Source organism: Sylvia atricapilla, chromosome 6, assembly GCF_009819655.1.
Source record: "Sylvia atricapilla isolate bSylAtr1 chromosome 6, bSylAtr1.pri, whole genome shotgun sequence".
NCBI lineage: Eukaryota > Metazoa > Chordata > Aves > Passeriformes > Sylviidae > Sylvia > Sylvia atricapilla.
The window spans coordinates 37,810,263-37,953,445 of NC_089145.1; the positions used below are offsets into that span (position 1 = coordinate 37,810,263).

Consider the following 143,183-nt stretch of genomic DNA (forward strand, 5'->3'; position numbering starts at 1 on the left):
CGTCACATTGTGGTTGTTTGGAAATAATTATATCCATATCACAGACAGTAAATAATAGATGTGCTTTCACTAACATTTTATTCATGTTCTGTTTTAATATGGCAAACTTAGAAGTAATTTAATCTCCCAGTAAATTGAACTGGTAGGGGGTTCTTCACACAGAAGATTGCAAGTTATTAATTCCAGGCAGTCTTCATCTTGTACAATTAGTCACTGTTTGCAGCTGGAAATGTTTTATTAATTTTCCATAGCAGTTGATTTTCCACAGTTTTCTCAGTTTAAATTAAGCAGTAAGAGCCGCTGTTTCTTCTTAAATAAATTTCCTTTCCACAAAAATACATGCCTCTGGCTATGTCAATTTTCCCGTTTGATTAAAGTGCCAGCAGGCAATTAATAACTTAATGCATTTTAAAGTACTTTTGGAAAAGTAATTTGAATAGCCAAACTTGTATATTTGAATTGATTGTTGCAGAAGATTTAACACACATTCTTAAATCACAGAACCTTGTAAAGGACAAATGAAGAGTTGCAGAAGAAGCAGCCACCATCCAACACCATCTCCTAAAAGCAGAGGGATCTTCTAAGGCTCCTTCTCTTCTGAGATTGTCACCTCGATTGTGGTCCTGGGAGAGATCTTGGGGCCTGCTTCATTGGAGGCTTGAAAGAGAAGGGATTTGCTGCATTGGCTGAACTCGTTGGAGATGAGGTCTTTGGAAAGCCCTGAGGAAAGGACCTGCTCTGGTAAATAATTGTCTCTTCTCCACTGGGACATTCCCAGCCCCGACAGAGGCTCCCACTGGCAGCAGGAATCTGCTCTCAGGTGGGTCCCAGAGGGTCCTTGTGGTGATCCAGACCTAATTTCATTGCACATCCACCGCAGAATCACAGAATTGTTTCAGCTGGAAAGGAACTTAAATATCACCTGATTCCAACCACTTCCATGTGGAGGGACACCTTCCACTAGATGAGGTGTATCCAAACCCCATCCTGGGCTGGAATTCACTTTGAGGAATGGGGCATCCACAGCTTCTCTGGACAACCTGTGCCATGGCCTCACCACACCCACAGGGAAAAATTTCTTCCCAATATCCCATTTAAACCTACTCTCTTTTAGTCTGAAGCTAAAGTTAAACACCCCCTGGTCTTGTCACTTCATGCTCTTGAAAACATCCCTCTCCATCTCTCTTGAAGTCTCTCTTTAGGCACTGGAAGGCTTCAACTAGGTCACACCAAAGCCTTGTCCTTTCCAGGCTGAGAATTCCCAGTTCTACCAGCCTTTAGCCATCAAGAATTTCATCACAACCAATCTAAACCTGCCATCTGCCAATTGAAAACCATTCCCCCTTGTCTTCTCCCTATCTGCTTGTGTTCAAAGTCACTCTCCATGTTCATCTCCAAGTCCATGGTTATATCCATGCCCTTTCCCATGTCTATCCAGGGCCAGGCTCAGCAGGAGCAGCTCAGCACAAGCCCCTCCTGTGATTCCAACCCTTCCCTCACATAGAAACAGAGGCCTCAAAAGGTCGTCTCACCCATGCCTGGCTCTCAGGTGGGATCAGCAACTTCCAGGCTGGAGAGATATTTGTCCAACTGGCTCATGAGAGGCCACCACATCCCCTGGGCACCCACCCAGGCTTTGCTGCCCTTCCAAGGGCTCTGTCAGGGCTGTACCTCCCTTTGGATGAGTTTTCCTGGGAAGCTGTATGCAGCTGAGGCTGGGTGTGCCGAGGTCATGGTGAATGGGGCATCTCTCCTCTCACCTGACACCCTGATCCAGCAAAGCCCTTAAGAGCCCTCATAAATACAAGCAGATAAACACCCCCTTTGAGTCGGTGGCATTATTCCTCTGCTTGCCTTAAAGCAGGCGCTTAAGGACTTTGTTGGATTGGATTTGAAATGCTTTAGCCCTCGTCTTTATCTGCCTTAAAATCAATCTTGGAATAAGGGCTGTCTTGTATTTGTTACTCCTTTCAAGACATCAGCAATTCCAAGAACGTTTCCTCCTTTTTGCAGAAGTTGAGGAACGCTGTGGCATCACCCAGCTGTGAGGAGCTGAGGGCACCATGAGAGACAATTGTGAATTTCCTCTGGTGCATCCACAAACTGGAAAGAGATTAATTTTCTCTGTGCTGAGCTGACTTTTCTGACCATCTCAGTGTGGACCTGGAGCCAAGTGTGGGGTGGCAGAGGGGGAAGGGGTGGGTGGTTCATGTTGTGGCTATCAGTGTTTCACACATCTGAGAGCATGGCATGCCCCAGCTGAGAACTTCAATTCACTTAGTGCCAGATGAAATGGCAGCTGTGTTGGAGTGATAAAAAAATAATAATCGTGATGAAATAATAGGATTAATGCCACCTAGTGCTGTTTAACCAAAAGGTCGTTTTGACAGAGGTAACTTTTATCAGGAAGCATCAAAATATCAGACTTGTTTTTGATTTTTTTGAAGAGAAGGCACTGAGAAGACAAAGTGGGGATGTTGAAGGTCCCAGGACTTTTCTGGGCTGTCGCATTTGGCTGGAAGCAGCTTCCAGTCTGCAAAGGGAAGGTTCTCAGCTCTAGGGGCATCGTGGCCAAAGCTCTGCCATGACCAGCACCAGGCTCTGTGTCCCAGCTGAAAAACTCACCCTCAAACCATATTCTTTTGTGTGAACTGTCAGGGCTTTTATTTTTCTCTAATTTCCTGAAACTGTGGGGTAGTTTCTGATTTCTCCACTAAAAAACACCTTCCTGCTTGTATTGAAAACCCATTTCAGCATCACTCCAGCTCCCACCTGCCCCTGGTGACCTTTCTGGTCCCCATGGGCAACCTTGGCTTTCCAGGGACTGCTCAGGTTATGACAGCTCTGCCTTTCCTCCCTGAAGTGGCTTAGTGCCCATCCTAAGGATGATGGGGCTAAAATATACACAAATGAAAAAGAAATAAAAGGTTGTAAAGCTCTGCTCCTTGCCTGGGGCTGTGGCAGAAGCAGAAAAGTTGATTGGGAGGAATAGGTCCTTAATTATGTGTCTCCCTTCTGCTGGTGGCTTGCTGGATCTCCATCTCTTTGCTTTCCCACCAAGCCTGTACTGCAACCTTCGATTCACCCAGTGAGTGTCATGTCCCTCCTGGAGGAGGGACCCTGCTGCCAGGGGACTGTGGGTTCTCCATCTGTCCTTGCTGACCCATGAGCTGCACTTTTCCCCTCCTTTGAAGGCCAGGGCTGTGTCCTTGAACCTCCTGTGCCCCTCACTGCCATGGGCACCATGTCCAGGGATGTCACCACTGGCTTCTCCACACCATGGGCAACCTGATGAGTTAAAGATGCCCCTGCCCATGGCAGGAGGGCTGGGCTGGATGGTCTTTGAAGGCCCTTTCTGTTGGAGTCCAGGACATCCCCTTGGATGGCCTGGGACCCGAGGAAGGGAATTTGAGCCCTGGACAGGGGGGTGTGGAGCTGGTCCAGGGGGCTCGGGGACCTTGGCACAGAGCCCAGGAAAACACTGGGTTTGATTTTAATCCATGGGAAAAGCTTCCAACATTGTAAAAGGAATTACAAACCACTGGGATATGAAAATAGTAGTTTAGCACAGTAGACGATACAGAATTCAGTAGTTTTAGAGTTTATAGAATAGAAGCAAATGGGGACAAGATGGTGGAATTTGGGTGGTACCTCATGTACTTCTCCTTCTTCCTCGTCCTCCATCTTTTGGGGTGGTGATGGCACAAAGTAGTTAGAGTAGATTGGAGCAAAGTAGAAATGTCACTTTTAGTATGGGCACTAGGCATTGGCACAAAATAGTAAATAACCAACCCGTAGTTATCTGTATAAATGTTAGGGGACATCCCCCAGGGCAGGCAGTCGCCTCGTGTCCCAGCTGCTGTCCGGACCTCGGCTGGGAGCAGAGAAAATTCTGAGATATTGAATAATAAACAACACAAGAAACCTGAAAACAGACCTTGAGGACTCTGCTTTTTTATACCAACGCGACTCGGGGCTTTTAGAGGGCCAAAGACTTTAAACCACCTAAATCTCGGGTGAGGAAACCCCCCCTGACACTTTCCAACCTAAGCCATTCTGTGATTCTGTGATTCTACCACAACTTGCACCTAGCCATGCTCTGTCACCCTCATGCTCCACGTTTTAAGAAGTTCCTTGACATCCCAGGACCAGAGTTGGGGGGCTGTCCCTCCTTTCCTGCTCCACCTGCCACCTCCCTGCTGCTTCAGGGTGGTTTGAATCTTTCTGGGTGTGCACCCTCCTGCAGAGCCCAGTTAAAAGCAGTGTACCCCAGTTCAGCGAGCGAGTGGCAGAATCACCTTATTTTTACCTTTGGAAGCAAGAGGTGGTTTCCAGCAAAAGCCAAAAGTGGGTTTTCTCCTGGATTTGGCTGCTGAAGTGTGGAACTGTGTTGTTTCTATCCCAGGAGCTGCTCTCCCACTGCTCCCAGATCAAATGCAAACAGGAGCTGTGGGAGGCCAGCCCATCTCGAACTGCATGAATCCATCTGAAGGGAAGAGACAAAATCCCCAAATCTCAAAATAATGAAAACAAAGATATCCAATAATAAAATCTGCAAGAAGCACAAAGACAACATAACTCAGATCTCAGCTGGCTCAAAGAAAGTGTCCATTAACAAAGGATTAGTGAGAGGGAAATACACAACCAGTCAATAGGAAGTGAAAACACACCACACAGTCACCTAATATCACAGCCCAATGCAGGGTTAGGGTGAAGGATGTGTTTGTCAAGTCAGAATAACAGCGACTACAGAAATCTATTAAAAAAAACCCCAAACAACAAAACAACAAAAAACAAACAAACTAACTAACAAACAAACAAACAAACAAAAAACCCCACAAAAAAACCCAAAAAACAAAAAAAGTGCTGCCAAACCTGCCTTTGCTGTGGAACCTGGTTCGTAAGGAACCTTGAAAGACAGAGATTTTGCTTGTCTTGGGGCTATCTCCTCACAGATTTGGACCTTTAGGGTGCCTTCTTCACACAAATAGGAATAAAAAAAACCAGTGAGATTGATTATGTTCTCCCCACTGCTGTTTTTCAGCTAGCCTGAAAGGGTCCCAAATTCTTCCATCCTGAAATTGCATTGTAATCCCTTGTTTTAAAGGCACTGGTGGCTTGTGGAGTATTTCTTCAAAAGCAGGGCAGGAGCAAGTGCTGTGTAATTAGATATGCAGAGAGCGTAGCATGTGTGGGTGATACATTCATTTGGAGTAATTCACACACTTGCATTTCCATCATTATTTAGAGATTAAACCAGTTCAGCTCCTTAGTGCTCACGTCTGCCCAACACCCCCGTGGGCTGCAGGCACCGGGGTCCCTCCTGAAGCCACAACTATATTAAACCCCACCCCAAAATGCTGCTCTGACACGACTGTTCACAAGCAAAGCCTTATTTTAGTAACTCTCCGAGCTTTAGGTGCTCTGTGTCAGGAGGATGGGGAGAGGTTAGGTCCCACCCAGCGCCCCTCCACGGTGATTCACAGCCCCCTGGGGGGGTCAGCCCAGCTGCATCGGAAACAGGGCCAGCTTCTAAATAGGGGCTTAATCTGAGTTAAAATTAAATGGGCTTAATCTGGGCTTAATCTGCAATAATACCTCCGGTGTTCTGGATGGATCGGCGGGACCAGCCGCCGTCCTTCAGGAGCCCTGGGCAGTGCTGCCAGGGAAGCTGGCTGGGACAGCAGCGCCCTGCTGCCTCCTGCCATCAGCTCTGGGGCTCTGGGGCCGCCAGCAGGACTGGTGATCCCGCCCTCATCCTGACCACCCTCTGAAGACTGGAGACTTCCGAGTGCAAGGCAGAACTTTGTTGGATTTGTAGGTTTGTGAATGCCCTGGAGTCAGTGGAACTCCTGACGCAGTGCAGGTGCTGCTGGAGGTGGCACACAGCTGTGGGCCCAGCACCTGGTGTGTCACATGTGTCCCTTCAAGGCAGTGATGGCAGGGAAATGGAGCCCTGAGATAAAGGCTGTGGGTTAGCTGCCCATGCTGCTGGGTGCTGGTGAAACCATTCACCTGAGCCTGGAAGAGAAAGGAAAATGCAATGGGTACAACAGGGAGGATGGGAAGGAAGTGTGGCAGCCCTCAGGAACAAGGTCACACTGGCAGCCCAAGCTCTGTAGGACCTTGGTGGGGCTCAGCCCAGCACTGAGATCAGACATTTGCGCTTCAAACATGAGCTAAATCAGCAGAAGGTTGTTTCAGGAGCAGATGAGAGGCTCTCCCACCACCAAAGTCCATCCATTCATAGGAGATCCTGAGCTGGAAGGGGTGATAACTGAGCCCAACTCCTGGCCTTGCACAGACACCCCAACAACCCCACCCTGTGCATCCCTGAGAGCCTTGTCCAAATACTCCTGGAGCTCTGGCAGCCTTGGGGCTGTGCCCATTCCCTGGGGAGCCTGTTCCAGTGCTCAGTCACCCTCTGGGAGGAAGAACTTTTTCCTGATACCCAGTCTAAACTTCCCCTGACTCAGCTTGGTGCCATTCCCATGACCAAGCCCAGTGAAAACAAAAGGGGAGCTTTTAACTTCCTTACTGGAGCCAATGCACAGCTGAGCCCTTATCCACGGCAAAGCCACCAGAGCCATCAGCAGGTGCTGCTAAAGACCTTTCCCAGCTCTTCCAGCATCCTTCAGCAAGGGTTGACTATGCACCCAAAGCCTTGCAATGCCTTGCCAGAGGACTTGGGCACCTCCAGCTCAGAGGTTTCTGCTCCCTGGGTTTGCAAACTTAAAGCAAAAGTGTTTTTCAGGACGTGTGCCCTGAATTCTGCTCCAGCCTGGTGGATTTAGGTGAGCACTGGTCTGAGTGGCATCACCTGACATCAACTGGCACCTCTGGCAACAACTCCTGGGTTGGGGGAGAAGTTTCACAGCTTTGCTTTTTGCCTGGCAATTGGCATGCAAATGCCTGCTCCCCAGAAAATAATGTACATTGTCCTGAGGATTTATGTGTTGCCAGCTGCAATTTATGAGATTCTGCAAGCTCTGCTGGTAGCTTTGTATACTGGAGGTTTCATTTTAGTGTCATCAGCCACAGATTATGACTGCAAGGGGTGCCTGTCTTTAATCTCATTTTTGAAGGAATAAATGTTATTAGTTTTGATGAATTAATGGTATTTAGGTGTGCAAGGTTAGCATGAATTAATGTCCACCTATTTCTGTTGTGTGGCTGACTATTGTAAAAGAACTCTGGTAAGCAATCTTTACACAGTCTCTCTTTTTTTTTTTCCCTCCTTCATTCTTTTCTAATGCTCTTTTAGGAGCTTAAAAATAATGTTTGAGATTTCTTTTTTTCCTCTTTCTTTTTAAGTAAAAAGAAATATTGAAGATTTTCCCCTGGGTAGAGCTGACATTAACTTAGCCACTGCTGAGTCACGGAAGACTAACAAGCATTTGGGAGCCCAACCAAAAGGCTCTGATTTATGGATGCTGCAGGTGGAGGAATAATTCATGGCATAGCTCAGCTTTTCTGGCATTGCTGAGGATTGTGGATTTGCTGGCTGATGAAAGAGCACCAAGAGAGGAGTTGTGGGGTCCCTGCCACCCCCAAAGTGGGCCATAGGAGTGCAGGACCACTAGGATCTGCTGCCACATGGAGCCAGGGACTACAATCCCCTTTATGAGCTGTTCACTTCCTGCTTAAACCATTTTGTTTTAATTTTACCTTAGAATCACTGAGTCACAGAATGGGATGGGTTGGAAGGAACCCTAGAGACCATTCTATTCCAAACACCTCCAGGGGCAGGGACACTTTCCACTATCCTAGGTTGCTCCAAATCCTGTCCAACCTGGTCCGGAACACTTTCAGGGATCCAGGGGCAGCCATACCTTCTGTGGGCACCCTGTGCCAGGGCCTCAACACCTTTGCCCTCAAGCAAGATTTTTTTTTTTTTATATCTAATCTAATTTTCCCCTTTTTTCAGTTTTAATCCCATTACATTCTTCTTAAACTTCCATGTTTTCCTCTGATCAGAATCAACCAGTCCTGATAATTACAAACCCTCATTTTCCCCTGGCCAATTCATGCTCATTGTAACCTGCCTTGTTTGAGGTCAATGCTGTCCATCAGATCAAGGCAAGTGTGCTGCTTCTACTTGTTTGAAATGATTTTCTAGAATACGATCACTTTTATGGCTGGGGGGAAAAACCCAGTACAAACATTGCATATTCTTGTCCAAATGGTGGTGGCAGGTCATGTTTTGAATTTCTCGGTGTGGGCTGAGAAGGCTTGACTCTGAAATGGGTGGACAATGTGTTGAGGGTCCTCACTGCCACTCCATCGTTCCAAAGTAAGGACAGATAGATGTATCTGGCTCTTTTCTTTGCCCATCCTGCAGAGGGCTTGGCATGGGCATTTCACAGAGTTCCTAGGGAAAGATTAGACTGGTTCGATAAGCCTGGCCTCTTAGAAGAAGGCTCGGCACAGAGTTTTCTGGTGGCAGCTTTGTACTTGTGAGTGCAAACAGCCTTTCTGAAAACAGGCAGCAATATTCACTTCCAAACCTTGAGGAATAATCCTACCAGAAAAATAATTTTCCAGAATAAAATAAACATAAAATTTGGTTGTGAATAAATGTGCCATGAACACCTAGACCAGATATTTATTTATAGATCCCTGGCAATGTTCAGGAAGGTTGGACAGGACTTGGAACAGCCTGGTCTAGTGGAAGGTGTCCCTGCCCATGGCAGGGAGTTGGAACAAGATGAGCTTGAAGGTCCATTCCAGCCCAAATAATTCTGTAATTTAGTGACTGCCAACAACCCAGGGACTCAGAACACTGATCATTAAAAAACCCAAGAATTCTCTGCCTTCCATTGGTCCCATCAACTGGGGACTTGCTCTGTTAAAAGATAATAAGATCTAAGATCTGGCAGTATCATCTGGATGGCAGGATTTTTTTCCTTTCTTAATGAGGAGTCTCCAGGAGGAGGCCGGAATGCCTGTACAGCTGGAAGGATCCAGGTTTTATCATGCTTGCCTTTACAAAATGCTGTGTTATCTGGCAACAGGTACAGGGCCTTCCCCAAAATTGGGTTTGTTACAGTGCATTTGCTGAAAAAAATAGAACACAAAAGATCCGAACCCCTTTACAAGGGAAGCACCTGTAGTATGTGATAGGCTCTTTCCCCCATATAGGTATATTTAGGAATAACAAAAAGTCTGTGTAAAACTGCCTTGAGCTGTTCTTTAAGTTAATTATCACTTCTTTTGGTACCATGAATGGCTGTTCAATGACACTGTCAGCGAGTGGAATGAACCAAATTACTTTAATTATGGAGTAATTGCACAGAGTGATGGTAATTAAATCTTGATCAGTTTAAGTGAGTGAATTAATTGCTCCAACTTGGAATGCACACCGCAGCAAGAGGAGTTGTTTTGTAGTTTAATTAACACCAACCACTAAATTCTTATCATATCTAAAATGCAGACAATTAATGAGTTTGATTCTGCTCTCACCTTAATAGGAACTAGGACAGAATACATGCTGAGAAAGGTAGTCGTGGTAGCAAAATGACAGAAAACTTAATATTCCTGTCAGTGGTGGAGATACATTAGCTATACTCTCTGCTTTGCCTTGCAGTAAAATGTGCAAATAGAAATATTTCCATGTAATTAGCTGCTGGCCCCATTTTGTTTCAATACTCACTGATCTGCCCAACAGAGGAGACATTGCCAAATTTGTTAATGTTTTCAACTTCAGCTGCCCGTGTTTCCAGGTGATTTTTAGCCTCTTCTCCCTGTGTTGTCCAGGGTGCTGCTCCCAACCTGGATAAATGAGCTGCCCACTTTCCTTGTGCCACGTGCAAAGGTGCTGCCATAATTCTGGGTGTGTGATGGTCACACAGACCACTCCTTCATGCCATGTCCACCTTCTGCCTCACCTGACAGCCTCCTAAAAGTGACTCCACTCATGGGAAGGTCTTTGCTTCTTTTCTTGTCACTCTGCCACGATAACATCTTCCTGAAGGGTCAGGGGACATAGAGGCTGTGGTGTTGACATGTTGACAAAAGGCAGGAAAGCTGCACATGCAATCCACAAGTGCTTGCCATGCTGGTGACACTGCTTAAGGAACACTTAAATATAAAGAAGAAGGGAGTTCCCAGCAGATGATGTGTCTATGTATTCAGAGTATTAACCTCTAGCTTAATCATGGAGATTAGAGGATGGGGAAAACTTCCTGGACTGATACCAAATGAGGAACTTGGCTTAAAGGTGCTTTTAAATAGTAAAATATCTCTCCTGAACAGCTGCCTGGGCCACTTTCTCTCAGACAGACAACTCCATCTCGCACTAACAGCAGGAGGAGATGATACTTTACCCTGCTAAGGAGCTGGTGGAGGTGTGACCCTGAGCTCGAGCTGCCATTCATGAGGTCACAGCCACCACCATGCCACCAGGGCACTGATGGTAGCATCTTGGAGGGCAGTGGCCACAGTGGGAATGCCATGGCTTCAGTGGCACTGAGGTTCTACATGTGCCAAGTACTTAATTGGAATTTGCACCCCTGAAGTCCCTGAATGTGACCAAACACAGTAAATTTTCCAGTGCAGAAAAGCTCTCAGCAGTGTGACCAGGGACACCGCCCAGCTGGCTGTGCCAGAGCAGCTGCCTCTTAGTTAGCTATGATTTCTGCTTCCTCTTTAATTGGTGCCCAGAGCCAGCACTCTCATGGATCTGCAAGGCTGCTCTGCCCCAGGCCAGCTCTTGATCAGATTTTCCACATCTCGTCCTGACCTTCGTCACATTCCCTCACTGCTTCCACATTCCCATTGGCCTCCATGTCTTAGACACAGGCACAGCTATAGAAGATAATTCCCTGCTGAGTAATATCTCCTCTGATTTGAATTGCTGTCAGTGGCAAAACACCATCTTTTGGAAGCAAAAGAAAGAACCTGCTGAATTAGAGGTATTTCTCCATCCATTTGCAAGATTTCATGGAGTTAATTTAAATGCATGGCTCCCGTGGCTACCATGACAAAATCAGAGCCTTAGAGATGGCCAAGGAATTCCTGTTTGTAGGGATTTTTGATCCCCTGAGGCATGCTCAGCTTCTGCTAAACACTCAAGCCACATAAAGGGTTTAGATAGCAGTTTCCGCCTCCAAAACCATCAGGCTCACAAACTAATTTTCATTTATTTCAAAGCATTTTCCTATTGTTTTCCCAAAAATAACATGGCAGCACAATGTCTGGGGCTCATTACTCAGCATCCTAGATTTTCTTTTTAATTTTTTTCTCTTCCTTCTTTGGTGACTTTGCTCATGGAGTGGTGCATGATGTTTGCTCAGGTAATGTCCTGAAGATATTTGAAGGCAAAAGGGTTTTTTCATTCTGAAAACTGCCTCTTGAGTGAAAGGCTTTGTTGTTTGATTTTTGTGGTGCTGGAGTAATTGGCCAGAGGACTTGCAGCAGCTCGAGGTTACTGTGTTGAAAGCAGCATCACAACTTATGTCCATGCCAGGAAGGGCTTCCTAAACTGTATGACAGGGTGGGAAATGCCAAATCACAGAGTCACAGCATTCCAGAATGGTTTGGGCTGGAAGGGACTTTAAAGATCATCCAGTTCCACCTCCTGGCATGGATAGGGACACCTTCCACTATCCCAGGTTGCTCCAAGCTGTGTCTCACCTGGCCTGGAACTTTTTCAGGGATAGGACAATCATTTTGTTTTACCTTTCCCTCAAAGGGCAGGAAAACCAAACTTTCGGCCCTTATTCTGATCTATCCACCCCCTTCTCCACTCTTTCTTCTCTAGGCTTTGCACAGCAGATTTAAGCCCTGAACGAAGGAGGCTGTGCCAGACTGGGTGGGCCTTCATCCCCTTTGGGACCTTCATTCCACTTTGCCTTTTCCCACAAAGCACCACCATCATTTTGGCACTGGAGAAGAGGCTACACAACCACTCCACATAGACAGGGCCCTGTGCCACCCTCCAGCCACCTGCCTGAAAGACAAATCACAATGTTTGCCTATGGAAAGACAGGGAAGGAGGGGAATTGCTTGGTTTTACTCTAGGCAGGGTCTGGACCCACTGGAACCTGAATTCCTTCCAGGTGCCCATCCCTATGGCTTTCCTGCTACTCTCCCTGCACCTCCTGCCTGGGTCTTGGATGGTGCCAACACTCTCCAAAGCCACTGACATAAGGATGACCAGGAGTGACCTGCAGGGATGCCTTAAGCTTTAGCTTTCACGTTTTTCAGACTCTGTCCTGCCCAGGGGTGCAGTTCTGAGCCTCATATTAAGTGTCAGTCAGCTCTCTTCACAGAGTAGGGAGACAAAACAAATCCTTTTCCTGATGAAGACCAAGGACAGCTTTCAGGCCCAAAAGCACAGACAAGGGTGGACTGAAGGGAGGAACAAGAAGGATGATACCTCACAATCTGCAACTGTAATTGGACATAAAACCCTAATATGCAAATGGACTAAAACTTATAAAAATGTGAGATCTCATGACTGGTCAGCGATTTTGTGACCATTTTGGGTCCACCTTGGGTGTAGTGCTAGTCAGGCCCTGTCCTGCCCAAGGTGTATCCTGGAGGCCTTTCAATAAATATCTACTTTATTCTCTAGCTCTGTCCAGTCTCTGTTCCAGGTCAGCCTTCTCAAGGCACCAGCAGTGATGGTGCAAAGGTTTGAACACCATCACTCCCTGTCCCCTCAGCAATCCATCCCTCCTGCATGACCCTGACTATTAGGAATGGCATGGAAATTGTGCTAATCCCATGCAGCCGTAGAGAGCTTTCCTCCCATTTGCTGGATGTACGAAATCCATATGTCATCAATCTCTTTCTGGTGGCTGGAGCCTGCTCATGAAGCTTAAATCTCTGGCATGTGGCTGGGAGCACAAGGGCCAAGTCCTGGCGTCTGCCAGCACAAGCTTCTGCCTCCCACTTCTCCTGCTGCCTTCTTGTCTCCCTCCCCTGGCAGCCAGCACCCCCTGCAGCGACTCTTGGATCCATTTTAGGGGAACCAAAGGGTTCCTGCGTAAAGCTGCTGGTGGAGCAGCCCAGATGTGCTGTTGGAGCAAGGAGGAGGCAGAGCTGGTCAGCTGGCTGAGTGCTTTCCCTGGGGAGGGCATCACCAGTGCTCCAAAATCTTCTTCCCAAACCACCTGCCAGCCCTCAAGCTGCCAAAAAAGCAATAAATGAAGTGCAGCAGGGTCAGCTGCCTGGCCTCCACTAGCACTGGGAAGCTGAGGCTGATTAAAAATGATGGCATGGCCAAATTTGGGGGCAAAAATCAGCCCTTTTGTCGATATTGTCTTTGCTTCAGCACCTGGCTTAGGCCTTCCAAATTCCTCTCCAGAGTCTGGGCAAAAGAAATGGGCAAAGAGGGTTGGTCTGGAAAAAAACCCTCCACAGTGGGAATTTGTGGCTGAGGAGGTCCTGCAGTTGTCAGGGAGGAGCTGGCAGAGGCTGGGCACCATGGAGAGGTGACAGACCCGCTGGTGGGGACCAGGGTGCCAGGAACCCTGCCCCACCACTGCCAAGCTACCCCTGAGCCCCAGCACTGGCCAGGCACGGAGCAGATCTGGGAGGATGGGGAATGCTGCCACAGAGAGGTGCACAAGAACAGGGAATGAAGCCCAGGAACAGCACAGGGATGGGATGAGGGGAGAATTCACATGGGGTCAGAGCCCTTCTCCCTTTATCTTTGGGAGATTTGGGTAGCTTACTTTATTTTAGTCCCTTGCAATACATTTATATAAAGCTGCTTTGGGCTGAGTGCTTCTTAGTGCTGGTCTCTGCTCTATTTAAACATAAATGTTTTAAAGTGCACAGCTAGGTTTTTAACAGGGAAAAAAAATGCATGTGAATTACATTTATTTCTTGTTTACCCATACGGCTCCAGCCGACACTTATCGACAGATTAACTTTCACTAAACTTTCTGTGTAATATGTTTTAAAAACCCACTTCAAGTACAGATTCTATTAGTTCCTGACCTTATGTTTTAAGAGGAAGAAAGTGGCTTTACACCACATGAAATGTGTTAATGCATGGATAGAAGTCCTCTTATCCTCCTGCTTACATTAGGTCCAATCAGGAGAATGGATTATGTTTTTAATAATCTGACATTAGTATTAAAAGTAATATTTAAGGCATTAGGATCCATAACTGGTGCAGTGTGTTCAGAGCTTTCTCTTTGTGTGTGTGCACACATGGCTGGGCTAAAACATATGTTTATGAAACAATGCATTAGCCAAAAACCTCCCCAAATATATGGGGATAAATTGGGGCAGCAGATTACTGCTGACATCACTTTTTCAATTAGAGGCAGAGGGAAGATTTGATGGCCATTTTAAAACTGATTATGGAGGGCAGGGATTAGAGGCTGTTAGGAACAGGAGGTCTTGCTCTCCTCTCAGCCTTGGCCTCCTGGACCTCTGTGGACTTCAGGAGTGGGTGCTGCTTTAGGGGGTGGAATAAGGCCAGAGGCACTGGTGGCACTGGTTTTATGTACAGTCATCTGTATGTGAGGCTGGACCTCTCTGCCTGTCTTAGACCCTTGGAAACATTGCATGGGACAGGGGAAGAAATTTACGGAGAATTTATGGGAATTGCATGGACAGGGAAAGAATGTTTATGCCTAGAGTAAATGGTTTAGGGGAAAGCCAAGTCTTCCTCATTAGGAATTGGGATATCCTGGTGGGTGAACACTGAACCCTGCCAGACTGGATCCTTTCTCTCTGTCTTCACTCATGGTTTGAGGGACATTTAAGTCCTCTCAAACTCTGATGTTCCCTGTATCCCCTGGAAAAGACAAAAGGGAGCTGGAAAAGAAATAGGAAACACCAAGAGGAGAATATAGTGTGTGTGGTCATCACCATGCAGAAGAGTGGACTAGTCAGATTTCTGCAGTGTTTAATTCCCTTCACTCAGAACCTCACTTCTAGGTGTAGTTTGTCTAATTGCAGCTTTTAGCACTTCAGCTTCGTCTGCTCAATTAACCATCCTTCCAGAGTCAGAAATCTTCTCCTCAGGGGGAACTCACAGCCCACAGCCACGTTACTGCCCACCGTCCTCTCTGCTAAGCTGTAGATTGCTCAATGGAATTACAGAGGGGTTTTTTGCACCCCTACTGGGTTCACAGCAAATTTTAGACCTGGCCTATGTTTTAAGAATCCTCCTTGGGAAGCCTAACCTGAGCCTAATGCTCCCATCAGTGCTGGATGCAGACATAACTCCACGACTGCTATTTCCTGTTGGCAAGGATTTGAGCTCAAAATGCTTCAGCTTTCATTCCTCAGCTGCTGGGAGAGCATCCTCCCTTATTTTCACACACACACACTCCTTTCACATCTCTTGGACAGCAGGAATTGCAGGGAGCCTCCAGCTCTTCCCCCTCCGACAGCAAACGAGGCTTTATCTTCTCAACATATGTGCAGTAACTGTTGTTTGGTGGCAGAAGGGAAATCCACAAGCTATCCAGCCACTGCACCTGCCTGCTTGGACCAAATTCCCCTATTCCTGTTTGCTCACTGGAGTTAAGCAGGTCCTGGGCTGGGAGACCAGCTGGGAAATCCAGTGATTACAGGCACAAACAAACGAGCGAGGGGCGGGGATGGGCAGCAGCTCCTGTTTGACCACCACCGAGGGAATTTGGCAACTCACCATCCTGACTCTTTAGTTTAATTCCAGTCGGGGCAAACTTCAAGTGAGCCAAAGGAGGTGGGAGACAGGATATCCCCCACCCTCCAATCTGGACTGGTGACACATTTTGTCTGGGGGAACACAGCGGTTCAAGGCGGCCACCCTGGGGTCCGCAGACTGTCCTGCCTTCCCCCTGCTCTGCCACAGCCTTTTCTAACTCCGAGGGGGTGTCCGAGCAGAGCCTCCTTGTCTCCAGCTTCCAGACACAACAGCTGTTTCAGGAGGCCCCTCTTGGCAGCCTCTCACAAGGTGTGGTTTTGGCCAGCAGAGGGGTAAAAAGTGCCAGGTGAAAGGATGAGTTACACAGAGCTCGTGGTGTTTAGGTTGAAAACTTCCTTCCCCAAAAGCACTGCAAAGCTGGGTCATTTCTGGGTATGTCAATATTCATACCTAGTCACTGATTGGTTTGCTATAACTTCCTTGGGAAAAAATCACTTCCTTGCAAAACCAACACAATAAGAGATGAGACTCCACGGATATCTTCATGCTTGGTGTCCCCCAGGGAATAACAGGAGCGACTCCTTGAGCTCAGCACCCAATGGATTTCATCCACGTGTAGAGAAATCAAATGAATTTTAAAGGTTTTTCTTCATTTCTGTGGTGCTCTTTCTAGCTGCTCAGCTACAGTGAATAAAAACCCAGCCCAGAAAAACTGATATTTGTGAATACCAGTGGATATTATTCTGCAAAAGCTTTGTTTGGGAAGGTCAAGTTGTATAGCATTATCTCATATTTATGAATGAAAAAACCCACAAGGTTCCTAGAAAACAGGAAAAAAGGCTGCAATTGCCAACCCAATTGCAGAAGAATTATCTGTGCTGATTAAGCTGTCGCTTGTTAGCTCACCAGGCTTATCAAGGCCCCAACCCACAAGGCCTTTGACCCCAGCAAGGATGATAGCACGGAATATTTGGACCACCTTGGGCCACCATGCATCCATTTTGCCTTTTTTCTTGCTAATATCATGTGTAAATATATGCACAGCTGACCCTGCTGGAGAGTTCCCTGTCCCCTGCAAGAGGCTTCAGCTCCCCTGCGCTTCCCTTCGCTGTGTAAGTTCAGGCAGATTTGTGGAAAGCAGGAGATTTTGTTTGCGCCTAAATCTTTTTGTAGGATTTTCCTTAAAGGCCTTAATGCCATGGAAAAACATCAAGAGGCAAATTCTGCTCTGGGTTACACCAAAAGGGGAGTAAATCAGCTGAAGGCAGTGAGGGAAGCTGGATTTATCCCAGCAGAGGCAGAAGCAGAGCTCAGCCCCTTGCACTTTGCTATTTTCTGCACCAGCAGTTCTGGCCTTTGAAAAATGAGATGCATTTTTCTCATTGTGGCTTGAGAGGAGCCTGAAAATCCCAGATGGCAGAAAGCAGAGGAGGAGAAGTCTGGGACTCCTAAATTACAAGCTGCGGCAACTTCAGTTACTGTCCTATAGAAGCTGCCCTTGGCTTTATGTTAAATGTTATTTTCTTGTGATTGTCAGGATTTGGTGTTAAAAAGATGCTCAGGGAAGGCTCATTTTACCTCAAATCCATGATTGGGCAGTACCAGACTGGAAGATCTGTCTCTTTATAGAATGGGATTTGGAGAAACTTGGGCTACTGGGAGGTGTCTCTGCCCATGGCAGGGAATGGAATGAGATGGGCTTTAAGGTTTCTTGCAATCCAAACCATTCCATGAAGATTTTGGGGTCCTTCCCACAACACCTCCCACAAGGCGACGGCTTTGGGCATGGACTTTTCATGGAGTGCTCTGGCCACATGGGTGCTGAGCAACTGGTGATGTGAATGGGCAAGCCAGGTCTGGGAATATGCCAGGATTTAATCTGGATTTAATGTAATCCATTTAATCTGTTTCCTTGCCCTGCCTTCCACAGGAAATGGAGCCAAAGTATCTTGATTCTGGTTTTGTGCTTCTTGACCTCTAAGGAGACCTGTGCAGACCTCGAAACAACGTGATGGAGCACGTTCAGGAGTTTTGCCTGGATGTGTGGAGGGGAAAATTCCACCTGAACTCCAGGGATGCTGCTGAGCTGAGATGTGCTCCTGTCAGCCAGCAGCATGCTGAAGGAAGCGTGCCTGAGGTTTGGCTTGTTTTTTGAAGCTATGGAGAATCCCACTGTCCCAGCCTGAATTTTTTGTGAGGTTTATGCTTAAATGATTCAGCCATTACTGCGAGTGTAAGAGAAGAATATCGTGTTCTGCTCCTAATAAAAACACCAGCTCTGGAACTGTCACTCCTGCGACAGGAGCTAAGGGAGCTGAGCCAGAGACCAGCCTGGGAAAAGCAAACCAACCCACCCAGCCTAACTCAAAATCCCACCCATGGGTTAACCTCTCAACTCTCCCCTCCAAAACTTGGATTTATTACATTGGAGCTCTCCAGGTAATGTGAACTATCCACAAAATGGCACACCCTGCATGCTGGCATACCTTTAACAGAGGTTAGAGGGCCATCAGCAGGGCTGCTTGGATACAAGGAAATGGGAATCATGAAATCCCAGAATGGTTTGGGTCAGAAGGGACCTTAAAGTTCACCTCATTCCACTCCTGCCATGGGTAGGGACACCTTCCACTATCCCATGTTTCTCCAAGCCCTGTCCAAGCTGGCCTTGGACACTTCCAGGGATGGGGCAAATCCACCATATCTCCTCTATTCCAATACTACCTGCTGCTCAGCATCTGCACAAGTTCATTTTGGCCACATATCAACACAGTCCTTGTCTGTAACCCCATCTATGCAGAACAGGGGGAGGAGAAAAGGTTGCTATCACAATCTTACCAGGTTGAGATTAATACAAAAACCGTGTGGGAGGACACACGTTTTGGAACTGACTCTGGAGCCTTATCAATTTCCAACTGGAATAAAAGACAACTTGGTGTAGCTGGACCATGAGTAGCAGCACCAAGGATTTGTTCAGTGGAGGAACACAACAAAGATATGGTGGGGCCAGGTAGGAAAACACAGGTTAAACCAGGTACAGAGAACAATTTTGGAGGAATTTTACTTGACATCTTTTGTGCAAATTCCCTGGGCATGACCCTCAGTTGACACAATTCTGATAGAAGCTTAAAGAAATGGGAATTAAACAGAGAGGACTGATGGAATTAAAAAATTTCTTACCTAAATGAGCTCCTCAGTGAGTTTTTCTGGACCTGTGAGCACAGGTGAATAAATCAGAGTTTTAAACCCTGGAGGTCCCTGAACTGCTGGTACAGGTTTTCAGCCACATGCTGTGTGTGGGTGTTTCTTGGGCCAGGCTGTGAGTTTGGCCACCAGGGTATGGGCTAGAAATTGATGTCTTACACCTGTAATTAAAGGAAAGATGAAAAGGTGTAAATTAATAAAGAATGTTCCCTTTTCCCAAACACTTTTCAGGGAGTAATGGAGCATCCCAGGGATGAAGGGAACAGTGTGGTGCAGCAGCCAGAGAAGATGGTCTGGGAGGTGGTGGTGGAGTCACTGTGCAGGTCAGAGATCAAACCTGAGTCTGCCAATAAGGCATGGGGATAAATAAATCATATTAGTTCAAGGAAATCAAGGTATGAAAACAGACATGACTGTCAGAGTTCTGGGAAAAACCTACTGAGCAAATGGGATCTGTGATTGCTCAGTGTGATAGAAAATCAGCTGGGAGGCCACTGAGACTGGTGCAGGAAGAGACTGGAGTCTTCAACAAGTCAATAAAGCCTTTCTGACAAAGGTGCAAAACTGTGGGAAACAAGAAATGGAGAAATTAAAATTAAAAATTGAAACAAGAAATGTGGAGAAAACAGTCCGTTTTCCTGTTTGGGGGATAAAACTAAGCTGAGCTTTGAAACAAAGAACAAGCTGTCCTGACAGCAGCAGAACCAAGTCTGTTTTCCTATGGAACTGAGCCTCTGTCTTCTCCCAGACCTCTCACTTGGGAGATCTTTACCTTTTTGAATTTTGAGGCGTTAACAAGGCACTGGGGGTTTCCTGGTGGATGTGCAGTGTGTAAATCTGGGTCCCTTGGATGTCCAGGGAGAACACAAGGAACCAGGACAGAGGTTTCCCAGGTGCTTTGGGTGACCAGCCACACCTAAGCGTATCCTTGATGGCTGGATGTCCCTTGAAAATGTGGTTTTGCAGGATAGGGCAGAGACAATCCCATGTCCAGGGACAACAGGATGCTCCCTGGACCGGGTATGCTTTTATTCCACTTTATTCCCCTTGGAAACTCCCTCTGCACCATGTCCACTGCAGCCATGTTACTGTAACTGGGATATGGGACCCTGGCCTTGCCCCCCTCAACATGCAAGTCATGAAAAACCAGCTTATTCAAGCAACTTAAGAACAAATAAAAGCAGCATAACCCCCTCTCTCGTGCTTTGTGGGCAGCCATACATCGTCAGTGGAAATTCTGCCAAACTTCTTGTTTAAATGTAAGAGCTGTGCTTATTTGTATTGTTGGTGGTCCCCACGAGGACCTGCTCTCCTTGCACAGGGATATTGTTTAGAATGAAGCCCAGGCTGGCTACTTTGCCATTAGAATTCCACGCCAGCCCAGCACTGACTATATTGAAGCTTTGCTAAATGTGTGTACGTGTAAGTTCATTAAATGGGTGCTGACTGTTGTTACACGAGTACAGCAGTTGAGTGCTTTCTGTATTAACCTTATCACCTGATGGGCAAAAGAAAAGGTTTAACTAAAGCTTAGGACTAATTGAACGGTATTTCAGTATTTTCTTATGTAAAACTGGTTCTGGTCTATTGTTTTTATTTATTTGCAATAACTGTGCTCATTCAAGTTTGTAATGACACTGCCATGGGTGAATAGAATTTGCTTTAAGTATTATTCTCCCTTTTCCTATCTCCTGCCTCCTCTAAACTGTGTCTCTCAGGAGAAAATCTGCAACAGAGCCTGGTAAAAAGACAACTCTCTAAGTACACAGTCATTTTGGGGACATATATTCCCAAGGTGTGTTTTTAAAATTACTTTTAGCAGTTCCTGTTTATTTTCTCTGCCTGCCTTGGGTATTTCCTGCCGGGCTGAGCACAGAGCATGGAGCTGGAGGAGATAGGAGAGAAAAAGCCTCTCGAAGAAAGGTAGGAGGTGTCTTATCATCAAGACACTGCACAAACCAGAGCACTTTCTTTGCTCGGTTGCCACTAGAGTATGCTCTCGTGCCACAAGTTCCAGGGATTATTTTAGAAATAAATCACTCTGTAGCACGAGGCCGTCTTTCAAATGCTTTCCATTTGCCCCAGTGGTTTGTTTTTTTTCTAAGTAATACTTTTTTTTTTTTTTTTTTTTTTTTTTTTTTTTTTAATTGCTATTGAGCACATACTCAAAGCTTTGAGAAAGCCTGGAGGTTCACTCTGTGGTGAGGTGAATCTAACTTGAGTTTGGACAACTCCTAGCTTCCAGACTGTGGGTGAAAATGGCCAAATAATATCTTACCTGTCTCTAAAAAACAACAACAAAAAAAGGAAGTTTGCACGTCCTTCCTCTCTTGATCTGACCCCTGGGTCAGAGCTGATGAAGAAAGGGGAGGCAAATCTCACGAATTAATAGATTTCTGCTTACAGAAGAAACATGTAAATTCCCCTTTTCAACATAAAGTGTGCCTGTAATCCCAGCCTTTGAAATGGTGGTAGTTATTCAGTAAGATAAAGGCTGCTGTGAGCCTGCCCTACCACATTACAGCAAAGTACTTTGTCACTGGCACCCTAAAAGTTCCAGTTTCTGCATGACAAAGATATAAAACAACTTGCAGGACAATTAAAGAACAGTTTGTCCTCACCCTATTATTACCAGCCTTTCTTCCACGATTTGATATTTGCCCGTAAATTGCTACCTCCCCCAACAATATAATTGTAATCAGCCACGGTTAACATTTGTCTTTGGATGCCTTTTCCAAGGGAAACACAAAGAAGGAAAAATACGGCAAAGAAAAAAGCCACGCTCCGGATAAAGAGCCTCACCACCAGCCTGCTTTCACACACAGGCTGCGCACTTTGCTGCTAAAATTACATTTTAGGAGCCCCAACGGGCGCGGGAACAATGACCCCGCTCATTTCCATAGTGACAATGGCTGGCGGAGGATTGGAACATGTCTTTTTCCTCTCCCCGATGGTCCTCAGCCAACAAGAGCAGGAACCTGCCAAGGAGTTGAGTCTGTGGAAGCTCTTGGAGCTGGGAGGTTCTCAGCACTGGTGAGGCCACACTTTGTGTGCTGTGTCCAGCTCTGGCCCCTCAGTTTGGGAAGGACACTGAGACACTTGAGCCCATCCAGAGGAGGCAATGAGGCTGGTGAGGGGCTTGGAACACAAACCCTGTGAGGAACGGCTGAGGGAGCTGGGGTTGTTCAGCCTGGAGAAAAGGAGACTCAGAGGTGACCTTGTCACTCTCTACAACACCCGGAAAGGTGGCTGTGGTCAGGTGGGGTTGGTCTCTTTCACAAGGCAGCAACTGACAAAACAAGAAGACACAGACATAACCTGTGCCAAGGGAAATATAGCCTGGACATTAGAAAAAGTTTATAACAGAGAGGGTGATGAAGTATTGGAATGGTCTCCTTGTGGTGGTGGTGGTGGTGGAGTCACCATCCCTAGATGTGTTTAAAAGAAGACTGGACGTGGCACTCAGTGCCATGGTTTAGTTGAGGTGTTAGGGCATTGGCTGGACTCAATGCCCTTGAAGGTGTCTTCCAACCTTGTGATTCTATGTCAATCTGTGTGTGTAAATAGGGGGAGAGAAAAAGACCCTGAAGATCACCCAGTTCAACCTCAAACTTAACGCTGCCTACTGCACCCATCAGCCAGGTCCCCAAACGCCACGTCCATATGGCATCATTACATAAACAACTGTTTGGAATTGCTTTTAATCGTTACATAATAATTACATACTTAGTCTCCTGATATTTTTGTATTAGTATTTTTATTGTATTTTACTATTCAATATATTAATCGAAAAACTTTATAGTTTATAATTTCTATATACAAAAAAAATAATATATATATATATATATAAATATATATATATGTCTCTCCATGAAACAAAAAATCAACATTCTTACAATAAACAAAATTTCAGGTCAGCTCCAACACGCTTGGTGCAGTGCTGACCTAAAGGTCTCCCTTCCGGAGACAAGGACAAAGTCCACCCATGGAATAATCCCAGGCATGCAGCCCTGGGTTTTCCTCTTGGGTTTTTTTGCCGTCTTTCTTCTTTCCTTTTCTGTCCCACATTGCTCCTCCTTTCGTGCTCCCATTTTGGGCTCTTCTCAAAGGCCAGGAACAGCTGCATGTTGCAGGTGGGGTTTGGTGACTTTGTTCTTGCATGCATGGCGTGCGCTCTCTTCATGTGCGCTTTTAGGAGTGGAAGAGTTCACACATGAGCGGGGCTTTGTGCAGATCTGGGTGCCTTCTTTTGGAAAATGATCTGACACAAGGAGGTAGAATAAATCCTCCCATGGCCCTCCACCTGCTGAGGCGGCAGGAGAGGCCGTGGGGGCCTTCACCAGAGCCTTTGCCCGCATCCTCTTCCCCTTAAAGCACCAAATTTGCCCTAGGAGGTGGGTCTCCACTGCTGGGTGTGAGCAGCCGGAGCACAGCTCTGTGCTCATAGCCATGGCTGCTCCCCTTCCTTCATTCAGCGTTGCCCGAGAAGGATTCTTTTGAACCACTTTCTCATCACCTGGTACTCACTGATGGCCTGCCTGTGGGCGGCCGATTGCTGTGCCAGGTGATGGAAGAGGTTGTTTCTCTTGTCCATTTGAACATCTCGGGGTAATCTGATGTCCCCAGGAAGCCTCCAGTTGCCCACGATGAAGTGGTTGAGGCGTTTTGCTTGCACACACAGGCGCAGGCTCTCGCTGATATCCACCAGCCGCAGCAGCAAATCTCTCCTGCGCCACGATGACACGGGCTCGACGTTGAGCAGGTGCATGACGATGGTCTTGGTGGTGTAGGTGGAAAAGCCGAAGCCCAGCTGCAGACGGGCGAAGAACTGCAGGCATTTGAGGTGCAAACTGTCAGGGGGGGCCTGCCTGGCAATGTGCTCGAAGAACTCAGTCTCTGCCACAGCATAAGTCTCAGGCCAGGTTGTGCTTGGGGTGTAGGCCTCTCTCGGCTGGCTGCTCACAAAGATGTGTGAGTCATCTCTCTGCACCCCAAACAGCACCTCGATCCTGAAGCTTTCTGTGCCATTGGTCACCTTGATCTGGCAGGAGCGTCTGGAGGGCAGCAGCTTTAAATGCCAGCTGTGTGACTGAGGCAAAGCTGGCCAGACTGCTCTCACCAGCTGGTAGAACCAGCGGGCCGTTTTGTGCACGTCGAGGTAGGAGTCGGTGCACAGGGTGTCCAGGAGGCTGGGATCCTGATTGCTCCTCAGCTCCTCCTCGGGGTGGTGCAGGAAGCACAGCATGTTCTCCTCCTGCTGCTCCCTCGAGCAGGTGCACTCCAGCTGCACACGGACACGGAAGTTCCTCACGTGCCTCTCCCCTGCAGAGTCCAGCTCCAGGTGGAAGCTGTGGCCTCGGGGAGGAGTCATGGGGATGAGCACACGGTACACAACATCCTGCTCTCGGGGACTCCACCCTTCAAAGGCACTGCCCACCCCGATGGCTCTTGGCAGGACTGGGTAGAAACTGTTTGACAAGATGAGCCAAAAGTAAGCTATATAATTGTCCATGAGCTCAGCTGTCCACTCACAGCCTTTCTGCAGGTCCTGTACAGGCCACTGTATGCGCTCCATTAGAATTCTTCCAACATGATCGTCAAAATCATTGTCTTCTCCTTGGACTCCGTTTGCCGCGTCATTGTCGTTTGCTGCATTTGCAATATCATTGATGACTTCATTTACAATGTCATCTTCTTCGTTTAAAGCAGCATCGCCAACTTCCTCTTCACTCCCAGCATCGCTGCCTTCATCTGCAGGGACCATGCCTCCTTCGATTGCAGCAACGTGGCCGGCTTCCTGCACGTTGTTGTCTTCCTGCCGGTTCGCATCGGCTTCTTCGTTTCCACCATCGTCTCCTTCATTTGCATCCCCGTTTCGGACGTGCTCTTCGTTTGCACCACTGTTTTCTTCCTCAGGCTCCTCTCTCCTCAGGCTGCTTTTCCACCCGATGAGCCACAGGACCAAGACAAGCACCAGGAGCACAGCAACAGCCATGGGCTTCCAGACCTGCACCTGCTTCAGGCTGAGCTGCTCCACCTCCTGCTCCAGCCGAATCCTCTCCCACTCCAGGCGCTTTGCACGCGCTTCCATGCGCAGACGTGTTTCCTCATCCCAAACATCACCCACAGGCTGCAGGAACTGGCTGAGGGTCTTCACCAGCACGAAAAGGAATACTACGGAATTCATGGTCTGCAGGAGGATGGAAGGAAGACCTTGCGTGAGGCTACGAGGGGGGAGAGGGAACTGCTGCTTGCTGGAGAGAAGACAGGACGCCCAGGGATCTGGGGGAGGAAGGACGGGGCCCCAGACAGCTGCAGGGCGCAAGGCCTGTCCCGCTGCCCCAGCAGCGGCGGCAGCAGCAGCAGCAGCAGCAGCACCGTGGCCTGCCCAAGGCTGTCCCAGGAGGGGCTGTCCTTGCACGCAGGGGGAGAGCCCAGCCCCGGGTGCAGCGTTTCTGGCCCGGCCCTCGTCCCCAGCCCAGCCTCCCCAGCACGTGCGCACTCACCGCTTTCCGGAGCAATGCAGGGCCAGCCTTACCTGCTGGGGCCTTTTACAGCTGCCCCCATTGTGACACGTCCCTGAGATGTCACAGGTGGCACAGCACGTCACAACCCCACCCTTTGTCCCCACCCTGGCTCAGCCACTCAGAGTGACCCTGGTGTAGTGCTTAAAGCTGCCTTTGAGTGAATCTTGAAAAGATTCAAAAGAGCTCCCATTGTTCTTTCTTTTGGATCTCTTTTCATCTGCCCTCCATTGGCAGTCTCCTAGATATCCATGTTGGAAGGCAGCCGTGACCATCATTAAGTCTGAGCTTTGATTCCTCACTGGTTGTGCTGCACATGAACCTCTGAGTCAGCAAGGTTGAAAAAGACCCTGAAGATCACCTAGTTCAACCGCAAACTTAACGCTGCCTACTGCACCCATCAGCCAGGTCCCCAAACGCCACGTCCATATGGCATCATTACATAAACAACTGTTTGGAATTGCTTTTAATCGTTACATAATAATTACATACTTAGTCTCCTGATATTTTTGTATTAGTATTTTTATTGTATTTTACTATTCAATATATTAATCGAAAAACTTTATAGTTTATAATTTCTATATAAAAAAAAATTTATATATATAAATATATATATATGTCTCTCCATGAAACAAAAAATCAACATTCTTACAATAAACAAAATTTCAGGTCAGCTCCAACACGCTTGGTGCAGTGCTGACCTAAAGGTCTCCCTTCCGGAGACAAGGACAAAGTCCACCCATGGAATAATCCCAGGCATGCAGCCCTGGGTTTTCCTCTTGGGTTTTTTTGCCGTCTTTCTTCTTTCCTTTTCTGTCCCACATTGCTCCTCCTTTCGTGCTCCCATTTTGGGCTCTTCTCAAAGGCCAGGAACAGCTGCATGTTGCAGGTGGGGTTTGGTGACTTTGTTCTTGCATGCATGGCGTGCGCTCTCTTCATGTGCGCTTTTAGGAGTGGAAGAGTTCACACATGAGCGGGGCTTTGTGCAGATCTGGGTGCCTTCTTTTGGAAAATGATCTGACACAAGGAGGTAGAATAAATCCTCCCATGGCCCTCCACCTGCTGAGGCGGCAGGAGAGGCCGTGGGGGCCTTCACCAGAGCCTTTGCCCGCATCCTCTTCCCCTTAAAGCACCAAATTTGCCCTAGGAGGTGGGTCTCCACTGCTGGGTGTGAGCAGCCGGAGCACAGCTCTGTGCTCATAGCCATGGCTGCTCCCCTTCCTTCATTCAGCGTTGCCCGAGAAGGATTCTTTTGAACCACTTTCTCATCACCTGGTACTCACTGATGGCCTGCCTGTGGGCGGCCGATTGCTGTGCCAGGTGATGGAAGAGGTTGTTTCTCTTGTCCATTTGAACATCTCGGGGTAATCTGATGTCCCCAGGAAGCCTCCAGTTGCCCACGATGAAGTGGTTGAGGCGTTTTGCTTGCACACACAGGCGCAGGCTCTCGCTGATATCCACCAGCCGCAGCAGCAAATCTCTCCTGCGCCACGATGACACGGGCTCGACGTTGAGCAGGTGCATGACGATGGTCTTGGTGGTGTAGGTGGAAAAGCCGAAGCCCAGCTGCAGACGGGCGAAGAACTGCAGGCATTTGAGGTGCAAACTGTCAGGGGGGGCCTGCCTGGCAATGTGCTCGAAGAACTCAGTCTCTGCCACAGCATAAGTCTCAGGCCAGGTTGTGCTTGGGGTGTAGGCCTCTCTCGGCTGGCTGCTCACAAAGATGTGTGAGTCATCTCTCTGCACCCCAAACAGCACCTCGATCCTGAAGCTTTCTGTGCCATTGGTCACCTTGATCTGGCAGGAGCGTCTGGAGGGCAGCAGCTTTAAATGCCAGCTGTGTGACTGAGGCAAAGCTGGCCAGACTGCTCTCACCAGCTGGTAGAACCAGCGGGCCGTTTTGTGCACGTCGAGGTAGGAGTCGGTGCACAGGGTGTCCAGGAGGCTGGGATCCTGATTGCTCCTCAGCTCCTCCTCGGGGTGGTGCAGGAAGCACAGCATGTTCTCCTCCTGCTGCTCCCTCGAGCAGGTGCACTCCAGCTGCACACGGACACGGAAGTTCCTCACGTGCCTCTCCCCTGCAGAGTCCAGCTCCAGGTGGAAGCTGTGGCCTCGGGGAGGAGTCATGGGGATGAGCACACGGTACACAACATCCTGCTCTCGGGGACTCCACCCTTCAAAGGCACTGCCCACCCCGATGGCTCTTGGCAGGACTGGGTAGAAACTGTTTGACAAGATGAGCCAAAAGTAAGCTATATAATTGTCCATGAGCTCAGCTGTCCACTCACAGCCTTTCTGCAGGTCCTGTACAGGCCACTGTATGCGCTCCATTAGAATTCTTCCAACATGATCGTCAAAATCATTGTCTTCTCCTTGGACTCCGTTTGCCGCGTCATTGTCGTTTGCTGCATTTGCAATATCATTGATGACTTCATTTACAATGTCATCTTCTTCATTTAAAGCAGCATCGCCAACTTCCTCTTCACTCCCAGCATCGCTGCCTTCATCTGCAGGGACCATGCCTCCTTCGTTTGCAGCAACGTGGCCGGCTTCCTGCACGTTGTTGTCTTCCTGCCGGTTCGCATCGGCTTCTTCGTTTCCACCATCGTCTCCTTCATTTGCATCCCCGTTTCGGACGTGCTCTTCGTTTGCACCACTGTTTTCTTCCTCAGGCTCCTCTCTCCTCAGGCTGCTTTTCCACCCGATGAGCCACAGGACCAAGACAAGCACCAGGAGCACAGCAACAGCCATGGGCTTCCAGACCTGCACCTGCTTCAGGCTGAGCTGCTCCACCTCCTGCTCCAGCCGAATCCTCTCCCACTCCAGGCGCTTTGCACGCGCTTCCATGCGCAGACGTGTTTCCTCGTCCCAAACATCACCCACAGGCTGCAGGAACTGGCTGAGGGTCTTCACCAGCACGAAAAGGAATACTACGGAATTCATGGTCTGCAGGAGGATGGAAGGAAGACCTTGCGTGAGGCTACGAGGGGGGAGAGGGAACTGCTGCTTGCTGGAGAGAAGACAGGACGCCCAGGGATCTGGGGGAGGAAGGACGGGGCCCCAGACAGCTGCAGGGCGCAAGGCCTGTCCCGCTGCCCCAGCAGCGGCGGCAGCAGCAGCAGCAGCAGCAGCAGCACCGTGGCCTGCCCAAGGCTGTCCCAGGAGGGGCTGTCCTTGCACGCAGGGGGAGAGCCCAGCCCCGGGTGCAGCGTTTCTGGCCTGGCCCTCGTCCCCAGCCCAGCCTCCCCAGCACGTGCGCACTCACCGCTTTCCGGAGCAATGCTGGGCCAGCCTTACCTGCTGGGGCCTTTTACAGCTGCCCCCATTGTGACACGTGCCTGAGATGTCACAGGTGGCACAGCACGTCACAACCCCACCCTTTGTCCCCACCCTGGCTCAGCCACTAGTGTAGCATGAAGCAGTCGAAAGCTGGATACACAGAAAATGCACACCAAACTGCAGGTTAAGTAGTGGAACGACCACAGGTTTGGCTTCTGTGAGAAATTTTTATGAGGGTTATAGCTGCAGCTTGCGCAGGTCTCCTGTGACACAATTCACAGTGGAGTGGAGGATCTGACTGTGGTGGGTCAAGTGTGTGGTGGCAGTAAAGGGTCTTGGTACTTCAGTGTTGTTTAGCAGGAGTATCCAGCCATCCTTGACTCCCTGGGGAGCAGGTGCCACGTTCCTGAGCGCGGAGGACATGGAGAAGACACTGGTTTGTCAGTGCTGGAAGTTGTGGCTGCACCTTTTCCCAGCATGAAAAGCTCACTCTGTGAGTCAGATCCGAAGACCAAGAGGCTGTGGCAAGGACCCTGGAGCTAGAGACTCCTGTTGCCACATGGACAATGAATGCTCTCCCTTTTTGAGAGTGTCCAGTCCCTCTGGAAGTTTCATCCTGTGCAAATATGCCATTAAATGGCATCTTGAGTAATGCTTCCTCCGTTGAGTGTCTGTGCCTCATTTTGGCAGGGAATTCAGGCACTAGTACTCACTGCTTGTGGTCAGTTGACCTTGGCTGGGAAAAAAAAAAAAAAAGGACTGAAGGTTTGTGGGTTGAGACAAGAACAGAGAGATTACTCAGGTTTATCTGGGGGAAACATATTTAATCTACTACCAATCAAATCAGAGTGGGATAATGAAAAATAAACCCGAACCTTTAAATATCTTTACCACACGTCTCCCTTTTTCCTGGGCTCAACTGATCACCATTTCCAGTGCTGTGGGCCAGGACTCATACAGCACTTGGGTAGTTCTCCATGCTGTGTTGCCTGACACAGCAGCCCTTACCTCCTGAACACCAGAGGTCTTAGCCAGCTACCAAAGGCAAGTGACCAGCACTGGGATTTTCTTCACTTCTGAATATCAGCCCATTTCCTTGACAGCTGATAGCTATCCACAAGAATTTGGCTTTGCAGACCTGAAATAACAAACTAGGAAGTATGAGGATCTCTGTGGAATCCAGCATTAGCCTAAATGTTTAATAATCTGGAGTAAGATCACAGCATAAAAACCAAAATTACCCATGTTTGATGACTGAATGTTCTGACCGGTTATGAGGAATAGATATTTATAGGAGAACTGTAAGAAAGTGTAAAAAATACAGATCATTTAATGGTTTTAGCCCTAAGCACAACAGGAAGTACAATCACAGTCACATGATAAGTAATTTCCATGGAAACGGATATTTTCCATTAAACTAAAACTTATTTCAGGTTATAATCTGATTAAGGACACAGAATGCATAATGCTGCAGCAAGATGACATATGCAGAAAAATAAAACGGCTAAACTGTGCATATGACTGGAGTGTGGAGGAGGACAAGCAGGACTCAGCATAAGAAAACCCTGTCCCAGCACATCATGTTGCAGGCAGGAAATGCTCCCTGCCCTCTATTACCACTGGACCTCACTGTCTGGATTTCCCTGCAATGGACTGGGTAAATAATGCAGGTGGAAAAAGTCAGCATGACTTCTCCTTCCCAGGTCCCTTAACTGCGTCATGGATGTCTCCTAGCTCAGGAACAAAAAGTATTAATAAAGTGCCTTACCAGACACACTGCCTCCATGTCTGCCAAGACTATAACCAGCCCACCCTAGCTTCCCTTCTATCCTCAGTGGCCCAGGATCCACTTCCAGCCCAGACTAGGGCTGTCAGTCCTTGTTCCAGTGGCACTGCAGGTGCCCATTCCAGCTTGCCCAGCCCAGCTGGGGGTCCCAAAAAGCCAAGCCCACCCGGAGACCCTGCCTGGCTGAGCTGCAGGATGACTTCCTGACTTGAGCTCATCCACTCTCATCACCATGAACATGCTCCATGAGCACTCAGCAGGGCTGGCTGAACCTGTTGAGACTGTCCAGGTCTGCCGTGCTTCCCTGGATGAGGGCAGTGGGACAGACAGACCACAATGTTAGCACATTGAGCTCCCAGCTCCCGGGCCCTGAGGGAGCTGCCAGCCCTCACTGCACTTGGGCATGGGGTTTGCCCAGGAGGTGCCACGATAGATAGCCATGTTCTGCCCCCACACCTTGCCAGAAAACTACACTCCAACCCACCACAGGCTCCAGCGGCCCAGTGGATCTTGTTGCTCTAACTACAAGCCACAGGTTGGGTGGCAGTCCCAATGGAACAGGGAACAGTGGGACAATGCCCGGGTGGAAAGTGACCTAGGGCTATTGGCCAACAGCCAATTGAGCCAGCAGTGTGCCCTGGTGGCCAGGAGGGCCCCTGGCCTGTATCAGGAGCAGTGTGTCCAGCAGGAGCAGGGAGGTCATTCTTCCCCTGTACTGGGCACTGGTACACACCTTGAATGCTGTGTCCAGCTCTGGCCCCTCAGTTTAGGATGGACATTAAATGCTGTCTCCAGCTCTGGCCCCTCAGTTTAGAAAGGATGTTGAGTGCTGTGTCCAGCTCTGGCCCCTCAGTTTAGGGAGGACATTGAGACACTTGAGCACATCCAGAGGAGGCAACGAGGCTGGTGAGGGGCTTGGAACACAAACCCTGTGAGGAATGGCTGAGGGAGCTGGGGTTGTTCAGCCTGGAGAAAAGGAGACTCAGAGGGGACCTTGTCACTCTACAACTCCCTGAAAGGTGGCTGTGGTCAGGTGGGGTTGGTCTTTTTCTCCAGGCAGCAGCTGCCAGAAGGAGAGGAGACGGCCTCAAGCTATGCCAAGGAAAATATAGGCTGGATATCAGGAAGAAATTTTTTACAGAAAGGATAATAAAGTACTGGAATGGTCTACCTAGGGAGGGGTGGCATTCACCTTCTCTGGATGTGTTTAAGAAAAGACTAGATGTGGCACTTGGTGCCATGGTTTAGTTGAGGTTAGGGTTGGGTTGGACTTGATGATCTTGGGGGGTGTCTTCCAACCTAATGATTCTGATTCTGATTCTTTGAGATGGGAGGCAGCCACCGGGCCCAGCCTTTCTCCAGATGGTTCACACCCTCAAATACCAGCTCCTCCAAGCAGCCCCAGTGGCTTCTGAGTGGGTCAAAACTTCAGCTTTTCTGTACAGCCCAGCTGTGTGCACAGAGCTCCCCTAAATTCATAACATCATAGATGGCTTGGGTTGGAAGGGAGTTCAAAGCCCATCTCATTCCACTCCCTGCCATGTGCAGGGACATATTCCACTATCCCAGGTTGCTCCAAGCTCTGTTCAACCTGGCCTAAAAGACTTCCAGGAATAGGGAAAGCCACAGCTTCTCTGGGCAAGGGCCTCACCACCCTCACAGGGAAGAATTTCTTCCCAATATCCCATCTAAACCTACTCTCTTTTAGTTTGAAGCCATTCTCTCCTGTCCTATTAGTCCATGCTCTTGCGAAAAGTCCCTCTCCAGCTCCCTTGGAGCCCCTTCAGGTACTGGAAGGCCACAATTAGGTCACCCCAAATCCTCCTTTTTTCCAGGCTGAGCAGTCCCAGCTCTCCCAGCCTTTCCTCACAGCAGAGGGGCTCCATCCCTCTGCTCATCCTGCTGGCCTCCTCTGGACTTGCTCCAGCAGGCCAATGTCCCTCCTATGCTGGGGACCCCAGAATTCCCTCAATGTCTTCCTTGGTTTTATCTCCCAGGGGTTTTGTGCTGCTGTTTCAGCAGGACCCTTTGGCAGCAGCTTCTCCAGCCCCCAGAACATGGCATGTGTTTCCTCACTTGTGTCAGCCCTTAATCCCGCTCTCTTTTTTCCCTTAATAAATGCAAACCTAATTTTCTAACGTCTCCACTTAGATCTAATCCATAAGGCTGTTTATTATCCTCATTACCCTCTTCTATACCTTTTTCATTTGTATTCAAAAGCCTCTCTTTAATCTGTCTCAATTCTCCAGGTATGGCCTCGCCGCTCTTTCGTACAATCCCATAATGATTTCCACGGATGTGTTTTAGTCCTCTATCGATAGGTCTCGGGATGCTATTTGCCTTCCTTAACTGCTTAGCGCAGCGGGAATCGCTACTTTTAATATTCCGTGGGCTGACACCTTCAATCTTTTCCTTCACCAGCATCTTGTGCCACCCCATCGAGGGGTTAAATCTTTATTATTTGTTTATGGGCACACTGGGGATGTGGTGGAGGGGCTGCAGCTCGCACCCAGCACTGTCCGAAGAGGGGTTGGATGTGTCTGAGAGCGGTGAGAAGGCGCTGATCCTTAAAAAGCCTCATCCTGAACGGACGATCCTGGGAGCAAGAGACAGGCAGCAGGCGCTCCGCTCCCCTCTTCCCCCCGCCTCTCTGAGGTGGTTTCGCCCCGTTCCCCCTCACCCCCCCCACCCCGCGTGCGCTTTGGTCCCGCCCGGCTGCCCGGCCGCGCTCACCCTCCGCCACGCCCTCTCCGCCTGTACCAACTCCACTCAACGGGGGAGGATGGACGAGAGCAGGAAGCCGTGCTGAATGGCCTCACCGGGTTTGTGCCTCTTCCAGTTCTCTATCTGAGAGTTGTTATGGGAGAGGCCCCGAGAGGCGCTTTGGAGAGAGCGAGAAGGTGAGCGGAACAGGGCTGCTCCCCCCGCGAGGCGGTGGATGGCACAGCCCGCCCGCCCCGCGCGGCCGAACCCGGAAGGTGGCGGCGCACATGGGCACGGGGGCCGGCACCGGGGCCGGCACCGGCATCGGCATCAGGATAGGGAACGGGGCGGGAGGAGCCGCTGGGGCGCTGGGTGCTGCCGTGGCTGCTCTCTACACGGCCACGCTGCCGCCCGCCCTGCCCGGCGGGGATGCGGGTAATGTACCGGGTCACCGCACCTCGGCCCGTGGCGGCTGGTGCATCGCGGTCAGCCTGCGGCGGGGGGCGTGGGGGGGGACGAGCCCGCAGGGCTCAGTGCATTCCTGTCACCCTGTGGAGTGGCTGTCACCCCATAGGAACTCGTTCATCAGTGTCACCCCTGTAGAGCTGCTCACTCCAGAAGAGCTGGTGCATTGATGTCACCCATGGAGCGTCGGTGTCACCCCACAGGGTTGTCATCCCAGAGATGCTCACTCCAGGGGCACTGGTGCAACCCCATTAGGTTGGCTGTCATCCCGTAGGGATGCTCATCCTATATAGACCGGTGCATGCCTCTCACCCCTATAGCATTGTTCACTCCAGAGGGGCTGGTGCATTGTTGTCACCCCACAGGCTTGCTGTCAGCCCATAGGGATGCTCATCCTATAGGGGCTGGTACCTCATTGTCACTCCATATGTTTGCAGTAATCCTACTGGGACTAGGGCATTAGTGTCGCTCCAGGGGGTCGCTGTCACCCCATAAGGATGCTCATCCTGTAGGGATGGTGCATTGCTGTCACCCCCTAAGGATGCTCATCCTATAGGGACCGGGTGCATTTGCTGTCACCCCATAGGGTTGCTGCTCCCATTAGATCCCTGCAGTCACTGGTGCAGTACAGCCGCTTTTGGGGTGCTCACTCCATTGGGGTTGGTGCATTTAAAGCTCCCCACAGCAGCACTGGCCCCACAGGTGGGTGCAGCAGGGAGACCCTGCATTGGGGTGTGCACCCCTAGGGGCCAGGGCAATCGCCCAGTGGGGTCAGCACAGCAAGGTTCCCCCTGGGGCTGGTGCCCTCGGGCCACCCCATAATGGTTTGCCTGTATTTGAACCTTTCAGCGAAGGATTTAGCCAGGGGCCCTGGGGACAGCTGGTGGCTTTAGGAGACAGATGTGCCGTCCTGCCAGATGTGCTGTCTGTGACTGACTGTCACATTCTCGGGCTTGTGCAGCAGGGAAATGTTTGGATCTGCCTGTCTGGAAGTGCAGCTTGTATGACAGTGTCAGACTGTCGGAATATTTGTGTTTGACACTGCTGATCCCACAGGTGGAACAGAGTTCTCCTGTTTGGTCCTGGTGTGGTTTTATTGATTGTTGTTGCTTAAAAAATACTTTGGTTTTAGTGTGTGGTTTGGAGAGCTTGTTTTTTTCTGGAAATGTGTTGATAGTTTTTATTTCATGGAACAAGTGTCCAGGATACTTCCTTTGTGTGCCATCCCAGAACAGTGTTCAGTGGCTCTTCTTAACACTGTGCCTCCTGGTCATCAGTGGTTTTGAATCCAAGCTGTGCATGAAATTCCTTCTAAACAAATAGCATTTTAATAGATTCATGTGTTTTACAGGCTCAGGATGTGTGGAGAGAGAGAGGGAGGCACTGGCCAGGCTGGCCATGTGCATCCTGGTGTCTTTTGCTCCTGCTCCCAAGTTACTAAAAGGGCTAGGAGTGCTCCTTCTGGGTGCATCAATTAATACGTGATGATTGATATATTTACAGTTGTAACCATTTTGTTTCTTATTATAATTTTTTGCTTTATTTTTTGTCTGTGGAAAGTGCCGTGTGCTCTGAGCTGTTCATGCTGCACAAAGCCTCAGGAACCTGTTTTTTAATTGTGCTTGAGCCCAATCCTCTGGGATGTAAATAACCATTAGCAGCCTTTGCAGAGAGGGATGCACGTTCTCCTGATGATGTGATGGATGGATGCTGGGATTTGTTTTTGTGTTTGATGTGAATTATCCCAGTAGACACAGTGAGCAACCAAACAGCACAAGGGTTCCCCCCACTTTCCATAGGTTATTGTGGAGTTAGAGGAAATCTCTCAGGATAGTCTCCCTTATTCAGCCCTGTCACCTCACTCCTTGTCCCTCCTTATTTATTTATTTTTTGAATTTTCTTCTAAATTTCCTGCCTGGCTTCCCTGTATTCACTGGGACTGAGCGGACACAGTCTCATCCCTGCTGTCCCCGTGTGCCTGTCTCAGCCAACACTGTGTGTCCCATCACAGTGTCAGGACTTTTTTGGGCATTATTCCCTTGGTTTCTCATGGCTTGAGTGTGGAATGCCTCAGCTGGAGTCCCTGGAATGTCTGTGCGTGGCCCTGCTCCAGGTGTTTAGTTTGGCTGTGCCTGGAGCTCAGATTTGTGCCACCAAAAGCACTGAGGCTACTTGTGTGAGTAAAGAGCTGCTTAAGGATTTGCTGTATCTGCTTCCAGGCAGGAAGCCTGGTATTTTATTTTATATTTAAGCTATCTGTATTTTTAATTGTTCCCAAAGTTTGCAGTAATCCAAAAATGTAAAAGGCAGTCGGTATTTCCACTGGCAACTTGCTCATGTTACTTAGTGTTAGAATAAAGAAATGAATGAAAGAATAATAGGGGGAGAAGGAGTTAGAATTCAGAAACATCCACAGATGTTAAAACAGCTTAAAAAGGATCAAATAAAGTTAAAAAAAAAAAAAAAAAAAAGAAGCCAACCAAATGTTCCCTGTGATATTTCAAACATCAGCTCTCAAACTTGCTGGGAATAAATCAGGGTTCAGGCAGCATTGGGCCTGTTGCCTGAACACCTCTATGGGGGAGTCAGGCTGGGCAGTCAGAAACTTGTTTATGTCAGGAATCACAGAGTATTCTGAATTAGAAGGGACCCACAAGGATCATTGAGTCCAACCCCTGGCCCTGTGGAGTTGAGGGAATAAACTCTTCCGTTTGAGCCAGTGCCTGATGATGCCTCAAGTCATTCTGTCTCACAAGAAAGACATTGAAACCCAGTTTGTGGGTGCTGCAGTTCTTCCACTGTGTGTTTTGTTATTTAATATTAGTCCTTCTCACTCCTCCAGCCCATGAAGGCTTTAAGGGCTGCTCAGGTGTGTGGGTGGAAGACAGAGAATTAGCCTTATCCAGAGTGGTGGGTGTTATTAACTTATTTTGATTTTCCCACTGGAATTCAAGAGACCTGCAGCCTGTGAGCTTAGTTTTTGCAGGTCTCCTTGCCTTTTCCCCCCCCCTTACTTCTTACAAGGAAAAGTTCTGCTGTTGTCTTTCAAAGCTTGGTGGTGGCTTCCACCAGTGCTTTATTTTTTTTTTTTTTTTGCAGCTTTCTGGTTGATTTGTAGCTGTATTTCTTAGGGTTTTTTCTTGCCCTTGATATAAATGTCACAGCAGTGTGAATGAACTTAAACTTTTGCACATATTGCTGCATGCCAGAAGGACTTTAGTGGAGGTGAATCCATGCCTGGCTTGGGAGCAGCATCCCTGGGATGTGGTGGGTGATGGGCATCACCAGCTGCTGCACACTGGGGAACCCCCACAGTGCCAAATTTAGGGTTTCCTTTATTATCATCATCCTTTGCTGCATGCAGGAGAATTGGTCCCTTCACGGCCTCGCTATTCCCTGGAAATGTTGGAGCTGCTGAACCCTGAAGGGCTCATAACTGGGGTGGATGGTTTTCCCATTGCATCCACTTCTGGGGGGCTGTTTTGCAGTAGGGTGAAGTTTTCCTGAAATAAGAATAGCCAGTGTTTGCTATAAGTGCAGGAACTCCATGTGTCAGAGATTTTGGTGCAGGTTTGGCCCCAGTCATTGCCAGGTCACAGCTCTAATTCTGCAGAAGCTGCCCCCGGCAGAAGTGGTTGAGTTGCATTTTTGTTTTAAAATGCAGCATTTACCGTGGTCCAGAATTTAAAGGTGCCGTTTGTACAACCACCCCCTCCCCTCCCTTTTTTGCGTGGTGTGATGAGGATGTGATTGTGCAGAAACTGAAAATATTGTTAATTTAGTATTTAAAGCCACCAGTGCCCTTCATTTGGGTCTTTCCATTCTAACAATGCTGCCATGATCTTGGCTCTTGCAAAATTAGCAGGTCCAGTGAAATTGGATTATGAAATTTGAGGGAAAGAAGGAAAACCTGCCGTAATTTTAAATTTTGTTTGTCCCAGAATGTGTTGCGCCTATTGAATGTATTCAGTGTATGTTGTTCAAGAGTGTTTGCTGCAAAATACTCCAGTGTCAAGTGCATTAAAGATGCCAACTATTCTGCTAACGTGGGTCTTTTTGTGGCAATTATTTGTCCTGGCATAAAATACAAACAAAATGCAAAATCTAAATATTGTTTCTAATGGGAGCTGAGTGCCGCATCCACTGACAGCTAAAAAAGTCTTGTGAAGCAGAATTGCTTTAGCATTAAGGGAGAGCAGCATTCCCAAATGAAAGGGTGCAGATTTGCACGATCAGTGATTATATTTTTCCTCTTTAAAAACTGTAAAGCTCTGGTTTTGTGTTGCTTTCTATTTTTTTTTTTAATGAGGAACAACTGGGTTGTTGAACAGACAATGCAGCTTAAGTGTTGCTAGCTGTAGTGGTTGAAAGTTATTGAGTCAGGTGGTTTAAAATTAAAAATACACACACACAACGTCTGCATTTTGAATATCTCAGGCCATTCTTTGCCCGAGCCTACCTATATTTTCACTTATCTGTTCATAAAAGTCTCGCGAAAACATACAAAAGATATTTTGTGCAGTGACATCAGAGGGAGAAAATATTCTTAGAAAATTTCATGCTGTTAAATCTCCACAGATTTACAGTTTTATCCAGTCAAATTAATGCAAAACCCCAATGCAAGCATTTGGATTTTGAAAACTTTGGAGGAGTGTCATTTCCTAATAGTAATTATTGGTTTTACATTATTTTTTCACAGGGGAGCTGATCACAGCCGCATATGAGCTTGGAGTAAGTATTAGTTTTATTGTTTAATCAATGCTCTCATTAACAGTTTTAGGAATTAAGGAAGTTTAATTAAGCATGGAGTAAAGTAGATTAATTTATTTTCAAACCACAGTTTTTACTAACTTATAAGTACAGCACGCGACAATTTACTTCAAGTTTTAAATCCAATTAAACTAAATTATAAAGCAAAGGCTTTACTGTATATACAGTAGCTGGCTTATTATCAACCCAAATTTTGTATAAGCTGGGGAGAATAAAATAAATCGGGTTAACAATTTTAATAAGTTTTATTATTTAATAAACTTTATTATGGTGCATGATCCCTTTAGGCAAGACCTTAGGACTGTCAGCGCGGTGGTAATCCGATAGCAGTGTGGTCTTTCAACTTGCTAACCAATAAAATAGTTGAGAAGCTGCATTTAAAAAAAAAAAAAAAAAAAAAAAAAGAAAGAGAAAAAAAAAACCGAACCAAAAAACAACAGTCTTTTGAATGACCCTAATATACTGTGAACCCAAACAAGGAGCCCTTTAAGGCACGCTAATGAAACGTGGCACCTCCTTTTCCTCACCGCCTCATTATTATGGGCGAGGCGTGGAGCCAGATCCACTGAGGGAAAAATCTTTGTGGGGCTGGGATGGGCACTGAGGGTTGGGATAGGCACCGGAACTTAGGACGGGCACCGGGGCTTAGGATGGGCACTGGGAAGGATATGAGGGTTGGGGTGGGTACTGAGGGTTGGGATGGGCGCTAAGGGTGATTCAGGGAGTGGATCCTCTCGGGGCTGCCCTGCTCCCATTCCCAGCCTCTTCCCCCTTTCCAACCCTGTCTTGCTCTGTCCCTAGGTTGCCCACCCTCCTGGCTACCCCCTGTTCACGCTGCTGGCCAAAGTGGCCACAGGGCTGCCCGGCGGCTCCCCCGCCTTCCGAGTCAATCTCCTCTGCGGCTTGGTGGGAGCAGCTGCTGCCTCTTTGCTTTTTTGCACGGTTTTCAGGTAAAGTCCTCAGGGGTGCTTTTTCCTTGGCTTCCTAGTACTTCCCTCGCCACTCGGGATGTTCCCGAAGGCTCCCTCTGCTCCCTGCTGCCTTCGGACCAGCGTTCCCCCCCTTCCCTAATTAGTTCCTCTGATTAACCTAACAGCAATTTAATCTGAATTTGACCTTCTTTCCCGCACAAAAGCCTCCCTTTTATTCCCCCCCCCCACCCCCACCTTTTCTTTTCTGTTAAATAATAATAATAGCAATAATAAAAAGTGCGCCCTTTCCCTTGCCCAGCCGTGACAGGTTGTTCAGGCTCATTATCACAAATCACCGCTCGGTTTAACTAACCAGAACTAATGAAGTTTGTCGTTCTCGAAAGATGCAGATGGTCTGTTTAAATTAACAGGATGAGCTTCACCTATCGGGAAACCGTGAACTTGGTTTAATTGCAGCTCCCGGCAGAGGTGGATGGGCAGTTGCCTGCCCGTGGTACCCAAGGAGCAGGGAGAGCATCCCTGCTTTTCCCGGAGCAGCTCCAGGCTGAGGGGGGAATGTCCGAATCCTCCTCTCCAGACCTCTAACCTTGGGAGGATGGGGAACAATCGGGATGCTCACGTGGTCGTGGGGTTTTTGTTAACCCTGCTTGTCTTTGATGTGCAAGTTCTGGCTGCTCTTAACCTCAGCCTGACCCATATTTGAGAGGATTATGGCAACCCGTATAAACAATTTCTGATGTTCTTTTGCGGGGAAAATAGGGCACGTTTTGAGGCTGTGAATGGTATTGGGGCGCTTCGGGATGAGACGGGGCGCTTCCCGACCAGGATTATTTTGACAAAAGCCCTTTTCTCCCATCCCTTTCCGGAGCCACCCCTCAGGGAAACCTTCCCAGGGAGTGAAAGCAACCCAGAAATAAAAGCAGGAATAAATAGAGGGGTGTGGGGGGGGGGCAGATTCTGCACAGCCTGAGAGCCCTGAGCTTGCTTAAACTTTGTTCCACAGGGTGCGTCTTCCTCTGCTAAAGAGGAGTTGCTTTTTTGCCCGTCACCTTGTGTGTAGCATCAGCTCCAAAGCACACTCACTGGAAGAATTGCTTGAGTAGTTCCTAAATATTTCTGTACGCGTTGAAAGCGATTGCTTTCACTGGTGGGTAATACATGTAATTAAGTGAGTGTTATTTAATTTAATATCCTGCATTTCACAGCCTGTTTGGGAAGCTGGAAGTGGCTCTGCCTTCCCGAGCACAGCGCCCGGCGCAGCATCAGAGCACAACTCCATTCTGTTAAAAACTCCTCCATGGAGTTGCTAAAGGTTTTCTATATTTGGTTCTGGTTTCTTTTTTAATGATGGTTATTCCCATCATTGCAGTTATTTGGAAGATCTTCCCCAGTTTGTAGTTTGGACTGCAGTGTGACAGTTCGTTGGGTGCCCGCTTTGTGCTTTGTAAATTATGCCATCATTCCTTTAGAGAAATAAGGATAGAGGAGAGAAATGACAGGCTAAGTTTGAGAATTATTTTGGGAATTACTAGCACTTCTGAAGGTTTAGGTGTTTTGTTGTTTAATTGGATTTGGAAGATGACGCTTCTGTCAAATTTAGAATTTGCATGGAGGAACAGAAAACGTGGAAGCGAGAGTTGATAAAAACTATTAAGACTTACAGAAATTATTTCATAGATACTGGCAGGAACAATTACTCAGCCTAGCAGCGATTGTTTGTTTTTTTTTTTAATAATTGTAATGTCAGTCTTATTGCCAAATTACAATGTTACATTTTTTGCTTTTCCTTAAAACTGATTTATTTTTTGGGACATTCATTTGGCTAAAAACAAAAAGAAAAATTATTGCTTTTTTAATTTACTTTTAAAATAGAAAGTGTTCACTGGCACTGTCTGCTTGAAGCTGTAGCTGTCTAAGGGTAATGTGGTGTATTTTAAACCAGGCTTGTCCTTCTTCACAAAGGGACTAAACGGGTCTATCAAATCCCCCCTCATTTTTGTACTGAAATAAAATTATCTGATGGGGTGACCCCTACGAGGTGCCAATGGCAAAATCAGCACCTGCTCCTTGTGCCGTGTGAAACGTGGATGTTAATATGAAAATATGTAGATGTTAGGAGTACAAATAATTGATGAAGTACACATCCTTCGGGAGCAACACGGTTCAAGTGGCAAATCTGCCTGCTCAAACAATAGCCACCCTCCAGCGGGGAGGAAGCCATCTCTATGGAAATCGGGCTGACGCTGCCCTATTGATCGAGTGAAGAAGACATTATACAATGTCAGTTGGGTTGTTACAATTTCATTTGTCGTCTGACCTGAACTTAACCTCTAAAACCTTTCTTTTCTCCCCGCCAGGCGGGCAGGGTTGCTGTTTACCCTCGCACACGGTTTTCGCCTCTCGTGCCTCCCTCCCTCCCAGCATCCCCATACAGCAAATCTCTCGCTTTTATTTTAATTTTTTTTTTTTTTAATTAACTTCCCCATTGATTCTTTTTTGTTTGAGTCATTTCCCGGAGTTTATTCCTAGGCAGGTTGGGACGGTTTTGTTGCTTAAGGAGAAGAGTCGCGGTTCCCTCTGTGGTGTTTGGGATGTTGCGGCACGTGCGGGATTAGGGTGGAATTTATTCCTTGAGCAGATTTCCCCTTTGCCAGGTGATGGCTGGTGGGATGCTCTGTGCAGGCAGTGCTGGGGTCGAGGGGAAGCAGCCGCCGCATCACGTCTGTTTGTTCATTTTATTGTGCTAGAATATATGATATTACTCGTTTAATTACATTATTTTTTTTTGGAAGCCTGGATTGTTCTTCTCGAAGCGAAATTGTGTCGCAGCACATTGATGCAGAAAGGCTTTTTGTCAGTAATCCAGACTATCGCTGAACGAGCCGTTTGCTCCTTTGAGTTACTTCTCAAGTGTGGATTTTTCCCCCCCCTGCACAGACTTAATAAATTGCTTGTAATTATCGTAAAATGCCATTTACAAAGAGTTTTCTCGGACTGCTTGTAACTGAGGCAGATAATTCATCTTTGCTTTGAAGGAGGGGGGAGCTGCTTTATGTTTTTAGGACTCAGCGAGTGTGGCTGTAGGATTGTTTCTTTAAACAACTATTTATTTGTTTTACTGTGGGAGGCAAAGCATAGCAAGTTTACAAAGTAAACCAATTATCTTCTTATAATATGATTGCCAAAGTGTCATTTTCTGCACAGGGGATGCATTCTTTGCATTCTCTGCTGCAAAGAGAAATAGGAAGGTTTCCTCTGCTCTAAATGCATTTTTTTTTCAGTGTATACCTTTCTTAGTTTGGCTGTTTTGGGGTTTCTAAATACACAAAGCTTTTTATTGCATAGTTGTTTTATTGCAGAGGCAGTAGCGGAGTAGATGGTGTCATTGCCTGAGTATTTGTAGGAAGTTTTTGGCAGCTTTTTTTCTGGCTGAGTAGGACACAGGATTTTGAAAAGGGGGAAGGTGTTGTGTTAAATTAAGCAGTTCACATCTCTTTGGTTTGTTGTTCTGGGTATCATATTAACTTTTGGATTAATACTTTATACATGTATATTTTTAAATATCTATTTTATATATATATATATATATATATATATATATATATTTGTATTCCCTGCCCACTAAACCTTTCAGGCAATAAATTGTGAATGTGTATAAAATCCAGAGCCAACTCTTCTCCCACAACCAACAAAAATGAGAATTAGGCATGTTGGATAATGAAATCATCAAAATGATTCCATCATTTTGAAATCATTGTGATGTTTTGGAAGTGGCACTTGACCCTCTTTACGGCACTGAGCTTTCTGGCTCCTGGAACTCTTGTGGGAAGGTCCCTGAGGAGGACCAGGAGGATCAGTGACCTTCATGGCCATCCCAGAGGGACCTCGTGGTTGATGGTTCCTTGAAATTGCCCAGTGCTGGGAAAAGTTGTCTGCTGCCCATGATGGGTGAGGAAGGGCTCCATGTCCCTGGGGTACACGAGTTTGCCAGAGCAAGATTCATCCCTGAATGGTCTGACCCCTTTTTTTGTGGATGTGATTTGGGGAAGATGGAGGGATGAGAGAGGAGTGCTTGCTCAACCAGAGTGGGAAATTAAGAAATTGTGCTTTGGGGAAGGAGGAATCTCCTTACAGGGTTTGTTTGGATTTTTTCAGATTACAGATTATCGTAGATTATCTCTCTTGTAGCACAGCAGGAATGTCTCGGGCGCTTGGAAAGCAGCTGTGCTTAGTGAGAAGTAGTTACAAAGTTTTAGGAGGGAAAGAAGAAAGGAATGTACTCAGGTGCTAATTTACCTTTAGGAAATCTGCCATGAACTCTGGCTAATTGATGACATATCTTTTTTTGTTTCTTTTCCCACTTGTCCCCAGAATAAACCGGCGCTGAGTTCAGTCTGTTTGAAGACGCTGCCAAATCTGTTCATTTGCATTTGGCTCTAAAGTACGAGGCTGCAGTAACTCTGCTTCATTTTGAAAAGGGTTTGAGGGGGGGAGAAGAAAAAGCAGGGCAAAAAAACTCTTTTTTTTCCCCTTTTTTTTTTTTTTTTAAAGACTGAAGAGTCTTTTCTGACAGCTAGTCAGAGTTAGAATTAGTTCAAGGAAATGTTAATAATGCACTGCCTGGCTTAATCCCTTTGATATCACCAGGTATCCTCCTGTTCATGGGTTAATTGCTTTAAAAGCGGAGGCAATATTCTGAGCGGTGGGCCGCTTCACCTTTTCACAGCTGTTACCATTGAGTGACAACTAAATCCCATGTGTAAGATGAGGAAGAGCTCAATCTCCAATTGGGAGAAAATTTATGTAAACCGCAATCCCTTCAGAATGTGCGGAAGTCACAGACTTTCTTGATTTACTCTGCTTTTCCCAGAAAGCTCCATTGTTCCCTTCCCTAAGTCCCATCAACCCTTTGTAGCAGAATATCACAGCGGCGGCAGATAGCTTGAAATATATAAATGCTATCATAGCTCTGATTAATAGCGGCGCTTATGAGTCAAGTCTGATAACGGAGCAGCTCTCCACTCAATTTCAGATACCGCTAATGGAATCTGTCTCCTGCAATTGTAATGTGAGAAGGGCTAATTTGCCATGGAGCTTGGAGCTGTCACCAGCCGGGGATTGGGGGGTCAGATGGGAGCTGCCAGGTTTTTGCCCTGCAGCTTGTATCTCTCGCTTTGAATAGCGCAGCCCCCTGCCTGCCAGGGAGCTGATAGGCCGCCGGGGGGTTTATGCCACTCGTACAATAGCGAAGGGCTGCATGGGCTGACTTGGTAATTGTGAAGCCAGCTCATTTTTATTTTATTTTATATTTTATTCTATTTTTTCCCCCCCTCTCAACTCCTTCCTTTCCCCCCCCCCACCCGCCCTTCTCCTTTTTTTTTTCTTTCTTTTTTTTTTTTTCTGCGGCTGCATAATTTCTAATAAGGGGTTTTAACAAATGTCAGATTAGGAAAAGTTTCTGCAATTACAAAAAAAAAAAAAAAAACAACTTATAAAACATTTAAATAGCTCAAGTCGACTCCTACTGTGGGTTGGGGTTTTTTGGCTGCTGGAAGCAGGCGCTGGTTATTACAGGAGCCTGGGATAAAGGTGTATCTATTTTCCAAGGATTGTGAATCAAATAATGGGTTGAACTAATACACCCTTTGCACTTGCAAAGACACCAGGAGAGAAGTTCCCATTTGTAATGGCTGGAAGCACAGTTTGTACAACTCCAGTGTGAATATGGGGTGATATTTCTTAAAGCAGCGCAGCTCTGTGTGCATTTTATAGATCTGTCATGAGCTGTTCCACTCGTTGAGCTGCTCTTCAAATAGCTTGGCATGGAGATGTTGAATTTAAATTCCAAACTTTCTTGGCAAGGGGCTGCTGCAGGCAGGCTTTGCTCGAATGGTGATGGACATCCTGGAGCATGCAAGGTGTGAGGTTGGGATGTCTCATTCCTTGCTCCCCTGATGAGTTGTCAAGGCGAGGTCTTCCCATCCCTAGTGGACCCACAGATGTCTTGCTGCCATCCCAGAGCAGTTTGATCCTCCCAGCAAGAAGATCCAAGGTGACTTGACCCCAGGACACAAGGGATGGGGTGCAAAATGCCTCTTGCACGTGCTGGTGACCTTCACAGGTTCACATTTCCAAAGGGATGGGCAGAGACAATACCCTTAAGAGGTCATGCGCTAACTGGACATCTCCAGTCCAGGAGGATGTGTGTGAGAGGATGCAAGGACCAGCTCCCCTTTGCCAAAATCCTCACTGGGCACAGCAGTCCTTAACCACCCTGGACCATCCCCTCTCCAAACTGGGGCATTTCAATGAAATAACTACAAGAAAGAAAAGTCAAGAAATGGTGGCAGTCCCTGGCTGGGTGTGAAGGAAGTGGTATTTTGTGCATGTGGTGGGAGGTGAGGGTGCTGTCTGCTCTCCCCCATCCCAGAAATCACAATCTGTGGGAATGCTGGAGCTGTGGGTTGCTGAAGTTCTGTTTTACATGAAAGACAGAAACTGGTTGTGACTAGATTGGTTTGGTTTTGTTTTATTTTATGGTGGCCCTGCCTCTCTTCCCTTCACTCCTTGTGACCGTGGGACTCAACCAGGAGAGATGAGCCAAGCCCTGCTCTCCTTCCTCCTCCTCCTGCCACAGGCAGGGCTTAAGTGGCTATTGAGCTCCAGGTCCTTGAGGAAGAATGAAATCTGGTTTGCTATTCCCTGTAGTACCTGAGCTGGCTCTTCAGCGCTGAGAGCAAGAGAAACTGCCTTTTGTCATGGAGTGTTTGTGGCTAAGAGGCAGGCAAACCCAGAGGGATTGGGGTTTTTGGGGATAATTATTGTTACTTAAGCCCTAAACTCGTGTTTGGATTTTAATTTTTAAACAATTCTTCTCTTTCAGCGCTGATGCTCGTGCGTGCTTAAAATTTATCAGTGGGAAGCTTGGTTGTTGAGTCTTCTATGTCCCTTTCTGTTTAGATAGTTGTTTTTTTAAATTGATTGATTAACAAGCCAAACCTCTTAAATTCAAAATGCTAACTCTTTAGTGCACTGCCTTAAAATAAAAATACATTAAAGGGATGTATCTTTGCTGCTGCAAAGCCACAGAATTGCAGAGACAGAAGTTGCTGGTGATGTACCTGGAGTCTGGAAGTGAATAGGGAACTACTGATATCAGGGTCATCATCTGCAGGCACAGGGAGAGACAGAATTTTTTTTAAAAAAATCCATTATTTAGTTAATTAGTGGAGATTTTAAAAATCAGGAGAGTTTTTTCTTATTCCACTGCCTTAAAAAATTAAATAAATAAAAGATGCAAGGCTAAGATCTGCTGCCTGTAAAGTTTTGGAGCGAAGAGGAGGCAGAAATAATCAGCTTATTTCACTAGGTACAGATAGGTGTTGCCAGTGTTAAATACATCAGCTTCAAAAATAAACCATTCCAATTATCTTACTTTTCTTAATGAATCCGGTGCACTGAAGATTGCATTTAACAAAAACATTTTAATTAAATTCCAGTTCCCATCCATGTATAGCTTTATGCTGATCATTTACTATGTTTTGGGGAATTATTAAATATAAAATATCTGCCATTGTTTTCAAAATAAAAACGCTGGTGGAGTTTTTTTGTTAAATACATATGACTTGTAACCTTGGCTAAAATAAAATTTTACCAAACTTAAAGGCAAAATTTTAAATTGCAAACTTGAATGTTTTAGTGATTGCCAACAAATGAGAAGCTAAAAACCATAATTGCAAAAAACCCCAGGTTAAAATATTTAATTTCAGTTTTCCCAAATGTTCCTGCAAACTGTCAAACTTGCAGGTAAAGTAGTCTTGATGAAGGCAAATTCCTACTGGTTACATCCTTGGAGCTGAGGCCCAGCTGCACATTCTTTCACTTCCACGCTTGAAAAGGAAAACAAAATCATGATTTTTTGGGGTTTTTTTTAGTCTTTTCCTTTTATGTTTAGAGATGCCATGGGAAAAATATTTATCACAAAGGACTGTATGACCTCTCCTTTGCTGACTCTTTCTGTCCCTTCTGAGTGCATTTTCAGATGATGGTCATGAAGACCTTGCCATTTTTTGCCATGGTTTCAATTCTTTTTTTCTTCCATGAGCTGACTCCTGTGTGCTGAGGCTGTTCTTTCTCATACTGGGCCCAAAGACTGGGGAAATAAGCTGGATTTTGGGGGAACAGCTATCTGTCCTGCCTACTCCCCAAAATATTTGGCTAAAGCTCTCCTAAAATGTTGCTTTTCCATGAGGCTAGTCGAGGATTCAGCTGTTGGGTCTCTCTGTTTTGTACCACCTCAACTCTATTTGGAAAATGTATTTAAAGACAGAAGCACAAATGGAAGTTGAGTGATGGTAAATCTCTGCTGCTCTGTGCTCTGTAGTCATGATGTGCTGTCAAAAGAAAAGACATGTCAAGCAACTGGAAGGTAGTTTGGAAAAAAACCCAAAAGTTTCCTTCTCCCAGCTGTGGCACACCTGGGAAGCCTCCAGCCAGTGCAGATGGCAGAGTTGTGGGGCTCCAGGCAGGGTGGCTGAGCCCAAATGTGGTTCTTTCCGGTCCAGCAAGGCTTCACTGGAGGAAATATTTGCACTGTCAGTGCCAGCCTTGCTGTTTGATTCTGGTGAGACAAGTGACTACGTGCCATGAAAATCTTCTTAACTTCCACACCACAAGTGGCCTCTTCGTCTTGTTCCTTCTGTCTCCACATTGGTCACTGGGTTGCTGAGCTCTTGCTGGAGCTATGGAAGGTCTCTTTTAGGTCTTGCATTAACCTTCTTCCACAAAATACTCTGTCTTAGCCACAATAGTTCTCTCTGTGCCTGTAGTTAAGGCAGACATTACCTTCTGGCTCCCCAATGCCCTGCTTCCTTTTGTAATGTGTCACCAACGTCTTCAGTTGTAGATTGTACTGCCCTCCTTTGCAAAATTTTTCGTGCTTTTTAGAGAATCACAGAATCTCAGATTAGTTTGGGTTGAAAAGGATCTTAAAGCTCATCTCATTCCAACCCTGTGCCATGGGAAGGGACATCTTCCACTATCCCAAGTTGCTCAAAGCCCCATCCAACCTGGCCTGGAACACTTCTAAATTTCTTTTGGGGAAAAAATTACTGGCTTTTAGCTTCTTACCTCAGTTTCAAAGCTCTGCTCCATCCCTTTGCTTTTTCAATTTCTCCCTTTTTTGCCTTTTTTGGAAAGTTCTTTCATCTGACTTTGCCTTGCATCACTGAACACCCATCAGTGTCTTTTCCACCTTGAGGTTGGTGTTTGGTCCAAAGTGGTGCAGGTGGCTGAGCTGTCCATGCCTGAGGTTTTTTGTTGCCTCCTTGGACAGTGTGAGGTCATCTTGGCTTTGAGGAAGGAGAGATGTGGCAGACTGTCACTCTGCTGGAGAATTCCAAGAGGCTGCAGAGACAGAGGAGCATGAATACCCTCATGTTGATCAAAATGAGGTGTATAACCACATTACCCCAGCTGCAGGGCAGGATTGATTTAATTTGCCCCAACATCATGCTGACAATTGCATGAGATTAATTTCTACTTGTCCTGCTGGTGCTGCTTTTCGTTGTGGATTGTTGCATTTCTTCTGCCAAGTGCTCTTCATCCTCCTCTGGAGATAGCTGCTCTGATTGTTTCCACTTTGGAGAGTTTTCCTCTGAAGTAGCCAACTCACAAATCCATCACTGCTGGTAACAGAACCTGCAGAAAAACCCTTGGTCTCCAGCTTGCACTTCCCAAAACTGTTTTCTTGATGTTCTTCTAGAATGTAATATGTTCCTGTTTGGTTTTTTGACATCCTGTTGTACTTAGAGGAGCTTAGTGCTCCATGCATGAAATGGGCTGTCACAAAGGAGGTGAGCCAGGAGCTCAGCACCTTGGCTTTCCCATGAATTTCCTGGGAAAGTTGTTCAGGCTGGAGAAGATTCCAGTGAGACCTTAGACCCCTTCCAAAACCTAAAAGAGCTCAAAGAGAGATGAGGAGAGACTTAGACAACGACCTGGAGTGACAGGACAAGGGGGAATGGCTTCAAACTGACAGAGGGCTGGAGTAGGTGGGATATTAGAAAGAACTGTTCCCTCTGAGGGTGGTGAGGCCCTGGCACAGCCCAGAGAAGCTGTGGCTGCCCCTGGATCCCTGGAAGTGTCCAAGGTCAGGTTGGACAGGGCTTGGAGCACCCTGGGATAGTGGAAGTTGTCCCTGCCCATGGCTTAGGTTGAAACAGGATGATCTTGAAGTTCCCTTCCAGCCTAAGCCATTCTGTGATTGTTTTTCTGATTCTGTGGACAGACAGGTCTGTGGGCTGTGCTTAGTTTGGGCTCCTGACCCTGCCCTGCTTGGGGAGCACAGGTATTCTCTGTCCCACATAGCTAAGTCTTTAAGCTTTGGGTTGAGTGGCTTTTGCTTTAAGCCTTATTTCATAAAACTCAACTCGCAGGTTTGAGGCTTTTTATCAAGAGGATGGGATTTCTTTCATCTCATTTGAACTCTCATGATGTGTTTGAGTCTTTCCTGAGAAAGACAAGAAGAACTGGTGAATAATTGGGATGTTTGCCTAAAGTGCTGCTTTTCTGAAGAAGATTTTAGAAAAGTTGTTTCAACTTCTTTTTACCTTATTTTGCTGTAAGAATTTCGAAGGGGTTTATGAAGTTGTTTCTTTATAACTGAAAGTTTGAACTTTTTAAATGGTTTAGTCAAAAGAGGAGTGTTATGAGGTGGATTTGTGTATTGGTGGTCTGTTGGTTTTTATTTACACATGGTCCTGCTGCCCTTTCTTGGCATTTTTCTTTAGGGTTTTTTTTGTTTTTTTTTTTGTTTGTTTTTTTTTTTTTTCTTCCCAGTTCTGTTATTTTTTTAAAGTTCTTCCTACAGTCTTCATGTTGAACTTGCTGTGTTACCTTGAGCTTGGCCTGGAACACCTCAGAATTGTTTCCTTTTTTCCCAATGTTGACTTCATACTTCTCACCCTTTGGCTACGTCCTGCAGGTGCAGATCTCAAAATACTCCACAAAGGAGATAAAAATCATTAGTCCTGTTTTCCAGATACCTTCAGATACTCCGGCAAACCAAGGAGAGAAGCCCTTGTGGAGGGAGCTCTATCAGGAGCTTCCTCATCTCGTGTGGAAACCACACGTGTAGTTTGATGAAGAGGTTGGGTAGTTTATAATCTTTTTGGCTTAAACCTGCTAGAATTGTTAGGATTAAATGGAACTGTGCCTGTCTGGGGTGGAATTAGAAAAATACCCAATTTGTGGTGGAGACCAGCTGAGTCCTACAGTGGAATAGCAAATTTTTGGAGTGTGGCTTTGACCACAGCCACAGCTATTTGTGTTTTTGGATACTGAGCATGTTGTGGTGCCCTACACGACGTCTTTTCAGGGTGACTCCTAAAGGGGAGAGGTTCCAGCCAAGGCAGAGCCAGAGCTGCTCCCAGTGAGACTGACTGGGAAGAGCCACTCTGGTGGAATGGGTTCCCTGAATTCCACCTCGTGGGCTCCCTGTGCTGGCTCCAGCATCTAGCTGAGCTGGGCAGGCAGCTCCATTGGGAATGTGTGCCATAGTCCCATCTGAGAGTCACAGAGATGGCCAGCTTTGGGCTCACAGCCATCCCAGCAGTGGATGCTTCACCCTCTCCCTCTCTCTTGCTGGAGTTGGCACCCATTTCCCACACTCCTGACCCTAGTGGGCACCTCTCCCTGCTGGGACTGTGGGTGCTGCCACCTCCACCCACCCCCAGGACACCAAACGATGCCCAGGAGAGCTCTGCCAATGCTGTCCACCCTGAATAGCCCTAATCCACTCTTAATTCAGCTCCTGGATGAACTGAAGGCTGCACCCTTGCTGGCATCTCCTCCAGAGTATCCCATTAAAGCCATGACTCCTTGGCTCAGTGTACCACGACCCTCTGGGCCTTCACTCATCAGGATTTCTGAACCAAATTCAATCCTGGAAGTTTTCATGGCGAGAAGAAGCAGATTCTTCAGTGTTGGGTGGCTGTCAAACAGGCTCTGCTCTTCCCAGTGGCAATCCTTAGCAGAGAAATTATTAGGGAGATCTTAACCATATAATGTTTTGGCAGGGTGCTGGGTGGCACTCGTCGCTGCTGCTACAGTATGGTGTTTTTTTAAAAAAAAATTATAAAAAGAAGGACAATAAAGTAGGCTCTTTTTTTTGTTGGAAAAGAAGATTTCATGTTATCTGTGTTTGCAGGCTTTCTGGCTCATATGCTGGAGGAATCCTTGCTGCGGGGGTGTTTTCATTTTCTCGTCTAACATGGCAGTGGTCCATCACGGCGGAGGTTTTCAGCTTAAACAATCTGTTTGTGGGGCTGCTGATGGCTCTCACTGCTCATTTTGAGGAGGCACCCACTGCAAAAGAGAGATCAAAGGTAAAGCATCTCAAGCAAAGTGAATAGTTCTTTAAATCTTTCATAATTGGTTATCACCTGTTTGTTTAATTTCCTGTTTGTTTACTGCTGATTTAGTTTTGTTTAAAATAAAAAGGCCAAATTTTGGGTCTTGCTTCAGCACCTGTGCTGAGTGGGGTCCATCCCTGACCTGCCTGGATGTTCAAAAGTGACAAACATTGAAAAAACTCTGCCCACTTTGCTTAAGGATTGAGTTGGGACCTGCTGGATGGGTTTGGGGTTGGTTTATTTAATACCCACAGGGTGGAAACAGGAAAACCAAAATCATTTCAATCTAAACATTTTAGTTCGTTCTGCATCAAAGACACAAACTAGGCTATGGGTGTTCAAGGCTTTGTTTTAAGAACTGGTAATTTTCTTTGGGGTATATGGATATATTTTACAGAAAACTTCTTCTAATCAGAAACCAGGTTTCAACTCAAAAACAGGAACGAACAAATTTTCAATCAGTTTTTCTTTTTAAATTAAATGTGCCCCTAAAATAATGGCATTGTTAAACACAGAGACTTTAAATTTCATGCTGTATTTTCTACTTTATAGACAGACTAGGCAGCCAAATGATATTTTTGCTCAGCAGTCTTGTTCTTTCTACTTTTGTTTGCCCGAACATCTGATCTCTTTTTCCTTCGACAGACTTGCCTGCTGTGACTCCTGTAAATTGTGTGAATAAAGGGATTTTTGTCGGGCTAGGCTAGAATTTCAGGAGTCTTGCAGTGGTAGTTTACTCAGCTTCGTGAGTTCTCAAATAACATGTTTTATCAATGGCTACAGAGACCTTGTTTCACCATTGGATTTTTTTTTTTAATTATTATTATTATTATTTTCTAATGAGCAGTGTCCCAAGACCCCCACAACCTGAACTCCACAGACATGGAGCTGGGCATTTTCCAACCTTCTCCCATGTTTCACATGCCTGGTTTCCAATGGGATTTTCAAAATTAGATTTTCAGAAGCTGTTAAGGAGCTTGTTCCAATGGTTTTTTGAGTGTCTGGCATCCCACGCCTGGAAGAAGCCAGGCTGCCAACAGCAAGCTTGCAGTGCTTTTCATAAATCAGATGGTCATACAGACATCATATTGGAGTTCATCCATGTACTTAAAAAATTACTGAGGTGGTTCTGAGCCCTGCCAGGCAGCTCTGAAACCCATAAAGGTTTTTCTGAAATTACAGCAAGGTATTTCCATGACAAGGCAGTGTCCAGCATTGAATCCTGGGCAGTTAATTAAAAATTACAAGGTGATCCCATCATTACACCAAGGCAAATGTTTGCATCTCACACACCACCCTCACCAGTGGCAGAAACAAGCAGGGAAGGTTTAAGGTGGATGTCAGGAAAAGGTTCTTTCCCCAGAGGGTGACTGGGCACTGGAACAGCCTTGAGCTTTTTGAGTAATGAGGAGTGTCACCTTTAATTCCCTTGGCTTAGGAAGTTTGTGCAGCCCTGACTGCAGTCCTCTGTGCCTAAAAAAGAGGAAAAAACCGATCCCCATTACAAAAAATTAGATTCCTATAGACAATGGCTTTATTTTAGGACATCTGTGAAAAATCAGAGTGAGCTGCTGGGCAGCCTCCACTAGTCAACTAGATTCAGGAATTGGATGCATCTCATCATTATGATGTGATGATGTTACATGGGATCTCTATGCATGGAGGCATGGCTGTTCAGCTGGACAACCTTAAAGACTTCTTCTAAAACTTCTTAAAGAATGTTTTCTGTTAAACAGCTGAAATCTCCCTGTAACTAATAACCCCCCCTCCAAGTTCTGTGTTACAACTGACTAGAGCTCACTGGTGTGTTTGCCTTTCTCCTGTAAGGATGCTGTGCTGAATATTTTTCATCTCTGGATGTTTTTTGTCAACTTGTAGATAGTAATTGTGAATTTTTTTTCCCCTCTCAGATCTCTAAATTGGGTGCCTTTTGCTGTGGGCTCAGTCTGTGCAATCAGCACACAATAGTGCTTTATGTTGCTTGTATTGTGCCCTGGGTTCTCTCACGGCTTTTCAGAAAGAGGGTACGTATTTACTGACCCACACTTCTGTTTTTCTAATTAAGCCTTCTCCCCCAGAACTTGTGCCACTTCTAAGTTGATGTATGTGATTAATCATAACCCACTGAAGTTACAGTCTGACACCACAGCCACTGATCTCAAGGGGGTTTGATATAAAGAGAGTCTACAGGATCCTTTTGACAAGGGTGTGGAGTGATAGGACAAGGGGACTGGCTTTAAACTGATAGAGGGCAGAGTTAGATTTAGATACTAGGAAGAAATTCTTGGCTATGAGGGTGGGGAGGCCCTGGCACAGGTTTCCCACAGAAGCTGTGGCTGCCCCTGGATCCCTGGAAGTGTCCAAGGCCAGGCTGAACAGGGCTTGGAGCAACCTGGGATAGTGGAAGGTGTGTCTGCCCATGGGACATGATCTCTAAGTTCCCTTCAAACCCAAACCATTCTGGAATTCTGTGATCACGGTTTAGGGCCTTTGCTCCTGCTGGTGATCTGTAACTCCCTTGTGTCCCCTGGCACAGGAGTGCTCTGCCCCAGCTGCTTGTGAATACCCTCTGAGCTAAAATAATTCTTGGAGCTAAAAACTCAGGATTCCTCATGCCATCAACTCTGTGTGTTGCCTCCCTGGTGGTAGCCAGCAAAAGCCACATCCACCCTGTGTGGTTCTCAGTAGTGGCACAAGGTACAGCTAAGCCTGGGTGAAGCCCATGAGCTGCAAGAATTGTGATGCAACTCAGACAAGCTTGTTCCAAAATCTCTTGAGAATCCCCAGCAACCCCCTTTTCTGGCCATATATTTCCATTAACAGAATCAACAATCACTTCTGCAATATATTTGTGTTCTTCAACAGTTTGTTGTTTTGTTGTTTTTTGGTGGTTTTTTTTTTTGAGCTGGGAGGTCCAGAGAGACCTCCCTGATTGCCAGCAAGGGCAAGGCTGTGCCAGTATAATAATCCTGGGAAACACTTTGGACAGCCCAGTAGTGCCCACTGCAGGAAACCACGGAATAAGTTGGGTAATGGATGGAAAGCTGCCTTTTTAAAGTACAAATGAGCCACCTTTCTTCTGAAAGACCACCACCATTGTCAAGCTCCTTTCTCTGCTCCATAGATCATCACTCCCAGTAACCCCAAATGCTGAGGAAGGGCTTTGATTGACAGGGCAGTGGCTAACGACAAAGCAAGCGTGCAATATTCTAGGGTGGGATTTTCCAAAGCACTTAAAGGAGTTAGGCACAGAAGTCCCTTTGAAAGTCTTGTCTCCCTGACCCCTTAGGCAGTCTCGAAAATCCCACCCCAAAAGTTGGCCTATCCAATTTAGCCAGCGTAATCACGATCAAGTAAATGGCAAAACTGACTCCTGATGATGGTGATGATGTGTGCAGTTGTACTAGAGCAGCATTTATGTTGGTCTCTTTTTTTTTTTTTTGCCAGATGGAAAACCAGCCAACTCTTAATCGCTGCAAAGTGGGTTATCTCAGCCTTGCAGTGCTTCAGCCATCTATGCATGTCATGCCATGATTTAAATGTGAAAGATGCAATGAGTATGATACTCATGAGTCCTAGCTAATATTATTTGCTTCACTTAAATTTCACCCTGCCATGCAAAGGAGATCAGTTTGATGCAGTTTCCTAGTAATCCACAAAATCATGAGGTTTAACATAGCATTTTGTAGGGACTTACTATAAATTGAGAGATCAGCTCTGTGTAAATATATTTGATGTTTTTTCTTTATCTGTTCTTGAAGTTCCAGCGTGATTAAACTAAAATAAACATTGTTACGCAATATGACATATTTTTGGTGCAGGAATTGTCCCTAGGCCATTTGCTGAAGTTGGGTTTATGCTTCTTGGCTGGTTTGCTGCCTTATCTCTATCTGCCGGCTTCGTCCTACCTCAATCGAGCCCGCTGGACATGGGGAGACCAGACGACTTTTCAAGGGTTTTTGACCCACTTTCTGAGGGAAGAATATGGGACATTCAATCTGGTAAACAAGGGTCACTTCCTAAATTACTGCCTTTTCACTTATGCAACAGCAGAAATGTTCTGTTTGTGATGATTAAGGGCTTGCGGGGAAGGAAATTGAAAATATTTCATTTTTTTGAGCATTCGTTTCTGATTTTGACCTCTTGACCTGTCAGGTTTTCTGGGAATCGGTCACATGGCTGGGAAAGCAGAGAGATAATTCTCACTGCCTTATGGGGTGAGCCAAATTATTTCCTGGGAGCTGTATGTCTTATGTGTGTAGGAGCCCAAATAACAAACTGTGCCAGAGGGAGATGGTGACATCAATTTTGTGGTGTTTTTAAGATGAATATTGTGTTATTCTTCTATTTTTAACTCAGACTTTTAAAGAGGTCACAAGCAGTTTTCATTTAAAAGCTATTCATCTTTATTTACTAATGTTGAATTTAAGTGAATGGTTGGTTTGAGGGTTCTCAGGAACCCCTGATCTGAGTTATTGAGGTCTCTGCTCTTGCCAAGGGAGGGAGGAATCCATGGTTGCTTTCAGAGTGTAGGTTTTGCACCTGCCTCCTCCAGCCCTGACTTGGATGTTGGGCTCTGGCCACCCAAGAAAATCTCCAATCCATTACCCCAGAGTCTGTCCTGCTTCCAAGATTTCAGGGCAGAGGCCTGGGAAATCACACCACTGGCAGGAAAACAATAATAAGGTGTGGTTTACATGTTCTGCCACTCCTTGGGGTCCTAAAGTCCCAGATCCTCAGAAATCACCCCTCACATGCAGCCAGGGTGACACAGCATCAGTGTGCCATTCCAGCCTTCTCAGAGAGCTGTGTGGCTGTAGGATGTGTGTCAAAAGACATGGTAATTCCTGCTGCTGCCACTAAATCTGTCCAAAAACTCCTGCAGAGATCAGATCCACCTTCTAAAGGACTTGTGAGACTTCCCCTGTTGTCCTGTTCCCAGCTGTCTCCTGAGAATCAGCCTCCACTGGGCAGAGCGATACCAAGGCATGCAAATCCCTTAACTCCTCTCTCCATCAAATGTGATGAATTCAAGTTGATGTTCAGGAGGCTTAGGGATGGACTGCGTGTAATCCTGCACCACAAATCACATTTAGGATGAACTTGTCTGAAGCAGGAGCAATAAATACAGCAAAATCCAAGCGTTTGGTCCCGGTGCCAGTTGGGATAATGCCAGAGCACTGCTGGATGGACAGACAGCTTTTACATCCCATAGCTCTGTTTTAAGGGCAGGCAGGGTCAAAAAAAGCCCAGAAAATATTTTGGAGAGGGTTCCACTTGGATCATGAATGTCATCTCTGTGATGGATGTGTCCAGGGCCATCAACTGCCAGCAAGATGGGGCTTCAGGAGCTGTGAGCTGGCTCTCTATCCTCTAACACTTATTTTTTCATGAAATCCTGGATGCAATTAGCTATTCCATTTATATTGAGGTTAAATATTCCTTCCAGACCTCCTGAACCAGTTTGTCTTTTACTGGTAGCCACCAGTTTTCCAACAGGCAGCAGTGAAGGTAATTCCTCACCTCCATGCAGCATGTCTTTTTTTCCCAGACTTGTGCCATGGATTGCAGGTCTCTGCAATAAAAATTCTCATTATCTCATAAAGATTTTGTATAGCTCTGCCTCTGTCAGGGCAGAGGAGACAGGGGCAAGTCTGGTAAGCAAAGAAGAATTGAACTTTTTTCAGGCTGTGGGGACATGTCCCAGAAAATAATTGCACCATGGAGATACAGGGCACATCTGCAAGTTGTGCCAGGAGAGGCTTAGATTGGATATTAGGAAAAAAATTCACAGAAAGAATAGTCAGGAATTGGAATAGGCTGCCCAGGACAGTGTGGAATCACCACCCCTGGAGGGGTTTAAAATTGTGTGGATGTGGCACATGGGGACAGGGGTCAGTGGTGGCCTTGGCAGTGCCGAGGGAATGGTTTGACTCGATGATCTCAGAGGGTTTTTCCAACCCAAATGATTCCATGATACAACAGAGATCATGGCTAAACCCTATGACATACCCTAATCACAGAATAATGTGTTGTCAGCACCTTGAAATAATGCTTATCCAGGAGGTAAATCCTTCAGTGGCATCACATAAAACAGGAATGTGGGAGAACATCTTGCAGCCAAGGTTTGAGTAGGGCTTCCTGCCTTTCTTGCAAACAGAAAATGAGAAGACTTTCCTTGCCCCAATGATACCAAATCAGTGTGTGGGTTCCTCATGGGTTTCCTTTGTTTTTATTTTAGGCCAAGTCCGAGACAGGATCCAGTATGGGAGAGATTTTGCTGTGAGTAACACCTTGGCTGTGCTTTTCAGTGGAGAGTAACCTATTGCTGCTGCTGTCCTTTGGGCCTGAGTGGCTCCTGTCCTTCTTTTTCTCATCCTGTCCAGAGCTGGGGCTGTGTGTGCCCAGCACAGGGACAGCATTCCTGCCCTCTGTCTTCCCTACTGAAGGAAAAACACTGCATCCCCCATCCCAGTGATTTTCCTTCAAAATCCTGTCATGTAGCCCACTCTTGTCCCCATTTCTGCTAGACTTGATCCCAGCAAAATGGGAATATGTCCTGTGGTGCTTACTCCCTGCAAAGTAAGTGCAAAGGGTGATTTGGGGGAGACATATCCACTCTTTAATTTCTCCACAGTTTCCAGCTGGCACAGATGAAGTCAGAGCTCTCCCTTCCTGTCCTTGCCCTGGCACTTGTGGCCTTTGGGAGCACAGCACTGCCGTAAGTTGGACAATATATGCTTCAATGTGCATTTTTTGCCTATTTTTCTCTACTGCCTGCATGGGCAGCTTGCTTTGCCTTCTGCTTGCTGCTGCAGAAATTGCAGCAGTTGGCTATGGTCATCTATGATTAAGAGCAAAATATCCCTTACTCCTGGTTAACCCCATGGCTCGGTAGGTGGCAAGCTTAAAACTCCTGAAATCCTGATGGTTTTGTGCTTTGAAAACAGAAGTTTCATAAATGGCAAACGTAAAGAAAGACTCATCACCTCCTTGTGTTAAATGCATTTAGCTATAAAAGGAGTTTAGGCACATATAATTTTTGCTTCGGTTTCTATCATGTCTTAGGAGTGATATATTATTTTTTAATAGGAAAAAGCAGCAGAAATTACCTGTGATCTGGCTGTTCACTGGAATGCTCTGCCTTTATTCCCTCTTCTTTGCTTGGAGAGCAAATTTGGATATTACAAAGCCTCTGTTTCTAGGTGTGGTAAGTTGCACTCTGAAAGTTGCTCTGGCATGTTAATTTTTGAGAGAAACATTCAAAACCTTAAAACCACCTGACCAGGAGCAGGCAGTTATCTTGAAGCTGCAGAAGGTACCAAAGTGTTGGAACCCTGGAGGCTGAAAATTTCAGGCTTTCTGAACTGAGGGGTGCTGACCCTCAGGCAGGCACCACATTTGACTTGAGGCCTTGGAACAGGCTTCCAGGATTGTGTCATAGCACAGAAGTTGTGGGTGTGTAGTTTGAGTGGTGTTGTGTAATCTCACAGGGTGAAAACTTAGGTTTGGGGTTTTGGTTTATAGTAATGTGTGTGAGCCAAGATGGAGGATCCAGAGTGTTGTCTGAGTTCTTCTTGTTCACCTTCTTCCTTCTTCTTCAGGGATTTGGGTGGTTTTCTTTAACTGAGTGAAAGATGTCTTGCATTGCGGACTTTGAATAGTCATTATTGGGTCAAAAGCATAAATAATATAGGTGTCACTTTAGTATTAAGTAATTATCTATTAAATAGCCTTGGTAAGAGGAGCACTCCATTTTGTCATGTTTCTCTAACTGACAAGTTGGAGCTCAGGCTTCATGAGACTGTAAATAGATAAAATATAATAAACAACCAAGACTAAACTTGACTCTATGTTTCTCATGTCTTTCATCCTGACCTTGGCCAAGATAAAGCAAACAGAACTGTAACACCTAAGTACAGCTCCAAGGCAAGGTTTGACGGGGCTTGGAGCAACCTGGAAGATGTGAGATGGTGGGTGGAATGGGATAATCTCTATGGTCCCTTCCAACCCAACCCTGGTTGTGGGATTCTCTCTCCCAGGTGGAGCGGTTCTGGCTGCAGAGCAGTGCTGTGGTGGCTGTGCTGGCAGGGCTGGGGCTGGCCACACTGGCCAGCCTTGGGAGGAGCTCTGTGCTGGAGGGCATCTGGCTGCTGCCATGCCTGGAGTGGCTTCCAGCTCTTGGCCTCGTCACTTCCCAGCTTTGGGCAAATTACAGGTGAGAAATTCCCTTGGTGCCGCCGCACAAGGTGAGCTGGGCTGCTCCTGGGGTTTCTGTCCTTGGCTGGGAGTGGGAAAGGCACTTTTCACACCCCACGTAAGCTTGCCTGATCACAGCCTGTAGGACTCCCTGGTCTGGTCTCCCTCAGAGTCACCAACCCCAGGCTGTAAATGGGGATGTCACAGAGGCTGAGGGAAAAAAAACTCTGTAGATATGTAAATTTCTACTAAAAAACCTGTGCAAATCTGTGCTTTGTCTCCTAAAGAGGTTTGCAGGATTCATTTGGCCTGAACTTTTCTTGGTTTCCGTCAGGTTACCTTGTGCCCTGAGGTTTTTTTCTATTTATTTTTCCCATTTTGTAAGAGTTAAATCTGTGGTTTGGGGCTTCCCTATCCCATAACCACGTGCAGTCACTTGGATCGGAATCAGTGTCCTGGTAGGGATGCTGAGGTACAGGCTGACCAAGGAAGTGTAAGCTTCATCCTCAGGAATCCTTTTTTTGTCTCACCTTTTCCAAAGACTTGTCCATAGGTGAGCTTGTCCTGGAGTGTCATCTGAGTCTGTACCTGGAGTAAGTGCACATAACTTTAGTGGAAAGGATCCAATCTCAGATCATATAAATCTACTTCTGCCTGATACTACAAAAACTTGGCTCTTTCAATCTTGATTAAAATATTAAAGGATGAGGAGGATTTCAAATGAGAACCATCATTATACTGGCCCTTCCAACACCAACTAATAACTTTTTAGATTTAGCCCTAGAAGAAATCAGAATTAAGGTGAAGGTGTGCAGTGTGTATTTTGGCAAAACTGTACTGGGTTGTGTCTGTTGTGGTGCTTTCTGAGGGACTGTGTTTTAAATGCTTTGTTTCTGTATCTCAGTTTCTCTGGAAGTAGAGATACTAAGTTGTTGTAGTGATTAAGTTGTTGACACTCTCCATCTCTGGAGGTTCAAGGCCAGGTTGGATAGGGTTGAAGCAACCTGGGATAGTGGAAGGTGTCCCTGCCCATGGCAGCGGGGTGGAATGAGATAGTCTTTAAAATTCCTTCCAACCTAAACCATTCTGTGCCTCTGTGATGTTTTCAGCCTGACCAAGGTGATTTCCCCTGTGCCTGTTGCATAAAATTGTTCTGAAGTTCTGCAAAGCCATGCAAATACCTGGTTCTAAGATTCTGTTTTTCATCTGTTCCCTTCAGCACTTGTGATCAGAGCAACAACTATGTTGTTGATAAGTTTGCAAGGAACGTGCTGTCCTCCATGCCAACGGGGGCAGTGATCCTGCTAAGAGGAGACTTGCCTGGGAATGCTCTTCGTTACCTCCATTATTGTGAGGGGATGAGGCCAGATATCACCTTAGTGGACCAGGAGGTAGGTTCAGAAAGTGCTGTTTATAAAGGCAGGTTTAAACAAGGGCTGCAAAAGTTCAGTTATTCATTGATCTTCTTGAGAAGGTCTCTCAAGGAGAGACAAAAATACAGTAGTGTTCAACTCATGATGTGGAAATAATTTTTTTTTTTTGGTGGGTAACCATGGGATGGAGTGTGGTGTGCACATTCCTTTTTCACTGAGAAATAGGAAAATGGAAAAAAAAATTCACAGGATGGGTCATCCACACTTCCACTGCCACATCATCCTCACACCTGGCTTTGCAACAGGAGTCTGTGACTTGTTGGCAAACCCCAAACCCAATTCTTGGTGTTTAACCAAACCAAGTCCCTGTTGTGTGTCTTACCAGCAGTGGCTATTTTATATTGGAGTGAACACCGGGTGCCTCTGATCAGAAGGCAGTGGTGACCCTGCCCGGTGCTGTGGTGTGACCATGGTGACCCAGTCTGACCATGGTGACCCAGCCTGGTGCTGTGGTCTCATGTCACTGCTGACATAGCGGGTGACTTCCCTGAGCAAACGGTCATTACTACTGCAGAAACCATTTCTTCTGGATGTAAATCTTCTGATTCCTGTTTTAATTGTGACAATACCTTTTTATTCCAGATGATGACTTATGAATGGTATTTACCCAAGCTGGCAAAGCATTTACCTGGTGTTCATTTTCCCGGGAACCGGTGGAATCCTGTGGAAGGAGTATTACCCGACGGGACACTCGCCTTTAATCTCCATCGTTTCCTCAAAGTAAATAAACAGTAAGCATTTCTTTCATATGTAACAGCTTTCCTAAAATCTCTGACCTTTTTTTTTCCTCTTGAAATTGTTTATGGAACAGCTTGGTACTGCATCCAAAAGACCAATTTTCTCCACTGACTTCCTCCCCAGTGGCGAGATTATTTTTGCAATTAAAGCAAAATATCTCTGCAGAAGTAGCTCCATCCGGATATAATATTGCCTGTTGTTTTGAGGTTGGTTTGGTTTTTAGGAAGGAGGGAAAAAAGGGTGATCTGCAGTGTGTTTACTGATGATTTTTTTGTTGTTGTTGTTGATACAATTCATCACAGAGAATAGGAACGTTCCTGTGTGCTCAGAACGACGATGGTTGGAGAGCAAATTGCTCCTGCTTCTCCTTTGTGAACATTGTGGCCAACTGATTAGCATAGAATGAATGTATTCCAGGAATAATCATCATATAAAAATAGCTTAGTAAGAGTGGAGAAAGGATTAGATACTCACACGAATAAGAATAGCATCTGCATTTAGACTAGCTGGGGTGAACCCTGCGAGGGTGGGGAGGCACAGGAGCACAGCCAGGTGCCAGTGGGGAGAAATGGGCTTCTCCTACAGCTTCTGGCCTGTTTGGGAGGTCCAGGAGAGGGGACAGGATGTGCTGGCTGCTCAAGATGAGCAGTGCCAGATGGGGAATTGATCTGTTTTCCAGACTGCCCCAAAATGTGCCCGTGCTGATGGGAGATGTGCTGGATGGGTGTGTTTACTGCACAGAATGGTGTGGTTTGGTTTTGTCAAGGGCATGTAGGGTGGCCCATGGTCTCTGAGGTCAACATTGCTCTCTGAGGTCACCATTGCTCTCTTGTTGGCTTTTTTTGGCAGTAAGGAAGTGTTTGTCTGCATAGGTCTTCATGAAGGGGACTCAACCTGGAGAAGGAGTCACTCGCTGTGGCCCTGGGGAACATGTGAAAAGTTGGTTCCTTCTGGAGCTGTGTTTGACCCAGGAGAGTGGATTCGTCTCACAAGGAATCTCTATAACTGGACTGAAGAATATGGCAGGTATGAGGCAGAGGAGCCTCTGCTCCTTCCAGCTCATCATTTTCTGCCAGCAGCATTGCCACACCCGCTGCAGTGTTAGAGGAATTAAACAAGAGCCATCATCTCAATGTTTGGTGTTCTGGAGAGATAGCAGGGAGAAATTCTTCCCTGTGAGGGTGGTGAGATGCTGGCACAGCTCACAGGGCTATGGCTGCCCCATCCCTGGCAGTGTTCCAGACCAGGTTGGATGGGGCTTGGAGCACCCTGGGATGGTGGAAGGTGTCCCTGCCCATGGCAGGAGTTGGAATGAGATGGGCTTTAAGGTCCCTTACAACCCAAAGCATTCCATGTTCTGTGATTTTTAATAGTGTGAAAAACAGCAAGGATATCTCTAGTCAAATATGAGGTCCAATTCTGACCTTAAAACTTGGTCAGGATCTAAAATTATTGAGACATCCAGAGATTTAAATGTCAAAGGCTGATCTATGGTGGTAAAAAACATCTCTGGCTTTGATATCTGGGATGCTGTGAAACACCTGATATACCAGAGGCTCCTTCTATGGAGAGAGAGGAACAAAGTTTTTTGAATGACAGAGAATCAGTTGAATTCTCTGCTGTCAGAGCCACAGGCTTCATAACAGCAGCCTGGGAGGTCTGTAGCTGCCTGGGTTGGAGGGGTTGTGGTGGGTGAAAGCCAGCGACGTGGATCTGATGGCTGAATTTTGTTTCCATTCCCATTTAGTTTCAGCCCCTCTTCCTGGGAAGCTGTTGCCAACGAGGAGATGTGGCAAGCCAGGTAATTTTCCTTTGCTCTCTTCCAACAGCCAGTGGGCACTGCCAGCTCAGTGGTGTGGAAACACACACCAAAGCAGGCAGCTTGATGGGCCATGGCCTTATTGGGTCTACATGTGCCAAGCTTCAGAAGGAAAAGGCTGGCAGGATGAGATGAAGCATGCAAGGCTGCCAGCAAAGCCTTCAGGAAAGTGGCTGTTTTGTTCACCAGAAGGTTCTGCTCCAAGTATCTCAAAGGTAGTTGGGATGCAGGGTGAGGAAATAGATTATGGAGAGAAATTTGTATCACTGATGGCTTAAGTGGAGATGCTGTGTGCTGTCCCACACATGGGTATGTTGAAGCTGTGTGTAACCCTGTGATGTCAGCTGGTTGCATGAGGCAATTACCACTTGGAAGTTTTTCTTGTTTTCCTAGGATGAAAACAGCTTTCTTCATCTTTGACCTTGCAGAAATGGCCAGTGTGACTGCAGAAACGAAATCACAACTTTACACATTTGCATACACTGTAAGTCTTGAATTTGGTTAGGAATGCTCCCTGCAGCCTCCATCATAAATTTTTTCCCCCTTTTCTTTTAAATTTCTGGAGTCCATGGAAATACAGCATTTCCATACAGGCCCTGTAATCTGCATTTCCCTTTTCTATCCAAACTGGGAGCATAGCCGATTCAAAGAGATTTGTTCAGGGATTTTATCCATTCCTGCTTGCCCCCTCGGTCACGGAGGATGCCAAAAGCAAACCAGTCAACACCCTGCTTTTGCTATAATTATGTTGTCTGTGCTGGGCTCCAAACCCATGCCAAGAGATTGCTTGTCCTGAAGTCCCCTCTATGCACTTGTCCCCTCTGTCATTACACAGTCGTGCATCTGAGCCAGCAAGTGTAAAATCCAACAGTCTTCTCGCTGCAAATTAATTCTGCTGCATTTCACACCAAGGAATAACACCCATAAGCTGGTGTAGGTATCTCTGGAAATACTGGACTGCCTGAGATGCCAACAGATGTACGGAGTGATCAGTGTGTCGGCATAGAGGAGCAGTATTTCATACTCCAGCAGAGAATCAGCAAATAGTTTCCTTAATTCTGGCCCGTTTTGCTGTGATTTTTGCTGTTCTGCAAAGTTCTCAGGCACATGCCTGCTGTTGAGCTTATGAATATTCCCAGTCAAGTCAACAGACTGCTTAAGTCCTGTGGAAGACGTCCTGATCTCCTGAAATATTGAGTAAATGTCTTGCAGGCGCAGCAGTTAAATCTCTTTTTTCCCCCAGCTTGGCGTAACACCTCTCTGGGGGAAGCACATAATGTGCCATGGGGTTATCACCATCATCTGTAATGTTTCTAAACAAACAGCTGCTGTTGGAAAGGAAACGTTTCAGCCCCCCTTGGATTTCTGATTCATGCTGCTGAATGGCAAACACAGAGTGAATTACAGAAATACTCCAGCCCTGGACTTGGACATCTAAATAGCATCTGTTTCTTTCCAGGCAGTTTCGAAGCACTGTTAAAAGCTGTTGCTCCCACTTCGTTCAATTAATTTGCTGCCTCCACTGCCTTTTTTTTTTTTTTTCTTTCTTTTTTTTTTTTGTTCCTTTAACAGTCCTACAAAGAAATTGTCAACTCCCATCCCCGTCACCCGGTGAACTGGCACAAAAACTACGCCATCGCCTGTGAGAGGATGCTGCGCCTCCGCCGCGGGGACGTGGACCCTGAAATGCTGCTCTCTGAAACTGTCAAACATTTCCTGCTCTACACCCAGAAGGCAGAGGATGATCCCCAGCGCCAGGACATCCTGCAGGCTGTGCAGCACCTCAGGGAAGAGCTGCAGAGGCTGAGGAGGAGGAAGGTGGAGCTGAGGCGCAAGGCTGGGTAGAGCCTGGTCCTGTGAAATGTTGAAGTCGGGACTTAAAAATCTGAGTTGGTCCTTGGCAGCGTGAGAGTGGTTTTAAAAGGTGGCAGAAGTGGCAGCAGAGAGGAAATCAAGTGTGATCCCCTCTGCAGGAACATAGTGATGTTTGATTTCTGTTGCCAAATGAACTTTGTTGGGGGTAGAGGAGAAGCTCACCACTAAATAAAATACTGGGTTTCAAAAAAAGGGTTTTCTTTTACAAGAAAACTGTGAGTTTGTACTGTGAATATATTTTTTTTTCATAAATGCAGCATCCATTCTTGATGCAAAAATGTATTTAGCATTTTATTGTTTCCTCTCTTGCTGAGCCAAGAGGTTTCCTAAAGCCATTTTTCATTAGCTGTGCTGTGTCTGTGTGTTTTTGTGCTGGGTTTCCAGCAGGACAAGTTGTGGGATGGTGCCCTCCCAGGAGCCTGCTCCTTCACTGTTTTGGATGTGCTTTGAGCCCTGGCTGTGTCTGTGCCCAAGGGCACTGAAGAATCATAATCTCAAAATCCCAGAATGATTTGGGTTGGAAGTGACCTTAAAGATCATCTCATTCCAACCCCTTGCTGTGGGCAGGGACACCTTCCACTATCCCAGGTTGCTCCAAGCCCCATCCAACCTGGCCTGGGACACTTTCGGGGATGGGGCAGCCACAGCTTCTCTGGGCAACCTGTGCCAGGGCCTCACGACCCTCAAAGGGAAGAATTTCTTTCCAATATCCCATCTAACCCTGCCCTCCTTCATTTTGAAGCCAACCCCCCTTGTCCTGTAACTTCATGCCCATGTAAACAGTCCCTTTCCAGCTCTCTGTAACCCCTTTAGGTACTGGAAGGACAGGATGTCCTGCTGGAATGGAGTAGATAGAGACCAACCCATTTTTTTCTGCCTGCCTTGCTTTTTAGGGATGGCTGCTTTCATTCTCTTGGGACTTTATGATGGGATGATCTTTATTGCTTAGAGTTCCAACAGTGAGCAGGCAACTCATGTATTTTCCCTTGCAGAGGGACTCTGCTGGCAGCAGTGTGACATCTCCTGTGCTGGGGTGGAGGGAGACCCCACATGAGACATAGGAGCAGCTCCCCTGGGATGCTGCTGCCCTGGGATGCTACTCTCTCCATGAGTCATGGCATCTGTACTGTCGCCTCTTTCTGTGTGAGCCCAGAATCCTCATCTGCTCTGCCACATCCTCGTGGCTCCTGGGCATGCCAGAACTGCAGTTTTGGAGATCTTGGGGCTCTAACCAAAAGAATTGGGTGTGAATCCACCCCGCTTTTCAATCTGGCCCAACAACCAAGTGACTTCTGTGGTTAACAAGAACTCAGCTGCTTCTTTTCAACAAAAAAAGACATAAAATGTCATTTTTTTTCAATATTTTGTCAGTTAACACTACTCCAAATGCTTAAAACAGACCCAAAACTCTGGTGGTGTTCCTATAAAGCTCTGTTTATCTAAAACGTCATACGTTATTCTGTGGTTTTGTGATATCTCAGCCCAGTGTTTTGCAGAAGACAAATTGCTGCCAGGCCAGGATTTCTTTTGGACTGGTGAAATTATCAGAGAAAGAAGAAGTACTTCTGTGAAGATCACATTATCAAGCAGCATCTCTGGAGCAGACTGGGATGGGGACAGGAGTGAAGGGTGTTGCAGGTGGATGCTCTTCTGGTCTGGAGTTTGAGGTGTGTGTAGGGACACGTGGCCACAATTCCTAATAGATCCTTTTTAAAATGGACCACTCCTCTCTTTCTCTCCAAGTGCTGATTTTTCCAACTTTCACTGAATGCTTCCCATATAAAAATCAAGCTGCTGGCTAGGATTTTCTAACTCCAGTTGCAAAATAGCATCCTTTATGTTTCACCCTCTCACTCTTGCTTTATTTCTGTAGTATATGATTCCCATAGTTAATTCCTGTGAGCCATTCCTGTACGAACAGCAGATGAGAAATGAGCAATAAAAAGATGAAAAACTCTGGCTTCTGGGTTGCAAAGCTACAAAGCAGAGGGGTGAGAGGGAAGAGGAGCAGTTCAGGGGTGTCATTTTAACTCTTTGTGTTGTAATTGACTACATTTCAGGCCGGCCGTGCCTCACTTAAATCTCTTCCTCCCTCTCAATCCCCGCAGAAGTGTTTGTACGGAGCGAGGGAATATCACACATTCCTCCGTGCAGCTTTCTCAGGGCAGCCTTTCTCCTTCCCTTCTCCAAACCAGTCCTCCAGCCCCGGCAGAAAAGCATTAGGAATCCAGTTTTTGACTGCTTTTGTTACCTGCATTATTGCAAATCCATTCAGGCAAATATACTGAGCTGAGGGTTTTCTTTATCTTGATGAGATGCCCCTCCTTAGCCGCAGAGTCTTGAAATAATTGGAAGCTTTTGTGGATCCCCCTGTCTGCTCGGGAGAAAAGAGGGCCTGTGCTGAGTAAAGTATCATCCTATATATTGTAATAAACACTGGTGGTGGCTACAAAAAGGACTTTACCACTGGCAAAAGCCTTCCCAGGTGGGAAGAGCAGTGGGATGGTGATGCCTTTTTGCGGGAGAAAATCAGAACTGTGCTGTTATCTTGCTCTGTGTCCTTACAAATCCTGCGCACGTGAGATGCAAGGGTCTGTGCTGGATGTTCAGCAGAAGATGTGCCATTGAGGGGGAAATATCCAGCACTGATGGAACTTCCAGAATTCCTCCCCCTGAACCTGTTCAAATGAGATTTGCTGGTGCTCGCAGACGGAGCCGCTGCGTGGATGTTGCTGAGCCTGTTGGCTAAAAGGCGGTGCGGAGGGATGCTGGCAGAGTTTAATTTTTATCAGCTCCTCTTAGGTGGCACCCTGAAGTTTATCAAACAAGCAAAGCTGATTTGCTCTTCGTTAGTCTCAGTTGCATGAATCGGTTGCCAAGTAAACAGGATTTTGCATTTTCCTAATTACTTTCATATTTGTGTTTTACCTCTATTTGTTCTCTTGCAAACCGGGTCCTAATAATTAGTCAGGCTCCTGCTGCCTAGACCTGGAAAAAAAAAAAAATAGGGGTGGGGGCAGAGGGGAAAAAAGACTTCTGAGGGTCTTTTCTCCCTTATAAATTCATTTTTGTTACAAGCATCTTTTATACATATTACTAAAGGGAGCGCACTAAGAAATGCAAATAATAGTTCTTTATTTTATTATGACAGTTAATTAATAGCAACCTGTTTTAATGAATAAAGTCACTCAGAGTCCTTCAGCACTTCCTAAGTAGAGGCCAGAATCTGTAGGGATTCTTTTTTCCCCCCCATTGTATAGCTCCAAGACTCGGCGCACTATATAGGGGCTGTATAGAAATGCTCGCTAATGAAGAGGGAGGGTGAGGAACTTGTCTGCATTCAAAGATCACTGGTGAGTCATTCAGCGAGAAAAGGCCCCTTGCTAGGAATAGTCACAGTTCCGCGGCATTGTGCTAGCAAAAGGGTTTGATCAAAGGTCTCCTGCCGAGCTTGCATGGTTTCCTTTCATACGACGACCATAATTAAAACCACTAATTCTCTTTTAAAATGCTGCAGGATGCCATGTAGGCATCTGTCTGGAGTGTCCTTTGTGCTGTCGGGAGCTGTTAAGGACCAGCGCCGAGGGCTTTTCAGCGACATGCCAGTCAGGAAGGTGATTCGACATAAGGGTGCCTCTGAAGGCTTGACAGGGCCTTGACTACACAATTCCAGCTGAATTTGCCCCTTGTCAGCTGCCAGTAAATAAATCTCAAAGAAGAAGGAGGAGGGGGGGGAAAGCTGAAGTTTCATTACCTGATCCCCGGGGCTTTGTTGGTTTTGGCATCGCCCAGGGGGAAGCCCTCGCCCCTCGGGGCCGGGAGCTGGAGTTGGCCATTGGAGACCCCGGCGCCCTGCGTTTGAAGACCGTCAATACTTGTAACAGTTCAGCTGTTAGGAAGACAAATAAATGGAAGAGCCCATTAATCCCCTTTGGGTACTCGGTGCCTTTTGCCCTTTTATCACAGCCTTATTAGGTTCCTACTCATCTTGAACCAGGAGGGATGAATTGAAGTCGTTGAGCGCTAATTGGCAAAGACTTTTCATTGCGGGCCAAGAACTTTCACTGACTTGAAAGTAACTTCGCCACGGGGAGGATCGGCAAATTTTTGCCTCGCCATTAAAACAAAACCCCCAAAACCCCATTGGGATTTGAGGCGGTGTTTGAAAAAAAAATTTAGAAAAATATATTAAAAAAAGAGGGAACTGCTAAATTGTTGGGCTTATTCTTTATGAGGATAAGGGAGTGATGGAGGCAGATATGGTTCAGGGAGATCCACCCTGAAATGCAGTTGGAATTCATGTATCCTATAGGTGTGCATTACCTAAACCTACTCATGGGACAGGCTTCCCAAAAGCAGGGGGAGAAGGTCTGTGAGGGGGCATCTCTGTTCTGGACAGTTTGGAATCACTCCAGGGTCAAAGCAGAGCAGTGCTGAGGTTTCCATATGCCAGGAAACAATTCTGGCTGACCTGGAGTTATCCCAGGGTTTAGTGGTGGGATTTATAGGTGGGAAGTATTTCAGTGTGGAGGCACTTGGATGTTCTCATGAGAGTTGGTTTTTAATGTTGATTTTGGTAAGTGCTGCATGAATTTGAAAGTTCTTATTGACGTCTCTCCCCATGTCCCCCACGCTGCGTATTTTAAACAAAGACAAAAACTTTTGTAAAGTTGTGAAAACATCTTGTACATGAGAAGTGAGATTGTCATGGGTCACCTCCACCTGGAAGACAATGAGTTGGGGGTTTTAGAGCACAAAATCCCACTGATTTGTCCCTCAAACTCTGCATTTGAGGGACTCACGAACCAAGGCGCCCACACTTAAGGATGTCATCTCCCACTGGGATGCCAGTGCGTGTACCCTGCAAAACACACACCATTTTCCCAGAGACTTCCAGGACAGGGAGATTGGCATGGTTCTACCTGAACAAAGGGGCAGCTGAAGCTCTCCCATCACGCAGTGGGGAATGAAGACATCACTGTCAGTACTCTTGGAAAGGCTGTTTGGTTTGGTTCTGGTGGATTTGGAGCATTGCTTGCAAAGGGACTGTGAGACACTGCCCGGCTCCATGTTCACCAAGGCCCACTCAGTAGTGGAGGGTGCTGGTGGCACCACACTGTCCCTTCTAAGGACATTTAAGTGTCCTTTGTTGTTCTGGAGTTGCAGCACATTGCTGCTGGCCAGATAGAGCATCAGCTTGCTGAAATTTGGGGAAAAAACATGTAAGAGAAGCATGGGTTTGGGTGGTTTTGGGGGTCTTTTCTGTCATGTTCTTTGATTTAATAGTAAAGCCACCATTAAAAAAAAAAAAAAAAAAAAAAAAAAAAAAAAGACGTCTGAAGAACTCCTCTGCTCACAAAGCCCAAGGAGGATCTGCTGCTTGCTTCAGGCCTGAAGGATTTGCCTGTCCAAATTTTTTTCCTAAAATTTTTTATTTCTCCCTTGCTGCCTCTTGACACTCCTGTTACATTCAAAGCTGACTTTTTAATAAAGGGTTTTTTTGAAACAGAGTGAAAACAAAGAACAAATATGGAATCACTTTATTCAAATCAATGGAGGGAATTTGTGCTGGTGGAGGGCTGGTTGGAGAGGGTGCTGTGATTGACAGCATCCATCCATCCATCCATCCATCCATCCATCCATCAGTCCTTCACAGCCTGCTTCTAACAAACTGGAGATTTTGCCTTTTGTTGGGTTAAACAAACTCAAGGCAAATGTACTTGTTACCACTGAATTTTATCAGTAAATCCTGCATGGTCCCATCCAAAACAAGGCTTTGTTGGTGAGTGAAGAACAGACACAATGCCCTTGAGCAAGATGAAGGCCAACCTGGATACTTGGTGTACACAAGGGTTGCCATTGTTGGAGAAAGAGAAGTTCTTTGGAAGTGATTATTTCCAGTATTTGGGAAAGAACAAGTCAGAATTTACTACTCAGTTACAAGCTGTAAGGCTTGCCATTGAGAAAGGGGGATTTTTTTTTTAGAAATCCACAATCATAATTTTGATCTTTAAACTTAATTGAACTAATTCAATTAGACCATGCCAGTCTTGCATTTGATTGAAGACCGCAGCCTGGTTTTGCTAGAAGGTAAGAGTGAACCATGGATAATTCTGACTAGATATGAAAGAGGATTTTTCTCTCTTGTGGGGGCCCAGGAGGGAGGTCGGAGCCTCCTTTGGCTTGGTGTATCAGCTTGTGCTGATATTTGATCTATACACCCTGATCACCCATCACAATGACAGTGCTCCAAACCCACTGAGATCTGGTTTTTGTCACATAAAAATTGGAATCTGTGACGTGAGAAGAAGAGGATTCAGCTTCTTCACTTGCCGCTTTATTTAGGACCATTTTGGGCAATGGTCACCTTCAAATAAACTATTTGCAGAAAACATGAGAAAGGTGGGCAATATGGGCTACATGTTTTGTCCTCTATTTCTGAAGGCAGTGACCTATTGAGGTCCCTGGCACATGGGTGACCTCAAATATCATTGAAAATATTTGGGTTCATTGTGTTTTTAAATTCAGTGATATCACTCAGAACACTTTATTTCTTCCACTTGTTCCTGATGTTAAAAGCAACCAGTTTGAAGAAGCCCTGGGGACCCCTAAATACTCCCCCCCACTTTTTTTTTTTCCCCTCTCCCAACGAGGATCTAGCTTTTTCCACCATTTCCTTAACGTTTGCAGCTAGAAATACCGCTTAAGTGGCATTATGCTAAGTAATTATTCTTACAGGATGTGAAATGAAACAAATTTTGCACAGCATGAAATTATTCCTGCCATGGATGACGTTCGGTGGCAGATTTCTCCGTTTGGACCATAAACAAGGCTCGGTGGCAGCGGCACAACACGAAGCTGGAGGAGGGGGGAGAGCGGGGAGGAAAACACAACCAAAGGTAAGACCTTGTAGCTAAAAAACCCAAACCAACTTCTTTTTTTTTTTTTTTTTTTTTTTTTTTTTTTTTTTTGGCTGGATCAAATATTAAACCTGCTACTACAGATTTCACGCTTTGCATTCCTGACGCAAGATGCCAAGGGACGATGCCAAAAATTAATTGGAAATAATACTCCTTGCCTTTGTGTGCTGCATCCAGCAGAGGGCACAACGGGTAAGTGATGGGTGCGACGCCGGATCCGCTGCCGCTGATAAGGCTGCTTGGAATTATTTTCTGCAAAAATATGTGGCAACATGTTTTTGGTGCTTTTTTCTGTTTGGAGATGTGGTCTGGAATGAAGGGTTTCGATTTATAACTCTTCCTCCCCCATCAGCCCCACCTATACATAAGAGACTTCCTTGTTTTCCCCACTTTTTATTTTGTTAAATTGCTTGGGTTGGTTTGGTAAGGTGTGGGGAGCTGGTTTGGTCTTTGAGTGATATCGCCAATTAAAAATTCAAATCTTGGCTGCTGATAGGGAGAGGATGTGTCCTGTGGCTGCGTACTCTTCCAGCAGTGTTTTATTTGGGTTTCTGTGGGTAAATAAAAATGTTACAGATTGAAAAAAAAAAAACCAACAAAAACAACCAAAACCTTAAAGCAAAACAGGTTGAAGATAATTACAAGGAGGGGAATATTGTCCCTTTTATTTATGGAAAAGTGAAAGTCACTAGCTTATATATAATAAAACAGTGACTTGGAAGAGAAAGTTTCCCATTAGTTTCACACACTACAGAATAAATCCTGTGATTGCACTAGGCAGGATATAGGTGGAGAGAACATGTAAGACAAGCCTAAAACAACAGATTTTCTTTTTTTTAATTTGCTATCATTTGCATTCAGTGAATTATGCAATTAGAAAAATGGACCATTGGGGCATGGCAGTGCTTTCACTACTGCAGAGAGGGCAGATATTCCTAAGTACCGTCAGTATTCAGAAGCACGTCCCCAGGAACAAGAACAACCTTTAAATCAGCCTCTCTGATTAGGGGAGGATTTTTTTCATAGATAATACAGATCAGGAAAAAAAAACCCCTGTTAATGTGTTCTTCCCGCCCATCCTTGTTTGGAAAGCCTGTGGAATATTTCAAAATATTCCCACTGCTTCCAGTCTGTTTTGCACAAGTGGGATGAAGTGGGAAGGAAGGAAGAGTGGGAAATGTGTGTGAGGAGAAATACAACAGCACAGTCTTTCTCAAACAACTGAAAAATGTATTTCACACTGGTTCCTTCCAGTTTCACAACACCTCAATAGATTCTGCCTTGGAACAAGTCAACATTTGATGCAAACAACCTCAGAGCTCAATCTGTGCAAGGAAAAAAAAGGAGTCTGTTTTCCTGTTCTAGTCTCTCCCTATCTTGTTTCAGGGTTTTTGTTTAAATCAACACTTTCCAACTGTGTAGATTTTAGCTGGAGGTTTTTTTCCTGCTTGCTTGTTTGTTTTGGAGAGGAGGGGGGTTGTAATTTCCCAACGTATGGGAGATAAATGAGATGTTTAAAGCGCCTCAGTGGAGTGGCATAAAAGCTGGGAAATCAGAGAGATTGTAAAGCTATGTTTGTTTTAGAAACAAAATAAAATAAAATAAAATAAATCAAGCAAGAGCAGGTTAGAGCTGCTAATACTGAGCTGATTAAGAGCAGCAGTTGCATAAAAAGCAGCTAGAGTCCATATTGTAAGTAAGTATTATTGCAGCCATGAGAAATGCAGCTCCAAAGCTTTTAAGGGCTGGTGTGACTTCTATTTTTTTTTTTTTTTAATGGGAATTAAGTGCTGATGAAAGGTATGGGATTGACAGCTTTGCAAACTCAGTGTTGCTGTTAAATCATATAACCCGGGGTCGTGCCTACAAGACGTGAAGGAGCAAGTTGTCCCAGAGTTCTGTTGTCTCTGATTTTAGGGACAGAGATCACTGAGTCCCCAGTCCAGGCTAGGGGGATCCAGGATCTATTTGTGGATCTCTACAAGAGAAAAAACAGCCACAAATTTGTGGAGTTGGGAAGTGGTAGAGTCCCCATCCCTGGAGGGACTTAAAAGCTGAGTGGGTGTGATACCTGGGGATATGGGCTAGTGGTGGCAGTGCTGGGGGAATGATTGGATTCAATGATCTGAGAGAGTTTTTCCTACCTAAGGGATCCATGGTTCCAACTCTTGTGGTCCCAAGGCATCATGCAAACACTGAGTTGTTCCTCAGACCCCAAATCCCTCCCACCCCTTCTGCCAAGATTGGGGCAGGTGAGAAAAGGAAACCTCCAGCTCCAACCAGGCAGGAAAGCAAAGGGAGCTGTTGCTCTGGTGGGACTGAACCAAAACACCTGGAACTGGATGTGCAGGATCTGAGGAGGAGGGAAGGCTGCTCTTGCCCTGGGTTTCACCCAATATATTGGAGACATGCCGCAGCTCTGGCAAGTAATTCCTTTTCCCTTTAGAGGGAGTAAAAGCCATGGGGATTGACTGAACCCATTGAAGAAGGTTTTGTGTCTGCTTCTTTTGGTAAGAACAAGATGCCTGCTCTCCACAAGCTCCTGGCAAGTTTATGGTAGTGGATATTTCTACGGCTCACAAGGCAATGGTAAGCAGGAATTCCCACTGGGAATTATGGAAATTATTTGAAGCCAGTATAGATTAGGCTAGGTCACTTTTTTCTGCTGTTGAAACATTCCTTTGTGATGCTCCACTCAAGAGCAGTGGAATAATTTTCCCTGTTTGGAGCATTATTTGAGCCTTTTGGTTTCAAAGTCTTCTTCCTTATAGGGCCACTTTAGGACGGAAACTGTTGAAAATGAGAAGTCATACATTTTGTTTAAAAAAGAAAAACAAACAAAACCCTCTCACCGCTGAATTTTAGACTTCAAGTCTGAAAACATAAAATCGTGATGAATATATACTTGGTAAGGGAAAAACATCACATCTCTGCAGGTTCCACTGGAATTTCCTACAGTTCCCTCTGTCTCCTCAGCTCCACTGATGTCTCATGGAACATAGGAAATACCCTGAGCTGGCTCCTGGCTCCAGGCTGGGGCAGAATAAAGATGCCTCTCCAATTCCCCCTTGCATCATCCCCTTTGCATCTCAGCCTTTCCCAGAAAAGACTCTCCTGGAAGAGCTGAACAGTGACAGGATCCATCCCCTCCTAAGACAGCAATCCTGGAGGAATCAAGGGGATGGAGAGGTTGGACTTCTCTCAGTCCATGCTGGAGGAAGCCCAGGTGAGCAGCTCAGGCATTAGCATCTGCAGTGTGGGAAAGCCCACACAAGATGACAAAACCTTCTGCAGCTGGAATTTGCATTTTCTGACCACAGCAAACAGGGAAATAACCCCATTTAGCTCTCTTTATGTGCAAGGTTTTGAAAAAAAACAGGATTTATACAGATGTGTATAAGCTAAATATTGAAATATGACTGAAACAACGTTTTAGACCTCAGGCTCACAGTTATACTCCACTCCAAGCAAATGTGCAGCATCAATTGGCAGGTGCCTGGAAGTAAAGATATGAATAGAGACAGCAGGAATAAGTTGCAATGGGCCAATTGAGCTGTTTTCAAGAGAAGAAAATAAGGGCAATTGCTGATTTCTTTGGCCTTGTTCTCAAGTGCTCTGTGCCACAGCAGAGTTGTGATGAATTTGCACAGGCTTAGCTGCTATGGAAGGGAAAGAAAATGATCTTCTGCGTTTTTAATTTTGTTGTATTGGCAGGAAAAACTCATCTCTCTCGTGCAAGATGGTGCAAAGGAATAGAAGAAAGAGGAGAGTGATGTCCCTGAGCACTGCAAATGAGCAGCTAGAGTAGGGAGTGAGTGGGATTGGTGGATGCAGAATCCAGGGAGGGAAAGCCTTGTCTAACGCACAGGAAAAATGATGTGTGGGCAGTGGTGAGGCAAAGGCAACTTTTGTGAGTCCCTCCTGTCCCTGGTGCCCCTGCGGAATGTTTGGTGTGCTGAGAGCTGTCCAGGGTCACACAGCTCAGCTCAGGATCCCTGGGAGAAGTGAGTGGTGTGTCTGGATTTATCACGGTGGCTGATGAGGAGACACTCACGACTGGCTGTGTAAATGCTCAGGTGGTCTCCTCTGGAGCTCAGGTTTCACCATCAGACAAGAAGCATTTTCCACCATGTCATGTTGCTTCCCACTGAGGTGAGGTGCCACAGCATTATCCTGGAGGAAATTCCTCAGCTATCTCTGCAGGTGCAGAGGATGACCAAGGATGTGAGGGGGGAGCAGAGATTTGGGGCTGTGAGCAGTGCCCATGATGTGGGTGTCACTTCCAGGTGACAGTAGGTGTGCAAGGATAAGCTACACCAAAAGCCACTCTGGAAAGTCTGTCCACACCTTTGTGCATCCTTGCATGCACATTCCTCACTCAGCTGCGTGTTTGGCATGTTCTGTGGCTGTATGGTGACAGTCTCCCTGGGCTCTCCGTGGTCTGTGTGTCCCTGAGGTTACATCCCCACAGATACCAGAAATGTCACAGAGCCAAAACATAAAGGGGATGGTCCTAAATACAGCATCCTGGGTCAAGGCATCCCTAAGGCCCTGATTGCTGCATGCCGAGGGATGTGGCAGGGGAAGGCTGCTCTGTGCTACTTCCATCCCCTCATTTCCAGAGCGTGGCTGGTGTTGGAGGTGGAAGAACACACCTTCTGGACCCAAAACTGGCCCAGCAGAGATGTCAGCCTGTCCTTACAGCTGATGCCACCTTGCTTTGGTCCAGGCTCTGGGCTCAGACTCCCCTGTGTTGTCCCCTGCCTACCCCTTGTGGTTTGACCTGTGGCAGGGGACAACTGCCCCCGTGCCCCCAGGCAGACAAGAGGATAGCGAAGCTGTGCCTCCCATGAGGGCCAACACCTCCAACTCCAAACGGGACTGGACGGGATTGGAAGAGCCATGAGCACATCCACATGCCTCAAACCTTTTTGGCCAAGTCCTGGCCAACGTGGCCACACGCACTGGAACCCCTTGAGGGAGGGGCTGCCCTTTCCCCTTCCCCTGACACGGCCAGTGCTCTGTGGGGTGGCAGGAAGGGCTGGAGCCGGGCAGAGAGCACGCACTGGCACCGCACGCAGCCCTTCCGCTGCCGTCTCTAAGTCCCTGACACATAATCTTGGTCCTGATTTGGTCTCCACCTCATCTGGCTTGTGTAAGCTGCTTCCCGTGACCTTTCCTCAGCGCAGGGAAGGGAGGGGGAGGGATGGGGGGGAGCGGGGGGCATGCGAGCAGAGCCAGACCCTCCTGCCAGCGGGCAGAGGGTGCTCTTGCCTTGCATATCCCGCTCCCTCCGGATAGCCGAGGCTGTTCCCCTGTAAACCAGCCCTTCCCAGACGCTCGGGCCCAGGGATGCCCGAGCATCCCCGCTGGCCCAGCGCGCCGGCGACGGATCTGCTTCATTAATATTCCTGCTCGGGTGGGCGGGTGGAGGGAGCGCTGCGTCTAACCTACTTTATTCAAATAGAAAATGTGTGTGGTGGAGTGAGAGGGGAGATACAGGCTCTGTCGTAATTCCAGATTTAATTGGAAATTTAGTAAATCTGCTAAAATATTTAGTGGTTTCAATTTTTTCCCCCTCTCCTGTTAGAAACAAAGGATCCCGGTTTATCGTGTGTCTTTCAACAACTTTAATTTCATTTGTAGATTAAGGATGGAAGTAGCATTTCCACTCGATTGCATACTGGGCATTAAGGAGACAAAAACGTTCATTGTTTGCCCGAAGTCGGAGGGGTTTGTGCAGACATTAAGCTGTAGGTGGCATTCTTTATACCTGACATCAGGAGCTTTTGTCAGCCCTTCAGCTGACAGGATTCTCCGCTGACTCCTCTGAGGTGTGTGAAGCAGTGAAAACAACCAAACCATTTCTGCCAGGTGATGAGGACTCGGGGAGAAGTGGGACAGCCTTAACCCAACCTACTGGGCAGTGGCTGCTCACGAAAATCGGTAATTCCTTTTGCTTTGGAGAGACCATCTGAGGGAATTAAAGAGTCAAGAGTTGGTGGCCTTTCTTATAACATAGTCAACAGCAACGCTGGCCGAAGAAGTGAGCATGAAACCCTTGGGCATGTAAAAACTCCTTTTCATGGGTTTGGAGAAAAACTGTCCCATCGAGCACTTCTTGGGGCCAGAGCTGAGGTTAGAGGGTGGGATCCTGGGGGCTCAGACCCTGGAGAGTCACTGGTTTGTGATTAAAACCAGCATCAGGCCTATTTCAGGGTGATATTTGTACCCATCCAGAACAGAGGGATAATGACTGCAGATAACAAAAGTTGTATTTCCATGTATGATTATACAGGTAAACTCCTGTTTTGGCCTTAATTGTCCAGCTTGGTCTTAAATGTCCACCATGCATGAAAGTAATGAAAGTAATCTGCCCAGCCCGAGATGTTTTGGGAGTTGTCTTGCAAGTTTTGTGTTGCTTGTCTCCCAGCAATGACCATTGCTCCCATGAAAATTAGTGGGAGTTTGTCCCTCAGCTCAGATGGGAGGAGGGTGCCTGTGCAAATCCAATCTCTTCAGTTTTACTTTTTTTTTTTTAATAATCCTTTGCTTGTATTTTCTCTCAAAAACTCAGCCCAGCCCCTTCTGAAGCCATCTTTCTGAAATTCTCTTAACTACTGTAATGCAAACTCACCACAAAAGCTCCTTGAGAAATCAAGGCTTTTGTGAACATCAGACTGAGGAAGAAAATTGTCGCCTAACCTTTTAGCCATCCTCATTTTCAGGGTTGCAAAGGACAATCTCTGGTGACATAGTTGTTGTTCTGCTCGTGGTTTTTTTTTTTTTGGTTTGGGTTTTTTTTTGGGTTTTTTGTTTTTTTGTTTTTTTTTTTTTTTTTTTTTTTTTTTTTGTGGGTTTTTTGGTTGATTAGTTGTGGGTTTTTTTTTTTTTTTTTGTTTGGTTGTTGTTTTGTTTTTGTTTTTTTAATCTGTGGCAGTTAAATCAGATTTATTAACATGCCACATTATGAAGGTGGGAAGTAACAAAGTAACATTTGTTTTCCTCGGTCTTAAGGGAATTTATCCTGCCATCATTAAACTGGATTTTAAACCACCATTTAATGTTTTGTTATTTTTCTTGGGTGGTTGGGTTTGTTTGTTGGTTTTGTTTTTTTTCCTAGTGTGTTGTGGTGGGTTTTTTTGGTGGTTTTTTGTTGTTTTTTTTTAGCATCCAGTGTTAATCCTGCAATTGGAAACCACAGTGGATAGAAGTACTGTGTAACTTGCTTCCAGAACAAATAAGGTACAGCAGCTAATTTTAGTTTTAGGTTTCAAGGAGGGGGAGAGGAAGGGGGTAAGGCAGCACCTTCCCTTTATGCTGTGAGACAGCCTTCAAGTGCGAAAGCAGAAATTCCCAAGCTGAGATCTGGTGAATGTAGAAAAGGTTCATTTTCAAAATTGCAACAGCCTGTACTTAGGTGATATTAGAAGACACCATGACAGTAAAGTAGTTTTATGCATAGCGGCTTAGCTAACATTTTGAGAACTAGTTTAGTGAAGCTATCAGGTTTAAAAATACCAAGCCACAAAGTTTTAATGAAACTATGCTTGGATCAAAGTACCATAAAGAGCATCCAAGAACTGCTTAAAAGATCCTTGAGTGGAAATTAGAATGGATCTTCAGGATTTATTCTGTAAAGCCTGTCTATTTTGACCTTTTTTCAGTCTCATATTAAGGCAGCTGAAAGTGTGTTTTGTTTGGCTAATGCTGGGGACTCGCTGGAGCTATTAGGTCTGTTAGACTGAGGCTGCCACTAAAGTTTTAGTATGCATTAATTGACTGATAAGGACTTGGGAATCAAATGGCTGAAGGAAAGGGCTATCATAGATTTCTTTTTTCCCCCCTTCCTTTGCTTTATTTCTCTTTGCACTTCATTTACATCCTGAGCCCTGTTGGTGATCCAGATTTGAATAAAGCCACAGCTTAAGCAGCGATTAGATCTCAATAGCTTGGATTTTCAATGAAATTGTGGCATCGTTTTTTTTGCCACGCGTATTTAGCGGGAGGTGTGAAAATTGACACCTGGTGCAACTTTATCTTTGCAAACACTGCCTCGTTTTATGCACAGACGTCCCCCCGCGTGCACGAAACATTTGCAGATGCGCATAGATAGACGTGTGTATAAAATCCTCCTGAAATTAGGGTATTAGTTGATAGGCCTTTGACTCTGTCAATGTCAGGGGTTAGTGGGAAACAATGACAGGGCTAAGCAAAGCTTTGCAAGAATGGAGGGAGATAAGAAGACCTCCCCCTTCTCCAGGTTAATTTTTTAAGCACGTCATCCAAACATTCAAAGCAATGATCCTGCAAACGCCATTAGAAGAAGAAAGCCATCAGGAATATATAATGCAATGAGGGGGTTTTATTTTTTATAGTCTGATGTTATTATCATTACTGTTGTTGTTATTATTATTATTATTATTATTATTTGGAAGCAATATGTTTAAAGTTCACCTGCTAATCCTTAAGCTGTTGATACGACGATGTCAAAAATGATGGGATTTGGTGATTCTCATTATCGTTATGTATTGTTCTTCTCTAGCATTCCAAATTAATATTTATAAATGCTAGGAAAAGTAGTCTTTTTATATATATGAGAGCCCTCCGCTACTCCATTTTTATTTTCTTTTTAACAAATAAACATTGTATCCAATATAGATGATTGCATTTAGGAACGAAAATTATTTCCCAAGCAATCCATTTGATGCTGATTGGAGGTTTTTAAACTTATTTTTCTGCCAGCAAGATGACAACCTGTAGATGTGATCTCCCCTCACCACCATTCTCAACAATCTTTGTCCAAATTCAAATAAATATGGATTGCAATGAGCGTGATCAAACTGACACAAATACTGAAATGGGTTTGAAATTCCACCAAAAGGCTCTTCAAGCACCAGTGAAATAAAACCAATGCCTGGGAAGGAATATCCATGGAATATCCCTAATTAGGAAGGACCCACAAGGTTCATCAAAGTCCAACTCCTGGCCCTGCACAGGACACCTCAACAATCCCACCAGGTGCCTGAGAGTGTTGTCCACCAAGAGAGACTAATTATCCTTTGGCTGCTCTTAGCCAAAGGAGGGATTGTTATGCTGCTGTTCCAAAGTGAGGAATGGGATTGCTGGGTGGGAGAGACATGGACACACACAGCCTTGGTGAACAATTTTGAACCTACCTGGAAGTGCTGAGGGAAGGACGTTCGCTCCCTGCAGTGGGTTTACATAGCTATTTTTAACCAGTGCCTTCAATTCAACAAGAAATGAAGAGGAAAAGGAAAAAAAAAAAAAAAAAAAGAAGAATCTCCAATTCCTGCTGACCTGCAGAGCTGGCTTATTTGGGGCTTTGTATCCAGCGGAGGGGAAAAAAAAGTGCGTCCCAATTACCAGGGAAGCAACCCAGATCTAGACTGCTCATGAAACTTATTTCTGAAACATTTGCAATGAGAGCAGTGAACACCTGGCCCAGCTTAAGAGAGATGCCCAAAATGACCAGCACTGCACACAGAGGAAATACTCTGCAAAGGATGAACATCTTCAAGGTTGTGCGGGGCTGGTGTAACTGTCCCAGCATCTGGAGGCTTGTGGACATCTCTCCACACGAACTTAATCTTGGTAGTGAAGGACACGATCTCATCTTTTCATCTCTCTTTGCTTTTGGGGATCAATCTTCGCACGAGCTCCTTTGGGGCAATGCCTGGGTTTGAGACTGGGGACATCTGATGGGAACAGGAACAGGGGACTGGTTTAAATTCAGAATGGAATGAAAAGAAGAAATAGGCACTGCCAGGATGATTTATCCTGGCTTGATGTGTGCTGTAGGCTGCTGGTTGTGCAGAGACTGATTGTGGGAGGGCTGAAGCTGCCGAGTTTTAATGGACCGTGCTGCTGCAAATACAGAGAGACGGGAACTGATGGGGGATATATTCAGGCTGGATATCAGAAGGGAGTTTGAGACTCTCAGACAACAGAGATTTGGGAATGGCCTTGGGGCAAATGCTCCAGTTCATTTGAAGCTGAGGCTTGTTCAGCCTGTGAAATGGGATTGTGTGACTTGGTTGCTGGGGAATGTGACGGGAAGGACTTGGTGATTAAAGGGGGCCCTTCTTGTCCTCAAATGGGTTTTAGGATGTTTTAGTTTCCTCTTTGGTGCTGGAGGTGCTTCCCAACAAGTCCTGGAGCTGCTGTCATGTTTTGATGACCATGGCAATTGACACTGCTTTTCAGGCTTTTGGCATACTCTGACAGACGTGAATTAAGTGAGTGTGCCCTGGCTGAAGAAATACTAACCTTGTAAGTGTTGGCACACTCTGCCTGTGGGATGAAGGGTGGTGGTTTTGGTGTAATCAAATGTTTCATCTTGACCTCTCAGTGGTCTGTACTGCTTTCGCATCCTCAAAAGGCATGAAACTGCCAATTACTCCTTTGAGCCCTTCCCTTGACCTGAGGTCTCTACTGTAACATATACACTGCAAAAGACCATCTTTAGCACTTCAAGCATTTTAAATGTTGCACTTGAGGTAGCCAGTCCAGTGGCTGCCTCTTCTGCTTTCTATAATACAAACTGGCATCTTGGCACTTGGTTGGAGAAAGAGAAAACAACACAAGTCTGGATCAGGAGTCTGGATTTGATAACTCAAACCACTTGGTGCTCATTTTCTGCTGCTGTCTTGTAGGAAGAGACTCATTCCTTTTTCCTCTCAGCTGCACCCCAGTCACTCACTTGAGGAATCTTATAGACCTTTTGTTTCCTAAAGACTCTGGTTTTTGCAGAGGCTTATATCCTACAGTCTACTATATACAGACACACAGATGCACTAAACCAGAAATATTTATTTCTGAACCGGTTTCCCTCTTCTTCAGACATCTGTAAAATCAGTACCACCAGTAGAAAGAATGCATCAATCAGGGTCAGGCAAGTAGATGAGGTGAACTGAAGCCTTGAACAAAGTGAGACTGACCTGTGAAATAGGACTGCTGTCAGTGTGAAACGAAAACTTGGGGTTGAACTCATCCCTGAAATGATGAAACCCTCTCCAAGAATCCGTACAAAGTTATTTTTCCCACGGATATTAACAAATAAGAGCATTCTTGGAAACAAAATTGATTCTCTGCTGAGGGACACACTCTCGGCAACCACTGCAGGATCATACAGGATAAGATCATCTCTCATCAGCTTTTCCCCATGTCAGGGACACCCTTGCACCCCAAAACTTTGAGCGTCCTTGGAATAGATCTTCCACGTGTTACTGATGGCAGCCAAACCTTGCCAGAAACCTGCAGCACCAGCAGGTGATTTGCTTCCCTGAGGGAGGACAGCAAAGTCATTTCATGGCGGGAGATCCATTTTACCACCTCATTTCCAGCAAAAGAATACTTTCATTCACTCCAGCCTGCTCCTGGAAGTCGTTCCCCAGGCCAGCCAGCAGCTTTGTGGCAGGTACGGCCCTTCTCCTCCTCCCTGCCGTGCAGCCTGTGCAGAGCGGTTTGTAGCACAGAAAAGACGTCACGAAAAAACATTGTTTCTCTACAAGTGCTTTGCTTCAAATATTTGACATGGAAATTTATATAACTCACGAGCACTTCTCAGGAAATAATTGAGGATCTCCTGCCGGGGTTTTTCTTCCGAGGGATCCTTCTGCAACTGCTCTGCTAAGGGAGGAGGTTTGGAAGTCAGCCCAACCACCTTGTCATTGCTCATGACAAGAGTGTTGCAAGGCTGAAATGAAGGACACGTGCAAAGGAAGGGGAAAGAAAGGTGAGGGATGGAGGGGACTGATGTCCAGGCTGCTCAGCAGAAGGTTCATTCCCATCCAAGCAGAGCAGAGAGGAATGGGGAGGGCTTGGAAAGCCTTTCCCATGAGGAAAACTGATGCCTTCTTTGGACAACTTTCCCTCTTTCTTTCTGTGCTTATCATTTGTTCCGCCTATTCAAGGGAGGGACTCAAGCAAAACACGGGGCTTTGTGTTCCTCCCCCGTGCCCTAACGAGGGGGGAGTTTCAGGGCTGGCACTGGGGAGTGTGTGCTCACACACCATGGAGAGGGGCCCTGCCCCATCAGGCCCAGCCTCCACCAGAGTGGGGACAAGCAGAAAACTGGGGGGACTAAATAAAAAAAAAAAAAAGGTAACTTTATGGCAAATCTGCACCTTCTGAAGTGAGAGTCTCTTAAGGATGTTTTTGGGAAATGCTTTCTGCTTGTGGAGGTGTTGATACCCTGAGCCAGCTCAAAGGCTCATGGGTTCCTCCTTCATCAGAGGGTCTGTGCAGCATCTCCCAGGGATGCTCTGGACACATTTGTGCTTCACAGGGGGTCAGTCCCCTTCAATCTTACAAATTTAAGGCCAGCATGTCCATAAATCCTAAAGGCACAGACTTCCGCCAGATGCAGGAAGCACAAGTACATAAGTATTGTCTTCTTTTCCTTGGCATCTCTGTCCATGGTGGGGGTTGGAATGAGATCATCTTTAAGGTCCCTTCCAACTCAAACCTTTCTAGGATTCTATGATTCTGTAAATAGTGGCCAAAGCCATTGGTCTGGCCATCAGTTGCCTGACCCAGAATGGTTGCTATTAAATATTTCAGACCATCAGACTTAGCAAATAAAACGCTTGAAATCAGAATCACTCTGGGTGCAGGTAGAGTTGACAATTCTATACCAGGACATCTTTAATGTGTTCTACCAGAAAACCAATGTAGGTTTTTTTTCCTTGCCAGTGGCTCAGACTTTTGTGGGTTGGATGTTTGCCTCGCTCATTTTGCTCCTGCTGCTGACAATGGGCATTTCAAAGAAAACAATGATGATTTCTTGGAATAAAATGTGCTTGTAAAAAGAAAAAAAAATCTCAGAGCCATTTGCTGAGCTTTTATCATTGCTCTTGGGAGCAGAAAGGAAATTGGCCGCGTGCTGCCTGTGAACAAAGTGCTTTTCACGCCCTCCTTGAAATCCACCCATGTTTGGCCAAGTTATCAGTCGAATGCATGTTCTTTAGAGGTTTGTTGAAATTTGGCTGCTTCATTTCTCTGAAGACGCGGTCTGCCCAAGGCTGTTGAATGGGAGAGGGACTTTTTTCCCCAAAACATGCCTAACTAAACTCCCTGTGTTGATTGAGCACATCTGAGGGTAGCCAGTGAGTGAGCCAACAAGAGCCGAACACTTTGTTCCATGTGAATAAACCACTCTCAAATTTCTTTTTGTTTTTCTTTTTTCTTTTGCAATATACAAAGAACCCACTATCTTGGATAAAATCTTGCTGATTACAATTCTGGGGTATGCACAAACTTAAAAATGGGTGATAAAGTTGCAATATTGAGCACTCAGTAGCTGAGGAGCTCCCAGAACTCATGCTGCCTCTGCAGGCTTAATTTGCCTTCCCACTGCCTATGGCTTATGATAATTTTTAATTACCCAATCACACGATATCTTTTCCCACAGGATCCTTGCTCCTTTGCCACACAAGATAGACAAAGATCTCTTCACAGGTACCCAGTTGGTTTTTCTTTTCATGCTCATCCATCATGTTATCCAAAGCCAGATATAAATATGGATCTACTAATTAAAAACATGTATATTTTAAATAGCAAAACAATTTTACTTCTGATTTATCCCATTATGTAAACAAGGGCCACCATAAGAAGCAGGGACAAAGGGAGGAGCCTGTAAAATCTGACTTTGACCAGTCTTAGCAACCATTTTTGCTTCCTTAATGCTGTTTGCCTCCAATAATTTAACTTTTTATAAAACTGGAACGACAATACAGCACTATCTGTCTGGAAAAAGTCAACCTCTTTATTGCTTGAGAAGTGTTGCAATACAACGGTGATGGGGTCCTGTATAAACCAAGATAGGCAGCAAAACTCCGTATTTAATACATGCCCAGCACACAAATAAAATGTGAAAAATGTTTCATTTTGGTCTTTAAGCAACAGAAGGAGCCAAAGAGGAGGTAGCAGGAAGCTTAGAATTGGAAAGTGATAGCTTTGGCAATGCAGTGCAATGATTGAAAATGACATCTTCCACACACCCAATTAAAATTCATACCTTTTAACCTCCACAGCCATCTGAGATCTGTATCATTAAGACTGATTCAACAAGATGCCTTGATATTCTAAATTATTTGTATGCCTGGTATTCCAAATAAACATTTGTGAAATTCATTTCAAAAGATGTTAACACTCGTGAAACCCATGTGCCCCAGAGGGATTATATAAATTTCCATGTCAAATATTTGAAGCAAAGCACTTGTACAGAAACAGTGTTTTTTGTGTTTTGATGCCTTTCATTTCCATAAACTAGATTACTTTCTGAAATTACTTTCACACAGAGAACAGTTTCTATTGAATTCCAGTCAGTGAGCTCCTTGGAGTGTGATGTGAATAAAATATGACTGGGTTATGTAGCTTCCAGGATGCATATGCATCTCTGCTGTGTAAGCAGGGAAAACCAAGTTTGGATTTTATCTTGAAGTGGGTCATACACAGAGATTTATTGTCTTACAGTAATTGCTAAACAACTCCTTCATTTATAGCCTAACAAGGAAGCTCTCTAGATTCCCAAATCCAACCCCTCTACCTGGCTAACAATGACATGATCTCCCTCAGTAAGCAGAGATTTGCTGGCAGGCAGCAATTCCTGGCTGTCTGTGGCTCTTCAACAGAAAAGTTTTATCTGCTTCTTGCAAACATCGATTCTGCCAAAAATTCACACGCACACATACACACAAAAATAGATCTGAGCAAACATTGCCTCCATTGTGCTTGTTTTGCCAACCCTGTGAAATGATCAAATACCAGGTATTTAAACGAGAGATGGAAGGGAAAAAAAATGCCCAGGGTGTAAGGGAGGGAAGCAGCTGTGAGATTAAGTGTTTTTACATGAACTACATACACACACACACACAAAAAAAAAAAAATCTCCGTTATATAATATCCCCCCTAATATCCCCCACACGGGTGTCTTAGGTCAGCTTCTGGAATTGCTCCTAGAAAAGAGGGTGAAATACCAACTTTGGGGGGAAATTCAGGGTTCAGCCCTGCATCCTGCAGCAAACCCTCTGAGTGCTCTAGCTAGAGCTGGGTGAGCCCTCTGAGCACCCTGGAGAAGCAGCTTGCTGCTCAGATCTGTGTTTTTGCAGCTGTTCAGAACCTGGAACTCCCCTGTTTACATCAGAAGAAATTTCACATGTGGAAATTGAGGAGCCAGGTCACTGCAGCCAAGACTGAATGCTGGGTCTGAGCTGTTCTGTCCTGCTGTGGCAGCTGTCCCTCTGCCCAAAAAGCAGATGCCTGCCCTGGTTGGGGTATGTAAAAATTCATTGGCAGCTCAGATAGCATTTGGTTTGCTTTACGTTGTGGCAGTTCTGAGGTCAGATCCTCTAACCAATAAAGAGATTCTCTTACTTTAGCCTGGAAGTGCTGAATTGTTTTGGGTGGCTATCAGGGGTGCAAATGCCATGGCTGATCTAAGCTTGATGCTTTCAGCTTGTGTTGGTGAAGGCTCCTAGGAAGGAAAATTTGTTTTCAGCTGGTGAAAGTTTTTTCATGTTTTTCTGTGGGGCTCAAACCAGTGCTGTCCAAAGGGGATGAGGGAAGGATCGAGTTCCAGGACAGGCAGAGATATGGTGATGGGAGACACTGAAGCAGTCACATCTTTCCTGCAGCTCTGGTTCTCCTGTATGAAAGGAGAGGCTGTTGGGTTTTTCCTCTTCTTATTTTATAGCCAACCAGAAACCTCCTGATGTCCTTGACAAAGTCAGAACTACGGGGAGAATATCTTTCTCTGTCCTTTAATGACTTTTATCCTTCTCTCTATTTGCCTTACTGTTCAGGGGCATGGGCTCCAGACCAGCAGCATCTTATTTCCCCTCTTGTCACCTGCTATCTTCTGTTTCCTCATGTTTGGATTGATTCTTGATGAGGAGAAGGGAAATGAGTTAATGCATCCCACAGCTGAAGTCAGCAGAATACAACATTCCTGTTTTTAGGATGTTTCATACATTTTGTTAAGTATGGCTTTTGTGTAGCAAGAAAAACCCAGCAAATGTTGAAGGAAAAGGAAAGGAAAAAGCTGAAACCTGTGATGCTGAAGTGGAGCCTGATACACATCTCCTAGAAGATTTCAGGTTTGATTCTCCTCTGAAGTGGCTGGTTCAAAGCAGTGCTGAGGATGCCCAAAGCCTGCCTCAGGCACAAGCCAAGGGGTTGTTACACCCACAGAGGGGAACAAGATGCCCATGGCTCTGCTCTGGCTGGTGTGGGCAGGGGCTGCTGAGGGAGGGTGAGAACAAAACAGGAGCAGGAAATCCAGCTCCAGGTGTCTCCTAGTTCTGCTCCTCCTCCTACTCCTCCCCATGGCTGCAGTCCTTTGGCTCTGGTAGCAAAACCTGTTTTGCCTGAGAGACAGCAAAGCTCGAATTGCACCGAGACACATCTGCCAGAATGTCACTGCCGGCTCCTGTGCCTGCAGCTCGGGGAGGGCGGGTGGAGAGATGTGCCACTGCACCACAATTCCCTTGAGGAGGCAAGGGGGAAGCCCCGTTTTACACACAGCCCCCCAGGCATTCTGCAGCCACCTGAGTTCTGTTCTTTCAGGCTGCAAGACATCTGACTGGATGAGGATCTGACTGCTCTCCGGTAATTATTCCTCATTACCCAAGGCTGACAGTGCAGGGACCAGAGTGTAGAAATAAGGGGAACAGAGTTGTGAAGTAGAAATACATTAAATACAGCCTCTCTGCCTTTTCACAAATCCACCGTTTTCCACTGGCACAGCTAACCTGAAGGAGCTGAAGAGAGAATTTTTTCACTGGTTGCTGAAAGATAAAAAGCTGATTTCCAGCAATTGCCAAAGAGCATCAAGCTAAGAAGTAAATAGGGTAAAAAGAAATGGGCTGCAATATATGCTCAGTCTTTGGTGCATTTCTTTAATGCCAGTCTTTAGGGGCAGACTTTGCAAAAATCCCCAATTATTTTAGCTGGTTAATCTGGTCCAAAGTAGGCTGTTGGCCAGCCTATATGCTCTGCATATGATCTGGCTTAGCTAATCTGATAAATTCCAGTTTATTCTCTGGGTAGGTCCTGCAAATCCAGGACTATTTTAATTAGAGAAGCCGGGCAGCGACAGTTTATTGGGCAGTGGAGGTAAATTCGCAAGTCCTTGGGTCAGCGCTTGCCAGAGCTCCAGGTCATTTGGGTTAACGAGTTGCCACTGCCCTAAATGATGGCTTTTCCTTCATCTCACTGCTGCAAGGCTGCTTTTAGAGATGAGCAGGCCCCAGAATATTCCTGACTCCAGTCTTGCGCTGCAGTTCAAGCATGAGGCACTTTCTGCTCAGTCCTTTCTACTTCCCAGCCTCAGTTTTGCTGTGCCTCTTTGAACCTAAACACAAAATGAACATTGATTTCTAAGACAGAGGATTTGAATCTTTGGTTTTTCCTCATGCTGCTCCTTTTGTAGTGGAGCCTGCTGAGATAAAGCTCCCAGGCTGTCAGTACTGTATCCTCCTTTCAGAGGAGAGTTTGGACCACAAAGATCTGTGGTCAGGGGAGACAGGACAGACAGAAGAAATCCCTGCACTGTGGTTGCATGAGGAGAAAGGAGGCTGCAGAGTCACTGAGTGCCTGACACAAGGCAGTAGAGCTGGGATACTCTGCCTTCAGCTACCCTCTCTTCCTCATCACGGAGCAGGAAGCTTCTGTTGCACACAATACGGCTCCACTTTTGTTGTCAAAGACAAACCATTTGTCATTATTTCTATCTGATGATCTTCATGCCATTAAAATTGAGGACGAGGTGCACAGGACTTCCCAATTTCCAAGGCAGATCATTTGTCAGAAAGCAAAAGCTTCTGTTCTTTTTCTTCAGAAGGATAAGTGAACTGTGCCTATACTGGGACAAGAGACCATAAATAAAGCTGAAATAATGGGAGATCACTCAAAAATTCTCCACGCTTTGGAAATATTTCCATTCACATTTGTAACGCTGAAGAAAGTGGAGTTTTATGTAAGAAACGGGCTGCAGAATAAGGACGTTCCTATCTCTGCCTTAAACTTCCTGAAAAAAAAAAACCCAAAACAGCCTTCCTGGCTAGTCTTTGTCTCCTCTCCTGTGATCTGAAATTCCCTGTCATTTTTTCCATCCAAGCCACTTGTGAAAGGTTTTGACCTGTGTGCTCAAGGTGCTGGCAAAGATCAGGGGAATGCTTGAAGAGATTTCCCAAGGAAAAGGAACCAAAACGCAGCCCAGAGCCTCAGATTCTGTGGGCACCTTGTCCTTGTGTGAAGGATTTTAGCGGCTGGCTGGGGGGGTGGACTCTTAGCCCCACTGCCACCCCTGAGGAGGAAGCACTCAGCACACATCCCAAACTTCATTTTAAGGGCAGCTGAGAGAGATCCCTGCCAGGCTTTGTTTTTCTCTCCTGACTGGGACGTTTTCCTGATGTTTCCTGGAGGACAGGAACACCTTGATGGGCCCCATCTGCTCCGAGCTGAACGCTTGCGGGGGGTGCCCCGCACACAGCTTGGGAACGCGCCTCGCCTTATCCATGGTGAAGCAGTTGGCGCGGGCCGAGCTCCCTGGCACCGGGAGGGGGGAAATCCTGAGGTAAATTCGAGTAGACGTGATGTTAGAACAGAACTAACCGTTCGGGCACGCCGGGGTCGCCAGGTCTCCCAGCAGGGACAGGTGCCTGCCACTCCGAGCCTGGCCGCCCGCCAAGGCCCGAGCGCCGGGCCCGCTGCCAGGCCCGCGTGAGGAGCAGACACAAGGCTGGGCCCACCGGAGACAATGAGTGGTTTCCTTTGCTCTCCCCGCCTCTCCCAGCCCGGGTCTGTGCGTGGCTGGTGCCCAGGTTGCTATGTGGCATCTCCAGGGCTGGCAATGAGGATGCTGGAGGATGCCGTGACGCCGGCGGTGACCCTGCGCGGGGCCTGGGGAATATTCTGCTTGTCTCCCGCTGTTGAGGGGGATGGGGGAGGCAGGAGGGGAGTGAAAACGGGCCTCCAGAGTCTGGAGTGATTTCTGGGTTGTGTGCAGCATGTCCAGGCCGGAATTTGCATATGCAAGTGTCCAGCTGTGCATCCCGACACTCGCTGTGCATCCCGACACTCGCTGTGCGTGAGCAAAGGCAGCCCTCTGCATGTTTAATTGGTCCTGCTCCAGCTCATGGTGCTGCTTCTGTCTGACTCAAAGCCCAAACATCATGGGAGGGGTCTGAAAATCCAGGTGGTACATTGCGTGGTAACTGGAAGCTTTTCTTCCAGCCCTGTGTTTCTGAGATTGTTTGTTTTCTGTCTCCAGATATTAAGAATGTGGTTTCTAGCACCTTCTGTTTAGTGGGAAACACAGATCATACTCCCAACACAGGAATAATTTTCTGCCAGAAAACACAGATCATCCTTAAGAGCTCTGAAAGTCATGCCCCATGCATTGAGAATGGTACAGGCAAAAAAACCCAAAAAGGCAAGTCTGTTCAAGTCACAAAGAAAAAGATTTTTTTTTCTTTTCACAGCACCTCTTTTCCCCTTTCTCTGCTTTCCCTTCTCTCATCTGCTAAATGAGATGTTTCCACAGTTTCATTCAACACAGGATGGCAGTGGCAGAGCTTGGCAGCTCTGGGAGCAAATGACTTACAACCAAAGGACAGCTTGAAAGGCAAACACACGATTCACTGAACGCCTGGCAATCCGGAGCCTGTCAGTGACCCTTTCCAACTTGCAGCTAAGGAGCACTGGACAGTTCCTTAAATAAAATGCATTTTGCTTTAGTGTAGGAGCTGACCATGCTGACTTCTGTCATCTCTTACATCTTCTCCTATTTTCTTTTGCATTTGCCATGTGTGTTGTTCTGCTGATCCCAGTTCTGAGGGGAAGCGTAGCAATACAGCTGCTGTGCATTTCTTTGTTGTTTCCTTTCCTGCCTTGGCACCTGTAGCCACTGTAACTAAGCACTTTACAGTAATCTTAAAAGCCTTCCAAAAATACTGTGACTCATTAAAACTGACTCAATAATAAAATCGATGGCAGCCTTCTATTCCTTCTGGAAAACTCTTCTGCCCTGCAGTTCCAGACAAAAATAAATGAGATAGTTTTTAGTTCTGGGGTTTTTCCCCCCCACCCCGCAAAGCTTGACTGAAGAAATAAATAAAGTCTCACATGATATCAGGACCACCAGACTGAATTTTTAGGTGTTGCACTTGTGCACATACACTGCTTCTGTTCTTCCTCTCTGCTGCCATGCCTAAATTTAAGATTGTGGGGTTTGAGGGAAGCACTGAGCCAGTGCTGCTGCAAATATTTAATAAAAGGGAGTGATGGGGAACAGCTTTGTCACAGCAGCATTTACCAGACAAAGAGCTGCCACCATTCTGCAGGTGGAACGTGCACAGCCACATGTGTTATCCACGAGTGTGCTTGCTCCTGGCAAGACATCCTTGGAAAGCATCAGGACAATGGGATGGTGCCTTCAGCTCTACTCCTCCACCCCATGACCTGTGAGGTGAGCCAAGCCAGTTGCTGGTGCAGTGTCCATGCAGAGTGGTGAGGAAGAGGAACGAGAGCAGTCCCTGTGCTCTGTGACCCACACACGCTGCCAGGCAGCCGGGGAGGCACAGAGCATCTGCAGAGTGCTAAGAAAGAGCTGGTCTTATGGTGTCTGCTGATGGACTTAGACGTGGCCAGCTTAGCTCTGCTGGGGCCCAGCTGGTCTGCCCACACAGATGCACAGGCTGGAGGTGCTGGGCTCTCCATCTGCAAGGAGCCCTGAACACAGCCTGCATCTGCCTCCCAGCAGGGGAAAACAGCTCCCACCCTTTCCTCACCTGGTGCTGTGGCCACAGCCCAGATCTGCACACCTGTGTGCATCAGCAAAACAGGATCATGCTGCTGACCTCCTTAGCAAAGATCTTGGAGATCAACTGAGAAAATGTTCTGTCTAAGAGCTGGAGATTATCTGGTTTAGAGTGTCTCTTTCTCCAGTCCAGAGGGGATGGAGTTATTTTAAATCTTTTTTTTTTGTGCAAAGAAGAAACCAGAAGATTATTTTCTTTCTTCAATGTCCTGAAACTCCTCAGGGCTGCTTATCTCCAATTGTGCTTGTCAAATATGCCCTTCTGCTGTGCACTCTTCAGGGGAATGCATTTAAGAGCTTAGAAGGCCCAGCCAGGAGACAGGACTGGTGCCTGGATGAGTTAAGGTGACAAATGCACACAGTGAAGCAACAATTACAATGGTGGGACTGTGCTACCCTTAAAAGCAAAGAACACAGCTCAAAAGGCCTTTAGGGAGCTGTTCAATCCATCCCCTAGCTCCAGCACCTAACAAAACCAAAATCTTGCCAACTGTTTCCATAACCTGTTCTTAAAGAACTAAATATTGAAAGAAACTTTGTCACCATCATCTAGTTCATCGCTTCCCAAATCTAACTCTGCAGAGATTTTCCTAATTTTTAGAACTGTAAAACCATAGAATCGTTTAGGTTGAAAGGGACTCCCTGCCATGAGCAGAAATACCTTCCATTAGATCAGGTTTCTCATATTTTCCTTTGTGTTTTGATCCTGTTGCCTCTGGTCCCATCCTCCTTGAAAAAGAAAAGCAGACTGGTTCCTGCTACAAATTACACAGAAACACCTTGCATGGGATTGAGGTAATGTCAATCACAGGCAGACCTGAATTCCAGAAGTAAATTATCTCTTTAATACTGATACTTTTTTCTGGAAAACAAGATAAAAAGAGCTCAGTTCCTCCTCTCTAAATTTTTAGTAGCTATTCAGTTTGGGCTCTAGTTCCCCACCCAGCTCTGAAATTATGAGTTGCTCTGACCTGTCAGCCAGCAGGCAGGGGTAAGTCCCCTGTCCCTGACTTCAGTGCAGCTTGACCCAGCCAAAGAGCTGCAAAATCCTAGTGAAAAGTTGGGAGCAGGGGGGCAATGGCTTGATCCAAACAGCAAACTCAGGTGCTGCAGCTGCCAATGGTTTTTGTTGCTACTGCAATTAGCAACCACCTACCATCCAAATGAGCGTTTCTAGTAGTAAACTTTGTGACATGAGGACAAATGGGGAAATCACAAGACCTAATTACAGCTAATTGCCAATCCATGGGAAACACTCCAGTGAACTGGCACTCTACAAAGGGAGGAGACAAGCAGCATTGTTTTAAAACACAAATTTACCAGATATATAATTAGCTAAATACCCACATACTCTTCTAGCCACTTGTTTTATTCTGAATCAGAGCTCCTCTAAGCGCTGAACGTGGGGAGGGCATCTGCTTTGCTATTAGCAGGATTTTAAAGGGCTGTTAGCAGGTAAAGATCAAATCTAAATATACTTTGTGACTTCCTCAAAGCTTGCTGTGAATCACACTTTTGTTGCGGGCTCTGTCAGGATCCATTGATGTGTTGTCATTAACAGAAGAGCTCAGCAAGAGCTGTCCTGGCCATTTTCAGGGAGCAGTTTGTTTCCAGGTGGTGGAGCATCTCCCCGTTGGTGGAGCATTCAGGGACACGTGCCCACGTTACTCACCTTGACTCTCCATGTGGTTTGCAGGCTTTGAAATGTTTGTTGTTTCACATAACATCTACCAAGTGGAATTTCCAGCATAGTGTTCCCTATGAGCTGGCCTCGGATCCCTTGTGCAAAGAGATCTGATCCCATTGGTTGCTCTGGCTGTGGGACACCACAGCTCAGCAGTGCTGGTGTTTGGGGGTGACCCTGGCTGGTTAATCCAGCAGTCATACAGAGTTGGGGTTGGAAGGGACATTAAAGTTCTTCCAGTCCCATTCCCTGCCATGGGCAGGAGCACCTTCCACTATCCTAGGTTGCTCCAAACCCCATTCAGCCTCGAACACTTCCAGAGATGAGGCAGCCACATCTGATCTGAGCAACCTCTGCCCAGGCCTCACTACCCTCACAACCAAGAAATGCTTCCTATTCGCTAATTCTAACCCTGCCCTCTGGCAGTGTGAAACCATTCCCCCTCGTCCTGTCACTCCAGGCCCTTGTCCTGAGTCCCTCTCCAGCACTCTTGGAGCCCCTTTAGCCACTGAAAGGGGCTTTAAAGTCTCCCCAGAACCTTGTCTTCTGCAGCCCAAACGTTCCCATATACTTGTTCCATATTTTGAGGTTTGCTCGTGACACACCAGGCCCAGAAGCCTCCCCAGTAAGCAGCGTGTGAGTTGCCTCCCCATCTGTCTTCATCCTCATGCCCCTCTGTTTTTAATTCACAGCAAACCTGTGGTGGCACTTCCCTATGTGAGCTCCCACCAAGTGTAGGTGAGAGAGCTGAAACTGGGGCTGAATGCCCTGGTTTTTAAATCTCAGCATCTCCTTCTCTGAATGGCAGTTACATCTGGCTGGTTTTGCTCATTTACAGTTTAATGTAAATACCAGCCCTGGAACTCATTTGGGAAGCTTGCATATGCTAATGTTTTGTAGCTGAATTATTATTATTTTTTTACATTAAACAATAATATTGATATTTTCAAACCTTGCATGCCAAACACTGAAATTGAATTAAGTATTGTTTAAAATAACAATAATATAAATTTGTTTTAAATAAATTTAGTGTCATTTCATTGTTTGAAATGTAATGTGGGAAAATATTACTGCTGGGGCAAGAGTAAATATCTAAGTCTGTTAATTTTATTGAAGTAGTGGATAGATCCACATGAACTATTTCTCTGCGTGTTTGGTTAATATTTTATTGAAAATTGCTGTTAGCTCTAACTAATGAAAATCCAAACTCACTTCACATATGAAGGTGTAAAATGCATCCAACAACTTAATAACCCATTAACGTCAATGGAAGTTTTTATGCTAAAATAAAAAATAAGGTGTTTTGAAAAGATATATAGAGAGTGGAAATCAGCCAAAACAAGTCAGTCCTTTTTTTTAATTGACAGGGATGGATGTACAACCAAGATCCCTTATTATCCAGCAGCCAGTTTGAAAGGACACTACAAGAAAGCCCTGAAAATAATTAAAATATTGTGTACTTCTTAAATAAACGCTTTCCGTGCGTCAACACTGGAGCATTTTGCAAAGGGCAGCAGAGTTCACTCAGTTTTCCAGGTGGTGAAACTGAAGCCTGGAGTGGGGATGTTATTTGCCTGGGCTCACCCTGCCAATGGCCAGGGCTAGAGCCAGGAACAAATCTCTGTCTCTTGACAGCTAATCCAGTGCCTAAGCCAAGATGGTCTCCTGCTTCAGGAAAATGCTTCCTTTGTAGGTAGCACTTGAGCACATGTTAAAGTCAAGGGGACTTAAATGTCTGCTCGAAGTTAAGCCTATACTTAAGTACTTTCCAAACAGAGGGTAAACTTAAACCCATGTTAAAGCGCTTTCCAGAATCCGGGCAAAATCTGTCCAAAGCGCTTGATTCTTCTAACTGCCACAATTAATGGTGTGGAGAAGTCGAATTCTGGAGATTCCCATCTCTATTCATCCTTTGCTTTGTTGTTATTTCCCCAGGTTTTTCATAAAGAGGGGAAGGTAAGGAGGCTGGTTTTAGATTTTTTTCAAGTCCTAAATTTAGTTCTGTGTGTCCTTCTTATCTAGATGGAATTTCAGTGTTGATTCTCAGTGTTTTATTGTGGATCCTGCCACGCTTGAGGCTCACGTGCTATTATGTAATTTTCAACTCTCACATCTGTATAAAATTAATAAATGTGTTTATTAGAAGAGGAACAAATGGTCTTAACAACACAGGGGGAAAATATCAGGAAGCCTGAAACTGAACCTTGTTGGGTTAGTTGACTTTACCAAGAACTGTGTCCTCCCTTCTATGTGGCACTCGTGAAGTTATGGAATTGCAGTCATGGCAGATCTGAACTGGTATGTTGTGTGGCAGAAGGGGAGGGTGGACATCAGAGTGCTCTTCTTCCTTCCATGGGGTTTACACAAGGCTCTACTCAAGAAACCATCTAAAGGCAACTTATTTCCACGGAGCACCGATAACACCTCGGTCATGCCAGCGTGGATTTGAGAAGAGATGTGTGTGACCTCAACCATACAGGGAATTTGATCTGTGGGATGATCCTGGTGCAGAAAGGTTGGTACTTGTTAAGAAAGGCAAAGAAAGAGTCTCCAGACTGTACATTTGTCTAAAGCAGGTGAAATTAGCATATCATAGAATCACAGAACTTTTTGGGGCAGAAGGGGCCTTCGAGATTATCCAGTTCTAACACCCTTGCCATGGGCAGAAACATCTTCCACTTGAGGTTACTCAGAGCCACATCCACCCTGGTTTTGGACACTTCCACAGTGTTCAACACCTCCAGGGTATAGGACAACTCAAGGATTTGGACACGTAAAATTTCTTCAAAAGAAGGTGTAGGAGTTATCTAGAATTTGTGTTGTTGACCAATGAAAAAAAAAAAACACAAACTGTCTGAAAGGGATTTAGACCTGAGCTTTGAAAAAATAGGTTTTAAATGGGTATATGAGTGAAGTGGAATGTGCTAGGAATGGGAGGAGGGCCAGATCAGGGAATGAAGCCTTGTCTTGAAGGTTAGGGAGTCTGAAGTTTGGGTATAAAACTGAAATGATCTTGCACAGTAAGGAAAAGAAACAGGAAAAGAAACAAGAAAAGAAACATCATCCCTCTAATGGAAAGAAAAATAATGGATGGGTCTGACATGAAGCATGGGTTAGGAATTAGTGTGTGTCATGCCGGCATTGAAGAGACACTACCTGGGCTTTCCCTAGGGGTGAAGATGAATAATGGGAAGGAGTGGGAATGGCTAGAACTGGAGAGGGCCATGTGCAACATGCAGACTTCCAAGCAATTCATGTGTTCAGGTCTGAGAGGATCAGATCAGCCCCAGGAGGAAGAAGGAACTGCCACATGAAATCACCATGCCTGTGGCAAAGACTCTCAATAAACTGTTCAAAGCCTGAGTACTCTGCCCTGAGCATCTGACTGGGAAGTAGCAAACACAGTACCTGTAATAAAGGATGGAGCAGCTGTTGAAAAGTGATTAGGGAAACTCCTGGCTGTACCTCAAGACTATGCAGTGCTTTAGAGCAGCTTTTTGAATAACTGAACATGTGAAGGCACATGACAATACGATAAATGCAAGTTGGGGTTGTGAGAGATGGAGTGCTGGGCTCCTTGGAGAGCTTTCTCTGTGAAGTTAAGAACATTGTCATGCCCCAGTCTGGCTGGGCTCCTCTGAAGAATTGAATATATTGGGCTGTGCACGGAATATGAGATGATGATGGAGAAGAGGATTAAAAGCAGTGTTCTGTCATGGGTCAAACCATGTTCAAAGGGGCAAGGGTAGAAGGTGACTTGGGAAGGAGAAACAAGGAGGTAGAAGGTGGTTATGGAGTTGCTTGAGCTAATGAAACACAGAGCTGATGGAAAATTTGGAAACACTGTTGATTGGGATCAACACACAGAATTTGGGTATTGTCAAGTACAAAGGCAATGCACTTTGGGACCAATAATAGAAGCTGCTGCCTTAAAATGTGGGCTCTTCATCTTGAAAGACAGACGTAAAGAAAGTCTGTGTTAAATGCTTGGGGAATGGACATGGGCCACTGTGCAACCTGCCTGTGAGCAGAACAAGCCCAGCCCTCGAATATTTCCATTTTATTGCAGGGCTGTGGCAGAGTTAATGCTACTGCAGGAGGCACAGAGGAAAACCCAAGCGGGACAGTTGTGGTCGCCCATGTTTAAGATTCAGACTGGCAGGGTTACTGGGGTGACTGGGGAAATGGAGAACCTATTTTTATGAAAGAAGGCTGAAAGAGCAGGGCTTGTTCAGCCTAATAACATGAAGGCTGGGAAGAGATAGGCCTGCTCTCCAGAAATGCACTGAGAGCGGGGGGGGGGTGTAAACACTAGGGAGGGATAAGAGCTATATAAGCTGAAATGCTGGCACAAGAACAAATAGGCAGGAACTGGCTCTGAATAAATCAAGGCTGGAAGTTGGAGGGAAGCTTTTAACTGACAGAGGGAAGGGGATCCACAGCAGACCCTGCCAGTGTGAGCAGGACGAAAATAATCCAATAGTTTTGAGATGGTGTTTGATAAACTCCTGGAACCTGTGCAGTTTTGCTCCCTCTGGTGTAAAGAACCAGAGTGTCCAGGCTTGGAATAGCCCTCTGAATTCTACAGAAAATTTAATGCCTTAAGATGCACATGACAGATAATGCATGTCAGAGTAATTATTTTAGGCTCTGTGCAGCCTCTGGCAAGCTCTAATTACCTGAAGGCAGCAGCACAGTGGGAAGGTGGAGCAGGACAGGAATCAGCTCCTGTTCACTGCTACAAGAGATGTAACTGTACTTAGTCACTGAGAGCAGTGTGCTTGTGCTGTGTTGGAGCACAATAATTTTTATGTTCACCAGTAAATGCTTCCTGCATCATCCATGGTGCCTGTCCTCAGAACTGTTATTCCTCCTGTGACTTCAGCAGGAGCAGAATCCCACCAGACAGCAACACATCTGGAAATTTTCACCTGAAACTCTCTGCTCTGCAGCACTTTCCTGTCTCTGGGGAGTCCAGTGGATGATTGAGGCAGGTTGGGGATGAATGTTACCATGGAAGGTTGCAGCCAAACTGTAACATATCTAACTCCAGGTCCTCCTGAACACTACAAATATCCCCAAGAACCCTGTAGGTGTTTTTACCCTCCTCAGAGAGCATTTCTTAAAAAGATCCCTTCTGAGACAGCAGGAGTTCTGCAACCTGCTGTTTTCTAAAATGATCAATTAAAACACCAAGTTTGCATAAGGTAAAGATGACCTGATGCAAACCACCTGAAGGTCACAGAGCCTGAATATAAGGTCACCAAGGGATCTCTAGGTTCATGTCATCAGGTGGAAGAATAACGAGTGATGTGTTTTGACAATGTTTATGTTTAATTTAACAATTAACACTGGCCTCACCTATTGATCTCTAGGCAAACATTCGTTATGGTGCACGATGACATTGTAGTTAGCAACTTCGGATTCTGTTAGGGGTGGTTTCAGCTGAGCTGCATAACAAAATGTTAATTGCAAGTCATGAGGAAAGAAAACTGAAACAAAAGAATCCACACATTCTTGATGAATGTCCCTGCTCTGGGCAGAGATGCCATAACCAGAGGCCTTAGATGGGAAATGGCTCTTTTTTTTTCCCGGCTTGGGTTATATACAGTTAAGTTTTATCTCACTGCCAGCTCTGAGTGAGACTGATCATTTTTTAATTTACCAAACATGATTTAACCCAGTTTCTCATTGATGTAAATATTACCAGCCTTCAGCTTTTATTATTCCAGTGTGGGAGAGTGAAAGTTTGCTGGCAGAGAGCCCTGAGTACCCTGAATGGGCAAGCTCTGGAAGAAGCTGAGAACAGTGTCAGGAAAGCCTATGGATGGAGAACACAATAAAAGGGCTGTGTTCTTTTATTGTCAGTACTATCCTTACTCCTGGAGAGCTCAGAGCTGGAACCTGAAGTCACTTGCTGCTCCCATCTCCAAATATGCACATCCACCTCCTCCCCTGTGCCCACTCCAGAGTTCCTGTGCCTCTGCAGTGAATTGTACCTCAACCCTGAAAATAATTAAAATTTGAGAATATCAACCAGTATGAAGGACAAAGGTGAAAAATGCACTCCTGCCCTTTATTAGCAGATGTGCAGTTGGAAGTTAGTCCTGAAACCACACCTGAGAGGCTGTGCCCTGCCTGTCACACCCTCAAAACAAGAGGAACTAAAGGGGAAAATTTTAGGTGAAGCAGTTAGGAGGCTGAGAGAGGGCAGGAGGAATTGAACAGCAGAATTGGAGTGATGCATCTGGTCATGCAGGCAAGAGAGGGCCAGAGCTCAGTATTCAGCAGACTGACCTCAGTGATTGTCCTAAAATTCTTAACCATTTAAAAAAATTATGCACACTGGTTGTATCTGCTCTGGACCCATGATATTGTGTGATGATTGAGTTAACATTTCTCAGCAAGGCCCCCTCAGCAGCTGAACCCTGGCAATGGCTGCTGTGAGAAAAATGAAGCTCCAAAGGGTGCATGGAGATCTGGGAGGCAATGTGGAGTTTGGAGAGCAAGCCAACATGTGGTAAATCAGGGAAAAGGCCTGGTATTTTGGGCCAGCTGAAGGAGAAGGAGAGAAGCTAGAAACACAAGGTAGGTAGCAGCAGAATAGAAATATATATTTTAGCAAGGGAGCAAGTGAGAAAAGGGCTGGCTTGAAAGCCTCCTCTAGAAGCTTCCTAATCTATTTTTATAACCTTCCCCTGACCCTTTTTTCCCGTGTCCTCAATTATTTGGGGTAAGCATTGTCCCTATCTTCGTTAGCTCATCTATATGTGCATGCAACCTAATGACATCGGTGAGCTACTTAATCCTAGTCTGTCAGTGTCATCCTGGATTAATTTACTCCCTCTTCAGCACTGACTGTCACTTGGATGAGTGTCTCCTGAACCTTTTCTTTCCTTCTGCTCTTTTCTTCTGGTGCCTTTGGCCAGGGACCCTGTTGGCTGAAGTGCCCCCCGTGACATTCCAGCAGATCCACCGTGCTCGGCGCTAAACGCTGCAGACGTGCCCTCTTTGTCTGCTACCTCCATCTTAATTTCTTATCTGCTTACGGGTTAGTGTCTCCCCCCACCCCTCCCCATTACTGACCTTGTGGATTAATGTATAGTATGGGACTGTAAGCTTTCTTGAAGGCTGGGTGAATTGTGTCCTCAGCTCCCCATCTGTCGACATCGTCCCTTATTGCCTTCTGCACAGTGACACGGACACAGCTGAGACTTCATAGGAAGCAGATGAAAGAGCTGGGCTGTGTTTTTTTCCTTTTTGTTTATTCCTTTTATTCCTTTTTTTTTTTTTTTCCCAGGGAATTTCCAGGTTGGCAACTGGTCTCTAGTAGTGGCTTCCTTGTGGGTGTCTTGTTTAATCAAGGGATTGCCGAGTCTGAATATTAATCAGCTCTATTTAAAGAAGTTGGAGACACGAGATGTGTAATTGCTGTGATAACAAAGTGTAGCCAGAGGTGTCTGGTTTGTGTGGCTGGAAGGTAAAGGCTGAATATTTTGGAACAGGAAGAGAACAGAAGGTGAGACTATATGATGAATAACTAGGAAAGGGTTCTTGCTTTGAGGATTTTAAGGTCTCTTCCAAAACTAAATTGGGCAAAGCCTTTCCATGGCTATCTGGGGAGCAAAGCCCTCCCTTCGTCAGGTGCAACCCCCTGTAGCAAGACAGAGAAAGCAGGGAACTACCAAAGATACTGGGAAATTCATCCTATGGCAAGAAAGGTACATCTTCCTATGGAAACAGAGCGTTGCAAGTGACCAAAAGAGCAAGCATCCCAATGCAGGGCAGCTGTTTTGTGTGGGCTGGTTTGTGTGAGGGGGAAAAGGTGCCTAACTCATGATCAGAGTCTCAAGAGAAAGCAGTCGAGTGTAGTTCTTGTTATTAATGCTCAATCTGTGGGGCACTTTCTGCTGGCCTGGCCTTTGAGATTGTTTTTCCTGATGCCACTGTTTCTCCACAGTGCCCTGGCTGGAGGTGTGCAGAGAGCTGGCCTCCCTCTTTTGTTTCCAGCTCTTACTTTGCATTAAAAGATGATGAAAAGCTGCTTGAAAATGCATTTAGCATTTCCCTTGCAGTCAGCTTTGTAGCATGACTGCTGTGTGCTTTGGTGCAAGGAATTACATATTGCTCCCCTTGACTGTTTGATTTTCCATTTCTCTCCGCTCTTGTGCTGGGATCTGCCACCCCCCTGCCAAACACACACAATCTCCTGCTCCACACGCTGCTGTCCAGTTATGAATTCCATAACTGGGCTGCTCTCTCCAGGAACATTGGTTCTGTCATTGGTTGCTTTGCTGCTTGGAACAGGCAGGTAGATGATTTGCAATCACAACTTCATGTGTTTGAACACGAATGGTGATGGAGTTGCCCAGGGCTCAGCCAGACTCACCCAGACCGGGTGAGTAAATAATTTTGTCTGATCCATTTTGAAGACCACAGAGCTGGAATGGGTCATCCCAGAAAAGGGTGTGGCCACGTGCTGGTAAGAACTAGAAAATGCCATTAAATCCATCACAACCTAGGCTGTGCTTCCAAGGAAAAGAAGTGCATGGAGCAAGTTCAAACACCAGATTTCTTGTCACTTGGGCCTCTCATTGAGTAAATGTGGAGATCTGTGTAGAGTTTTGTCCTTCTGATCCAACAGCAGAGGTGATCAGGAGCCTGCAAGTTGGGCACAGAGAGCCTAAGAACCCTGGGTTGGTTTGGCCAAAGGAAGCTGAGGGGATCCACAGCATGACATCAGTGTGGTCACAGAGGGGACAGAGTCAGACTGTTCTTGGAGGCACTCTTGGAAGGGTAAGAGGCAGCAGCCACAAATTGCATAATGAAAAATTGCAGTTTTGCATTGCAAAAAAAAAAAAAAAAAAAAAAAAATCTATGTGAGGGTACTCTGGAACATGAGGTCAGGACCTTGTGGCATCTCCAAGTGCACTGAGGAAGCCAGGTGGCCATCTAGCTTTGAAACAGGTCCTGAGTGTCTTTTTATTTGCATTTAGGCACAGCCGTAGAAAACAGTGGCTTTGTAATAGAGAAATGACCTCTCAATGGGTATAGTTCCTACTGCTCATTGAAAAATAGAATTTCCGTCCCATGGGAAATTCTGGTATTTTCATATTTGTTTTCATCTCAAATTGGAACAGATAATTCCTGAAAAGAATTGATTTGCAAATGTCAGAGTATTTCGTGTTGACATTTTGAGCTAAAATAAGATATTTTTGCTTGAATCAGGTCATCATTCGCCTCTGCCTGAACAGCCTCTTGCTTGCAGGAGCTGCAGCTCTGTTTCCTGTGATCCCAGGAAATCCCATGACTGGTTAAACTGTGTTTTCCATAACATGCTCTTATTTCTTCCAGCAGTTGATTACTTGAGGGAATTACAAGTCTTCCAGCCTGCAGTGTGCTGGCTTGAGCAGATGTAGAACAAAACAAGAACCATCATTTTTCCAACCAGAACTCATCTTTGGGAAACATTTTTTTTCCCTGTATGGAGTGTCTTGGTTTGAGTGAAATCTCATTTTCTGAAGGGAGAGCATTCTTTTTCCCCTTTATTCTAAAGAAAATGTTCTATCCGCCCAACATCCAATGAATATGTTCACATATATGTGTGCAGATGTTTCTTTTCTGCTTTAACAAGTGCTGCGGCCACGTTCTGTTCTCATTTCCCACACACAAGCTCAGAGTTTTCTCTGTTAGTTTCAGTGGAGTTAATCCAGTCACGGAGACATAGCTGGGACTAAATTTGACCCAAAGAAGAGATTTATTGTCTTTTGTAATAACACAGAGATGGAGCCACAGCTGATACAAACCAAGGAAAACAGTGGAATTTGGATGACTTATACCTGCCGAGGTTCAGCCGCAGAAATATTAATAACTAACTACCTGTAGTGCTTACAAATGTATTTACAGTCCATTCCCAGGGCTGCTTTGGGCGGAAGACAGCACATTTGCAGGTTTGCTTACTTGGTCTGGCAGGAAGGGGTTTTCACATTTCTGCTCTGTTGGCAGCAGCCACGGTGGATCTCCTCTCCCATTCCTGTTCTCCCAGCCAGGGCTGTTTGTCCAAAGCCTCTGCAGTATCTACCTGCAGATCTCCTGTTCTTTCCCTGCTCTAAACCCTGTGTTCCGCAGAGGCAGTGTGAGCTGAATACAGGCATCTGAGGACATAATTTGGGCTTAAAATTTTTAGCACATTAGGAGCATGCTAATTGCCTAGGGTGACATCCAGCTGACAGCTGATTTGATGGTAACTCTGTTCTTATTCCTGTTTAAAATTCTATCTCCTAAATAAATGAGTGATGGGATCGATAGCCTTGCAATGCTAACAGGAGGGCTATGGTGCACCACTGTGACTTTGACTTTGCTGTTTTCTTTGCCAACTAATTATGACCAAAGTGACATCACAAGTGATCTTCGCTTGTTCCTGAGACACTTTTAACACCACTTTGTAGGCACTTTCCCCAGAACCAGCAGCTTTTGTCATCTGCCTCTCTGGTTTCCTGTCCATTACCTTTGTGGAGGAGTGGAGAAAAGGAGGGGAACTTCTCTTTGTCCCCACAACTCCCTGACAGGAGGGGACAGCCAGGTGAGGGTCAGGCTCTACTCCAGGGAACAAAGGGCAGGATAAGAGGACATGACTTGAAGTTGTGCCAGGGGAGGTCTATTTTCGATATTATGGAAAAATTCTTCACTGGAAGGGTGGTCAAGCATTGGAACAAGCTGTTCAGGGAAGTGGTGGAGTCACTATCCTTGGAGGGATTTGAAAAAACATGTGGATGTGGCACTTGCGGACATGGTTAGTGGTGGCCTTGGCAGTGCTGGGCTAATGACTGGATGATCTCAGAGGGCTTTCCCAACCTAAAGGCTTTTAAGTGCTCAGATGGACTCATCCAAGTTGTGTCCTTGCTTCTTCCTTGCCCGGCTGGGACATTTCCTTCTGCCTGCCAGGGTGGGCATTTAAAAATATAACTAACTTGATTGCTTGCCCAAATGTTTGCTGATGGAAGTATCTACACAGTGAGAAAATGTCAATCAACTTAATTGCATGTGCAAATTCCACTCTGCATGTGTAAATACAGGATCTGTGTGAGGTTTAAGTCTCTGCACTGGGAAATTGGGCTTTGCTACCTTTTAAACGCAGTCATTTAGGATTTGTCCAAGGGGAAATGGCATCAAGTTGCACCAGGAGGAGGTTCAGGTTGGATATTAGGAAATATTTCTTCACTGAAAGAGTAGTTAAGCCTCAGAACCGACTCCCTAAGGAAGTGATGGAGTCACCATTCCTGGAAGTGTTCAAAAACAAGCAGACTTGGCACTTTGCAATGTGGTTTAGTAGGTTTAGGTTTTGGTCGAAGGCTGGACTGAAGATCTTGGAGGTCTTTTCCAGCCAATTGTAGGATTCTTTCCGTCAGTGCTGCTACAGATGAAATAATGGGCAGGAAAAAATATTAAATGGAATTAAGGCAGCAGTGATGTCTCGTCCCTGCAGCCAGAACAGGCAGGGCTGGGTGTCAGATCCCACACAGCCCTGGGCTGTGAGCTCAGGAATGGTCAGTTAGGAAGGGTTAATGTCTCATTTACATGACTGAGAACAAACAACTACGGGAAATGCCCAGTTTACAATAAAAAAGATGTGGATTGAGAAATTCAGGGGAACAAAAGACTAACAGATAACTTGAAGCAATATATCCAGGAGAGAGAACATCCATTTCAGTGGCCTGCTAAACATCAGACACCTTATATCTGTGTGGTCAAATCTCTGCATAGTTGGTTAACCTGGTCACAATAAAAGAAAATCAGTGAATTTCTCTCTCCACAATCCTCGGATGAGATTTTCTTACTTTGCTCAAGCACTTTCCATGGGAACTTCTCTATTAAATCAAAGCAGACATCCCTCTACCCCTCTATCTGATAGTAGCCAGCACCACTTGCTTCAGAATAAGGTGAAGCAAATCCTGCAATGGGAAGCTAAGGAATAATTTGCTGTAGATAAAGTTACTTTGCTCAGAGGTTATCTCCAGCCACAAAGCACAATTCTTGCTATCTGATCCCAAGCAGCATGAATCTTTACTTGCCACTCTGCAGGAGAATGAGATCTCCCCATTGTTCCCGGTCCCGGTTTCCAAAATCCATCTTTTCTGCATGTACCTTGTCCCTAGATGGAGCTCTATTTCACCGGTGTGCTGGGTACAGGACCAGCAGTGCCAGACCTTGTTTCACAGCTTATTGTCAGGAATATTGCAATTTGCTGCCTGTTGTTCCCCTTGGTGCTCAGTTCTGCCTTTTTTTTTTTTTTTTTTTTTTTTCCTGAGGATGTTTGTGCTAGGAAGAAAAAAACCCAAACAGCATAAAACAAAAAGAAAATTATTGTGTAACCCCCAATACAGAAATCTGATTAGGAACAGAGCCCTGGGAGAGGCAGGGGCAAATTCTCTGTCCGAGCTACTTTGAGAGCTGTTATGCATTATATTGCTGTAAAATAACATTCAGGAGTTGGAAGAACAAGGATTATTCCCACGAAAAGCCACTTCTCCCAAACAGCAGCACTGCATTAAACCAGTTGTGCACATAATATTTCATTAGAATTAATATTGTTACTAACAGATGTCCATTTTCAGCAGAGCAAATGGAGATGGGATTTTATTGTTTCTCACTTGCACATAAATGGATCTTGAGCAGCGATTACAAAAAGCAGCAATTAAACATTAAAGCAATAAAGCTCAGGTTTAACCACCTTCCTCAGAAACTTGTGCTTCTCCCCAAAAGCAGGCAAATAAGAAATGCCAGGCTTTAAAGTGCTGCAGGTTTTGGAGTTGTTTTCGAGGTTGTGTGTGCCTCCTTTTCGGCTCCACGCAAACAAACCTGCAGATTAGCGAGTGTGTGTGTGTGCTTGGGTGTGTGCGTGCGCGAGTAACCCAATTTCTGCCTTTCATACTTTGCCCAGATTAGAGGCCAAGCCCTGCAATGTGGTGGCGAAACACCCAAGCTGGAGTGGGGGCTTAGTTTTCCCTGCATTTGATGTAACAGGTAGATAGAAATGTCCCCTCACAGGGACAGGTTTATTTGGTGCAGCTCTCTCATTTTATTTATTTACCCATAGCCGCGGCGTTATTTTGATGCAAAACTCTGCCCTGCCTCCCCCATCCCCTCTTCCCCTCCTGCCTTCCCTAGAAGTGACATGATCAAAAGCTATTTCTTCTTCAGAGTGATTTCCAGTAACCTCCAGAGCAGTTTTTTTAATTAAATAAACCTCATCTTGTCTAGCTTTCTGGTCAGCATTTTGAACCCCCTGCAGATGGGTCTGAAGGATTAACAGCAAATCCTCCTCGACCCAGCTCAAGCAGATGGGCGGCATGTGTCTGATAAATACTAGGACAAGGTCTGCTTCCTCGTGTTTCCAACAGATAGACGGTATACCCTGTAAATTAAATTTAAAATGGTGGCCCTTTCAACCCTCAGAATAGCAGAGGAAAAGGAATACAAATGATATGAATTTCCCATTCCTGGCACATTGTCACCTTGCGACCACCGAGTCAAACATCACCTGTTGGGCAAAGTGGTACCTCCAGGGAAGGTCAGGTCGGGGAAATGCTGAACTGGGAGAGCACACAATGTGTGTGTGAGCTCCTATCCTTGCCTGCTGCATCTCTTTGCTGATGGCTTTTATTTGCAGATCAGTTTGCAGAGTATCCTCTTTCCAAATGAATGTCTCTTTAGCATCGGTACCCATCCAGCTGCCGCGATGGGAGGCGGACCCGAATTCCTGCGTGTGCGGAGAAGGGAAACACTGTGCCCTGGGCAGGCGATTGTGCTGAGTTCCCGGAGCGGAGAACTGGCCATTTCCCCCACCTATTCACTTGCAAGGGGTCATGAGTTCTGAATTTGGCTTCGGGGGGTAAGGGCAGGGCAAGGGAATGGAGGGAGAGGCTCCATGCATGTCCCACTTGCTTCCACTGAGGCCCTCCAGGGCAGGCATTTGCCACTTGGTCCGAGCTGCTGAAGAAACAGCCCCTTTCTCCTCATTTTCTGCCTTTTTTATTTTATTTTATTTTATTTTATTTTATTTTATTTTATTTTAATAAATTTAGAAGGGAAGCCAGACGTTTTAAGTGTCGTGCTTTATCTGTCATCCCTCCTGCCATCTCTTGCCCTCCAGGCTGGTGGTCACTCGGGAACACAAAGATTTGCCTACAATTGCTCTGCCTGACAGCATTAGTGGAAACTGCCTTTCCCCGGTGACCTTGCTGCTAAGCTGGAGACTGCCAGTGACTGTCACCTCCAGTGACACTGCTCAGAGGGTCCTTGTCAGAACAATTACCGCTGGTATGTCACTAGATTGCCTTGCAGAGCCTTGGGCTCCTGAGTCGGGGTACCTGCGGTATTTGGGGGTAAAATATACTGTGTTGATTGGCCAAAGCTGGGGGATGTGGCACGTTTGCAAAGTCGGTGACTCTGCACCTCTGCAAGCAGGTGAGGAGGTGGTGGGAGCCATGCAGAAGCAGCAAATGAGATGTCATTTGAAGGCTCATTTAAAACTTAAGTTGGAGAGACTGGATTTGGGGAGACATCTCCTGTTAGAGGCTCCAATACATAGTAGAGAGTGGGGTTTCCATTTCTAAAACATTGCTTTTCCCTCTCAGATAATTTAGGCTATGATTTAAGGAAGGAACAAGAAGAAAGGCTAAACCAGTTTAAGGGTAGCAAGTCAGCCAGCCTTTCCTCCCAATCCACCCCAGTCAGCATTCAAGGGTCATATCTTCTGCAGAGCTCTTTGTAGATAAGGTATTGTGGGATGAATGCTCTCTTGGAAGGGTGATAGCAGTGGAAAAAAGGGAGAATTCAAAGAAGGAGTTTAAAATGCCATAAAGCTACTGGACTAAATGTTCAGCTGTTGCAAACCAGCTTACTCTTGGCCGTGGGTGGACTTGCATCATGTTACTCAGCTAAAAATCTTGTCCACAAAAATCACAAACAGAATAACAGAAGAGGCCTCCGGGCAATTTTTTTTTTTTTTTTTTTTGTGTGTGTGTGTGTGTGTGTTTCTGTATGCAATTTCTGCTAGTTCTCACTTTTAATTATCTAAATGACACTTTCCACTGATGTTCTCTCCAGTAGGATCACTGTGGGCATAAAAAGCACATTTCCTTAAGCATTGCTTGTGTCTCAGGATTGTGAAGTGCCAAGGTAGAAGAAGCAAGTTTCTTTTATGGCATCTGCCCATGTCAGCTCACCTTTAATCCTTGTGATGAGAAACACTCAAACTTTGTAATGATGACTGGTAAATCTGAGTGAATGAACAAGAGAGCAACAATACCATTCACTGACTTATTTTTCCAAATAACTGGAACAGTTTAGAAAATTATTCAGCTTTTTTTTTTTTTCCTTCGGTTTGCCCAAAATATTTTCATTTTCATCACTTTAGCTGTGCTCTTTATCTGCTTGCAGAGCTGTGATGTTGGAGTTTGACAACTCCCTGCCTTTTCATGGCCAGACACAAGGAAGCTGAGATAAATGGAAGGGAAAAGTTATATTTTGTGATAATGTGGTGTCCCCCACAGCACACACCTGTCTGCCCACTGAATATTCCCTCATTTGCCTGTGAGACATCAGAATATATCTGGAGCCAGATGTTGCCTTTAGCTGCAAAGTCACAAGACAAAGCCAGGCTCGGTTGTCAATTTTAAAAAGTACAGATGTCGTTTACTGGAGACCTGCTCAAAGAAAACTTATTCTTGTATGATAAGTGGAAAACTCGATGTTTAAAGTGTCCATTTAAAGCAAGTTTTTCATAGCTGAGAATGTAGCCGTTGAACAATTTGCACTTAAGTAGTTCCTTTTCTCTCTCTCTCTCTCTCTTTTTTTAATCAGGATTGCAGTTTAAATTTTTTCAAGATGGACTTTTCTAGGTTTTGTCAAAAATATTGAATGACAAAAAATGTCAGTTTTTTCAGCTTTCAAGGTTAAAAGCTTGTTTTCTTTTTCATGTAAAACATTTCTATCAGCACATTTCAGCACGTTACCACTGGTATGTCACCAGATTGTCTTGCAGAAGTTTGAGTTTAAAAAGGGTTTAAAATTTACTGGTGATGGAAAAAGTCAAGAAGATTTCACTCAAAGAATATTTTGTCTTTAACAGTGCAGAGCCCCACTACTGTCTTGTCTTTTCAAGCCAATTTCTGTGAGAGATGCTTGGAACTTGTATTTTTTAGTTTTTATGCAGAAATTCTGTTTTCCAGGCCAAATTGGACAGGGTTTGGAGGAATCTGGGATGGTGGAAAGTGTCCCTGCCCATGACAGGGGGTGGAATGGGATGGATCCCTTCCAACTCAAACCATTCTGGAATTCCGTGATGCTGAGATTGGAAAGATGACTGGATCTATTCCTTATCCAACCCAACCACACCGAGAGAGAAGGAAGTGTCCCTTTTCTCTCCTCCCTGCTCTGGTCCAGGGGCAGGAGATACCTTTGGACCAGGTGAGCAGCCGGATGAGGTGTGGGAGGCTGCACTTCCACACACCTTTCCCTCTGCAGGACCTCCCAGGATGGAAAAACGTCAGGAACAATTCTGAAGAACAGTGATTTATTCTCCACTTTCAAGTGATACTCTGAATCTTTTGAAGCAAAAAAAAGCTTCTTTTTGAAGCAAAATAGGTGGTTATTTTTTTTGTGTGTGTGTTGTTTCTTTTTTTTTCCCAGGGATTCCCCAAGTGGATGGCTGTCAAAGATTTTAATATACTGCAGGCACAGCAGCTAATTCTCAAATCTCTTGCAGAAGGATCTTACAGAGGGAAGCTAGGATGCAAATCCTTTTGAAGGCTTTTTCCATTTTGAAACCTATAAATAGGAAAGTAGGGCAAAATGACTTTGACAAGTTTAGACCTCACCTTCCTTAATTACTCTCTTTGGATCAACAACCTGACTGCAAATGCTTATCTGCTCCCACATTACGCACAGGTTTGGAGTTTATTTTTTAAGAATAGTGCATGACAATTCTGCATAATATTTTTAATACCCCTAGCCTCCAGAGATTTCCATATTCTGGTCCATCTTTACATTTATAATTGATATAAATGGTGAACAGGGCCGATTGCTTGAATTGTCCTTTCACTGTTAGAAGTCTATTTATTCTTTGAGAATACTTATTTTTCCTCCTAATTCTGTTTTTTCATTTTGTCTGCCTTTTTTTAAAAAAATGTAAATGTTTCAATTGAATGTGCTTTGCTTCTGCTTAGTAATAATTGCTAATATAAACTGTGAGCTATAAATAAATCAGTTGCATGGGTGCTGGTTTTATACATGTCTAAAACAAGGCTTTAAAATGAAGTCCTGGTCACCCTTCTATAATGTATAATATTGTTTTAATAAATAAGATAAATGATGATCCTTGTGAGTCCCTTCCAACTCAGAATATTTTCTGGTTATTTCCTATTTCTGTGACTTGCATGTACACAGTGTAAGGAAGAAGGTGGTTTGTGTCACTTTACATACAGCACACATGAAAAATGACAAAATTATGCTAAATACTGTATTTGATTATGTGACAAGATCTGAGACATGGTTATTTTAGGGTGATTTATGCTTTTCTGTGGGGTGTAAATCATGTTAATTTAGTACAATATTAAGTCTTGCCTCATTTATCATGCCAATATCCAGCCTTGATGAACACAGGAGAAATGCTGAGTGAAGGGGGGAATGTTTTGGGAGCTGTGTGGTGATCCGGCTGTGAGGCCAGAGCTGGAGGAGCCACCACATAAACTTACCATCAACAGGTCTCTGTGTAGGAGAGCAGTTCAGTGCTCCAGGTATGGAATCATCAGATTCCAGTCCTTCTCCTTCCTCAAATCAGGAATAATGTGGCAGCAGGAGCAGGGAAGTGATCCCTGCCCCATGCTGGGCACTGCTGAGGCCATACCTCAGGTGCTGTGTCCAGTTCTGGGCCCCTCAGTTCAGGCAGGTCACTGAGGGGCTGGAGCATGTCCAGAGAATGGAATGGAGCTGGTGAAGGGTCTGGAGCACCAGGAATGGCTCAGCCTGGAGAAAAGGAGGCTCAGGGGCAACCTTCTGGCTCTGCACAAGTCCCCGAGTGCAGCCATAGGGGATCAGGCTCTGCTCCCAGGGAACAAGGGGCAGGACAAGAGGACACGGTCCTAAGGTGTTCGAGGGGAGGATTAGGTTGAACATTAGGGATGAATTCTTCACAGAAAGAGTAATTAGACATTGGCATAGACTGCCTGGGGAGGCAGTAAAATCCCAATTCCCGGAGGTGTTTAAGGAAAGGCTGGACATACCCCTCAGCGCCATGGCCTGGTTGACAAAGTTGGTGTTCAGTTCATGGGTGGGAGTCGATGATCTCAGAGCTGTTTTCCAACCCAATTGATTCTGTGTGATTCTGTGATTCTCTGCTATCTCCCTGGCATGCAGCACCTGGGGACAGTGGTGTGTGTGAGAGCTGCCACATGGAACAGTGGGGATTTGACAGCCAGTGAACCAGGATTGAGACATGGGAATCATCTAAGCTTTGGTGGCTAAGGTAGACACCAGAAGGATCAGTTTGTAGAAGTGCCTGCCTCTCTCTCTTTCACACACTTCGTTTATTGACAGGAGCTGCAGATAAATAGCTCAAAGAGAGACATCTCCATTTTGGATATTTGTGTTGGCTCATGAGGCCCGCTGTGCTAGGCCATAACTCACTCCATGCATCCATCTATCCAAATTCTTAACAAGAGCTGCAGGGCTGGAGGATTGTTCCCTTAGTCCTCTTCAGGAGGCATTTAATCTTTGTCCTATGTGCTCAGGGACTGTGGTTTTGTCTGTTTTCCTGTTATCTTTCAGCAGGTTTTGTTGCCATTCCTCATGCATTGTGTTTCTTCTTCTTTGCAAGAAGAAACAGCCTCAAGCTGTGCCAGGGGAAGTTTAGATTGGAGATTAGGAAATATTTCTTCACCAAAAGGATTGCCAAGCACTGGCACAGGCTGCCCAGGGCTGTGGTGGAGTTATAATTTCTGAGGGGATTTAAAAAATGTGGATGTGGCACTTGGGGACAGGGGTTAGTGGTGGCCTTGGCAGTGCTGAGGGAGTGGTTGGACTTGGTGATCTTGGAGGGCTTTTCCAACCTAAAGGATTCTATGATTTTATGATTCATTTTATGAGTCTTGCCCTTATACTTGCTGGTGTTTCCCATTAGACCAAGGCATTCTTATGGGCTGGGAACTTCTAGGCACTTTATCTGACTCAACCAGTTTCCAGTTCACCCCTTTACTTCATTGTGCAGAGAGTCACATCTAAAACTTGGTATGCACTGGAGGAGGACAGTGAGCTCAATACTAAACAGATTTGCATCATAATTTTTAAGTCAAAGTATGTTCCAGTGAGGAATCATCTCTGGCCACAGCTGCGTTTCTGTGAGTGCAGAGGGACTTTACAGAGCTTACAGAAGAGAGCTTGCATGTCCAAGAGGAGCATCCACTGCCAGCTCTAATTCTGTGCTGTCCCATGCCATAATTGCACATAGTTTGAGAGTTTGTCCACTCTAAATGATTCTGGAATCTCCAAGTGTTGCAAACACTTGGATCTATAGCACTGAATTTGTTGACAGTTGTATAAATAATAGCACTATTTACCTTCAGTTCTTTGAAGGATTCTAGTACCAGTTACCACACTCAAGGTCTTAGTCCAAGCTCCATCAGTTGTTTTACTGCTCATGAGGTTTGCTAAATGTTGTCTGCCAAACTGTTTTTTAAGCTCCTGATGCTATCTCGTATTACAAAGCGTTAAGGCAGCTAGCTGGCTTTTAATTAAAATATTTTAGAGGAAATACATAATAACCATCACTACCAGATATTTTCCTTGTTGTTCTGATTTTATTTCTTCAATGTGCTGTTTTTTAAAACAAGCAGTTCAGTTTATTATTCACAACAGGGCTCTGTACCACAGGAAGAAGTTCTACTCATCCATTAGATCATTGGTGCCCCCAGTCTACTGGTCCCAAAACAACCAGTCAAAACCAGTGGATCTCAATGATTAAGGTGGATTTTGAACCAAGCTTTAGCATTTTCTGATTTTTCACCTCTGTCTTTTTTATGTTAGAGCCTCTGATGCTGAACGTGTGGCAGCCAGAAAACAACACTCAGGGCAAAGCAGGAGAATGTAAAGATTTCAAACAGTATTTGTGCCACACAGTGGTAACTCTGACCCATATTTTCTGTGTAGCTCTGTACTTCCTTGTATATGAGCAAGACACATTTCTGGGGAGGTCAGAAACCTCGTGGAAAGGTCCTGAGCTCGCAGAAGAGCCGAGTATTGAGGATGTCTGTCTGTCTGTCTGTCAGTAGCATGGCTGAACACATGCACACAAGCTGCTGTGCCCATAGAGAAAGCAGAGCTGGATGGATCTGCTCAGTCAATGAGTATGGATGTCCCTGAAGGTGCAGTGGGGATGCAGAGCCTTAAACATTGACATTTAGCCTATAACTCCCTTTTAGGGGTTGTTTTGTGAGCTCCTTAAAGCACAACCTTTGCAGGCTGGAAGTTAAAGGTGAAACTCCCTTGGCTCCCCTGACCCTTCCTCATGGAGTTCTGTGAGCAGAGTGTTCAGCAGATCTCTCTCTCTGTTACTGAAGCAATCTCTGACATCTCTGATCTTTTTTTGGGTGTTTTGCAGCTGATGCAGATGTGGAAAATGCATGGAACAGTTCCTGAATTCCCACTAGTGGGAAGAGAACAGATTTAAATATAAATTGTACATAATGTAGGAGAGAGGTGTTCACTAAATATAGATATATTGAACAGCTCTGATAAATCAATGGTGTTGCCTTTGACAAGGCCAGCACAGAAAACCCTTCCATGGCACGACCTGTTCTTATCCCAAAAGTTTGGAAGTGCTCCTAGGAGTAGCATAAGCCAGCCTCTGCTCTTCTGGGTTGCATTTGGTGTAGATACTGGAAATATGAAATGTTTCTGGTTAACTGAACCAAGTCAGAGGCATTTTTCTCTAATTTTTGAGATAGGCATGCCCTTGTGCTGCATTTGCTCCCTTTTGTTTTCTATACGCAGAAGCTGTGGCCACAATTTTGTTTTCCTAATTTTCTCTGATTTTAGTAGCTCTTGATTGCGATGCCCCTGCGTAATCGTTCAAGGTAGATTGTTAGTGTAAGCTGCATTGCAAGGTCTGCCTCTATTCAATGTGTTGCTGGCTATAACAGAGGCCCCAGACTAAGGTCAAAATTATTATGTGGAGATTAAACTGTAGAATTTAATTATGTATTCTGTTGCTCCTAGTACATTTATTAATTTAGCAGTACAAACTGACTGGAGCTAAACAAGCAGGGCTGATTAATTTGCAAAGACATCTAGGTAACAGATTGTGATCAAAGTGGAGACCTGATCCTGTTAGATTGAAATGTGTTGTTTTGTGCTACATGAAGGACATAGAGCAGCATGGTTTATCTTTATCAATGCTTTCCTCTGAAGGAAAGGAACAAGCTTGCAGATATAATCAGCGCTGAGGCAATGCCACTCAATAATTACCCACTGTCTCATCATAATCCCGGAACTAAGCCCCTGCCCAATCCATCTGGGACACTTTTCCATCTATTGCACAGCTCAAGAATACGTGTGTAAGCTATTACCTCTGGTCGTGCTATCTGTCCCCTGAGTAAAGATTCATAGCAGTGACCAATTATGTTGCAGGGGGCTTCTCTGTCTTTGTCTGTTGGTTTGGGGTTTTTTTCCCCTCTTTTTGCCACAGAAATTGTCTCGTATTTCTTAATTATAGTAACGGCACATTAGTGCCCTGCTACACAGCTACAAAAGTGGCATTGCTTGTCACGTGTAAGCAAATGTTAAAGTAATGGGGATGTGAGAAAAGCCTGTGTTGATGTGATTGGGCATCTGAAAGCTAATTGAATGCTACAGGTGGAAGTTTCTATTCTGGGCAGGATGGGAAGGACCCAGTTTGCATGGCAACTGAGATTGTGGAAGTCCACAGCCCGAAATCTTTATTGTAGAACAAACAAACAAACAAAAAGATGGTAGGAGAACCAGTGGCCAAAGAATGGATTTGGGATAGTATCACCTCAGAAAGGATGGAGAATGGCCAGGGAGGGATTCAGCTGCGAGACATAACAATGTATCCAAGATATGGGATGGATATATGGGCCAGGTTCCCATTCTCATGGGCACAGGATGCAAAAGTGAGGTCAGCAGTGTGCCAGCAGCTACTCTGCTCTGCACCCCCAGTGCCAAGAACAAACACAAATACCCAGCCCATGGCCAAAGGTCCCAAAGTTCAAGCCAGTGTTTAAAAAGGGAGCAGAGGAGCTTCACGGAGGTCTTTGCAGGACTAAGCAGGATCAGCAGGGACAGCTGCAGGGTCTTGAAAGTCAGGACACTCATTTACCACGGATTTAAGAGGGTCTCTGGTGGTGTTCTGTGTTGATAATCTGGTGATTCTTCTTCGCTGGGCAAAGAAGAAAAGTGGAAGGAGGAAAGAGATGGCTTGAAAAGGATGAAATCCCAAATAATTGCTTTATGTGATTGCTAGAGAAAATGTTTTGTAGGCACGAATCAGATTTTCTCTCCCTAAGGCTGATCATCGTGAGAAGTTGCTCTGATGTCTCTTTGTGTCTGTTAAGTATTGGAGTGAAATGCTCTGAATCACAGCCCTGCCCAGCACTGTTATCACAGGGGATGGATTCACGAGGTGACTCTAGATGTCTTTTTGCTTGTTTCCTCTTGCGCAGCAGTGGAAGGGCACCTACACCTTTCCCTTTCCTTTCCCTTCCCTTGTGTCTCTGCTTAAAGAGTGAGCACACACATCTAGAATGAAAAGTGCAGGGTCTGATTATCTCATGGGCTGGGATTTTTTGCCCCAGTGGACCCTGGGGCTGAGAGATCCTCAAGGGTTTTGTGATCTCTATAGGCAAAGCAAGCAAAATGCAAAATGTAAGGAATTAGACATAAAACTTGAGAGGAGTGTCCTGGCTAACAGAGCAGGTCATTGATAAAACCAGGGAGTTTAATTCCAGCCTCCAAGCTTAGTCATCCCCTAAATTCTTGGAATTTAATAGCAGAAGCATTTATACCATAGGATTGCAGTGATTTTAGCAGAGGAATCTTACTCATGTATGTGTGATTCTTTTGAGTTGTGCCAGTTTACAGACAGAGCAGAGTTAAATCAAAGACACAACACTGAACTGAACTCTGAAGAGCAAAACTGAGTGAGTTTGTTTTTTCCAAAGACCAAGAGATATATCCATATTTTGGTAATCTAACAGGTGCCATTTCTTTCAAGGAGAAAGCAGAATGAGGCTGGTGGATGATAAGAAATACTAAAAAAAAAAAAAAAAAAAAAAAAAAAAAAAAAAAAAAAAAAAAAAAATCAGGTAATTTATTTTTGTGTGTCGTTCAAGGATTAATCCCCTTACTATAAATTCCTCCTGAATTATTTCCGCTTCATTCTGAAAATCTTGTCTATGGGTGAAAGCAAGCCTTTAATTTTTTTCTAGTCCAGAACTACTCACAATAAGCTTTGTTTTTTGTTGTTGTTGTTGTTTTTGTTTGTGTTTTTGTTTGTCTTTTTGTTTGTTTGTTTTTAATCTGGATACCTTTTATTCGGATACAACTATGAATAGTGCAGAACAAACATGCAGCATTTCCAAAGGACTTGTTTCTGAAGAATGAGACCTTTAGAGATCTTCAGTTTCACTACTACTATTTCTAGAATGATCTAATGGTGGAAATGTGTGTCTGGAGGAGGGGGGTAATTTTTCCTTTTCTGATTAATAACCCTGAGGCAGGGTCATCTTTAGCCATGGTCATGGGGACTGGCTAGACTGGTCCAGATGGTGCCATGTTGGCTAACTTCCTGTCAATACTCTTAACAGCTTACAGATAGGTTTATCAGGAACAGGCAATAACTCAGTCTAGACAAAAGAGTCTATCAGGCATCTAACTAACAGAAGGAAGACAGAGGATATTCCTAATTTTCACATATCAGTTGGGCTGCCCACTTAAGACCCAGTGCGAGCTGTCCTCTGTGAGGGAGAAATTGCTCATTAGGACGCTGTGCTGAATTCTGCCCTCTGGGTAGATACTGTTTCCCCCTATTTTCCAGCCAGATTAGCTGAGGTCGATTCTTGAAGCTGCAGTGCTCAAGCTTCCCTTCTCTCCCCATCATTGTCCCCAGTTTCAAATTCGTCCTCATGAATTTTATCCCCACACAGCCAGGATAAAAGTTTTTTTTTTTTTTTATCAGAAGACAACCTCCTTTGGGCTTCCAAATATTTTTCTTGCCCTGAATTGTTAATTTCTGTATGATCCATGCTTGTGGGGTTCAAAGTAGGCAACAACTGGTTTCCATGCCCTCTGTAGGAATGTGAAGAGCCCAGTAGGGTGCTGGGGACTGGAGGCTTGTTTTAACCTGGCTTTTTGTTTTGATATTCAAAATATACCCAATGTCCAAACTCCTCGTGTCTATCATTGCCCACTTGATGACCACTGTCAAAAAGAATCTGTTTGGAAAGAAGGCTGAAGATGCCATCCCCTGCTCGAGATTTGTTCTTTGAAGTGTCTGTTAAACAGCCTTTTCAGCAGGCTGAGGGGTGATCAGAGAGCAGTGTGGTGTATTGGCTGCCTTAGGGGAAATATTCTCCATGAATCCTGCAGTCATGGTGCTTTCATTATGCTGATGTCTTTGTCCAGAAGTGCAGAATCTTATTCCCATTTGATCCGACAGCTCCTGTTTGCCTGGTTTACTCACTGCTCATGAAAAACAGTGGGTGAAAATATGCTCCCCTTTATCTCCTGCTTCATTTCATTTAAACCTCCCAGCTCATGCCAGCCTCTCTCATGATGACATTCCTCTTCAGGATGGGATCAAGGACTCTTCCTTTTATCCTTGGTAGTGATGGACCTTCTCCTGGGCCTGGTGGGACCATGTGCAGAAGAAGAGCCAGCCTTGGCTCAGTCTGGATGACAGAACAGGGCCCTTATTCCAGCACACGCCTCTGTCTCTGCTGTTTGATAGAACTGGGCTGAGAGTTGTATTTTTTAATTTTATTTTATTATTAGGCTTCATGGTTGAGGGATATTCATAAATGGTTTATGATAATTTATCAGCCCACTTGGGTGAATATTGAATTTTGTATTTTACATGGCATGCCAATTTCCCATCTGTTGTATTTGAATAATATACAGGATAGACACTACCACTCAAGTAATCCCTTTACTACCAAATCAATATACAGTGCATATGGTGCTGTTTGGCCCACAGATATTTATTGTAGGTCTCTTTGGATAATTATCTTCTAACTCCCCCTGTGTCCTGGTTCTGTAAGCCCTGATCCTGCAAATGCCTGTGACATGAGTGGCCTCACACATGTGAGCCCTTCAGTCATGCTTACTGAAAGTTTATTTGTAAAACCTTCAGAATGTTCTGTCTGTGGCACCTTTCATTATTCCTGGAGAGCACCTGGGATGGATGGGATGGCTGGTTGTTGCAGATGATGCTCATCTTTTCTGTTGCCTGCCAAGATTTTCTGTTCACATAGATTTGCATGACATTTCTTCAACTGGAAAACAGTTTTGGGAACCTTGCTTTAATGAAGGCTGATGCTGTTGTTTTGAAGAGAAGACAGTCGAATGACTACAAAAAAAAGAAAAACAAACAAACAAAAAAAGCCCCCTCCCAAAAAAAACCTCAACCTCCCCCCAAAACCAAACCAAAACACACCCAAAAAATCCCACCCCCCAAAAAACAAAACAACAACAAAAAAACAACCCAAAAAAACCCACCACACCCCAAAAAAACCAAACTAAAAACCCCACAGCCCACCAAATTATCTGGAGAGACATTTTGACCCTTTTTGGTGGGAGAATTGCTTTTAAGAGGTTATTTATGATCATTGCAAAAGAAACTCCCCCTTCATCAGTTAAAACTGAATTCTAACATAATTTCTCTAGATATATGGATGTGGGAAGGTGGTTTTTGCCCCATGGTGACATTAAGGTTCTTTCACCAGGTCATCTTAGTGCCTCAGGAAATTTATTATAGTGCTGCATTTGCCAGGGAGCAAACACAGAGTATTTTAGGATGTGATTGAAGGGCTGGCAATATTTAGATTTCTATATTTTCTGCTTGCTTTGGTACAAGAAAGCACTCTCTCTGTGGCTGCATCACACTCAGGTTCTGAATTCAGCTTTAAAGAACAAACAACTCAACCTGGATTCCTTCCTGCTGAGGGGATTCTGTGGGAAGTAAAAGTCACAGAGTCTTTCCCTGATTCACCAGTGCTTGAGGCTGCTCAGCAGTGTAAGGGAGATTGATTTTATTTGCCCTCCTCCTTGGGGCATCAATACACAATTCTACAAGAGGAGCATAACAGGGTCTGGGTGAGAGTTTGGAAAGGGGCAGATGAGACCTGGTGAGGCTTGAAGAGGCAGTGGATAAGTCTGGGAGCAGCAGATCCAGCTTGATATGCATAGTTTCACTAAAAATAATTTAGTATATTGGTAATAAGATTTATTTTCCAGGCCTTTCTTGTTTACATCCCAGCTGACTGTGTGCTGCTTCCCAAGGAAATCAGCAGGTTTCAGGAGCTGTGGGGAGTTTTGTGGGGATGTGGAGATGGATAAAACCCCTGGATATTCGGTGGTGTTTGGACAGGGCTGGAGGAGAGATTCCTTCTCCCATCTCTTTGCTAGAGGTGGGCTCAGCAGGGATCCAAGTAGGATAAGTGGGAGTGGGCATTGCTAATGGGTTATTTGGGGGAGTAAAACTGTAAAAATCAACCTTATCCCATCTTCCATAGGGTTTAATATTTGAGAAGGGTGGGACAATGAGGGAAGGCCTTGAAGATAAAAAGTCCCACTTTTAAGTCTTGGTGATTCAGCACAACTGCTGCAACCAGCATTGGGAAAAGCTCCCAAAACATTGAACAGGAACTGAGTTGTCCTCATCAAGGGGAAAAAAACCCCTTTGACACCGGCAGCAGTTCCTCAAATGCCTGTGGTACATCTCCATGGTCTGGAAATAGGAAACAAATAAATACTAATGAATCAATCTGACAGCTCTCAGATGTGTAACAGGGCAAAGGTGCCCTAGCTCCAGGTAAGCAGAGATGAGTAATTAAAGGAAATAATTATTATGTGTTTGTTTAATTGAAAATTCCCCAAGGGGAAATGAGATAATTTTAAGTAAATGCTTTCACCAATGCATTAAAAATACATTTGTGATCAAGTCTAGATTCTCAGAGGCAGATGGGCAGGCCTGCAGGCAGAGAGAGCTGCTGCAGTGACCCACTACAGCAGAGCAGAGGGATGGGGCTTTGGCATAGGGAGGAAAAGATAAAACCAAGGGAGTGATTTTTTAAAAGCCTGAGCAGATGCCTGCAGAGTTTGTGTGTGGTAGAAATGACTGGTTGAATCTTCTCCTCTTTTGCACAGAGCAGGAGAATGTTTTGGATTTGCTGGGAGGATATTTTATACCTTCACAATCTGTGTAAGTGTGTGTGCCTACACAGGCAGCACATGCTCCTTTTTTCCATCTACCTTTGAAAAGGATTTTCTCAGTGTTTCCTTGCCTTTGACAGGTTCAAAACAATACCTCCTAAAAGTCTTTGTACAAACCTCACCCAAGGTTTTGAAATTTGCTGATTATATTTGAAAGTTAAGTCAGGAGCAAGTCAGTTTTGGCTGGTAAATGGAGGGAAACTGGCTTAAAATTGTTTTAAATGGTTTTTAATGGTTTAAAATAGTTTTAAATGTATCTAGACATTGTACTCGGTATTTTCTCAGCCTGGTAAGTTCTGTGAGGGTAATTGGGTATAAGAACCCCTAAAATATAGATGTGGAACACTCTGATTTGTGTCCTTGAATCTTGTAGTTTGAAGACCTACCAATGTTACAGGCTCACGACCTCTGTTGACTACAGGATGAGGATGTGATGTTATGCTTAAAACTGAAACCTGTTCTCTTCATTCCTGTGGACCTATGGTGGAATGCACACTAATATTTGTTTAGTATGTTACCAAGCAATTATTTTGATAAGTCCTGAAATAAAGCAGGAGGCTTGGTTGATGCTAAACAAGCATTTCATTCCTTAATGGGCCATTTCTTTATTACCCTGCCCTTACGCCAGATGTGCCCAGGTCTGGAACTTTACATTTGTGAGTAGTTTCTTTGTCTTTAAAACAGTGACTTGCAGGGTAGGGCTTCAATTCAGATATTGCTGCAGGCATTTCTAAATTATTTTGCTCCCCCCCCTGCACACACCCATCCTTCAGCCTTCTATACTGGATCTCCTCTGCCTGGAAAACTGAGATTTTTCCTGTGCAGAAGGTGTCTTTTCATGGCAGCCCCGTGGCTGAGATTCAATCAGTGGTTGAGCTGCATTATGTGTCTTTCTCTGTTTTAATGCTTTTCCACTGAGACCTGTGACACAATCCTGTGTGTGATCCAAGGTGATGAAATCCAAAGAAGCTGAAACTCCTCCAGTTCCCTCGGACAAGGCAGGTTGCTGAGTGGCCAGCCTTCATCCCAGCTCTGCAGTGCTGTCATTTCAGCCACCAGAGCTGGGACTCTGGTTACAGAAGTGATGTGGCAGAGCAGGGGCAGGTGGGAGCTGTTGCTGTGTAGAGGAGGAGCTGCATGGGGGGTCTGCAGGAAGGGATGTGAGAGGTTTAAAGAAGGGGTTATTCCTGAAATTGAAAAAGAATGCTGTTCCATGCACCAGTTCTTGCAGGAGTCCATCACCTAACTCAGAAAATCTCTTAGAGCAGGTTGTGGTTTTTTTTCCTTTTTATGGAATTACAGAATGGTTTGGGTTGGAAGGAACCTTAAATCTAATCTCATTCCAGCCACTGCCGCGGGCAGGGACACCTTCCATTATCCCAGGTTGCTCCAAGCACCATCCAACCTGGCCTTGGACATTTCTAGAGATGGGACAACCACAGCTTCTGTGGGCAACCTGTGTCAGGGCCTCACTGCCCTCATAGGGAAGAATCTCTTCCCAATAACCCATCTAACCCTGCCCTCTGGCAGTGGGAAGCCATTCCCTCTTGTCCTGTCACTCCAGGCCCAGGACAGAACTCCCTCTCCAGCTCTTCTGGAGCCCCTTTATGTACTGGAAGGTGCTCTAAGGTCTTCTTAGAGCCTTCTCTTTTCCAAATGGCCAGGTCGTGTCAACCTACTCATCCACCAACACCCCCAAGTCCATGTCAGCAGGGCTGTCCTCAATCCCTTCTCTGCCCAGTCTGTATTTGTCCTTGGTATTGACCATACACACATACAGGACCATTTTATTTTATTTTATTTTATTTTATTTTATTTTATTTTATTTTATTTTATTTTATTTTATTTTATTTCCACTCTCTTGCAAGGCTTTTCACAAAAGGCCATTTACGACATGTTGGGCTTTATAATGTTCTCTTCCCACTTGGAAGAAAGTAGCCTTCATCACTGGAAGAAAGCGTGAATAATTGGGAAATATCAACCTGTGTACCTGTCTGGGCTGACAGACTCTCTCTTCTCTCTGCTGGCCCTCACAATGAGGTGCAAAATCTCATTCTTAAAAATGTTATTTTTTTTCCTTTTTATCAAAAGCTGTATTTCTGCTGTGAAATAATTTCAGGAAAGTGTGGGCAGGTGAAAAATAGGAAAAATACATTTCATCCAGCCCAAATCCATAGGTTTGGATTAAAAGTCTACCAAAATCTCTTGACTAATTAATTGAGTTTCATGGAGATTTTTATCTTGGTGTCGGTGCATACACAGACATCTGGAGTGCAGCTCGAGGGGCCTCAGCTCAACCCCTCCATTCTGTCAGAAGCTAGACCAGAACCTCATCCCTTCCCAGCTTCTCCCATCCCACCAGACTTGCTCTTGCCATTTCTCTTCCTCCAAAGACGTTTGAATTCCCTACAGAGGGGCAGCTGTGCCACAGCCCTGCCCACTGCCCCAGCTCTGTGCCTCAGTTCCCCCTGCCTGGCTGTGCCATTCCCCCATCTCCCAAATCCTGGCTGAGGCAGAGCTGTGGATCTCTGCCATTTGGCTGAGGGTCAATCCAGAGCAGGCAGAAGCCCTGGTGCTTGGCAGAGGGAGACAGTCTTGAAGGATTGGAACACAGCGCCTGCTCCCTCTGTTAAAAGACTCCCATCCTTTTCCTTCCAAGTGATTTGTGAGCTGGTACAGCCCCTCTCCTGGATACCCCAATAGCAGCAATGTCTGGAATTGCTCTTTCATTCTGGTCCACCCAGGAGGCCTCATTTCTCCGAGATCTCATTTCTCCAGGACCTTCCCATGGTTATCTTTGTCCCTGCCATTCCAAGGCTAATCTAAGGATGCAGGCCCTACCTTGGGCTACCCTGGAAGGCTGCTTGGAAGCCTCATCCAGCACAGCAGAGCACAGCTGCCCATCTTGGGAGCAAGGCAAACTGGCAGGAGTACATCACACCTGTGCTCCATGCTCTGAACTGGCTGCCAGCTCCCTCCTGGGCCCCGTCCAAGACTGGTTAAATATCGATAAAGCCGGAAATGAACTAAGCCCTGGCTAGATCCAAGGCTGCTTTTCTGCCTTGCCTCCTCACAACACCTGAAATGCCATCTGAGCCCAGACCCATGGCCACACAACTGGTGCCCTGCTTGGATGAGGATTTCTGACACCAGCCCATTGCTCTGTGGGGCTAAACCCAAAGCCTGGGATTTAAAGGGGAGTTCTCCCACAAATAAAATGGGAATAGGCATCTAAAGAACATCATGTGGAGACAGGAGGAAGTAAGATCTGAAGAATAAAGAAAAGGAGCAACACTTATGTTCGTTTCCCAGAGAAGCTGTTGGTGCCCCATGCCTGGAAGTGTCCAAGGCCAGGTTGGATGGGGCTTGGAGCAAGCTGGGACAGTGGAAAAGTGTCCCTGCAGGTGAACTGGGTGTTCCTTAAGGTCCCTTCCAACCCAAGCCATTCTGTGATTCTATAATCTTTGAGCTAGACTTCCTTATCCAAGGAAGAAAGATTTGAAGGGCTGTGAGAAAGGAAAATGAGGGTTGGCTTCTTCTGTTTTCTTAACATGGCAGAGATATTTTTCCTGCTTGTGCAGAAAGCACTTGCAGTCCAGCACACCTGAGAGCTGTGACTTAGTGAATTTGGTGTGAATGCTGATGTGAAGCACTCTGTGGGATCAAGCCATGAACCTCCACTATTTCATTCTCCAAATTCCCTGAATATCCTCAAAATTAAGTTTTGACTGTCAGTGAAAGAGGCCAGGCAGCAAGCAGGGGGATTTCTTTGTACTGACACAGAAATTTGTTTGGGATTTTATTGTCTTACTGTGATTTGGCTTTTAAAGATTTCCATCCTGGGAAATAATGGGAGGGCATCCCCTGAGGGAAGGGACTCTCAGTCCACACATGACTACCTCCAAATCATCATGCTGGCCACTTCACCACTGAGCAGAGACAAACCTTGGTGGGCTCCAGCCACCTGCCTTGGAAAGATGCAGGGAGCCAAAACATCCCATGAGTGCAGTTCACTCCCTGGCCGTATTGCAGATTGTCCAAAGCACAGTCCCCATCATTCACTCAAAAGATGAGCTTTGTCTTCTCCCTCTTTGCTGTGCATGGGCTGTGCAAATCTCCTTCTGGTCCCTTTGAGTACCTGTGACACCATCCTGAAGGTGCTTTTTTACAGCCCACTCACTTCGGGGCACCTTAACACCCTACAAACTGCAGTCCTGGAGAGAACTAAAAAAATCCCAGTTTATCCCAGCATCTTGCTACTGGTAATGGCTATAGACCATAAGGGCAGAGTAGACAGTGAAAATTCCCCTATATTTTGTTCCATTTTCCAGACCTGTGCAGCTCAGAGACTTCCCAAGACACAGGGTCTTTGCATTTATTAGTCTGGGGTGGATTTTTATTCCATTGATTGGTTTAGGAGCTTTATGATTTAAACTTTTGGCACCCAAAACTTCCTTTGACAAGGAGTTCAGCAGCTTAACAGCAAAAAACATGACCTCATTCATTTGTTTTGGAATCCATCAAATGGTCATTGTGGTTGATATTGCTCATGAGAGAATGCATCCTCATTTCTGGTCACCTTCTCCATCCCTCTTTTTATATTATAGGTTCTTGTCACATCCGTCTTTTCTTTTTTGACCTGTGAAGGCTTGGTCAGTTTAGGATTCTTTATGTGGAAGCCATTACTTCAGCAAACCTTGTCACCGACCACTCCATTTTTTTTTAAGATCTAAATCTCTGCCTGACACAGTGAGATGAAAATTGCCTGTGATGCTTAGGACATTAGACACAACTTCAACAGGAACCTTCACACACCAGATGTTTTCCAGCTCACTCACCAAGGGCACCTGTGCTGTGTGTGACAAATCTGCCTCTCTGTCACCAGTGGGACACCTCAAAACTGGTGCCTGTCCCTGCAGCAGCAGCTACGACCAGAATGGGAATGGAGGGATGCCAGCCTGTAGAGAGTTTGCAGTTATGGAAAAGCAAGAGAAGAAATTGTTAATAACATAGAGGTACCTGGTATCAACTGTTTGGGTTCTCTCAAAGCATCTGGGTATTCCTTGTAACTCAGAAATGATTATAAAAGCAGTTCATTCCATCACACAGCCTGTTGAGAATTTCATGCATGCGCTGGGAAAAAAAAAATCACGATTGCTAAACGCTCCATTTTCTTTTCAAGACACTGTGCTAGTCTGAAGTGGTGTATGTATACATTTCAGGCAAATGTGTACTTTGTCTTCAAATGAACAGCTTTCAAAATGATCTTTGGTTAAGCTCCCTTTTATTTTTATCTTTTATTCGCCTACAATGCCAGCTGAGGTTACCCATCTCCCGACAGCTACCAAATGGACTCGTAATTGTAAGGCTCGGTGATTTAATTAGACTCATTCTAAACACTCACATTTTTATCAATTAGTTAATGGGCTAAAGAGAGTCTTATTGTTGGAGCCAGGTCATTTGGAAGCTGGAGCCTTCGCGAGGGCAAGAAGCTGAAGAACAACAGCGTTAATATCTGTAATTAACCTCACGAGTCCTGGTTTGTTCAATTAGGACTGAACCCCCTCTCCATCCATATGCCTTTCGTCAGATGGGCTTTTAATTTGAAATAATTGTTACAGAAAAAAAAATCAACAAATAATAGCTTTTTTTTTTTTTTTTTTTTTTTTCTTCTCTGAAATGCAGACACATATAAAAACAAAAAGCACAATCTTGACACATGTGCCTGTGAGCAATTTGTTAGAGCCTGGTTAATTCATGGCTCCTGTATAAATAATGATTCTAGGTTTTTAAAGATTAACAAAGCTCTTGGTAACAGATATTGTGGGATCTTTTCGAATTGATCCTCATCTTGTAATATGTATCTGTGTCTTTTTAAATTCTGCCTTCTCTACTACTAAAAAAAAATAGTTTGGGCTTTGATTACTTTTTGCAATTTGTTGCATGTGATTTCTGTGTTTTGGAGAGTCTGATACATCTGGTAGTTGTTTTTTTCCTAAGGACGAGCTGTCTGGTATAAATACATCTGTTATAAATTAGGAAAGAGAAATATAGAACAGCTCATGATTACTGAATTACAGAATTATTACAGAACTACAGCAGGTTCAGCATGCTTGTCTGTGTATATATTTAAATACACACACTCATCTATGATGTTTAATTATCCACGTTATACTGTAAATATTTAAATGTGTATGTGTCTAAATGAGTGTATATACTTATATATATGCACATATATGTGAGGACCAAGCTTTGCTTGTGGTGTGCACACGATCTTTCTACCTCAAGAATTTAAATTAATTATTTTTATTTATAGAGATTATATATATATATATCTGCCAGTGTGTATATACAAATGTATCTATATAAACATAAAAGCCCACTTGCATGGCTTGCTGAGACAATAGGCACTCTGCTTGTCCTTAATCTTGTATATAATGTACACACAGTAAACATGCCCTTAACACTTGCTCCTGCATTTTCATTCTCTGCAACTTATTCATCTCTGTTCCAATTGCCATCTACAGATAAATCCCGGGACAGACACACAGATGATTTTTTAAGCTGCCTTTGAATTCATTCAGTCAAAAGAGAACAAAATTAATTAGAAAGATTTAAAGATGGGCGTGATCACATCAGTGCAAGGCATTTAAAAGAGGGTCGGAGGTAGGTAAGTAGATACTAAAAATACCTCCTGGATTACGTTAGGTCCTCAATCATAGGCATTAATTGCATATTGCTTCTACAGAGAAATGTCTCTGCCCAGCCAACACACCCACACCTGCTCAGTTTTGTGTGCAAGCATCTAATTCCACTGAATTCAGGGGATTGTGCAGATACCCAATGAGGAGACTGGTGCTGCCAGCAGCAGCAGTACTGGATTTTTACATGGTTAGGGTTTCCCTTAGGAGGGAGGAATTCACCCTGAAAATGGGGTCAATATATTGGGCCAGCCACTTGGGAGGCCTCAGACCCAAACCTGGCCAACACAGAAGTGCTACTGAGCCCACGCCATAGCCCCAGACCCCAAACTCTGTGGGGTTCTGGGGACACATGGGCTGCACCAGGGCCATGGCAAGGCATGGCCAGGGCCACCAGCCCAGCCCTGCTGCCACCCTGAGCCCAGGCTCCAACCCAGCAAGGATCAAGCCCTCCCCAGCACAACCATTCCCACCATAAAGCACAACGGGTCCAACCATAATTGGTTCCAAATTAAGCAGGATTAAATAAGAGAAATGTAATGTAGCACAAATGCCAAGAAGCCAGGCCTTCTTTTTTACAGAGTTATCTTTTTTTTTTTTTTTTTTTTAAACAACGCCGAAGAAAGAGGCAAATTGTTGTGTAAAAATAGTCGAAAATAATAGTGGTCCTGGAAGGAATGTTTTTCTTCTCTCTGGCTGCTACAAAAACAGTTGACTACTGAGAAGCAAAGAGCAAATTTGCAAGAAAGGGCACAGCACAACAGCAGCGGGGACTGTTAGGGGGAACGGTAGGTGCTTTGTTATTTCGGGAACTTCACTGTAATTTTAAAGCCTTATTTATAATAGTAATAACGCCAGCCAACTTGTTTTCACTTAATACACAACAGCCTAAATAAAAGGCTACAAAGGCAGCTGAGAACAGTACAGTTTCCTACTGTAATTGTGTGTACGTATCCGAACATCTGATGAGCCCCGCTCTACGTTTCACTTATTGTTACGGCCAACAATTATTCCCGTGCATGCGCCGCAGAGCTGGAGCTCCGCTGAGCTGCAATAAATGCACTCTTTGTCTCCTTAATTATTAGGCAGACAGTTCATTCTGTCCCACGTCCAAGTTTCCAGACAGGTGGAATAAGGAGGTGGCATCTGTCTTAATATTGAATGCCACGCTTCCCCCATCTGCCGTAATAAACAGCGCGCGCGCGGGAGGCCTTTGCTTGGCTTCGGTTGCTCCGTTCCGCACCCAGCCATATGCCCCTGGTGTGCTGCACGTGCCACCGGAGCGCTCCGGGCCCCAGGATGCCACCAAGGAGCCTCAGTGGCGCTGGGGCTGGGGGTCAGGCACGTGCTGCAGTCAGCAGGTGACAGTCAACACGGCCACCAAGAGCCGCCGATAGAAAGAGGGGGACCCGCAAAGTCGATCGACAGAACGGAGCGCGCTGCCAATCAAAATTTTGCAGGGCATACCTTCCAGGCTAGGCAAATAAGAAGATTTAGAGCACATGGCAGTTCATCGTTTATAATCCTGTCTTAGCCCAGCATGGCTTAGTGATAGTTCTGTGACAGATGATGAGCACATGACAGCTGGGGGATCTTATACAAACTCATACAGTAAAATTAAAATTAAATTAGTGACACACTTGTACACATTAGTTGTGCAACAGTTATGCAATCTGTTCGAGACCCTTAACACAAACCATCGCTGATTTAAATAATTTATAGTGGTGCCGAGGTGCTGGGTTGTAGGGTTTTTTCCCCCTCTCCCAGAAGGAAGGCAGCAGTCGTACATTTTTAGCTTTAAACCGCTCTGTCCTTTTCATTCTGTTTGTCCTCTCATATCTTCTCCAGAAAGAAAGCAAAGACTTCATTTTTTTTTAAAGTTGAAATGTTCAGAAGGGTTGTTCTGGAGGTCTAGGAGTGTTTTTTCTTGCTGAGTGCCCTGTGCAATTCATCATAATATGGCTGCTTTATTTTCCTATGAAGCTAAACTAGGCTGCCATTAAAAAAAATAAAACCAAACAAAAACAAACACCCTGATCTCCCCCCTCAAGATGCAGAGTGGTAAAGAAACCTATAAGATTTGACTGTTTTTAGATGCAGGAGTATAATAAACTGGCTGTTCTTTGGCTCTTTAATCTGATAATCTTGTTACTATTTTATGTTTGTGTGTTGGGGAAAAAAAAACCAACAGAGAAGTAATCACTGAAATGATGACAGTAGATCTGCAGTTTGAAAAGACTCATAACTTTAAAGCTTAGAGGGCCTGATCCTTTTATCCGCGTGGGCTTGACACCAGACTACCTCTATTAGCTTTAGTGGAGTTCCACCTGATTTACACAGGGTAAACAGAGACAGCATTCGACCCTGAAATCCTTTTTGGAAGGCCACTCTCTACACTGGCAGTGTGTATTTACTGCTCCTTCCCAACCCCTAAGTGTTTCTCAGTCACTGAAATTACAGCTCAGCTGCACAATGTGTTTTGGCGCTCATGGGTACCAAAACTGTGGGGCCCAAAAGCTGTTGCAAAGCTGATCTATGCTGCAATAATTCAGGGAATCATAATGATTTATCAGCTGTGATAGAAGGAAAAAAAAAGCATAGAGAAAATCTTGGGGGGGTTTCCCTTAATTAAATTATTTATTTATTTGCCTATTTATTTGTGTGTGTGTGCGTATTTAATCACGACCAGAAGACAATCTGGGAACTCCCAGCCATGGGAATTTTCCCAGCTAGTAAGGATAGTGCATGTCCATTTATATTTACATATAATTGCAATTAGAGGATAATTTGGAGGCTGTGGAAATGCTCAGTTAGGAAGGCTAAGTTTGGGTCTTTACAAGCTGTCTCAGTGTTAGGTTCCATTTTCATTTATATAACGGAATAACCCATGACAACCACCAAAATGGTGATCCAGTCCTTGAATCCCACACTAAAAAGACAATGCTTGTTCTACATATTCTTATCTTTATGTTAATAAGGTCAGTGAGGGTTTTTTTAGTTGTAGATGTCCCTGCTTATGGCAGGGTGTCAGACTGAATGAACTTAAAGGACATTTCTGACCCAACCCAATCTGAGTTTAGGATTCTGTGGAATATTTTTAGCATCCTCCCCTTTCCTCTCAGAAGCATCTGGAGGCTCAAGCCATTCCCACCACCTGTGATGCTCTGAGTTAAACTTAGCTCACCTGGTGCTCGGTGAGGATGATTCACCTGACAGCTCTATGCCAGTAGAACACAGAGAACAGCCAGATGGTGAGGTGGCTGTAGCTCAGGCCAGCTGGGAGTGGAGCTTCATGTGGTCCCTTCTGTGTGTAAATGCAACGTGTTGTGTGTCACCTCTGCAGAGCCAGGGTGGGCCCAGGTACTGCTGGTGGCACAGGCAGGGGCTGCTCTGGGCTGGTGGTAGTGAGGAGGGCTCACAAGGGCATCCAGGTGGCCACCACCTCCAGGGAAAAGGCCTTAGACATCTGGTGAGGTTCTGGTGACCCGGAAAATATCCCCCATGCTCCTTCCCTGCTCACTCCAGAGGTTAATGTCATATCTCCCACTGTGCTCCTGCTCTTTCATGGTCCATCTGTGAGTGGAGTGAGGTGCAGAGAGCCCAGCCCTTGTGCTGCCCAGGCCTTGGAGGATGGACCCACACCAGCACTGCTGGGCCAGTGAACCCCAGCGTGGTCATCACTGCTCCACTCCCTGAGCCCACACCAACAGCCTCACTGGTACTGGGCAACCAGATCCGTCTGCTGATGAAACACAACTCAAGCTCCAAAAAGCCACCTCTGGGTCATGTCTCTGGCTTGATGGTCTCTCTTCTGCCACATCTCTGCTCTTATGCAGGCTCTGTCCTTCCACAGCCTCCAGACCAGGAGTCAAACCCTTCATTCAGCAAACCCATTCTGTTCTCAAGTTTCATTTGGTCCCCCCGCACTTATTTCTGGGACATTGTGGCCCCTGACTTGGCAGGGGTTGCAAGGTGCAAAAAGACAGTGGTGCCCTGACTATGGAAGGAAACAGGCCTGGGAGAGGGATGGCAGCGAGCTCACCTCTGCCTGGAAATGCTCACACAGAAGTGCAGTCACACCGCTGTGGTGGCCCCAATGCTGTGTGACAATCACAAGGTCTCTGGTAGACAGAGCTGAAAGATGTTTCATAGAGAAATGGTTTTTAAAACTTTTAAGAGCTTTAAAACATGGCTTTCTTCCTGTTCTCTGTTTCTTCTCCCTGGGGCTGGGTAACAGCAGGTTCTTCTGGCGACACAAGTCCAATTGTGCAGGTTTCAGAAGGAGAGAAAAATGGTGTATAATCAATTGTATATAATAAAACTCAGGGGGAAAAAAGCCTTTTCCATGCTGCACAATATCAGCATTTTGCAATTGGACACTGTATTTACCAGGCTAGAAAGAGAAGATGCCTTCCAAGGAAGAGTTTGGGGCTTTAAAACACTAATCACAGGGGGCAAGCTGAGTTACTGGAACCCATCACACGGTATTGGTTGCCCCACACACCAGAATGAAGCCATTTATGGATGGAAAACCCCGTTGCAAGTGGCAAAAAAGCAGCTGTTGGTAACCTCTGCTACAGCATGTGCCCACCTCACCTGAGACACACATGAAGGGAAATCATCATCACTGAATCATCACAGAATGGTTTGAGTTGGAGGGGACCTTAAAAACCACGTTGTTCCAAACCCCTCACCATGAACAGGGACACCTTGCACTAGAGCAGGTGCTCCAAGCCCTGTCCAGCGTGTCCCCAAATATTTCCAGAGATGGGACAGCCAGAGCCTCTCTGGGCAACATTTCCTGTGCCAAATCCCAAATCTTTCCTTCACAGGTTGGAAGGGACTGCCTTGTCTCCTGCTCAGACATGACTCTGGGGCCTCCTCCTCCAGTCACCCTGCTCAGGGGTTTGCCCTGTGCAGGGCCAGGAGTTGGACTTTTTGGTCCTTGTGGGTCCCTTCCAGCTCATGATATTCTATGGTTCTATGGTTTTATGGATATAGTTCAGCAGCTTCTTCTCATCACACCCCACACCTGCCCTCCTATTTCACCTTCCCTGCACAACTGGACTTGAGCAGGAGGGACAAAATTGCTGTTTTTCAGGGAGAAAAAAAAAGAGGTATTTTTACCTCTCTCTTTCCTAACTAGAATAATAAATTATAAGGAGAAATCAAATTAAGCTGAATATATATTGGACAAATTGTACCCAAATCACACCTTTCTACTCTGCACACGACAGACACGCGGACGTGGAGCAGAGTCAGGGCTGGAGAGAAGCTTATCCACGTCCTGCACATGGGCAGCTTTTTAATTACTTGATGGAGTGACTCGCTGTGATTTGCAGAGCAACCTGGGAACAGGACATCTGTCTCCCACTAAACGAGGCCAGTCAGTGGGATTAGGTACCTGTCCTCTTTGAAAGGAAGCCTGACCCTCCACCATGGCCATGTCCTCATCCATGGGGCTTAAAAATGGAGGAAGCAGGAGCCAGGCTGGGGTTCAACACCACAAATCAGTTCCCACCTCCTTGCTGTGTGGTGCAGTTATCCATTTAACTCCTCTGCCTCCTTGTAAGTAATGGTTCCAAGGGTAAGGAGACACAAACAAGTGGGATGTCCTGGGCTCCTGTAGCTGCCTTGAAATCCTGGGTGGGATATTCCTGGCTGGTGTTGTGTCTCTGTGCTGTTGGACCAAGTCTCGAGGCAGCAATATTTGTCTATAAGTCAACAAGATTTTAGCTTGACAATGATCCCTAGCAGCTGGATTATAAAGTATTTCCAGGACATAAATAGGACAGGATGGTCCATAAATAGGCCCCTCTGTTTATGAGGATAAATATGTGTTTAGGGTGCAAATAATCGCGTGTTGTGTGTGAAATACACCATTGCAGACTGGCATGGACTCCCTAATCATTCCATTTGTGAATGAATCACGTTTCATAAAAATATGTGGGGCACCACAAGAATTAATAACAAAGGTGCACCACCACAATGAACATTTTGTGTGAGCTTATGGGCATAATGAAATGAATGAAGTGAGAGGAGAAACACAGAGAACAATATCTTCACTATCAGCAGTTTACTTCAGTCTACTTATGTATGATCAAAGACTACAAATATAGTTTAAACAGCATGAAATAATGGCCAGGTTTGCAATGTGAAATAATTTTAGGGGGAAAAAAATAAAAAAGGCAAAACATACAACGGGCTCAATACCACGATGCAATGGGCGTGTGGGCTCATTTTGTGATGAACAGCCAAGGAATGGCAGCAGTAGGGAAATGAGGCTGGAGGAGCTAACCTCCCTCCTACCTCCTCTTTGAAGATTTCTACATTCTGGGGAGAGGATAATGAAAAACATTTTACCTCCTTTATTTACAGAGGTGTCAGTGGACAAAAATATAAGGGAAAAAAAGCACCCAAACAGAAAAAAACCCCAAGGATGTAGCGTAATGCAATTGCCAGGCAGGTGTTGGAGGGAGGGCAGGGCTGCTCTCTCTGATTCCAGTGGAGAAAAAGAAGCACAGAGAGAGCAGCTGAATTATTCACAAGGGATAAAGGGTCCTGGAAGTCTTTCCCTGCAGCCCTCAGAGAGTGTCTTGGGCTTCCCCCTCCTGTTTGCCTGGCTTGGCACGGCACCTCTTTTCACCCCAAAATCACAGAGATTAGTTTCTCCATGGCCCCTCCATATCCAAGCCTGCTGCAGAGGCCAGACTGACAATTCCTGCCCCTTCTCCTCCATGCAGCTCTTTGGACCCTTTCCCAAACAGGCCATTCAGCATCGGTTGCTGATTTGGTGATGGATGAGGGACCTGAGCAGGGCATCTGCCCTGGGGGTTCCCTGTGTCCCCTGGCACGGGAGCAGCCAGGCAGAGGAGCCTGGAAGTGAGGAATCAAGGCTTGGATTGCAGCTGGTGCCAAGGAGGGTTGGCATCCTTGTGGGTCATTCCAGCCAAGGCCTCCAGGTCAAAACTGACCACAACAGCAGCAGCCGCTGATGTTGGGTGACAGCCACGTTGTCACACCTGGTGCAAACAAGCATCAAGGTAGGGAGGGCTGTTGCTCCATCCCAGCAACCTCAGCCAAAAGCAAAAGCAGCTACAGCTGTCACTGGAGGTACCAGAGATTGCACTCAAGGCTGTTTAGTTTTTTTCCATTTATTCTCCTGTTTTCAGCTGCTGTTGCTTCTCAATAACTAAACACTTCACTTGAGATCCTCGATGTTTATTCTCTGCCTTAGGGTGAATTCTGCAGTTCTGTCTGCTTTTAGTTGTTTGTTTTAGGGTTTTTAGATGTGTTTTTTTTTTCTTTTTTCTTTTTTCCCCCCCAAGGACAGCAAAATGCCCCAGCCCTTTGGAGTTTTGAATTAGTGTTGCTAATGCTAAAAATTGGCTTCAGCAGCATTCAGGTTTAACCCTTTCAAATTTTGTAATTGGTATTTTACCATTTAGGAATTTGATCTGGGGGAGGAACATGGAATTTGGCATATAGGCAGCAGTGGACAGTTGCTGTTTTCTGTCCCTGGTAAAACAGGTTTAGGTGCAGCCACATCGCAGCCCTTTGGTCACCCTCACTGCACATGCCACACTGAAAAAAAATCCCAGCTCTAAACCTGACACTGAGACACCACCAACACCAAATTTCAGGGAAGAGCCAGCAATCAACCCCTTTTGACCCTGGCCTGGTTTGGGAGCCACAAAATGTCTGGGTGTTTTACTCCCTGCTCTTCCACCAACCGGCACGAATAATTCTGTGAACTTCACAGCCCTTATTACCGAGCACGGCCTAATAATGTCATCTCAGGAGGCAAGTAATTGCAGTAATTAAGAGGTTGCACAAGGTCACTCAAGGCAGGGCTGGGAATACAAGCTTTTGTCTCTCAACCCCGCTGCTGTGCCCTAAGAAGATGTGCACTGCAGCCACAGGCTGTGTGTGACCACCCAACCCACCTCCCTTCCACAGCCAGGAATGACAGTCTGCAGGGACAGCAGCAAAAAGGGCTTTATACCTCCTTTTTCCTCCCCTTACCCAGAAAACCTCCTGCCTTATAGAAATGGTTTGAAGCTAGTGTGTTTCGTGGGAGAAACTTATTGAGAGGGAGGAAGGAGGAGCATCAGTGCATGGCAGGAGGAAGTGATTGTCCCAAAATCCTGTCCCTCCTTTGAGAAACCTGCAGTGTTTCACATGAAAAATGTTTTGTATTTGCACAAGGTGTGTAAATCCTTCCTCATCCGGCCTTTGCTATACACATACGTCTGGGAAACGCATCACATCCCATGGGCTTCATTCTTAGGGGCTTTTCCTAATTTTTAGACGGCTCAATTTTGCCCCTCTCAGGCTGTCTGAAGCATGAGTCTGCCTGCCTGTCATCGATGTGTGACTTCATGGATGGGACTGCCTGTTCCACTGGAAGAGGGATGAGCCACCCCAGCACCCGGCACTGCCTCTCCCCAGCTGATGGAGCAGATGAGGGATGTGGGGAGTTACAGAAAAATGTAGGAAGCAGAAACTTAATGAAATGGCTCTAAATGTGACAGCATTCATGAAAAGATTAATTACCAGGAGTAAAGGGGGAAGGATGCCAGGAATTGATAGGATTGGTACCAATACCAAAAGCCTGCTGTGCTAGTAGAGCCATAATATGCAGTCCTAATCTGTGGGCCTATTGTTTTTCTTACAGAAACAACAGGCTCCAGCCAATGAGACAAAAGGGGCTACATTACAGTTTTTGCAGGAAAAACAACAACAGCCATTAGAAATAATTATCTTAAGACAAATCGTCAAGCAGAGTGTGGCACACACAAATATCCTCCCAAGCATGAGGCTCTGGGAAAAGAGGGGCTGTTGCTGTATTTATCCCAGTGGTTGCACAAATGAAGGGAGAGAATTAGAAAGTGAGAGAGAGTGTCCTCACTCAAAATGAGACGAAGGAAAGAAAGAGGGAGAGAGAAAAATGCAGGTTTTCCCATCAGTGACCAGTCAGGGCTCTCATCCCTGGCATGGGCACGTCCAAGGATATGGTCCCTACATGCACTCTCCTTGTGCAATTCCAGCAGAAAAGAGGGAATATGTGTTCATCTGGATTTGCTGCTTAGGCCCTCAATTTGCCAGAGTGTAATTAACTATGGGGAAGGGCAGCAAAGACTCAAACCCAGAAAGTCTCTCAAATGAGATCATTATTACTGTTCCCTACAAAGACCTGCTCTCCCTACTTCCCCCGAAGCAAAGGAGGCTATATTTTTAATTTGTTCTTCCCCATCTCCTCTCCTTGGCAGAATTGATGTATCTGACATATGAAATCACAAACTAACCCGTGGCGGGATAAAAATGAAAAAGCTCCATTTTGCAGTGGGATTAGACGACCACATTTGACTAATGGCGATTTCCTGCTGCATTTTATGTTGGCTGTGATTGTGCAAAAACTTTAAACTGAAATTTCAGATGACTGGAGACACTGAGGACGTTGTATTAACTCCCCGTACAATGAGGTTTTACAGGATGCTGCCAAATATATCCTTAGACAGCAGTTGCCTCTGTATTTTGGGTTATTTGTATGTGTAAATATATCACATATTTTCATGTGTGCATGCTTTTTCTATTTGATTGGTGTGTGCACTGATCAGTATTGTATTTTAGCTGTAATAATATCATATAAAATACACATAAACCCAGTACAATTTTATAAGTACAAATCCAAATGGCTCTGTAAACAAGGATCACATCTATAAGGGTGTCTGCATACAAATAGATCCTGACAGAGCAATCTCTCTAAAGTCATCTTCCACCACCCTTAATGGAGTCTACTTTATGTGAAAGAAAGCATTGAAAAGGGCATATCTATACCTATTGCACTTGAAACAAAAAATACACAACATTCTGTAACCTCTGCAGTGTTAATACATAACATATGGTGTCTGTTTCACATGCTAATAGTGACTTTTTAATTTGAAGTCAGCCCCAATGAATCTAAATCCGTGCTGTCTCCAGGATTAATTATGAGTACTAGACTGTGATACCAAGCCTCTCTTCTTGATAAGCTTTATAACCAGGTTTGCACACAGGATAAAACAGATCCTGAGAGCTGCCATATTTAACTTATATGTGACCTGCTGGTGCATCTTCTGGAGAAAGAAAGCAACTTGGTGAGGTGCTTGTTTCTGTAGTGAGGGCATGGACACTATCAAGGTGAGAAACACACCACCAATGGGTCCTGACATTAATTACTGAGCCACAGACATCTATTTATCTTCATCCAATATACAAACATCCACTGGAAAGCAGGGAATGGATCCAAGTGGAGCGAAGCATTCTGAGGTCCATGGCTTACAGGTTAAACAACATCTTTTGTATCTGAACTGCTTCTCCTGCCCACAGCCCTTTGTGTTTGGGAGCTCCTCCTGGTGCTGGTTTCCTGGGCTGGGGCTGGAGTGGAATCCTCAGGGACAGGAGAATGCAAGTGACCATGCACAGCCTGGCCTGAAGGTCCATCTAGTAGAGGTGCTTAGAGAAGAACCATAAAAAGGAGGTCAGCCCTCCTCCTTATCACCTTCATTCCTTGCAGCACTGAGCTTCTGAGTCAGGGGCTGTATCTTTTTTTGCTCAAATAGCCCTGGCTGGTGCTCACTGCATGAATTTTTCTGTAGCTCAACCTGCTTGTGCCTCGATTCCCACAGTGGAGCGTGGAGCGTGCAGCCAGTGAGGGTTCTCCCTGGCCCAAGGTAATTTCATAGCAGCACAAAACCCTTAATGTCACTTTAAATAGGTTTAGGTGCAAAGATCAGAGCCTATCCTAAGCACTGCTATAATGTTTCTCCTTGGAGAAAGCAGCTTCTTGATGCCCAGAGGATCCTGCTGTGGCAAAGACATTAGAAGTGGTTTTCTCTAAAATACATGTGCTCGGATGCTCAGGTGGCTGCAAGTTCATCTTCCCTTCCTTGACAAATAGGCCCGCTTAAAGAATTGAGGCTTCCTTTCTTTCTCTGAATCTCTTTTATTAACCTCAGGTTTTTAAATTACTGCAAAATACATTTAAAGTGGTTTTCAAGGTCACTGGAAAACTACATTTTTGGAGTGTCAGTAGAAAATTACCAACTTTCGCACCACGAAAACGATGATATTTATTTTTGAACCTGCAAACCCGGTGATAAACCCAAGCTGTTTACATTAGTTTGAAATCTGTTTTCCTGGTTCTGGCCAGCCATGGCCCTGCTGCAGCTACTTTTCCCTCCAGATAATTTGCCATTCCCACTGCAGCGTAAATTCTTCCCCAGACAGTAATGCGGTGGCTGCCAGCCCTGCCACCAAAATGGCCCTGTCTCACAAGCTAAGTCGGATCAGCCTGAGACAGGATTTTCCCAGCACAAACTGTCTGTCAGGGCTGTGGAACTGGGGGAGTGGGGTTTCTGGGGGTGGCATTCACATCTGTGGCTCAATATGAAGCTGTCACCCCACAGGCAGCGCCCGGCGCTGTGGTATTGCCTGCAACCACCTCCCAGAGAGACAGGAACAATTATTTGTAATAATTAACAATCCCAGAAGAGTTTTCAGGAGAACTGATGTGTTTATCTGCCATGCCTTGGCTGAATTCCAGCAAGGACTGCACGACATCCTGCCTCTGTCATTGTATCTCATCCACCTAAATTCTCCTGCAGTTTTGATCGGGATGGAGAGCCTTTGTTATTCCTTCTCCAGCAGCTCTTCCACTGGATTCCTGCGTTTGGAAATAGCTGCTGAGCCAAATACATTTTGTATTTCAGTTACAAGTGATCAGTAAATCACTGCAAATTCTTCTGATTTTATAATCAGACTTTGGATTTCTGGCATTTTTCCGAAAGCTGGAGCTGTTGGAGTCATTATGAAGCACCAGGATCTCAGTTTTCATGGTTTTAAGTAAGTGGCTCACCCTTGCAGTTGAAAACACGAGGCATGTTTACCCTAGAGGCTGAGAAGCCAGATGGTGGATAAAGAAAATGCAACAATTTGGGGTTTTAATCTCGTGATTTTTTAAGCCAATCTCATAATTTTGGGGAGCTGGACTCACAGTTTGTGAATGTCGCAGTTGGCATTACCGAGTGATCATATTTTACGAGGAGTGCTTAATTAATTGCTGATTTAATTTGTGTTTGCCAAAAGCTTTGAAATCCTTGGATTCATTGAGTTCCTTTTAGGACAGAACACAATTTCCAGTGCTAAATCTGCTCAGATCTGCTACTCTGGGAATCTTTCAGTGGCCAGCAGCTCAATTTAAGGGATGAAAGGCATTTCGGTGACATTCTCACTCTGTACACTTTGAAGGCTCCGCTCCCCAGAGGGAGAGGGGTCGTACATGACCACAAGATGAGCAGTGTCTTCTAAAGGCTGCAAAATAAACAATCTTCTGAGTCAGGCTCACCCCAGATTTTGGGGAGATCCTTCACCAGCCCCAGTCAGGACAGGGAATTTTGCAGGAGTCTTCCAGTGACACTGAAGGCCAGAAGGAGTCGTGTTGTTTTGGGCATGCAGTCCTCAGACTGTTGAAGGTCTCTGCAGACCACAATCTCATAGAATCACAGAATGGCTTGGGTTGAGAGAGACCCTAAAGACCAGGTTGCTCCAAGCTCCATCCATCCTGGCCTTGAACACTTCCAGGGATGGGACAGCCACAGCTCCCTAACCCAAATGTGGGCCTGTCAGCCAGACAGACATTTCTGTGACACAAAGCTGTCACTGCATTGAAAAGGGTTGCATAAAATAAGTAGCTCCTTCTAGCCCTCCACCAGACATCTTAGGGAAAGGCCAAATTCTGCTTGGAGTGGGATTGTTTCACCTCGGGGTCATTCAGGCAGCTGGGGCATGGAAAATGGTGTGTCATGCAGTAAAATAAGGTGCCTCGTGCTAGGCCTGGTGAGAATGTCTTTTAAGCCAAAATAATGCTGGGTCTTATTTACTTGACAGCTCAGACGTTAATTTAAGACAGGCACAAATGAATCACCAGCCATGTTACAGTTGCCTCGTTGGAATCCCTCTGCTATAATCTCATAGTTTTTTCACCTAATTAATTTCCCCTTTCCTTGCACCAGTGTTTCATGAGTGTATCTTGTTTGGAGGAGATTAAGAGTCACACACTTCATTAGTAAGGTGTAAATTATCAGAGAGACCCTCTCCATCCACCTGCTTAATTGGGTTAATGAAGCGTCTCTGTGGGCCCTGGTAAGACAGCACTGCTCTCTGCTCCCTGCAGGCGTTACCAGGGCTGTTTGGAAAATAAACGGAGACCTTAAAGTTCCCACCTTGGTGCATTTTGAGACTTTTGGGCATTTAAATCTATTTTTAAAAAAAAAAAAAAAAAAAAAAAAAAAAAAGAGCTAGAGTTGACATGAATTGCTAGATAAAGCATTCCTGCCTGTGAAATTGCAGTCATAATATTGCTCGAATCATTCCACATCAGAACTAATTCCTAATTAATACTAACTTCTAATTTTTTCTCTACCTTAAGCAGCCAGATTACAATTACTATAACACACAGAGAGATACTATTAATGCTCATTTAAATGGTTAAACTGGTATAAGTGCCACAGCAATGCAAGGGTAAAAAATGGGGAGTGTGTGTTCAATCTCTGGACATGCAAATTGGGGTGCAGACTGTCCTGGGCAATGAGTGCCCCTTGTTCCTGCCAGACATGATACCACGTGGAAACCAGGCCCATTTATCTCTGCAATCCCTGTCTAGCCTCTGCTTGGGTTTTGGAGACTATTCTTAGAAGGGAAAGTGATAAAACCCCTATCAGGCACACACATTACAGCACACCCACGGAACAG

General features: G+C 45.5%; 3 protein-coding genes across 3 annotated transcripts; 1 reads left to right on the plus strand and 2 right to left on the minus strand.

The window, feature by feature from the left end:
- Positions 1-23,270: 23,270 nt before the first annotated feature.
- Positions 23,271-24,986, minus strand: LOC136363103 (inositol 1,4,5-trisphosphate receptor-interacting protein-like 1). Its single transcript, XM_066322193.1, has one exon. The coding sequence runs from the start codon at positions 24,984-24,986 to the stop codon at positions 23,271-23,273; it is 1,716 nt and encodes a 571-aa protein (XP_066178290.1).
- A 1,564-nt stretch (positions 24,987-26,550) lies between these two features.
- Positions 26,551-28,266, minus strand: LOC136363104 (inositol 1,4,5-trisphosphate receptor-interacting protein-like 1). The gene has a single exon (XM_066322194.1). The coding sequence runs from the start codon at positions 28,264-28,266 to the stop codon at positions 26,551-26,553; it is 1,716 nt and encodes a 571-aa protein (XP_066178291.1).
- A 5,112-nt stretch (positions 28,267-33,378) lies between these two features.
- On the plus strand, positions 33,379-66,080 carry TMEM260 (transmembrane protein 260). Its single transcript, XM_066322195.1, has 16 exons — positions 33,379-33,526; positions 38,256-38,287; positions 39,128-39,276; positions 51,467-51,644; positions 53,582-53,695; positions 55,493-55,672; positions 57,913-57,953; positions 58,309-58,392; positions 58,764-58,881; positions 59,714-59,889; positions 61,090-61,261; positions 61,886-62,034; positions 62,891-63,067; positions 63,789-63,842; positions 64,254-64,344; positions 65,433-66,080. The coding sequence occupies exons 1-16, from the start codon at positions 33,379-33,381 to the stop codon at positions 65,703-65,705; spliced, it is 2,136 nt and encodes a 711-aa protein (XP_066178292.1). The 3' UTR covers positions 65,706-66,080.
- The last annotated feature ends 77,103 nt before the right edge of the window (positions 66,081-143,183 follow it).

What these genes read in the sequence shown, in the direction of transcription:
- LOC136363103 (XM_066322193.1), bottom strand. Translation starts at nt 24,986, where the DNA reads ATGAATTCCGTAGTATTCCTTTTCGTGCTGGTGAAGACCCTCAGCCAG.
- LOC136363104 (XM_066322194.1), bottom strand. Translation starts at nt 28,266, where the DNA reads ATGAATTCCGTAGTATTCCTTTTCGTGCTGGTGAAGACCCTCAGCCAG.
- TMEM260 (XM_066322195.1), top strand. Translation starts at nt 33,379, where the DNA reads ATGGGCACGGGGGCCGGCACCGGGGCCGGCACCGGCATCGGCATCAGG. An exon ending in AGTATGGGAGAGATTTTGCT is followed by an intron (nt 57,954 to 58,308) that starts GTGAGTAACACC and finishes ATTTCTCCACAG; the next exon opens with TTTCCAGCTGGCACAGATGA. An exon ending in GAGGAGATGTGGCAAGCCAG is followed by an intron (nt 63,843 to 64,253) that starts GTAATTTTCCTT and finishes TTGTTTTCCTAG; the next exon opens with GATGAAAACAGCTTTCTTCA.